General features: G+C 30.3%; 8 protein-coding genes and 5 long non-coding RNA genes across 20 annotated transcripts; 8 read left to right on the top strand and 5 right to left on the bottom strand.

Moving 5' to 3' along the window:
* Positions 1 to 21473: 21473 nt before the first annotated feature.
* LOC125419267 (disease resistance protein At4g27190-like) lies at positions 21474 to 35192 on the top strand. The gene is made up of 2 exons (XM_060812928.1): positions 21474 to 21613; positions 33898 to 35192. Exon 2 carries the CDS (start codon positions 34065 to 34067, stop codon positions 35190 to 35192), a length of 1128 nt encoding a protein of 375 aa, XP_060668911.1. The 5' UTR covers positions 21474 to 21613; positions 33898 to 34064.
* Positions 35193 to 35216: 24 nt separating this feature from the next.
* LOC107433030 (probable disease resistance protein At4g27220) lies at positions 35217 to 37399 on the top strand. Its single transcript, XM_060812927.1, has 3 exons — positions 35217 to 36656; positions 37215 to 37284; positions 37380 to 37399. Exons 1-3 carry the CDS (start codon positions 35217 to 35219, stop codon positions 37397 to 37399), a joined length of 1530 nt encoding a protein of 509 aa, XP_060668910.1.
* Positions 37400 to 40278: 2879 nt separating this feature from the next.
* LOC132799987 (uncharacterized) lies at positions 40279 to 41170 on the top strand. The gene is made up of 2 exons (XR_009634926.1): positions 40279 to 40596; positions 41030 to 41170. It is a non-coding gene; the product is annotated as an uncharacterized LOC132799987 (long non-coding RNA).
* A 5738-nt stretch (positions 41171 to 46908) lies between these two features.
* On the bottom strand, positions 46909 to 49922 carry LOC107433041 (3'-5' exonuclease). Of its 3 annotated transcripts, none has more exons than XM_060812579.1 (6): positions 49466 to 49922; positions 48460 to 48639; positions 47956 to 48350; positions 47732 to 47821; positions 47179 to 47238; positions 46909 to 47047 (listed from the first exon to the last, which is right to left on the bottom strand). In XM_060812579.1, the coding sequence occupies exons 1-3, from the start codon at positions 49914 to 49916 to the stop codon at positions 48190 to 48192; spliced, it is 792 nt and encodes a 263-aa protein (XP_060668562.1). In that variant the 5' UTR covers positions 49917 to 49922; the 3' UTR covers positions 46909 to 47047; positions 47179 to 47238; positions 47732 to 47821; positions 47956 to 48189. The 3 variants fall into 3 exon arrangements, with proteins under 3 accessions (XP_060668562.1, XP_024922216.3, XP_060668563.1); XM_025066448.3 differs by having other exon boundaries at positions 47956 to 48054; XM_060812580.1 differs by lacking the exon at positions 47956 to 48350.
* Positions 49923 to 56347: 6425 nt separating this feature from the next.
* On the bottom strand, positions 56348 to 57745 carry LOC112493549 (uncharacterized). Its single transcript, XR_003057995.3, has 3 exons — positions 56955 to 57745; positions 56767 to 56812; positions 56348 to 56512 (listed from the first exon to the last, which is right to left on the bottom strand). It is a non-coding gene; the product is annotated as an uncharacterized LOC112493549 (long non-coding RNA).
* A 26352-nt stretch (positions 57746 to 84097) lies between these two features.
* On the top strand, positions 84098 to 86655 carry LOC107433038 (uncharacterized). Its single transcript, XM_016044275.4, has 5 exons — positions 84098 to 84553; positions 84642 to 84800; positions 85270 to 85351; positions 85623 to 85788; positions 86212 to 86655. Exons 1-4 carry the CDS (start codon positions 84200 to 84202, stop codon positions 85772 to 85774), a joined length of 747 nt encoding a protein of 248 aa, XP_015899761.3. The 5' UTR covers positions 84098 to 84199; the 3' UTR covers positions 85775 to 85788; positions 86212 to 86655.
* Positions 86656 to 87882: 1227 nt separating this feature from the next.
* On the top strand, positions 87883 to 91311 carry LOC107433029 (pentatricopeptide repeat-containing protein At2g20710, mitochondrial-like). 5 transcript variants are annotated; one of them, XR_009634685.1, is made up of 3 exons: positions 87885 to 88276; positions 88931 to 90216; positions 90960 to 91311. XR_009634685.1 is itself a non-coding variant. In XM_060812489.1 (2 exons), the coding sequence occupies exons 1-2, from the start codon at positions 87995 to 87997 to the stop codon at positions 90134 to 90136; spliced, it is 1452 nt and encodes a 483-aa protein (XP_060668472.1). In that variant the 5' UTR covers positions 87883 to 87994; the 3' UTR covers positions 90137 to 90364. The 5 variants fall into 5 exon arrangements, 2 of the variants coding, with proteins under 2 accessions (XP_060668472.1, XP_060668470.1); XR_009634686.1 differs by having other exon boundaries at positions 88931 to 90222; positions 90963 to 91311; XR_009634684.1 differs by having other exon boundaries at positions 87886 to 88276; positions 90963 to 91311.
* Positions 91312 to 92480: 1169 nt separating this feature from the next.
* Positions 92481 to 93992, top strand: LOC107433028 (pentatricopeptide repeat-containing protein At4g21705, mitochondrial). Its single transcript, XM_060812926.1, has 3 exons — positions 92481 to 92753; positions 93489 to 93565; positions 93626 to 93992. Exons 1-3 carry the CDS (start codon positions 92481 to 92483, stop codon positions 93990 to 93992), a joined length of 717 nt encoding a protein of 238 aa, XP_060668909.1.
* Positions 93993 to 94245: 253 nt separating this feature from the next.
* On the top strand, positions 94246 to 94851 carry LOC125419558 (uncharacterized). Its single transcript, XM_060812571.1, has one exon. It carries the CDS (start codon positions 94251 to 94253, stop codon positions 94581 to 94583), a length of 333 nt encoding a protein of 110 aa, XP_060668554.1. The 5' UTR covers positions 94246 to 94250; the 3' UTR covers positions 94584 to 94851.
* A 5124-nt stretch (positions 94852 to 99975) lies between these two features.
* On the bottom strand, positions 99976 to 103593 carry LOC132799161 (uncharacterized). 2 transcript variants are annotated; one of them, XR_009634956.1, is made up of 4 exons: positions 102983 to 103593; positions 102243 to 102325; positions 101561 to 101633; positions 99976 to 100547 (listed from the first exon to the last, which is right to left on the bottom strand). It is a non-coding gene; the product is annotated as an uncharacterized LOC132799161 (long non-coding RNA). The 2 variants fall into 2 exon arrangements; XR_009634955.1 differs by having other exon boundaries at positions 99976 to 100412.
* A 10125-nt stretch (positions 103594 to 113718) lies between these two features.
* On the bottom strand, positions 113719 to 114119 carry LOC132799994 (uncharacterized). The gene is made up of 2 exons (XR_009634937.1): positions 114063 to 114119; positions 113719 to 113954 (listed from the first exon to the last, which is right to left on the bottom strand). It is a non-coding gene; the product is annotated as an uncharacterized LOC132799994 (long non-coding RNA).
* A 1982-nt stretch (positions 114120 to 116101) lies between these two features.
* LOC132799979 (uncharacterized) lies at positions 116102 to 120839 on the bottom strand. Its single transcript, XR_009634909.1, has 3 exons — positions 120583 to 120839; positions 119925 to 120055; positions 116102 to 116859 (listed from the first exon to the last, which is right to left on the bottom strand). It is a non-coding gene; the product is annotated as an uncharacterized LOC132799979 (long non-coding RNA).
* Positions 120840 to 136642: 15803 nt separating this feature from the next.
* LOC107433037 (pentatricopeptide repeat-containing protein At2g20710, mitochondrial) lies at positions 136643 to 139655 on the top strand. Its single transcript, XM_060813042.1, has 2 exons — positions 136643 to 137166; positions 138298 to 139655. Exons 1-2 carry the CDS (start codon positions 136897 to 136899, stop codon positions 139522 to 139524), a joined length of 1497 nt encoding a protein of 498 aa, XP_060669025.1. The 5' UTR covers positions 136643 to 136896; the 3' UTR covers positions 139525 to 139655.
* The last annotated feature ends 4524 nt before the right edge of the window (positions 139656 to 144179 follow it).

Raw genomic sequence — 144179 nt, 5'->3', positions numbered from 1 at the left:
ATTAAGCTACCCTTTTGGTGTTTTTAGTTACTCCATAAGCCGCTTAGAATGACAGTGTACATTGATTAAATGCCATAAATTGCAAGTTTTGAGTTACCCTATCAGTGATTCAATTTAATGCATTAGTTTGTGGTTATTTGGTTGACTGTCATTGGCTCGTGTAAGGGTATTTAGTGTTACAAAGACCTTAGCAATATTTATTTTGTGTTTTATGTTGAGGGGTTGGAAAATAATAATTGCATTATTCTATATTTTGAATGATTTGTTGTGTTTGTTATTTTCACAACTAGTAGCACCCCGAATGTTTTGCCAATAACTACCATGATAAAGTTGGATGGCACGAACTACCAGAAGTTGAAGAAACTCTAGCTATGAACCTGACTTTTATGAAGTTGGATATGGTTCTGGATATGGATCCACTAAAGATCCCAATAGATGAGAATAATGTTGTAGATAAAAAATTGTATGAAAATTGGAAGCATTCCAATAAATGTTGTATGATGATGATGGAGAGCTATATGGATGAATCCATATATGTAAGTATTCCAAATGTGGACAGTGCAAAGAAACTTCTTAAAGAAATAGGAAAGAAGTTTGTTAGGTTTGATATGGATAAGAAACATCATTACTTGAATCTTCTAAATAATACCTAGTATGATGGAGTTAAAAGAGTGAAGTAGCACATTATGTTATTTTCTTCTTATGATAACAAGGTTGACCTTAAGATGGATATTGGAGAGGAATTATTTTATAATGAAGAGTCTTCTATCTCAATTTGATACCATTAGGTCAAGTCCAAATACCAAGAAGGGAAGGATGCAACTTGTAGGAGTTGAATGCCATTCTTGTCAAGGAAGAACATGATACCAAGTTAAATAGATTAAGATCTATTGTTATAGTATTGGATCAAGTGGATAAGTCTAAAATGTTTTTCCAGAAGAAGGGACACTAACAAGATGAAGTTTTCTGTTGTGAAGTCCAAACGACATAAGGATAGTGCTTATTCCTCAGGTGAGAAGAAAGAGTATTTTAGTGAGAAATGCAACTACTACAACAAGATTGGGCATAAAAAGGCAAACTGTTGGAAACTAAAAGGAAATCAAGAGGAGAAAGGTAATCTTTTGATGATTGAGACCAATAGTATTGATGTGCCTATGAATACTTAGTGGTTGGATACTGGAGCATCAATTCATATTACTAATTCATCGTAGGAAATGATAAGTCAAAGGGGACCAACTAGTCTTTAGTAGCATGTTTACATGGGAGATAGCTCAAAAGTGAAGGTGGATATCATAGGAACAATCAAGTCGAAGCTTGCCATAGGATATGTTTTAGAGTTGCAATAAGTTTCTTATGTACTCTCAATAAGAAGAAACTTTTTATTTGATTTTCTTTTAGATAATTAGGGTTATAGTTTTTTGTTTTGGTAATAATAGAGTTGAACTGTATAAGGATGGTATACTTGTTGCTTTTTGGATCTTCATGTGGAAATTTATATCAACTTGATTTATTTAGTAATGGTCTCAATTCTTCTATTAATTCTGTTGTTACTCCTGTTGTTGCTTCCAAACTCCTAAGAGTTAATGATGATTTCTCGATGTTATGGTATAAATGTTTCGAATATATATCTAGCATAGAATGGAAAGGTTGGTGACGAATGGAATACTTCCTAATCTTTAGTTCTTTGACCTGTTAAACTATGTAGAATATGTGAAAGGGAAGCTCACTTCCAGAGTTAGAAAGGATAAGATAGCTAGGTGTGGAGATGCATTGGAGTTAATCCACATAGATATATATGGACCTTTCACAGTAACGACCTTAGGTGGTTATAGTTATTTTGTTACCTTCACTGATAACTTCTCTCGTTATGAACACATTGAGCATATTTGTGAAAAGTCAAATTCCTTGATTGCCTTTAAGGAGTTCAAGGTAAAGATGAAACTTTAAAAAAATAAAAAGTTAAAAGCTATAAAGTCTAATAGAGGTGGTGAATTTTACGGTAGATATGATGAGACTAGATGGAATCCAGGGCCATTTGCAATTTATTTAGGTAAGTGCAGCATTAATGCACATATACAATGCATGGTACTCCTCAGCAGAACGGCATATCCACTATTAAAAAGAAGCCTTTCAGCGACCACTGGTTCTGATTGTAGAAAGCCATACATTGGTCGGTAAAAGTTTTTAGCAACCAGAAAAACATGGTCACTGGCTGATCCGTAAAATGTTGTAACTAATTATTTTTTATTTACCAACAAATATTTGTTCATTAAAACTGAAAAATTTTAGCAATCAAATTTTATTATTTTGATTACTAAATTTTAGGCTCTGAAGATATCTAAAAAAGTAACATTTTGACCAAATTTGGTAACATAAAACTATATAAGTGACCAATTTCACAATTATACGTGACCAATATTGATGAGAATCAGCTTGTACCTGCATAACTGATAACTCACTAGGGTGTAGATCCTATATAGATGAAGACTGGGCCAATCACTAGAGCCCAAGCTAAGAGATTTAGGGACAACCTGGCTAGATTTATATAGGTAGTTATCAATTCTCAAAAGGGTTTGTCAATACCCAAAGATACAAAGTGTTTTTTAAGCATCCAAGTGGTAGAGGCTGATAAGGACCTGGGTAGCTGTTTTCGTGTAAATATGGACTCCGGACAGCATGGAATGGATCCAACGCTTGGATTCAATGAATATCATTAAGAGGTCATGGAATCAATCCAAGGAAGAATCAAAAGCAATCAAAAAGGGCTGGTACACATGGGGGAAAAAGTTGGCCGATTTTGTTGGATTTGTGTGGCTTTGCTGTATTTTGCTGAGTTGGTATTTTCTCTTTGTTCCAATAAAGGACAACGTGTGGTACTCAATAACAATCTAATTTGGTATCCTACATGGCATATGGGAGCTGATTTGGAGCTTAAAGTAGTCAATGATTGGTCAAAGACAGCTTAGTTTGAAAGATCGTCAATTAGTTTCCAAATTTGTTTTTGACTTTTTGTTATAAGAAATTAGTCTTTTATTTGGTTTCTATTTATTTGTTTGCTGGAAAAATCAACTTAGGAAAGTTATTATCTTATTATTTCAGTTTTAAATTAACTAATTTCTAATTCAAAATAAAGGAATTAATTAATCAAAATTAGATTAGGAAAGGAATACAAAATTCGACCACATTAGGAAATTGAGATTGCTTGGCTGGTTTTGTCTTAGCTTTCTAAGGTTTATTATTTTATGACTTGAAACTATTTAAGGGTTATTTGTCAATGAGAATGCACCTTCAATATTATTCAGAAAATTAATTGTGAGATAGAATTCTCTTTATTCTCTTTGAACACCTAAAACACCATTGGAGAGTGAGTGTTTTAGTTTTGACTTATTAATAGGATATCCATCACCTATTGTAGCAACTTTATTATACCAAGGTTTCTAATCACAGGTTGGTCATGGGTTAAGGTTTTCATAAGAACTTGAACTTAATTGAGATCCGGGCTAATATTATACGGGTTTAGGTGTAAGTCTACCTAGGTTTGTATCAAATATTATAGTCACTAAAAATAACATTGTGAGACCAAATTTTTTGGACATTGATGATTAATTAAGCAACACACATGTTGGTCACTTAGTGACGTTATGTATTTAAGAATATTGTTAACCACAAAAAATTGGTCAGTGATGCTCTTATTTAGCAACCAAACAGTAGTAGCTAATAAAATTTTGACTTTTGCTAAGACTTTCAGCAACCAAAATTTGGTCAATAGAAGCCAATTGTTTAGTTTAATCATTTTAAAATTAATATTAATAAATCTTAAATTAATCAAGTACTGATAATGCAAAAATAGACAATACGTAAAGCAAATTATTAAATTTTTATAATTCAAGTATTTAAATAATATTTATAAAAACTATAATTAACTTTACATTGAAATACTTGTAATTACATAATACAATGATTTAAATATGTACAAATATAGATAATAAAATCTATAAACAAGTGTAGTAAGTAGCACCTTTGGCTTTGGGTGTCACAATCATCAGGTGGTTCCAAAGCCAGTTCTGAATCTCAAAACTTTTGCATCATAGTGTTTGCCACCTTAGTAATTCCTGAACTACTTTCTAACCAAGAAAAACATTAAAAAGAAAAAATAAATAATAATAATAATAATAATAATAGCATCCTCCAAGAAGCACAATTCTGCAATGGGATTATGATATTCAACAGCCTTTTTACCTATAAATTTCATTTTTCACACATCTGTAAACATAAAAAGCATGTTGACTAAGATCAAAATATTTTTCACAAAAAAGAAAAAAAAAATGGAAAGCATGCAAACAAAACATAAAACTTAAATGAACATGGATGCCACATACTGACATGCAAGAAAATCAAATTGTAGAGAGGGATATAGTAAGGCCAACCACAGCAATCATTAAGACATGAGTAAGAAGCTACTTGGTTAACACAAGCAGTGAAGAAAATATCGATGTCGATGAAAATGTCGAAGGTATAAATTTATGGAAATATCGATAGAAATGTCGATATCGATGGAAATATCGATAAAATTATGGAAACTGTAAATTTTTAATTTAGAATAGAAATTTTGACATATGAGATAATTAATATAGTAAAATAATATAAAAATACAATAATTATAATACAGATAAAATAGTTATAAATATTATAAATTATTATAAGTGAATAAATTATAATATTACTTAGTACCAAAATAGAGAATAATTTAACAGATAATACTAAGATACAAAAAATTCTCAAATATAATATTCTCAATATTTGATGATATTTACTATTATTTTTTTTTATTCTAATTTCATTTCAAACTTTTTTTTTCTTTCAATGTACTACTCGATTAACACTTTAAAAATCCATAAACATTGAATCGAAAAAAATCAAAATAATAAACAATTTCGACACTTCTATCCACTTTTTGTACTTTAATTAACAGGCCTGTCTTTAGAGTAAAGCCACCAAGACCATTGCCTTAGGACCCCAAATTATTATGGACCCTAGTTTTATAATATATATATATATATATATATATGTAAAACCAAGGTTTTCAATTAAACCTAATGATTATTACAAGTATTTTAAAATAAAGAAATGAAAGTAATAATATATATGCAAGTTTTTTAATATTAATTTATTTTTTGATTTTTTTAATAAGATTAGTATTTATATGAGTTGATGAAATAAATTTATAGATGATAAATTGATGGATTAATTTCAACAAATCTTGAAAAAATAAAATTGCAATAAATACTTTAATGGTTTGACCAACCTAATTTGTTGGCAAATAATTGTTAATTACTTTAATGCATTTTTCAGTTTTTCCTTTAATAATTAAGAATATATATTTTCATACCAATTTGTTTTTTTTTTATGTAACATAACAAATACTTCTAAAAATTAAAAGAAAAAAACCTTCATCATATTAAAAAAAACATTATATTCACAATAAATTGAGAATTTAATATATTGCATCATAGTTTTTTTTTTTAATTTCTTAAAATTATAATTTTATTTTATATATTTTATAATATATTTAATGTATAATTATTTTTTTAATAAATAGACCCTATCTTTCTTTTTGGCCAAGGCCCAAATGTAAGCTTGAGCCGGCCCTACTCATTAAACAATTAAATTATTAAATAAAAAAATCAATATATTTTTTTAAACATTAAAAAATCAATAAAAAAATTTCTTCCAGATTCTTCCTCTTCTTCTTTCCCCTACCCGATCTCTTTCAGTCTTTCCCTTCTTACTACCCGGCCGGCCGTTCTCTGAAGCCTAGACTTCCTCTTTTCTCTTTCCCTTTCCCTTCCCTGCTCTCTTTTTCTTCTCTCTGGGCGCTGGCAGATCGTAGGAAGAAGCAGATCGCAGGTATTCTTCTTCTTCTTCTTATTCTTCTTCTGCTTCTTGAGACAGAGCCAGCCGATATTTCCATCCAAGATCTCCACCGACAACCGGCTTTTCCTCTGTGTTTCCACCATTGTCCATCAAAAATCCGACACTCCCATCGATTTTGGACGACTCCGCCGACATTTGTCGACTCCGACGATATTTCTCCGGCATCCCTGACAGAAACTTCTTCCACCCCCCTATCGGTGTCGCCGGTGTCCGACACATGACATTGTCGCCGATATTTCCACTGTGCCGATTTTTGCTTCACTGAACACAAGCATACTCTTTGTTTCTACTTTCTGCAGACTCTTCTTTGGTAGAGACACAACAACACTATCCATAGATTTATTTGATTCTAAAGCAAGTGGCTTAGCATGATTTGTTGCACGGATCATATCAAACAATCCATCCTCAGTAAGAAAAGTCGTACTACATAAAGTCATTAAACAAGATATAAATACTCGAAAATAAAAATATGGAAATGCATCTCATAGGTGTTGATCCAAGGTAACATACCCAAGCTCTTTAGCTTTAGAGGGTTTCCTCCCGCCAATATCTTCATCACATAGGAGATAATTTTGCAAATGGACGATGTTAATCACAAATAGGTAGTTTTACATAAACCCAAGCAAATTCAAGAAGAAGTATGAAGTGATTGTTTTCTTGATGACGGATCCAGTAACACGACCACCATGGCGCTTAATCAAGTCTTCCACTTCTTCCCTTTCCAAACTGTCAACATGGGGAAAGTTCAAAATACATTTAGATGTTAAAATATATCAAATCAAAATTTAAGCTATAAAAAATATCGATGGCCAAAATATTAATTACAGTTCAATCAACATTTTTATCCAAAGCATGCATCTGAAATTTCAATTCTATTTTAGAGATATCAAGCATCATAATTTCCAAAAAGGTATGATAAGTGATAAATATATTGAAACAACAACAAATGAATCTAACAGGTATAGAAGATGTAAACAAAACAGAACTCATCTTAGACCACTCAAACAAACATCTAAAATCTAGCGATCAGAGACAAAGTATTTTACTCATCTCTGTATAAATAACCTTGAGGAAGCTATACAAATATTACAGGAATTGCTTGTCAAGCGTACAACTGATTACAAAAGTCAAATCAGCTAAACAATCTAAACCACCTTCAGGAACTTCCTAAGGCAAGCAAAACAAAATTTGAAGTATAACATAAAGAATAGAGCAATCATTTCACTTAATGAATAAAGAATTTCAGTTGTGTTTAACCTTTTGTCCTTTGTGTGGATGATCTTTCCTTTCTCCAAAATTGATAAACCCACCCTGCCGAGCACCTCTGCCTCTTCCGCCAGCTAGAGCTGTAGGGGCACCTCTTCCACCATGACCTTTTCTAGTAGACTTAAGAGGAGCCTCCTTGTCTTTTACATCATCTTCATCACTTTCAGCAACGTTCAGAGGTTTCTTTACAACTCCCCTGCCTGATCGACCTCTTCCACCATGACCTCTTCTGGCTGACTTAAGTGGAGTTTCCTTATCTTCCACATCACCTTTGTCACTTTCATCAACAACCAGACGATTTTGTACAATTCCCCTGCCTGATCCACTTTTCAATTTCTTTTTAAGGAGAATCATTTGAGCTCTTAGAATTAGGCAAGATGAAATCATCATCACTATCACTTTCAGCTTTGTGAATTTTTTTTGCAGGCAAGGGTTTTTCTGATTCCTCAACATCCTTTTGATTCTTTCTTTTTTATGGAACCTCCACTAGTTCTTCTTCTTTAGCTTGTCTTTAGAAAAATACTTGCTAGTTTTCCTTCTGCCAGAATTTTCTTGGCTTGCTTGCACCTAATGACTTAAATACAATTAAAAAAAAAATTAACAAATGTGAAATTCATAAATCTCTCCTAATATATATATATATATATATATATATATATTTTTCCAATAATTTCCCAATTCTGGTATTCTTGTTTGAGATTAACTCAATTATGAATGGACACTTAGGTGATTCCAAATAGTTTATGCTATCCACTAATTGAACCGGTGATCCTACTAAAACTTTCCACCAAGTTTCAATATTTAGGTTATCACCCACCTAATTTATGTCATGTTTGGCTCCTAGTAAAAAGATAATAATAACAACAAGTTTTCTATCTCATCAGTTGTGAAACCAAGAAATCTAATTTTTCAGTGAAATTTTTAGCAGTTCAACCTTCATTGGGACTGAAATGTGGAAAGGTAATTTCTTTCCATTCCATTGTTTTCTTAAAAAACCAAAAAGATAGTTCTATTAATTTTAGGAGAATGTAGACAATGGCAATAACCATTTGTCGAGATTCATCATACCAAATTAAAAAGATGAAGCAATAACAAAGTTACAAGTTTATTTCAAAACCCAGATACTAAAATCCTACTGAAATTTACAAGAAAATGTAGAAAAAACCCTTCTTGACCATTAAAAGATACTAAACCCACAATAAGACTCACCAGCTTTTTAGCCTAAGAAGTTTTCTTCGCTACAGGTGTCATAAGTGGTTGTGCAGGTTTCGCTAGCTTAGAATCCATGCTACCCTTTGTCATGGGACTTCATAAACCACTTCTGAATATCTGACTGTGACTTTTATACCCAAAAATAAAAATAAAAAAGAAAAAAAAAGACACCAAAAAAAAATTTTACAAAGATTTTCAAAGCCAACCTTTGAAGAAAGAAATACTATAAAATAAGAACAAACAAATTTCAACCTAAAAAAAAAAAAAAGAATGTAAGAATTTAAACCTAAACTCACCATTTTGGAATTCAAATTCGAACGGGAAAAATTTGAAACTCTATCGGGTTAGTTTTGCATTTAGAAAACACATAATCTAGAAATTGAGGCATGCAAAGTAGAACCATCAAGGTTTTTAAAAAACCAAAAAAAAAAAAAAAAGTAAGTATTTTTAACCTTGAGTTAAAAAGAGAGAAGCAATGCAAGTTAGGGTTTTTCTCATACCTTTCAATGTAGAATCATTATAAACTCTACCTGAATTAGGATTGGACTATTATGAAAGAACTATTGACAATCTAATTCCTTATCATGCTCTTAAAATTTCTATTTCTAAATACCATTCATTATTGTTTTAGACCCAAATAAAAATATAATTATGAAAAATTGATGCTTTCGTATTTGTATGTTTATACGAACTAATTGGTTTTAGGTGCACCATATAAGATCGGTGTTCCTGATATATATATATATATATATATATATAATCGATTTCAGCATGCAGGCTATATATATATAGTCATCCTTTAAGTGTTGTAGTAAGCGAATATGGACCGGTATTTTGTAGTAATGAAATTAGCCACCCTCTCCATAACTAAATGGTAACAAGTTTAATTTAGCCATCCTATGGGAATGAAGGTGGGTGAGGATTGGAAAATATTCTATAGTTTTGGCATCAGCTACCCCCTCTAGCTGTAAGATGATAGGCTGTTTAGCACTTGCACTTTTAGGATACTAGAGGACCACGTGCATGTTTTCTTTCACCCATCCCCACTTTAACAAGTAGTGTTGAGTCATTAAACATCACTTGGCAATAGTGGTATATCGTATGGTGCATCAAGTATCTTTCCATTTGTATTATATGTTAAATGTACCATACAATACCATGGTAATGATCCGATTAAGTCTACGTGCAGTTTAATATCATATTTATGCTACCTACAAGACCAACGGATTAGATGGTCACTGTAGGCAATCACCCCTGATTGTGCTGGTAGTAGTAGGCATACAAGTACTTACATATGTTGATTATGCCTTAGGGTGGTCAATACTATAAGACTGTACACTGGTATTAGTATAGTACATCTTGTATATTTCTATTACAAGTATGCCATTTGAATAATATATTTATCATTTTTAATATTATTACTCTTGATGTTATTCATGTTATTTGATTTTAATTTAGTATATATTTATTTTTAAATTCTATTACTCTTATTATTATTATTATTATTGTCATCATCAATTGCACAATTGTTATATTTGTCCAAATTGATGATTTTATGGATTTGGAAGTACATGTGTAATTTTATAAAAGTAGTGGGAAAGTACACACAATACCGATAATAAAACTCCGAGTTAGCCTTCGGGTAGATATTTATGCTTTCTGGCATGTGTATCGGCCTATGGGCATGTTGTTAAGAAACTTTGAGGGATTGTACACGTAGTTACATTTTGATATGTATAAAAATATGTAATTACGTTAGTTCTAGATAGTGATTGTTACTAGAACACTAGATAAGCCATGATCCCATGGAAAACCCTACCAAACAGTCCAACAGAAAATCCGGCAGCGTTTCTCCTAAGGTTAAGCATGCCCCCAAAATTTCCTACACAAAAAACACACTCCTATATAATACCACCTTATTCCTCCTGCATTATTCCTTCTACCTTACCATAAGATTTTCCACAATAGGCAACACTTAATAATAAAGCATAAGAATATATATACTAGAAATTATTTAATAAACAAAAAATACATTTAAATATTTATGTTCTCCCACATTGCCCACTTAGTACAGTACTACATTTCTTTATCGCTTTACGAACATACCAAATGCTTAAATGTAGACAAAAGAGTGATAAAACAACAATAACAAAAATAATATTAAGAATAATAGAAGTACTACTTGTCCGATGGCTACTACAGTCGTCCGAAGGCTACTATACTTGCCTGAAGGCTATCATACTTGCTCAAAGGCTACCGTATAATAATAATAATGATGATGATAATAATAATAATAATACATGATAATAAAAATAAAAATAATCATAATAAATAATAGTAAGTACAATAATAATTTGCAATAATTATAATAATAATAATAATAATAATAATAATAGGAATAAAGACAAATAATAATGATAATAATAATAATAACAATAATAAAACTAGTAAAAAAATAAATAAAATAACAACATTAATAATCACAATAGTTAATAATAACAACTACGATAATAATTAACAACAAAGTCAATGATAAATAATAATAATAATAAAAATAGTAATAATAATAGTAGTGGTAATAATAATAATAATAACAACAATGATAAATAGTAATAATCATAAAAATTAATAATAATAAGTCATTAACAATAGATAATAATAATAATAACAAAAACAAAAACAACAACAACAAATAAGACTAATAATAGAAAATCAAAATCATGAGTATATAAAATAAAATAAAATAAAGTAAAATAAAATTTAAAAATTTTAAATTTATAGATATATTATGAAATATGCACACTCATAGCGAAGGTATGTACAGTACCATATAACATGCTAATATGTGATCCCATGGCATCAGCTTTTACAAGTATACTACTGCCAATACGATCCGAGATGATTGCCTATATTGGCCATCTGACCACTTGGATTCATAGGCAACAGAGTTACGAACTAAGCTATTCATATGCTGAATCGAATTGTTGCCCTCGTACAGTGTGGCATGTACAAACATAACATAATGTATATACACGTATATATAAAAAAGATACTATATACCATACAATATATCAGTGCTGCCAGATAGTATCAGGAGTCCTGAGCACTACCTAGCGAGGAGCTTAAAGAGAGAAACATGCAATCGATTACCTTAGCATTCTGCATCGCGGATTATTAATAACTAGTCATGGCTAAAACAATCACCCTTCGACCGAAGGGAGGGTGACTGATGCTCACTGTACACTATACCTGCCATATCTCGAGCCCATAACTCCCACAAGATTGCCATACAAATATGCATGCTAATCTATAATGACAATTATCCTATAGCTAGGGGGAGACGACTAGTGTTCACTCTGCAATATACTTGTCTACCCTCTCACCACAGTTTACAAAGGACGACCATATACATAACTTGCATGCTAATCCATAACATAATAAACAACCATGCTACGGCTAAGGAGGGTGGCAACTGATGTTCACTGTACAGATATGCTTGTCAATCCTCAGATCCAAGGCATGCACAGGATAGTCATAAAATAATAAACAACCATCCTGTGGCCAAGGAAAAGGGTGGCTGATGCTCTTTATGCAAATATATTTGTCAACCCTCAAATCCATGGCTTCCAAAGGATAGCTATAATAAACAACCATCCACAGGATAGAGATAACCATTACTGTATAATGCATATAAATGCTAAAAAATTTTACAATATTATAAATACTAAAATTGATAAAATACACCCGGGTTTTTATACTTTTACTAAGCCCATAAAATTTTATATTTTTCTTTAAACAATCATATAAATCCAACAATTTTATAAAATTAATTATTACCAAAATAATTTCAATTCAACAATTATCCCAATAACAAATATATTTTATACAGTAAAAATTATTATTCTTAAATTCTTAAAATTGATTTATACAAATTATATTAAATCACATAAAATTTACTTATAACATAATTTCACACAAATATATTTTATTATGCAAAATAAATATAACAGTAAAATTTAATAACGCTTTTAACAACAAATAATCATAAATAATTTCTCCAAAACCATATGATAAATTTTATATAACAGATATATTTTAAATCATATAAAAGAGCACAATAAGGTTAACAACAATTCTTTTAATTTTAGAAAATACATAATATTTTTCGAAATTCTAAACAACCCAAAAACAAAATATATATATATATATATATATATATATATATATATATATGTATACACATCTTTATATATGCAAATACATATATTCGTCTACATACATAACAAAATCCTTTTAACAAGTATACAAATGCTCATATACATATTTATAAATATATATATATGGATATACAATAATGCACATTCATATATACTCAGATATATATATATATATACATAATCACATATATCCACACACATACATAGATAATCATGTATATAAACAATTCATTTAATAAGCATATACATATATATATATATTCATATACTCAAAGATATATATATATATATATATATATAATCATCTACACCCATGCCAAAGGATTCCCCACATATACCTACGCATGTACATAACAAGAATACGCATTACAAACATACATGCACATACTTATACATAATAAGTGCATACATATGCAATTCAACAAAATTATTACATTTGGCTCAACGCCACCAGCGTTGGCCAAAAAATAGCCAAAAAGTTTCAACCAAACTTCCCTCCACTATATCTCACAAACCATTTGGAATTTGGACGAATAGAGATTATTTTTGAAATCAGGGGGTCGAAAACTAAGAGAACAAGCCAAGCTCACAATCGAAAACCATCGGAAAATCAATGAATGAGAGGTTGCCAACCGTCAACTTTAGGACAGCCGATTCCGAGGTGTCCATTGGGCAAATGGCCAAAAACTCAGCCACTAGCGTCACCTAGCTGTGGGCTCTCATGCCGTTTGGTGGCTGGAACATAGCCAATCGGCCAATCAATGGAGAAAGAGGAAGAGAGAGAGAGAGATAATAAAGAGAGAGAGAGAGAGAGAGAGAGAGAGAGAGAGAGAGAGGCTTTTTTGCCCTTGAAAGCCACAGAGAAGGAGGGGAGAAAGAAAAGAAAAGAAAAAGAAAAATAATAAATCAATAATAAATAAGAATATAATATTTTATTAAGGATGACATGTGGTACTTTTTTGACATGACACATGGCACATCCCAATTGGTAACACGTGACATAAATCAGAAACTCCTTTAAATATTCTATTACCCGATAAAATTAATCCCGGGAAAGATAAGTATAACTTTACAGACCCGTAATTTTTAAACCATAGATCCAAATTATGCGTGCTGCCGGTCTACGAATTCATATCGACAAGCACTATCACATAATATATAAGTCAACATCAAAACTTATATAGATAAAAAGTCAACTCTAAGCTCATCTCGAATCACATCTTTTTTTAATTATAACTTTCTATTCTTAGCTTCGATTTTGGCATACTGCTAGTCTACAAACTCGTATTGATGAATATTTTGTCATAGTACCTCGATCAATACAAAATTCCTCCACAATAAAAACTCAACCATGGAACCTACTTGTTCAACCTCGATCAACCTTGGTTAAACCTAGTCAAAAATTCAAACTTAGGGCATTTTCTCTAGTGATATTATCGGAAATATTATTACGATTATTATTATGGTTGTATCCATTATTACTAAATATAGTATAACCCTAAGATGGTCTATATTATTAATGTTATTATCTTTTATTTATATGTATGTGTTGAAATATTTATGCAATGCTATAAGTTTGTGTAGTTGACATAAGTGAAAGGCATGGTGGCTATTAGTATGTATAGAAATGTATTTTCTATGAGGGTTAAATTTGGGGAAGTTACTTTAAAAAGGAGGTACTACCAAATTTTCTATAGAATATCCAGTGGGATCTCTCCTAGAATTTCCCCTAGGGAACTTTGGAGAGTCTTTCTTTTCTAGCTTTAAAATAAAATAAGTAAAAATAAAAATGCCTGTAAACATTTCATCTTTACACAAATAAAAGAGGAATGCTTTTATTAATAAGGCAAGATATAGCAATTATGAGAGTTGGCCACATAACAAGAAATGTCAATACAATGATATAAAAAAGTTCTCAAATAAATGCAACATTAAACTTAAGAATTTATTTTGAAAGAAAATTTATAATGAAAACTCAATATAACACCAACTTATGAACTTGAAACTGCTTAGCAAACAACCAATTCATGTAGAAACCAAACACTACGTGGAGGAAAACATCAAAGTAGCAAAAATAAACAATGCCTCTTGGCTTGCCATTAAATTATGGAATCAGAGTTCCAACTTTAAGGCTTTTTACTATTCAAAACTTTGCACTTAAGGAAAGATAATGTAATTATTTAAAACCACTGTAAACACAATATTTTGTACAAAAATAATTGAGGACAAAATAAATCAATACGCTTAGCTAGGCAAAAACATTATCTAAAATTTTTAGAGCTTGAAATACAAGACCTAGGAAATGCATCAAACAATTACTAATCTTAAAACCTTACACAACATGGTTCTAGAGCAGGAGGAAAATGAACCATTTTCTTATTCAAATCCTTTTAAAATACTAAAATCTTTAATCAAACCCAAGAGCTCCATACTGAAAATCTCCTGAGGGAGTCTCAAGCTAACTCAAAGGTGTTTGGAACACAATATTTAAGAACTTTGGAACATTTCAAAAGAATTTTACCTATAGTGAAATTAACTAACTTAAAGTAAGGTTTTCAATAAATTTTAAACCAAGTGTCCTCTCAAAGTTAGAACTTAAAACATAAGTAATTTAATTCTTGAAATAAAACTAAACAAAAACATCAATACACATTTTTGTACCAACTTGGTCATAATAAAGAAACATTTCTTTACTCTGCTTCATGCATCATCACATATCAAAATTTAAAGAAAAGAAATTCACGCTTATTAAAATTTCTACAATAAAAGTGTAAAACAAATGGTGAGCATAGGAATAATGAATGCATAAAGGAATCTCAAGTGGAACTTTCCTTGCTCTCGGTGAGGAGCAATTTCTCACTTTCCTAAATTCCTGCTTTGGCAATTGTTTTCAAAATCTTGTATCTAACTCAACATGAAATTCAAAAAAGAAAAAATTCAAGGGAAGAAAAATAATGATAAATTTGAACATGAACTCAAGAGTTTTAAGTACAAGAAAACATTGGTATAAAATAATCTATCAAACTCGGTTGTACCTTTTTGGATTCCAACCCCAAATCAATGTCTCAAAACTATAAGATCATTACATGTATAGTAAGAATCAAGAGTTTACTAACATTTACCCAAACGATACTTAAAAATCGAACCTTAAATCAGAAGAGAATCGTAGAAAACTCAAGATCATCTTGGACGACTAGTGTAGATAGAGAAAGACTCTACCATAGAACTCAAATGTGGCTTTAAAAACTTCAAGAAAATTCACATGCAAGAAGGTTTAAACAAGGATCAAACATATTTAAGCTCTCAAAAGAAGTGTTAACAGAAATATTGTAAAGAAAAATAAAAAAGAAAAAAACTCATGGTAAGGCTTGTTGCTATATTCGGGTTCATCAAGCCTCACTTATACAAGTTCCTTTGCACAAAAATTGTTAGATCATGCAAGAATATCAACATGCAACAAGATCTAAATACTCTTACGCACCACATTCAAAACTTAAAACATAAATACATGAAAATATTTAACCAAAAACTACTAGATCAATCCATTGTTTAACCATGCCTCCAATATTATCCATCGTCTTTATTTTATATTATTATATTATTATTATTTACGTAGTAATTTGAATCACTCATTGGAATGATTAGCATTTCATGTTTTTAAGTCCATTCCCCTATGCCCAGGTTAATAGGCGTTGACCATCCAGGATTGTTCGTGCTAAATTCCAAGAAGTTTTTGTCTTTCATTTTTCTTCTTACCTTGTAATATTTCTTCCTATCCTTATGTTGTATTAAATTCTATACTTAATTGCAAATCCTATGACACTCTGTATACTATGTTGGATACTTATTTAATTAATATTATGCATATTCCCTATATTGTATTATTATGAAGTGTTGAAATTTGTAGAATTATTTGTAATAATATGGGAGGAATAGGGTGGTGCTTTTAGAAGCCTGTTTTCCATGTAGGGAATTTTATGGCATGTTCAACTCTTAGGAAAAATATTGTCGGATTTTCTATGGAAGGTCTGGTAGGTTTTCCTTGGGATCAGGGCTTCTAGGGTTCCAGTAAGAGATCTTGAATGTGTCCTGACACCAATGGTCAATTGGAGAGTTACAAAGAATGTATGTCCAAGGGTCCTACTATATAATTCAGTAAATAAGCAAGTATCATTAATGGCACAAATGAGCACTGTAAGTGAGTAATTGATTATGTCAAATCCATACAATGTTTATATGTTTAACAATACATATATATATACAGTAGTCAAGCCTTGGCAACATCTTCTTTTTGTCTATATTTTTAGCACTTAGCTTATATCAATTTCATGCTCTGCCTTGACACTATTTTCATCTTTTGTATAAACTTTTCAAAGTTTATTAAATTTTAGGAATTTATTTCACCTACTTTGTATATATCTTGGTGCATATATTTGTTACATAACCTGTATCTCACCAATCATCTGCTTTCATTAATACGAAGCTCACTCCCCCTTATGCCTCCAATAAATGTAAAAAAGAAAAAAGAAAAAATAAACATTTCTTATATCTAACACCTCCTACTTCACCTTTTGTTTTAGTTTCTGGATATGAGCTCCTTGCAAGCTGCTGTCCCAAATGCCCAGTTGTCTTCAAGCTTCCTTGGTGATGTATCTGAACCGTGGTTTCCCCAATGCGGTGGCATCTTATATTCCAACTGCTGGACAAGGTAGGAAAAGTGATGGTAATGCTTGAGCTATAAATTTTGCTAATTAAATGTCAATTTAAGCATGTAATTTGGATTCACTTGGTTAAAATTGTTGATTTGTTCCTTTTCTTTGCGATCGTGATATTTATCACAACCTTATAGGTGGCTTAGAAAACATGGCAGCACAAGTCCTGAGCTCCCAAATACCTTAAGTTTTTTTTCTATTCTAATTTTGGGTTCTCATCTCTTTTCACATTGTTAAATTTTGTTTTTCTTATGGATTAAATAGACTATTAAGAATTTTGGTCCCCATCAATTAGGATTTGGTATTGGTAACATAATTGAAAAGGAATAAAAAAAAAACTCGGTTAATTCACTAACCTGAAAAAGGTCAACTCACTAAACACAATGAAGATGCTTAGGATCTGTTCGACTATGTTTTCTATTTTTTGTTTTCAAAGTATAGAACAAAAACAGTTTTGTATTGTTTTATGAAAATAATGAGTGTTTGGCTAATTGTATTTGAAAACCATTTTCGGAAATCAAAAACGTACTTTTAAGGGAGGTGCATGCGATTTCGGGTTGTACAGGGCATATTGTCATTCTTACTCTCCTCTGTTAATGCTTAAGTGTCAGATGTAGTAAACCAACATAGTTTTAATTTTTTTGAAAACTATAAAAAACATCTTTTTATTATTTTTTGTTTTCTTTTTTATTTGTTCTCTGAAAATAGTTTTCTAAAAACTGATGGCCAAATAATGCATTTTTGTTTTGAAAACAATTTTCTATTTTTAAAAACAAAAAACAGTTTTTAAAGCAGATGGCTAAACAGGCCTTTAAGTCTAGAAAGCATTGAACTAATAAATTTCTCTAACTAAAGGAAATCAAATAATACACAAAAGTTAGTTTAACAAATGCATAAAAGAAAAACATATTCAACACCTTGCAAAAAGAAAAAAGAAAAAAATCCCATCGTTTATCACTTAATAGAAAACTTTAAAGCCTTAGCCTAAGCACCATAAAATTTCATAGTTGTTTAAGAAATTAATAGTTTTTGACAATTACAATTAAAAAGTATTAAAATGTAAATTTCCAAAATGAGACTGCTTAACCATTTTTAGACAAAAAACCCAGTTAAACCAAATTGGTATAAATTGAAAGATAAATGTTTAGATTGAGATATTTAAAATTTAAAGATTAAAAAAAACAACTCCAAACTAGAATATGATAAGAGCAATTAAACAAAATTTAATTTCTCTGCGGTGTAAATTTAATAAATAATATCATTGCGACAAAAAATAAATAAAAATTATTCATTATTTCAAAACCAAATATAGAAAATTTATTCTTAAAAGAATTAGAGCAATCCCAAAAAATTCTTAAAAATTAAAAAGTATCTTTTATATAATAAAGAATATCTTTAATCATAAAGAATAGAATTTTAAAAACTTATTCAATAATGCTTTTTATATCATAATTTTTATTTTTATTTTTTCAATGAACATTTTATTATATTTTTTTTTTGTCTTTTATTTTTAATAATAAATAGTAATTAAAATATATTAATATAATATAATAATTATGGAATTTGAAAAATATTAAATAATATTAATATAATATTAAATATACAAAATATTTTTGATTTTTTAAATTAATTCTAAAAAGTTAATTATAGAATGAGTTAGATCATATTTTTAAAAATTACCTCTTCAAAATAAAAAATATATAATGAAAATTAGCTCTTCAAAAAGAAAGAAAGAAAAAAAAAAAAAAAAAGCATATAATAGGAGAAGAGTTCCTTAAATACGCTCTTAAAAGCCTAGGCGGTTAAATAAAGAGATATTTGCACCGTTAGTCCTCAAAGTAAATTGCTTGTTGCATCGAGTCCCTGAACTTCTTTTCTAGCAAATTCGTCCCCAAACTCAAGGAAAGAGTGCACATTTGTTTCCTCCATCACTCCGTCTAGTTTCCACCCTTAAACGCATTCGTTTTGCACTTGAGTGTCAAGAAAAAGGGCAACCTCGTCTTTTCATTATCTTCTTCCACTTTCCAGAGATATGAGTGTGGCTTGCGTTGTAAGCATGGGTAAAGAGAGAAGCCATGGCTCTTAAGTGGAGAAAAAGTTGGGAGTGTAGGCTTGGTCCACCAGGTGAATATTGGTCGCTGAAAGATACGTCCAATAGTAATGGAGAAAGGGACGAGTCTCCTCTGTCTGGGCTATTTCTATTCACTTCTTCTGGATTTGTCTTTGGACTTCATTAGAGGGACTCTGCTTTAGCAGAGAGAACCCATATTTTTAACTTTTTTTTTTTTTTCTTTTTTCCCAGCTAACCACTTCTGATACTCTTGGTTTAATGAAGAAAACTCAAGTGGGTATTTCAAAATTAACATATTTTCCAACTTAAAGTTTGAAAGTTCTTTTTTTTTTTTTTTTTTTTTGTTTTGGTTAGATCTCGGAGAATAATAAATAAACTGAAGGGCCACTTTGTACTTCTAAAGCTTCAGAACCCTCATTTTACAGGGAAAGGAAAACAGTGGGAAAACAAACAAGGAAAAAAAAAAAAAAAAAGTTCACATGTATAGATGTCCAAGACTTCTGTGGTGGGATTCGGAAGAAATCACTTATAATGTTATTATAAGAAAGGTTATTGTTTTTTTTTTCTTTTTTTTTTTTTTTTTGGCAGGTTCAATTTTGTAATTATGTTAATTATTAAAATGTGGCTTTTGCTTCTCAGTAACATAGCCGTTGCTTGAGTGTCTATAAGAAATTATATTTGTCCATCTTGAAGTCTCACCTCGATGCTCTGTTTTAATGATTTTTTGTTATTTGCGGTTTTCTATCTGTGAGAGAGGACAGAGATGAGAGAGGGGATAAGCTTATAATGCTAATTACACAAAAGATTATTGATTTATTATTATTATATTTTTTTTTGGCAGGTTCAATTTGCTAATTATCTTAGTTGTATAAATGTGGCTTTTGCTTCTCATTAATAAAGCCATTGCTTAAGTGTCCGTAAGGAATTATATTTGATCATCTTGAAGCCTCACCAAGACGCTCTGCTCTAATGATTTTTGGGTATTTACGGTTTTCTTATCTCTGAGAGAGGACAGAGATGAGAGAAAAGGATTGCCCCTGATTTGACTCTCACGTGCATGACATGTGCGTTCTCACTGCTAAAAATATACTGAATAATGGAGGACCAACAGTGCACTGCTTTGCTTAGTTCGGGGACGAATTTGCTAATAAAAAGTAAAAAGAAAATTAGTGAATGGAAATCAATAATGCAAATATCCCTTAAATAAATAAAGTTATAATGATTTTCCATCTCAAAATAACTTAATTTCTTGAAAAAAATTAAAAATTAAAAATAATATGAAAGCTATAACCTTTTAAATGAGTGTTTTTTTTTTTTTCCTTTTTAAAAGATTGTGCAAACATTCCATTATTTGGTATTCAAAATTTGATAATTTTATCCAAAAAATACATGTAAATATATAAAGAAGCTTAAAAGATGATTAGATCTATAAGGGGAAAAATAAAACAAAAAGTATAAATCTAATTATAACCAATTTTCTAATTGTTTATATGAAAAGTGGTAAGTTCAAGGTAAACAACTTTCAAAAGAATTAAAAATAATAATAATAAAAATAAAAAGTATAATTTTTTTAATATATATCTCTTTTCCTTTTCTTGTTGAGGGATTAGTAGGTGTATTTAATTGATAGCTTATGTTTTAAATGATATTTAGATTATTCTCACCTAGTTAAAATAATAATAATAATAAATCCCTAATAAACTTAATACTTTATATCATACTCTTATAAACTTGATATTTTGATGGAAAAAGAAATGGGTTCCAGTGCAGTGGGAATAATTGGTCGTCTTACAAACTTGATGTTGAGGATCATCGGAAATCACTTTTTTCTTACTAATAACCAGGTTAATTCTATTTTTTTTTTTTTAATAATAACTATAAGGGAATTGATTGATATATAAGCAAAGCATCATTTTCTTTGCCTTTCCAATTTATTTAGCAAAGAATTGTGTTCTCTTTTCCTTCCCTACTTGTTCAGCAAAGAATTATATTCTTTTTTGAATTTCCCTATTTATTTCTTGCCATGCCAATCCTACTCGGTTACCTCCTTCTATATTGAGTATTTTTCCATTTCTTGTGATTCAACCTTCATTACTTTCTACAACCCAAAAAAAAAAAAAAAAAAAAAAAAACCTTCATTACTTTTATAACGTCATTCTCTCTCAAGTGGATTGCTCTCTTAATTTATACAACGAGAAGAGGTATGTTCTCTAGGATTTAAATTCGATATTGGATTTTGTTCACTCTATTTCTTCATACTTGTATAAATTGTGTGTGTGTGTTTTTTTTTTTTTTTTTTTTGGTTATTATACTGAAATGAATGCTCTGTAAACCATGACCATTTGTTTCGTTTTACTTTCTATGTAGTTTTTTTTCAAAATATATAGGAATTAAATGAATAATTTTTTTATTTTTTTTTTCAAGATCCAAAAATTAAATAAGCAATAAAAAGTTTTCGTTGAGACAATCCAATAAAAATCCCTTTAAATTTCTTGGTTCTAGGTTGGACGAGGAATATAAATAAAAAAACCCTTCATCTCGGATTTTATAAATCAAATAAACATTTTAGGATGTTTCATAGATATTAGATTAATAAATTTATTCAACAGTTCAATAATAATATTAGGACAACTATAAAATGACATCAATGTGCTGTTCTTAGAATATTTATATATATATATATATATATATATATTTTAAAGGATAGAAGAAGAAAAAGGAAAGACATATTTGATGGTATCCAAGAATATTCTCATCAGTTTGATTATGCTGAATTTGTTTATGCTTCTCGGGAACTGAATAGGGCTGCTAACTGGGTAGCGAAATTAGCAAGGAATAGAGATTAGTATCCAGGGTGGATACTACTCTGCCCTGGATTTTGTTAATTCCCTATATGCTGACTCAAACTGATATTTTGATTTTAGTATGAAATCAATAAAATATTCTTGTTGTAAATCCTTTTTTTTTTTTTTGGGTAAAATAAATTTGTAAATCTTATATCTCTTAAAAGCAAAATTTTTTATTGTTCTTTTTTGAGTAACTATAGGAATCATGCCTACATATTTCAACGATCACATAGGATTTTACCAACATTAAACATCAAACACTATGTTTATCACACAATAAAATATTTGAATCAAAAAAAAAAAAAAAAAAAAAGACATCAAACACTCTACTGAAGACTCTAACCGAACAACTGTTTATTGAAGCATAGAGAAACAGACAGAAGACTTGAAAGTCTAACCCAACAACTGTCACACTTTTCAATCCACCTCAATTCAATTTGTTAGACACCATTATACTCTTAGTTTTTTTACAGAAAATAAAATAAAATAAAATACTGTTAGTTAATATTAAAACGGCTATAACACCATACAAGTTAACATTTATTTTATGAAACTGTGCAAACATTTTAATATAAATAATAAAATATCAAATAATATATAATAGGATTATTATTTTAAGTATGGTAATAATAATGATGATAATGATGATAATAACAATATTTTGAATTAATAAACACGTATTTATAAAAAAGTTTATTTCTTAACATTTTTAAGTGTCCTAACAAAATGAGATGTGGTAATAAATTATCCAGTATTGTGCACATTCTTCTAAAAAGATATTCTTCTCCAAAAAAATAATAAGAATTATTTCAGATATTTGTTCTACTCTACAATCTGTAGTTTTATGAATTCTAATCTTCCATTTCTAATATATATATATATATATATATATTATACATAAGTTTATTTTATAATTCCAAAATTATTCTATATCATTTTTTATACATTAATATTTAAATATATAAAAAATATAAAATAACTTTATATACTATTTTTAATATAAAAAAATCCATAATTTATGAAGTTCCAAAATAAAGCCAGAAAACATGTTTCTTTTTTTCTTTTTCTTTATTTTTTCTTCATCACAACTAAAGATAAAACTTAATGGACTAAAAACTCAATTTCGGCTATTCATTCCAACAAGCCAAAACCTCTATTCAGGTATCTACTATAATAGCCTTACCCAGCCGAATATTATTATTATTATTATTTTGCATAAGTGTAAACAATTTACACCTGGCAATTTGATCAATTTTCCTATTTAAACCTTTGGTATTGAGATAATAGGAATGTTTAGATATGGATGGTCAAACATACAAAACACATTAAGTGTACCCAACCGAATATTAGTGACGTATCTAATTTCATATGTCCAAAAGATTCAAAAGATATATTCATTGGAGTATTCAGTCTTAAACTTATAAATATCATCGAAGCTTTTCGATCACATACTTTTGAATACATTTGAAATGTTTAGCCATATATTTTTGAATATAAATATATTTAATTACAAAATTCTTTGACAGTAATTTTAAGTAGGGGTAAAAATATAAATTTATAATAAAATTGTATAAAGCTCATTTGGTAGTACAATTATAACTTCTCAAAAGTATATTTATTTACTACTACCAATTTCAAATATTTTGTTTTAGTTTATTTTTTATAAAAGTATACAAGTACTATTTTTTGTGGTTCCTTTATTTACTATTAGAAACAAATTTTAACTTGTTCTTTCAGAAAAAAAAAATATATATATTTGAACCTAATTGTTTTAAGTATTTAAATTATTTTTTTAAAAAAAATTATCCTTTAAAAAAATTATACTCCAAATTTTCCCATAATTTTCTATTCACAATATATTTTTTAGACTTTTGTTAACTTGTAAAAACTTTGTAAAATTTTGTATTATTTATTGGAAAAAAAATTTCTCTAAAATTTTATATATGTATATATATATATATATGGTTATTATAAATAGTGTGGTAGATTAACCATATTGTTTGTAAAAATCACACAAACAAGATTAACGTAGTAGAAATATATTTTTCCTTCTTTGTGCAATTAAATAAGCAAGTCAACAAACCAAACTGACAAAAGAAATAGATAAAAGTAAACAAAAATAACAACAAGATTTTACTTGGAAACTTTTAAAATGAAAGGAAAAATCCACAAGACTTAAGTCCAAACTCATCCATTATCAACAAAATAATGAGGTACAACAAGCATTAATCAAACTAATAAGTTTTGATATCACTCAACTGGCATGTCCTAGGAAGAGGAAACAACAATCTAAATTGTTAGGATCACAATCTAGACTGCCAAAATAACATACGAAAAAAGATCTAATAGTGTATAACTGCTGGACTAAAGAAAGTTACTATTTCACATAATCTCTTTTTCTTTTTTTTTCTTTTTTTTTTTTTCTCTCTACCTAAGCTTTAGCTAGTGTTCTTCACTTAGGCTGCTCACTTTCGTGCTTGGTATTTCTTTACTTTACAAGCCGCTCTTAATTATAGGAGAATAGGTGGGCCCTAACATGGTTCCAAGTCCTCCATGTTGAAGCATTGAAAACCACATGAAATATGTCGATCATCTTTTCTCCACATGGGAAGGGATAGTTGACTCAAAAATCTCTCCCTCATAACTCACATAGAGGAAGGCTCCCTAAACCTACAACCTGACTAAAAATCTCTAAGTTTTTCTCTTCGTAAAGCTTTGATCATCATATTCAAGCCACTGACATCAGTATGGATATACTTAAGCCGCCATAGCTTCATCTCCATTACATCCTCAAGCTATCATTATGTTTTATTTAGAGTGGAAAGTGGGCTTCTAACTAAGATGGATAAAATAGCATTCCGACTATTGCAATAGAGGATAAAGTTTTCCTGTTCCTGGCCTAATTCTTTTAGGAACTTGTTCATCCACAAAACTTCCTTGAAACCCTTAATAATTGCAATATATATAGTAAAAGTAATTAGATACATTGATGTAGACTTCATAGAATAAATATCACAAGCCATGTTTGCTTCTATTATCCATCCAATACAGGTTTCCCATATCCAAAATATAGACAAGCTCTAGAAGTAGTTTTATAGCTTCCCAATTTTCATTTCCTATATTTAAAAGGAATTGACTGACTAGACTAGCTACATGAGCAATATCAGGTCTTGTGCATATCATAGAGTACATCGAATTACCAACTACTAATGTATAAGGCACCTTCTTCATCAGTTTTTTGTCTTTTTTGCTTACAAGACATTGTTTTCAACTAAGCTTGAAATGATATGCAAGTGGAGATATAATAGATTTTACCTCACTCATGTTGAATCTCTTCAAAACTTTCTTTCTATATCCCTCTTAAGATAACCAAAGTTTAATATTTTTTCCTACCATGAGTGATCTTTATGGCAAGGATATGTTTCACTAATCCTAAATGCTTCATGGTAAAGGATTTATGAGGTCTCTTTTTCAACTTTTCAATCTTATTTGCATCATGACCCATAATTAATATATCATCAACATAAAACAGAAGAACAATAAAGTCATCATCAAAAAATTTCTTTACAAATACACAAAGATCAAAAGTAGGATTACTATACCCGTGATCTTCCATAAATGAGTCAAATTTTCAAAAAATTGTTTTAGTGCTTGTTTGAACTATATAAGCTTTTCTTTAACCAATCTACAGACAAGATTCTTTTCAACCTTAACCTTGAATTCTTCAAGTTGCCCCAATAAATCTATTCTTTTAAATTTCTATGGAGAAAAATAGTTTTTCAATTGAGTTGTTCAATCTCCAACTTCTGATTTGCAGCTAAACCCAGCACAACTCTAATAGAAGACATTTTCACAAGTGAAAAATGTTTTCAAAATCTATTCATTCTTTCTAGTTGAACCCTTTTAACAATAAATTTTGCCTTGTACCTTGATTGTAAGCAATTGTTTTGAGTCTTGAACTTGAAAACCCATTTGTTCTTCAGAGCTTTTTTGCCACATGGTAATTTTACCAAATTATAGGTGTGATTCTCATGCAAGGATTTCATCTCTTTTTGTATAGCATCTATCCATTAACTTTTCTCCTCAGTTGCCATAGCTTCTTTATAGCTCCTTAAGCCTCCCCCATTACTAATCATCATATATACTCATAAGGTGGATATAAGCTAGAAGGTTGTCTCTTCCTTGTAAATCTTCTCAATTGAAATCCAAGTGGTGGCTCCATAAAGTTTACTTACATTTGTATGCAATTATTGATAAGATTATCATTTATATTTACATTGTCATCCTCTTGAATATCTTATCACTATCGTGTCTTATAGATGGATACGCTAGAACAAATATTTCTTGATTAGTAGACTTTGGTTTTCCATTCTTCTCAAAGTCTTCAATGATTTGATCTTCAAAGAACACAACATCTTTGCTTTTAATGACTTTCTCATTAACAAGATCCCAAAATATATAGTTGAATTCTTCATGGCCATATCCGATGAAAATGCATTGTTTTGCTCTATTGTTGAGCATGGTTCATTCATCTTTTAGGCACATATAAACATATGCCCTACAGCCAAAAAACCTCGAAAAGTTGTAGGAAACATATTTTCTTGTCCAAACCATTTTTGGTACATCACTGCCTAAGGGAACTAAAGGTGACTGATTAATAAGGTCTATCATTGTTCTTATTGCATCACCCGAGAGGGACTTAGGCATCTTTGTATGAGAGAGCATACACCTGAACCTATCATTAATAGTGCAATTCATCTCTATGTGAACTCATTATATTGTTGTGTTTTTAACACAAATTTCTCCAGTTTGATTTCATGAACTTTACATTATTCTTCTAACGGACATCTATATTCTCATTTATCTATACGAATATATCTTAGTTTCCTTCCAGTTTCTTTTTCAATAGTACCATGAAACTATTTGAAAGTATCTGACATTTGACTTTTGGCCTTCCCCCAAACTTTTCTTGAGTGGTCAATAACAAATGTAACATAGTATTTAGCACCACTTAGACTTTTGGCATCCATCAAACCATACGTTAGCATGGACCAAATCCAAAATATTAGATTTTCTAGAAGGCAAAAAAGTTTTAAATGCAACTCTATGTTATTTTCCAATAAAGTAATGTGCACATAACTTCAAATTTGTACTTTTCAAACCAAGAACCAGCAACATTCACAACTCCTCTATATCTTTTTACTTGTAGTGTATATAACAAATAATATTTTGTGCTTTTAGCCCCCACCAAATATCCTCTAATGAGCTTCCACTATCCTTCACCAAAATAATTTTAGTAGCCTTCATTATCAAGTACACCTATAGATATTAGATTGAGGTAGACATTGGGACATGTTTGACATTTTCAACAGAAACTTCCATCCATTGTTGGTTTCTAGACAAACATCTCTAATGCATGCAATCCACATCATTTTCCATTTTGACCTAGCCAAATTGAGTACTATATTATGATATGAAGAAATTATAACAAGACATGGCACGATACAAGGCACCCGAATCAATAACCCATTGAGAATTACTGTGAGTTAGATTTACAAAACCATTGTCACAAAGAATATTGATATCTACATTCAATGATTTTACAATACTATTATCTTATTTTCTATCATCACCTTTTTTCTTGTCATGTTCCTTTTTCACTGTCTACACTGATATTTATTATGACTCAACTCTCCACAATGAAAGCATGTAAACTCCTTACTTGGATTGGATCTCCTTTGTGACTTGTCATCATGACTATCATGGTTCTTTGGGTTTTGAATTTTGCTTATTACTTTTTTTTCTGAAACAAGTACTTGAGACTATGGATTTATTCCTTACTTTTTCTACTTGAATTCTTCACAATAATTTTGTTATCAAGAGCATAATTACTTAGTGAAACAATGAATGTTTTCTAGCTGTCAAGCAATGAACCCATCAATATCAAGGCTTGTACTTCATCATCACAATCATCTGCACGGCTTTAAATGGATATATTAAATCCTTGCTTTGTGATTTTCAGTTTCATAAACTTTCTTATCATAAAAGCTTTATGTAATGGCCCATTCTCTTTCACTACTGATATTGTCATCCATTTACCCATAGCATTATATGAGTTTTTTTAATTCAAATGTTGATTTATTAAGTCCTTGCTTTGCAATATGATTTCCATCTTGATATTTCAGTTTCGCAAGCTTTCTTATCATAAAAATTTTATGCAATGTCTCTCTCTTTGCACTGTCAACATTGTCAAAAGAGTTTTTTTTTTTTTTTCAAACTATGAAGCCAAAGTCTTTGAAAAAGCCTCGGTTGTTAAGAGGGTATTTACTTTGCATTTGAACCATTACCGTTCCACTCTTGAGCAATATGAGATTAGACATCAAGTGGCTTTTGACAATAAGGTAGCAAGCTAATGCCTCGCACCCTCCCACACTTACCCTGGCAACATCACATGATTCACCCCTGTATATTGTTCATTAATCTTGTCCTTCTTGCCACGCATCCTTTAGGGCTTACAAGTCATATAATACGCTCTTCTTGAAGCCCAATATCCTATCTAATATACTTCTGGCCAAGTGTAGGCTCTGATACCATTTGTAATATCCGATTTTCTTGCGCCATCGATATTATCCCTTATTTACCCACCGCACTCTGAATGGTATGGGGTTTCTTTATTAAGACTTCCTAAGAAATCACCCATTCTTGAATTGCTCTAACTGAAGCATGCTTAACCATAAAATTCTTTTGACCCATGAAGCCTTGGTTGTTAAAAGAGTGTTTACTTTATATTTAAACCATCATCATTCCATACCTAAGGGATGGAATTGAACACTAGATAGCCTTTATTAATAAGTTAATATATTAGTGTCTCGCACTCATCTACACTTATCCTGGTAGCATCACACTAGTTCAACCTTAATCATTACAATCCAACCTAATATACTGTTCACTGATATTTTCCCTTTTTATCTCTCATCCTTCAGGGATCACAGTTCTTATACTTTATTTTAAGCAGTTTCAATCTTGAATATCTATTCTAGAGTCTTCTATAAATTATGCTCATTGTTTTCCTATGCAAAATATATTGTTGCCAACCTATTAACGAATTTTCCTACAGCTTTTTTATTCAATTTTTTTCATTTGACATCATCAATATCACTTGGTCTGGCTGCATCTCCATCTATGAGCTCATAAAAATCATCTTCAAATAATAAATCCTCTATTTAGAACTTCAAAATTGTGTAACTTAAAGTTGTGTGTTTGATCATTAATTGTGATCTTCCATTTAACTTGCACAAGAAAAATATTAGAATAGTAAACCAAAGCCTTTGATAACACTTTACGGGAAAAACCAAAAAAACAAGAATAATGTAGTGGAATAATATATATTTCACTCTTTGTGCAATTAAATAGGTAAGCTAGCAAACCAAAATGATAAAATAAAAAAATAAAAGTGAACAAAAAATAACACCAAGATTTCATATGCAACCCTTAAAATAAGAAAAGAAAAGCATGGTTATCAGTCTACACTCATCGATATGTCCTAAGTAAAGGATGAGATTACCAAAAAAATATTTGAAAAAGATTTAACAGTGCATGATTGTTGGACTAAAGAAAGCCACTATTTCTATTTTCTTCCCCAATTCTTTTGTCTGCTTGTGTTTTTTTTTTTCCCCTCTCTACCAATGCTTTAGCTAGATTTCTTCATTTGAGCTGCTTGCTTTCTGGCTTGGTATGTCTCTACTTCACTAACCACTCCTATATATAGGAGAAAAAGGTGGGCCTTGACATGCTCTCATATCTTCTACCTTGTAGTATTTAAGACCACATAAAATATGTGGATCATCTTCTCTCCACGTGGGGATCAACACCTCACTTGACACATAGAATGTTGCACTTTGAATTCTCATAATCTATCCATGTGCATGAAATATGTAACAACTAGTTGAGGATAGTGTAAAACATGTCTCAAAATGAAAAGAAAACATAATAATAAAGGGCAAAATGCAAAACATAAGATAGTTTAGAAACTACACAATTCAAATTCAAATTACCATAAAAGTTATCCTTACTCTCTTTCATCTTCATGATAAAAACAGATGTATGAAAATTATGTAAATGCAAAATGTTGATGCACATAAGAAATGGCAAAATGCCCTATCGAATCTGATCCTATTGAGAACCTACCCCCGATGGAGCATGGATTCCATATCTAAATAGGATGTTTCTAGGCAAAATGGGGTAAAAAACTTGTCTTAGGGAAAAAATGGGGCGAGAACAAAAATTGTATTCCCTGCCTTTTATACATAATTATATTTAATTTTTCAGAAATTTGTATTATTGCACCCCCGGATCTTACACATACACCCTAAACAATTTTTTCTTGCATTTTCCACTAAAGCTTGTACCGTTGATCCGTTTTACATTTTCTATCAAAAATTTAATAGAATTAGTACATGATTATCACATGATTTTAGCATAAAGGGAAAACTATGTCTTTTTACACTCATCCCTCAATCTCTTCGACACTCCTACCTTAACTCCTTTCTCAATCTCAAAATTTTATCCAGGTTTTTTTCCATGACTTCTTCTCCATTTATTTGTTGAATGAAACTGACTCGTCAATTTACTTTATTCATGGCCATCTCATCTACTTGTTGAATCAAAGTGGATTACATTTACTCATGACATTATATATATTGTGCTCAATTATAATGGTTCTAGTGAAATATATGAGATATCATTTCAATTATACATATGGTTTTTTGATAATATTGGAGGTTCAATTTTGATACTGGTTTTTTTTTTTTTTTTTTTTGGGGTTTATGCTACAAAAAACATAAATTAAATACGTATTTGGTAACATATTTTATTACCGGTCTTTTTCTTTTTTTTTATTACTGGGCTTCAAAAATTACTCCAAAAATTTATTGGTTGTCATAGTAAACTATTTTCATTGATTTTTTATTTAATTATAAAGAACATTCTTTCTCCTGTCTCTCCTTCCCTCATTTGCTCACAATTCTGTGACAGTTCTTTCATCTTTCATAAAAATATTAACAAAATATGCCCAAAAAATGCTAAAGGGACCAACAGTGCAAACTTCTGGTTAGTTTAGGTTGCAAAATGCCTAAAAATTGTATAAAATTCAATATACACGACCCTATATAATTTGATATGCAACAGTGGCAATTTCCCATCATTTTTTTATATTTTTATTTAAATATATATACTTATAGATTTATGCATACGTATGTTTCATTTATATTCTACAAATACTATGTTTTTACGATATATTGATGTAAAATATGTATGTTTATATTTAAATCATCTATATTTTTAGATTAAAATAAAAATTTGTAATTGTTTTTTTTTTTTTTTTTTTTTGGAAGGGAAAACTGGTATCCATCATCACCTCATTTCCCTATTTAAAATAGAATAACAGAAAATAGAATAGCATATTTTCAAGGCTGGGTTGGGGGATATGGGATGCTAGGATATTAAACTTACTTATCATATTATATTTTTGGATTATATTGGACAATAAAAATTCAATAATTTCATAGCAACTAATATATTTGTTTTATTTAAATTGTATATGCATATGAAATACATATATATATATATATATATATATATATATATATATATATATATATATATATATATATATATATATATATATATCCACATATATAGTAATATTAATAAAATTGTGCTTACCTATAATAGTTTTAATGAGATACATGAGATATCTTTTCCATCACATATGTTTCTTATATAAATATATATATATATATATATATATATCCACATTTATAGTAATATTAATAAAATTGTGCTTACCTATAATAGTTTTAATGAGATACATGAGATATTTTTTCCATCACATATGTTTCTTTGATAGTGGAGGTTCAATTTTGTTGTTGTATTGTTTAGTTTTGGCTCATACCAAGAAAAGTAGAAATTAAAAATGTATTTGGTTACATATTTTATTACTGGCCTTCATAAATTATTTCAAAAACTTGCTTGTTATATAATGAACTATTTTAATTGACTTTTTATTTAATTATAAAGAACATGCCTCTTAATTTTATGGTACTTCTTTCATCTTTTATTTAAATGATAAAAAATTATAATGATATTATATAGAAAAATGATATTTGTCACCAGTGGTAACTGTTATCATCCTATATGATAATATATCCATGTATATATATTTTAAAAAAATAATATACATGACAGTGGATCTTATATAAATATTGAATTCACTACCTTGTAAGATGGTGACATATAGGAATAATATCTAAATATTTTAGAGTTACCATATATGTGACAATCAAACCCATGATCCAAATTAGGGAGTTCAAGTCCTGGTTTTGGTTATGGAGATCTCAATCTTGGTTCGAAGATCCTTACTCTAATCCTGGTCAAGGTCTAAGTACCCTTCTTGGTAAGAAGGGCATTACTCCTATAAGACACATGCCCTAGGACATCGAGCAAATGTCCTGAGCATAAAAATATATTTTTTTACATTTAGAATGGTGAGACATTAGGTTCTAAGATACAGTTAAATATAATATTTTATTTTTTATTCTACAAAAAACTTATCATGCCCCTATAAATTATTATGTATAAATTAGAAAGTGTACGTTTTAATTTATATTTATTTCTAATTTGTTAATTTATATTTATGTAAATTTTAATTGGTTTATTTTATAGTTTAAAAATTATTTTTATTTTTTATCTTTTAATTATGCATCACTTTAAATATATATTTGATTTTTTAATAATAAAATTTAGTTCCCGAGTAGGTTATGTCCCAATGCCCTAGTGCTTACGACTCATCTTATGACAACGAAAATGTCTCATTTTGCATTTTCGCCTTTTAAAACATTGATCTCAATCACAATCCCATTATGAGGTTTTAAGGTTTAGGATCTTAGTCATGACCTTCAGTTAAGAAGTCTCAATCTTGGTCTAGATTTCTAGGGACCATTCCTTGTCCTGGGTTTACAAGTTTTGATATTGGCCCTAGGATCTCAAGTCCCGATCATGGTCCATGATTTGAATGCTCGGATATGATATTTACTCATGACATTATATTCTTGCCTAATTATAATAGTTTTAATGAGATATATGCAATATCTTTTCATTTGTATTTATGGTCTTTTGATAATATTGGAGGTTCAAGTTTGATATTGTTTTTTTAGTTTTAGTTTATGCTACCAAAAAAACAAAAATTAAATATGGATTTGGCAACATAATTTTATTATTGGTATCTTTTTTTATCTTTTTTATTACCAGTCTTCAGAAATTACTTCAAAAATTTATTGGTTGCCATAGTAAACTATTTTAATTGATTTTTTATATAATTATAAAGAATATCCTCTCTCCTGCTTCTCTTTTCCTCATTTCCTCTTAATTCTATGATAGTTCTTTCATCTTTTATAAAAATATTAATAAATAATTGTTACATAATATTAGCTGGACATTTAAAAGTTACCAAACAATTTTTCTATTTTTCGTAGTAGATATAAAAGTATTTCAAATTTTCACTCTCTGTACATCCTAGCTACAGGTAGTACTGACATTGCAATTTTTATATAATTACTGGTTTGTCTGATATATTTTGAAAGGAAAATGGAAATTATCACTTCAATCATATCAAAAATTGGAGAAATGTTGGTGGAGCCCACTGGAAGACAGCTTGGATACTTATTTCACTATAAAGTCAACATTAAGGCTCTTGAAGATGAAATTGATAAACTGAAGAATAGGCGAGATGATGTACAAAGGTTGATCGATGCGGCAATTAGAAATTCAGAAGTCATCGGAGCTGAAGTTAAGAGGTGGGTTTCAGATGTTGGAGAAGTTCTTGAAAGAAGATGCAACAGCAGACAAAATGTGCTTCCATGGATGGTGCCCAAACTTGAAGTTGCAACATTCTTTGGGTAGGAAAGCCAAGAAGTACGCAGAGGGTGTTCTGAAGCTCCAACAAGAAGGAAAGTTCGATAGAATATCCTACCCTGCACCTCCAACCGGAATGCACTTTTCTTCATCATCCATGAAAGACTCCAACTCGAGAAAGAAAATCTTAAATCAAGTTATGGAGGCTCTAAGAAATGAGAAGGTGAGCGTGACTGCGATATGCGGGATGGGCGGGATCGGGAAAACAACCATGGCCAAAAAAGTTGCTGAAAGATCAAAAGATGAGAAACTTTTCGGTGAGGTTGTTATGGTAACAGTGTCCCAAAATCCAAATGTTGGTCGAATCCAAGACACCATTGCAGATTTCTTAGGTTTGAAGTTTGATCAGAAGAGCGAGGAAGGAAGAGCAAAAAAATTGCGTCAGAGAATATTGGAAAACATAAAAAACATCCTTGTTATACTGGATGACTTGTGGGATGAACTTAATTTGGAGGCCGTAGGCATCCCCGATGGATGTAAAATTCTATTGACATCACGAGATAAAGATGTTTGCGAGAGAATGAAAAGTCAAAAGATTTTTGCCATGGAAGTCTTATCTGACGATGAAGCTTGGAATCTTTTCGAAGAGGTGGCAGGAATTTCCAATTGTACTCGTGATCTACACAAGGTAGCAAAAAAGGTTGCAAATGAATGCAAAGGCTTACCCGTTGCAATCGTCACTGTCGGAAGAGCTCTTGAAAACAAAAGTGAAAAAGAATGGAAAGATGCACTTCGCAAACTTGAAAAATCAATGCCAGATGCACAAGTCTTTTCCCGTATCAAATTGAGTTATGACCTTTTAGCAACCAAAGAAGAGCAATCATGTTTTTTGTTATGTTGCTTATTTCCAAAAGACTACAATATTGGTATTGAAACTTTGGCTATATACGGGAAAGGACTAAGGTTGTTTGAAGGAATTGATACAATGGAAGAAGCAAGAAATGGAGTTTATACTCTGGTTTAGAAATTAAAAAGACGCTTTCTACTGATGGATGGTGACAAGAAAGAGTGCGTTAAAATGCATGATATTATTCGTGATGTGGCCATATCAATTGCAAAAACGAAGGAGCATGGCGGCTTTATAGTACGATGTGATAATGATTTGGAAGAGTGGCTAGAGATGCATTCAAGTGAAATGGAAGAGTGCACTGCAATCTCACTCGTATATAAGAAAATCAAGAAACATCCTGATAGTTTGGTGTGCCCCAAGCTCAAGCTTCTTAGTTTGTCTTCCAGAGATCGTTGGGCTAAATTAGAACTGAGTCAGAATTTTTTCGAAGGGATTAAAAAAATCGAGGTTTTAGCTTTTCAAAGTGTTCACATTCAATCACTTCCAGCATCATGGCAAATCCTACAAAACATCCGGACCTTGCATTTGGAGTGTTGTGATTTAAGAGATATTTCAAGAATTGGAGGATTAGTGATGCTAGAAATCCTCAGCTTGATTGGTTCTCAAATCGAAGAGTTGCCAAAGGAGATAGGAAATCTTCAACATCTAAAGGTGTTGGATATGACAAAATGCAAATGGCTTAATAGAATTCCACCTGGTGTACTCTCGAGATTAACCACATTGGAAGAGTTAAAGATTTTCCCCTTCAGTAGTTGGAGTTCTCTGGAAGGAAATGAAGAGAAAACCTCCGCATGTCTTGACGAGATAACTCCTCTGCTTGATCGATATTTGAAAGTTTTAAATGTTTGGATACCAAACGTGGAGTTTGTTCCAAGGAATTTTCCTTTCAAGAATTTGACAAGATTTTTAATTGCTGTGGGCCTACCATATATAGATGAAAACGATTATTTATTTAAAAAGCGTTTGCGGCTACACGGAGTTAGTCCTGATTCTATAAAACAGAGTGGGATTCATCCAATAGTCAAGAAATGTGAAGTTTTGGAATTAGCACTGGTGTATGATTTGAAGAATTTATTTCCCCATTTTGATGAGGAGGAGCAAGATGGTTTCTCGTGGTTGAGGACTCTTAAAGTATACTGCTGCAAGGAAATGGAGTACGTGGTGAAATTCACGTCAAATAATAATCGGACTGATCTTCATGTTCCAAACATATTCCCTCTTTTGGAGGAATTGTATTTGGGAGGTCTTGATGGATTGAAGGGAATATTCCATTATAATTCTGATGATTTACAACTTCCTCCTACTGATCATCAGTTTGTTAGAAAGGAGAGGATTTCCATAGCATCATCTCTTCCAAGAGGATTTCCACAGCTCCAAAGATTGACTGTATCATTCTGCCCATCATTAGAAGAAATCATTTCCGTGAGGAACCGCAAAACTGATGATCCTATTAATACATCTACATCCGATGATATGATTCTCTTCCCCAAATTAACTGACTTAACTCTGGGGTGCCTACCGAGTCTAATCAGTTTGTGCAGAGCCATAGATGATGAGGGAAGTACAGGGCCACCTAAGGTACGTACATATACGTATATATTTAAATGGATTTAAAAAATTTAAACTTATGAAAAGTCAATGGTAATTAAAATTGATAATGAGGTAAACTTATAATTTTTAGCATTTGTCGTAACCATTTATATATCCTATTTGTTTAAGAGTTCATGTGGTGATTTAAATTTCACTTTTAATTTGTCATATTTAATTTTTTTTTTTTTTTTTTAGTCCAATCATTATATAATGAATTTGCCCAAATTATATAGTCAAACACACTACACAAAAATAAATATATAAACCAAAATAAATATGTTTCAAAATTAAGTTACATGATTGAGTTTCCTTAATATTATTGAATTTATTAGTAACAAAATATTCAATTGAAATAAAATGACATAAAAACATTGGTATGGAAAACGATGTGAGAATTTAATAGTTTGGAAATAAAAATATGCAAAATATGTCATAGTTTATGATAAAATCATATTAATCGTTTTACTAAATTATTGTTCCAATACAATATGTATATATTATGGTATAGTATCATGATATTATTGGAATGTAATTGCATGGCTGTAGGATGCTGATGGAGTAGAAAGCAGCACCGATAATATGAATACTCCCACTGAAATACTTGTTCCCTTCAGATGTATAAAGTGGTTACCAAGTCTAAAAAACTTATCGGTGTGCAACTGTGGTTCAATAAAAGTACTTTTTGGTTTTCATGGACATGATTCACCACAGCTTACTCCAATCAACAGTAATATTACCAATAATATTAATGTTGATCAACCAAATGATTCGGAAAATCTTTCTCATAAGAAGTGCTGCCTAATTGGGTGTCTACCATGTGGTAATATAGCTGACAAACCCAACATAATACAAAATTCTCAAGAAATCATCGATACTTCCCACTTGACAAAGGATGTTGATCAGGATCGTCAGCTGGACAATCACAAAGAAGAGGTACAATGTTCTCTCTTTCTCTCTATAATTTTATAGAATACAATATTTAATAATATTTTTAGCTGTTCTAAAAAGTTAAATATTAAAAAGAAAATTTTATTTCATATGTATATAAAATTATCAAATTCTTATTTTTAAAAAAAATTATTTAAAATTTTTTTTTCAGTATTTAAAAATTCTAAAAAAATTATTTAGGAAAGAAAAACAATTAAAAGACTGTAAAACAATAAAAAAAAATGAATATATATTATTTTTTTAACTACTATATTCATTGCTTCAAATAAATTCATCCTTTTTATTTAGGTGGATAATTATTTCTTTTACTTTTTAATATTTGTTTAGATTTTTTCATTTTTTTAATAAACAATAAACTTTAAAATTTATTGCATTTGGCGTCTATACTATCCAAAATTTCATTTTGGCTCTGTAAAATGACCAACCCTATCCCTAGTTCAGGTCAAATATGATAAGCATATATCATTTTTGTTAGCAAAGTAGACGGAAAACTAAATAAGGATTAACGGTGTACTTTTCCATTACATTTGAAAACCAAAAATAATAAAACAAAAGAAAAGTTCTAACACCAAAATAAGATTAACCTCTATAATTTAGGAATAAATATTATAGTTACCCCTATCTATATTCAATGATTACTTATTTTTTGTTCCCCACAAAGTATTATATTTGGTTTTATAATTCAATATTTAAATGAAAATTTAGTACTTTAAAAAGGAAAATGTGGTCAACAAAAAAGTTTGTTTATATACTTTCTAGAATTTATTTGATTCTTTAGTTGGTGCCATTATCAACCATATTTAAAAACCAATATATATAGATTTTAAGTTAGGCTATTGGTTTTTCACAACAGTTGAAAAATAATAATAAAATAAATAAAATATGACATTTTAGAAAAGATCTTTGAGCTACAAAATAATTGTTGCAGCTAAATCATGTTTTATTACAATATTAATTAAGGGCATTGTTATTGCCACGGTACAAAAACCTATCTCCATGAGTTTTAATGCTCCATCTTTTGCAATTCCTATTTTTTCCTTAATGAAATTTTCTTTTCCCTTTATTTTTTTATTCGGTTCAAATAAAAATTAGTAAATATTGTTTTCTTCTTCTATCATGATTTCCTTATTTATTAGAATAGATTAATATAGCATGTATCTTTTTATTAAAAAATAGTAAATATTGTTTTCTTTTTCTGCCATGATTTCCTTATCTTATTAGAATAGATTAATAAAGCATGAAAATCTTTATTAAAAAATAGTAAATGTTATTTTCTTTTTCTCGCATGATTTCCTTATTTTATTAGAATAGATTAAGATAGCATGCACATCTTTATTAGCATGTAAAATTCTAAACTTCCAAATATATAAATATTTACACTTTGTTAAAAAAAAAAAAAATCCATTGCATTATAAAAAACTAATTTTAAAAGAAAAGTGAAAGAATACGTGCAAATTATTTTAAAACATTCATTTATGATAAAATAATAAAAATTTTAAAATTTACATACGCATATAAAATGTTAAAATTATTGTACAAATATTATTATTTATAAAAAAATAATAATAATAATAAGAGAAAGAAGACATTAAAAATGTGTAATATTTACAATTTCAACAAAATTTGGGAGAAAAAAAGTCATTACAAATGTGGAAAATAAATGATAAAAACTTCATAAGCCTGAATAAATATAAAATTGGAACAGACAAAGAAGGTGCATTAAAATCTTGTGGAAAAAGGTTTTTGCATCGTGGCAGAAACATTGGCCATTAATTAATTAGTTTAAAAAATAGTTTTAGCTTTAAAAAATATGTAATTTAACCTTTATGAAAAACTTTTAAGTATGAGGTTATTGGTCACGTTAGCATACTTTATTGTTGCTAATACTTTTAGAAAACTGTAGCATTTTTAAGCACAATATTTGTTGTCATTAATAATTAATATTTTTTGAAAAAATTATTTTCTCAAAATTTATTTTTTTAGTATTTAAAAATTCTAAAATGGTTATTTAGGAAAGAAAAATAATTAAAAGACTATATAACAACAAAGAAAATGTATATAAATATTGTTTTCTTCAACTATATAGTTTCTTTTTTTCATTGCCCAAAACAAATTTATCCTTTTTTATTTAGATGGATAAATATTTATTTAGATTTTTTTCATTTTTATTCTTAATAAAACAGTTTTAGCTTTAAAAAATCTAAATAAATCTTTGTAAAAAAACTTTTAATTAAATGTGAGGTTACCAATCACATTAGTATGCTTTGTTGTTTGACACTTTTAGCCAAATCTGTAGCATTTTTGGGCACAATCTTTGTCGTCATTAATAATTAAATTATTTTTTGGTTTTTTTTAGTGGTTGAAGAACTTGGAAGAGTTAGCAGTGACATGGTGTGATTCATTGGAGGTGGTATTTGACAATGGGGAAGGCTCATTAGCTCCGGGCCTCAATAAGTTGAAAAGTTTGGATTTACTTGGACTACGAAACCTGATGCACATATGGAAGAAGGGTCCACAAAAGGTCAAAAGTGTTGGCTTTCAAAATCTGAAAACTCTATCAATAGAAGGATGCCCAAGTTTGACATATTTATTCACAGCTTCTATAGCCAAACTCCTCGTGAAGCTAGAAAATCTCAGAGTTGTTTCCTGTAAATCAATGGAAGAGGTCGTTGCAAAAACAGAAGAGGAGATCAATAATGTTAATGTGGAATCTTATATGGTTTCATTTCCCCATCTGGTTTCCATTAAATTGGATTATCTGAATAATCTCCATTGTTTCTGTCAACAACCTTATGCTTTTGAATTCCCATCCCTAGAGACTCTACTAATAAGTAAGTGTCCTAAGTTGCAGACATTTGTTACAGAAAATAAAACTCTGAAGATACCTAAGCTTAAGGGTGTAAAGCTTAATGGCAACTACATGGAGATTTTTGAACAAGACCTTAATGGCACCATACAACACTTTTTTGAAGCAAACCAGGTACCTATTTTAATCCCACCGACTCATTTATTACTATTAGAGAGTTTTCAAATCATTATATTTATGTAATTTTTGTTGACACGCTCTTTATATTTTGTTGACACTCTTCCTCTCTCACATGTAAATCCGATTATTTTTGGACTAATTTGCTACTAAAATTAAGGGAAAATACTTATTAATACCTTTTATGTTTGCCTTTTTGGGGCTGTTGATTTTTTTTTTTTTTTTTTAAACATTCGTTTCAAAAACTTGTCCAAATAAGTTAAAATCTAACAAATTACATCAAAACTTGGTCAACTGAGATGCAATGCGATCACCGAAATTGGTTTTGTTTTTCTTTTTTCATTTTTTTAAATTAATTTTTGCGAAAACCAGATAGAAGAAGATCCACTAAATTTTTTTTCTTTTTTGGTTTTTTTTCAATTAATTTCAGTAAAAACCGGACAAAGAATAACCAGATATGCACAGGAACAAGAAGAAGAAGTTGAAGAAGAAGAAGAAGAAGACCCAGATATGTAAACAAAAAAATATGTATGGTAAGAAGAAGAAGAAGAAGGAGAGATGCAAATAAAAATTAAAAAATTAAAAAAAATTAAAAAAAAAATATATATATATATATATATATATATAAATATGTATGGTAGAAGAACATATTCAGTTGGTATTCACCATGTGGCAGTGCTGGATTTGATTGTTTTTTAAATTTTGGGGGTTTTGGGGTGTTGTATGCTAGCATATATTAGTTATGATAACTCCATTATCCCTTTTCATTCGATGGTGCAGTCCTAATCTTAATATCAGTTGCAGTATTTATCCTTGTTATACATTTATTTGTAATCCTAATTATCTCATTAGTTTTTTGAACGTTTATATCTTTCTTGTATATTCTTGAATATATAGAAAGGCTTCACAGAGAGACATTTATTATCTATTAATTTGTCTGTTTTCTTAACATTGCACTCAGCAAACCAAGAAAAGTCTTTATAGGGCTGGTGCAACATGCATGTCCTGTGGCTGTATCATTTCATGCCCTTGTAATGGAGCATGGGCATATTATTGCCTGTGGTAAGAAGTTGGTTGTTGCACTTTATAATCAGTATACTAAACTGGCGCAAATGTTACAACATGTAGGCAAAAGATTATGAATAAGTTACTTGATTCTCTACCATTAGGTATTATTTATTTATTTATTTATTTGGATAAGAGATTTTCTATCTTGGAGCATTTTTAATGACATTGCATTCTCTCGTTGCAATGTCAAAAAAATAGTATGATTTTGCTCTTTGCATATTTTAATGGAACATTGCATTTTTTGATAGTGGACCCACTACAATAAAATCTATGAGGTCCACATGATTAAATAATAGAATTTTTAATTTTTTTTAAAGTTAAAGAAGTGGGACAAACACAAATTTTTTTTTTTTGGTAGATAAAATAAAATAATATTATTAAATAAAATATATATTCATCAATACAATTTTTTATCATATGTCATTGGAGAGATAATGCCAAGATTTAGCATTGGCATTGGTATTTATATTGAAAAAGGTATGTCAATGTCAAAATTTGGAAATGCCAATGATGAAATGCAATTTGCTATTGGAGATGCTCTTAAGTATATTATACTAAAATGGCTGCATGCATATCTACTTCTTCTTCTTCTTGTATATTTGACTCATCAAATAAAGATACAAGTACCAAATAATTTTGTCATCATCATATATGTCATATATTAGTATGTTATTTGTATTTAGTTATATTTATCCCTTCAATGATTCACTTATCTATAACTAAATTATAATAATATGTTAATGAATAAAATATTCACTCATGACAATTGATATAATCTTGGTAGATTTATTTAATACCTCTAGCATTATTCTTGGTTCATCTAGTTCTTCTTTTTCTTCTACAAACATATCTTCTTCTTTGTTTTCCTCTTTTTCTACACATATATCTTCTTTTCTTGTTTTTTATCAAAATTTGTTTGATGTGAAAAAAAGTATATATTTTTGAAACTAAATGGTATCAAATGTTATTTAAAAAAAAAAAAAGGTGGCAAGTTTAGAGGGTGCTAAAGTGTAATTTTCTCATAAATTAATGTCACATGCTTCTAAAAGTCTATATTTCTAAGCAATCATATGTGTATATATGTATATACACATAGATATCTATGTATATACACATATGATTGCTTAGAAATATAGACTTTTAGAAGCATGTGACATTATATATATATATATATATATCTTTGACATAATTTGCTATACATATTAAACCTACTTCCTAACAATTTAAACTTTCAAAAATCACAGTAATTTAATATAATATTAGAACCAAAATTATAGACACCCATTAAAATAATAATAATAACACTTACAAATTAAAGGGGGAATGTTATAACACTAAAATAACTACAAATGATCTGTTGGAAATCTAGTTTCTAGCTTATGTTGGACACTAGTGACATTGCAAGTGCTAAAGGTTAGTACTTGTCTAACTAAGTTTTAATATTAATTCATTAATTGAAGTAGTACCTTCAATGATTAACATGTTACATATTCCCAATAAAATATATCTATATATATATATATATATAAGCAATGATATGTTGGAAACATATTTCCAAAATAAGATAAGGACATGCTAATGTGTCAAGTATCAAATGTGTCACAAAAAAAAAAAAAAAAAAAAAAAGCAGGTGTCACTACAACTGATAATTTAAACTAAATAGAATAACAAACTTTTAATACTTGTTATGTCAATAGGTTTCCAACATGAAATATGAACATTCCAACATATCAAAGTTATATATGAAAGAGAATTGTTCTGTTGAGAACATGTCACCAACATAAAGTGGGCACCTAGTGATGTGTTAATGTTAAGAGTTCTATCTCAATTAATGAATTAGGACTGAAATCCTAATTAGACAAGTAATAATCCTTAACAGTTGTTATGTCATTAGATACCTAATATAAAATAGTAACTATATCCAACATAAGTGGTGGTAACTATGTTCCTAACATATTAAAAATGTATAGAGAATTATTTTGTTGGGAACATGTTTTCAATTATTATATATATACAACTAGGTTCACATCAAGACAACTTGTTGTTTTTAAAATAAATTCTTCTTTCAAGAGATAGGATTTAAAATTCACAAAATTATCAAATATGATTTTAATAATATTTTAAAACTCTATTTAAAGAAAATGAATCTTATCGGATCTGGTGAATAATAAAATTCAAAAGCTAATAAAAGAAAACCTAGTGTTGAAACAATCAGTTTACCTTGATGTGAGCCTAACTATATAATGGATTTGGATTCTCTCCTAATCTAAGCTTTTGAGGAACCAATGATAAATGGCAAATTGGATATCAATAGCTATGATTAATCCTTCATATTTTTAAAAGTTTATAATTTCATAATTCCATCAAAATAGGTTACTAAATCATACACGCTCTTTCCATTCACGGCCTTTTCTTCTTTCCTAACTTTTTTTCCACAATTTTCATCTCTGCTTCGACAGTTGTTCTTCTCAACTTCAAGATTAATATTTCAAAGGGAAAGAAAATCTCACAAAAACTCTGACAAGATTAGGCATATTCCAACAAAATCTCTAAATATTATTTCCTCTCTGCATTTTTCTCAATATATATATATATATATATATTTATCCCTGCAACCTGTATCGTAGTTTGCTTTCCCATTAAACCGACTAAATGAAACTTAATTGTTAAAATTTATAGGAAAAAAAATTGAATTAAAACCTACTTATGGCTCTTCCTTTGTCTAGTTTAGGAACTAGAAAAATTAAGGTTTATTCTTAAATTGAAACCTTTTTAACGATGTTGTGTACATAATAATTATTGAATTCGTTTTGTAAGTTGATTATTTTATTATTATTATTTCCTTTAGGTTAGACCTTTTTATAATTCTATATCACTATTGAATTGGAATTTTTATTTACAAATCCTACCACTGTGAACTTCACCTTTTGTATTGATTTTTAGAAGCAAATTTCAGCCATCATTAGTTTTAGTTGCAAAAAGCCATATATTAGTCGGTAAAAATATTTAGCAACTAAAAAGACACGGTCAGTATATAGTCGTCTAAACATTGTAACAAACTGTTTTTAATTACCAACAAATATTTGATCATTAAAATTAAAAAATTTAGCGATCAGATTTTATCATTTGGATGATCAGATTTTAGTCTCTGAAAATTTCTAAAAATATAACATTTTGACCAAATTTGACACCCTAAAACTATAAGTGACCAATTTCATATTTATAAATGTCCAATATTATAGTCACTAAAAACAACATTTTAAAACCAAATTATTTGGTCATTGACAATCACTTAAAGCAACCAACATATTGGTCACTTAATGACTTTACATATTTAAAAATATTGCTAACCATAAAAATTGATCAGTGATGCTTTTATTTAGCAACCAAACATTAATAGCTAATAAAATTTTAACTTTTGCTAAGACTTTCAGCAACCAAAATTTAATCAATAAAAACCAATTTTTTAATTTAGCCATTTTAAAATTAATATTAACAAATCTTAAATTAATCAAGTACCGATAATACCAAAATAGACAATATGTAAAATAAATTATTAAATTTTTATAATTTAAAATATTTAAATAATATTTATAAAAACTATAATTGATTTTATAGCAAAATAATTATCGTTATATGGTACAATAATTAAATATGTATAAATATAAATAATAAAATCTATAAAGCAGTATCCCTGCCTCAGGATGTCACAACCATTAGGTTGTTCCAAAGTCAGTGCTGAATCCCAAAAACTTTTTCATCATAATGTTTACCACCTCTATTTGTCCGTCTCCCATCAGTGCGTTTTTGCGAGTCTCGAAGCAATTTTCGCAAATTTCAAATACTAGAAGCAATTTTGGCTGAGAGTTTTTGTTTTACGGCTTCCCTCTTTCACACTTCTAACAGACCCTTTCTCCTTCATGCCTGCCTCTTTCTCTCCGTTTTGATTGAGCTAAAGCCAAATTGCACAACCACTCTCTCTCTCTCTCTCTCTGTGTTCAAGATCTGGAGATTCTTCTAGGGCTAAGCGAGAGGTTTTTTCTTTTTTAATAAAGTAATAGGAGGTGTGAGCTTCTTGGATCCTTTGTCTCTCTCTGGCTGTTGTTGCTTCTGTCTTGTGCTTTTTTCCTTTTTTTTGGTCTGAAGTTTTCGATCTAATCTTCTTACTTGTTTTTCTTCTTCATTACGATTTTTTTTTTTTTTTAAATTTTTTGGGTGCTTTGAGTGGAGGTTTTTAATGAAAGAAAAAGGAACATTTTCAGGCTAAGAGGTCCAAGATTACCAGCATTACTGAACGGAGCTCGGTTTCTAAGGAAACAGGTTGTTCTTTTTTCTTTTTGTTTTTTTTTCCTGGAAAATTTTCTTGTTTGTTTGCTGAGAAAACCAAGGAAGCTAAGAAATGGAACTGAGAAGTTTTGAGTTTTTGATTATTTTGCTTTATTATTACTATCTGTTTCTTATATAGCTGAGTCCTTCCTCTGTTTTTATGTTTTTATGTTGTATATCCTTCTTGTCGTGAGCAGAGTCTAGTTGTGAAGTCCACATACACACGCACCCCAGATGTTGAGGCGATTTTTCTTTGAAGTTCCAGCATATCGTTAGGATCTTTTATTAGCCAGAGTTGTGAAGTCCACATACACAAACAACCCAGATGTTGCAATGATGCCCCTATAGTTTCCCCGCGGTAAGACCAACTAGTGAAAGCAATAAGCAGTGTAGGAGCCATTGCAAATGTTTTCTAATTTGGCCCCCCTGTAAGACTTCACTTCATGAAGACATCTTTCAAATATTATATTTTTATACAAAGTCCCATCCTTTGTTGCATGTATGTACATTTAATGTTTCTTGACTGGAGAATACAGAAGCTGCTGAATTTAGAACCCCTAACTAGTACGCTGATCATCTCCCTCTCCACTATCCTAACATTGTAGCTAAACAGTTTATAACCAGAGGTCAAGACACAAAAGCTACACAATATCTGTCAGACTCCTATAATTTTTTGGAACTTATAAGCTATAGTTTCTTGCAATATGGACAATTATATGCACTTGCATGGAAATGAACATCCAAATTAGTGAATCAAGATAATTACATGGATAAGACACATGCTCATCGTGCTTAAAAACCCTAAAATTGTATAGAGACCAAATTATCACTTTTGACCTAGATTAGCTCACATCGTAAAATCTACTTATCACCATAAAAATGAAGGAATAACCTAAATTTACGTTCATAACTATAGAAGAAGATCACTTACCAGTTGTTTATGCAATTCCTTTTATTAATCTTTCATGCTCATCTAATTTTTGGACCTTTATAATGCCAATGAGAACTTGAAAACCAAAAAACGCTGGAAGGTATAAGCTGCAATGGCAGACACCTAAATAAAAAAAAATTAAAAAGTAAAAACAAAAGAACAAGAGAGAAATCTTCCAGGAGCTGAGCTCCAAAGAGTCCAAAAAAATAGTAAAAAGAACTAAAAAAATCACTTGGGATAAATGAATAGCTTACTCGAATAGAATTGGTGTACAAAATTGTTGCAAGGTTTACTAGGTTTCCAGCAGCTACTGCCTGTTATTTCACAAAAAAGGAGATAAACGAAAAAATAAATATCACATCTTTAAAACTAATCCAGAATTTATATAAACACTTAGGTTATACCAAGCAGATAATTTACCAATCCAAAATATATTGATGACATCTAATATCTTTATTTCTAATCAATTCTCTAAGATTATAAACATTCAGCAATTCTCTAATATTGATGACATCTAACATTATTGGATCATGTAACTAACAGCTTGTATGCATGCAAGTTCACTTTTTCATTTTCCGTTTAATATAACTATTAAGAAAAACAAGACTCCAATATCCATTGGGCAAAGCTCATTTGGCCTCTTAAGTTTATCAAACTTTTTTCTCCCACGTTAAGTAAAACAACCACAAAAATAAAACAGAAATACCAATCTAATTTTCTCATGGTATTCTCGTACAATGGACCAATTTCCTCTCAAAGATAAAAAATAAATAAAACAACTTCCAGAAGGTTAGTCAGCAAACTCACACTCCCTATTGTCTTTTGAATAGTTGCAATACGTTGGAATGTCCTTTCAGATTCCAAAGCTCGAACTCTGAGTTTCAAATCACCATGCTCCTGGAAAATAGATTGAATGCAGTCAAAGACATCAATTTAAAATTTATCAATTAATTGAACACTTGAAATATTTGAAGAACATTATCTAGTTAGACGTTGTTTTTTTTTATAAAAAAAAATCCACAATTTAGTACCAATCTTTGGATAATTTCAGCAAGCTTTTTTACTCTATCAGCCTGTCTAAATAAGTTGTAAAATGCACGAGACTGCATGTCCCATCTCTTTCTTACATCCTATAACATTTAAGATATAAAGATAAAAATCAGAACTATATTATAATAATTTAGGAGTTGACATTGTAGTTCTACTTTGCCTTTAAAATAACTTCAACCCCAACTTCACGAAACTTTAGCAATTCCAGTGCATAGCTACAAGGTATGGCATGCAAGACTTGTCAGACATATGAAAAGTCGGGATACCAAAAATACAACTTCAAAAAAGAATTTGTAAAAGCTAAAGCCATTCTCACGGTTTGGCAATTCTGTAATATCAAATCGAGGATCACTACCCTTCCCACTGCCTTCCAATACTACAAAGTCAAAAAAACATTAGCCACTTTGAGGATGATATTTGGACATAAGGGAAAATGAAGCCATCTTATTTCATTTCCTTTAGACTACGTGGACAATCTAACTAACCTTTTTTGAATGTAGGTCTCCATTCAATGTCAAATCCAACTATAGCTTCACCCACTTCTCTATTCTTTGCTTCAACAGTCTTTAGGAGCTCCATTGCAGCTGCCTCCACTTCAGCTACAGTTCTGCTATATGTAATTTGACCTCCAAACTTCATCACAGGATATCTCATCCTCAAATTGGCTGCTTTAGGAAAAACAAATTAAAATTCAACATCACTCATCTTTTCCAAATATATAAGAAAATACAAGGAAAACATGGAAATGATCCGACTTATCAAGTAGATAGGCAAAGGGTGTGCAAATAACTGAAACTCATAAAATCTGCGGCAGTAAGTGTGAGTTTCATCTTCAATAATCCTCATAATTCTCCCCACTACACGACAAGACAAACCATGCCAAATACAAAATTTACTATCCTAAAATTTGTTTAAAATGCAATAAACAACACCTAAGCCTAATGGTATTTAAAATTACACAGACAGAAAGGCAACAGAGAAACGCCCAATAACTGATAATTTCCTTAAAATATAGGATACCCTTTGATCATCGACCATGAATGTCATTTATGCCTAACAAGATTTTCTAGGCAAATAGTTCGCTTTGTATGATTTAGATGATACAAGGATGAGTACTTTCTCTTCCTTAGCTATAAAAATAAATAAATAAATAAAAAACGAGTACTCTCTATAATTCCACTAAATGAAAAAAAAACTTCCAGATTTCTGAAATACAAAAAGACCAAACAATCAAATATCCCCATGTTAGCTTCAAAACTTGAAGCTGAAAACTCAAATTTTTTACTCATCAAAAATAAAATTCAAGAAACTCCAAAACACAAAAAATCGCAGTGACGCATCCCAAGTAAAATACCCAATAGTTCAAACGGCAAAAAAAAAAAAAAAAAAAAATGAAACATTGAAACTGACCCATTTTCCCATCCGTTGTTTTCTCATTACCCAAAAAGTAAAATCGAAAGAAAAATAGAAAAACTTGGAAGGAAAACCTACCTCGGCAAGTTGAAAGAGAGAATGGGTTCGGTTCCTGGGAAGCGAGAATGGAACTGGGCAATCTTCGGCGGCTTCCACCACCGGTTGGGGGATCTGGACCGTAATTATGGTTGTCGTCGTCGTCGTGGTTGTGAGAAGAGGAGGGTCGTGGCCTTTTGGAGGCTGATTGAAGAGCAGCGTCAATGGCTTGGAGGTCTTCGTTGGTGAACGGTTCGTCGTCCCGGTCGGATTTGAAAGAGACGGCGGTGACGGAGCTTGTATGGTCGCGGTGGTGGTGTTCGTGTTCTCGGAATGGGTGGTGGTGGTGTTTGTCCATTGAGGCCATTCCTTCCGTCTCTGCCTCTGGGTATTTCTCAGGAATGAAAGGAAATTCGATTGGGAGGGAAACATTGTTGAGGGGAGGTTTTGAAATTCGATTGGGCGGGAAACATGGGGGGGACAATGTGCACATGGCCGGTGTACAGCCAGCTTCTCTTTTTTATTTTTTATTTTTTTTATTTTTGTTTTTTCGGCATCACCAAGTTTAATCAAATTTTGTAATGAAAAATTCATAAAAAAAAATTAATAAAAAATATATATTGGTTATGAATAAAAAATTGGTAATAAATAAATAATTCACCAAAAACAAAAATAAAAATAAAAAACTTAATAATGAATAAATTAGAGAAAAATCTTCTATTTTACTGAAATTTGATAAAATATTATCAACTTCTTAAAAAATATGTTTTTAAAATAAAAAAACATGTATTTTGTGAAAAAAACAATAATAATAAAAAGCATCTATTTTTTTATAATAAAAATATATTTTACATATAAAAAATTAAATTTTTAAAATATCTTTCAACAATATTTAAAAGTATTTATTATTATTTTTGTTTTCCTCTTTATTTGTATTTATCTTTTTCAATTATTGATAGCTAAAAAGTCACTAATAGATTAAAGCAATAGAATTCAGTAAATTAAAGATACTATAGTCTCAGGCCTATCAGCCCTCAACCTTCGTTAACATTACAAAATTCTAAAAAATGTTATAAAATAAATTTTATCAAACAGATCGCACCGTGAATTTTTTTGATCGGGCCAATTAGAATTCGATTTATCAATTCTAACATGTATATATTTGTGTTTAATTATATATTACTAATATATATATATATATATATATATATATATGTTTATATATGTATACGTGTAATATTGGCTATAATAACGACATGTTAAGTCCTATTTCAATATAATTTTAATTTTTAGTCATGTATCAAGTAAGACCACTTTAATAAATCTACTCTTTTATAAAAGAAAAATGTGTTATATTTTAAGGTAAAATATTCCCTCCCTTTCTCTCTTTTTATATCTATAGTTTTTCATTACATGGGTTAGAAAAATCAAATTAAAATATTTTTATAAAAAAATAATAACTATGTCATTATGTTTTTTAAATGAAATTTATATAGTTTACTCTCCAGACAAATATCTTATTTTATAAACATATTATAGTACTATGGAAAAATACTCTTTATAATCAATGCTGACAATCATTAGGAATATTCGTTATAAGCCAAAAAAATAAAAAATAAAAAGACCAATTAAATCGAAATCAATTGAAAATTGAAAAAACTGAATGTCATCAATTGATTAGCTAAACCGATCAAAATGTAGACGATTGTTGTCCGTATTGATTTTTCAAAGCTAACAATTAACTGAACCAATAAAAAAATAATAGAAGAACTAGAATTGACCAACCAATAGTTTGATACTTTTCAAAATGCCAAAATTGGTTTTCTATTACTAATCAAAATTTTCTTTTCAAAAATTAAACCAATTAAATGTGATTGTTAAATTTACTCTTACTCATCATTAGTCACATATTAACATGCCAACTTAATAGGCTACCATTAAGAGTTCACTTTCCCATTAATATTTGCCAACTCAGTACAGGTCCTACTAATCATTAGTGATGGTAAATAGTACATATTTATCTATATGGGTACATCATGATATGATATTATTTTTTTTTTCTTTTACAAACCAAGAAAAGAGGCATTTTAAGATTAAATATAGTTGAATTTAAAATTTAAATGTTATTATCAATGATCATTGTTATTTAGATTATCCCAAAAGAATATTTAAATAAATAATTAAATACTAAGCTATACGGTTAATTGGCAACTTATAGCTTCCACTATCAAACATAGCTTCTATTATAAAGTGGAAAGGAGTTCCTATTTTATCAAAATTATATATAATATTGTTTATATCTGCAGCTATATTTAAAGTATAAATAAATCTATGTATGTTTATATGCACGATAATATATACATATCCACACATACATATATATATATATATATATATATATATATATGTATATGAATCCAAATACACAAGTACTAATTACAAATATGTATACATATATATATATAGAGAGAGAGAGAGAGAGAGAGAGAAGTAGTTATATTTTTTTATGTTATATTATAAAGAATGAAAGAAAAATCTCAAATAACCAATTTTTTATCACTAAAAGGTATTATCTCTTATTTTTAGTGGTTTTTTTTAATTATTTATGTGATCACTTGGTTGCTCATGTTTAATTGTCAAAGATGTATTATATCATCATTTTTTTCAATTTCAAAAAGTTTCAACCATCAATGTTTTGCTCATTCAAGCAACATTTTAACGATGAAGGCTTTTAGGTCGCCTAAGGTGTTATATTTATATTTTATCCCCAAAAAAAAAGTCTTATATCAATATTTTTGTTACATTATTTTAATTACTAAAACTCTATATAACAATTATGTACTCACCAAAAGTTGCATCTAGTAAACAATTTATTTGTGCTCTTTTTGAGCAACCAACCCATTATTAGTATTAGTGACCAATTCATTAGTCACTAACACAAAATTTTAGGTGAGAAAAGAATGGTCACCAATCTCGTGCATTTATATTTATTTTTATTTTTAATTACTTAGACTATTAATAACCAAGCTATTGGTCAATGATAATTAATTTCAATAACCAATACATATTTGGTCACTGAAAAATCTTCTTCTCGCCAAAAAAGATGTGGAAAAAATTTTCCACTCTCACATTGAGTAATCAAAATTTGATTGGTCACTGAAAATTAAGATTTAGTGACCAATACTTGATTGCTAAACAACTGTACCTTATCTTTTTCCAATATGAGATACTAAATTTCTAGCGACCATTATATGGTTGCTAACTTTCACCTTTAACTACCAAAGAATTTTGGTTGCAAAAGATTCAATCACTAATTCCCTTTTATTTTCTTTTCTTTTTTTGGGGTACTGAAAGCCTTTTGTTTGTAAAGTAACAACAATGCAATAGATTGGTGACTTAGGCAAAAACAAATAATAAATAAAAGAAATTAGTTCGGTGCTTTGGGCAGAGCCTTAAGTGGAACTCCTTACTTTATTTTGTCAATACTATATTTGTTTTTCTATTATTTATTTTTCCAGATTTACTTTGCAGTTGTATAAATTTATTGCAATTTTTATTTATTTTTTGAAACACTATTTTTTAGAGTTAATAAGATTAAATTTAAAAATAAAGATTAATCAAAAGATGAATATGAACATTTCATTTATAAATTGCCAAATATCAATAGACTAAGAAAAATTTTAAATAAAAAATGGAATAACAAATGAAAAATAAATCATGGCTATTGATATCCAATTTGTTATGTGTTATTGGATCTTCAAAAGCTTATGTAGAACTTATATTATGAGAAGATCCAAATCCCTGTATAATATTGTATCATATTTGATTTGCTAATTGTCTATGTAGAAGAAAAATTTAAGTATTTTTTTTTTTGGGGAATAAATTATTTAAATACAAACTATGTATTTTCCCTGCCTCCAGTCTGATTGGAACTTATGCTTTCATAGGCATTTCATGGGCTAAATAGGAATGCTCTACTACTGGAGCTAACCTACTTTGTCAGAAAAATTTAAGTAAGACGGTAACATCTGGTATGAATAACCAATCAAAAATTGCCATATATCAATTTTTGTTAAAATTATGTTTTTTCGTTTGTTTTATTGTTTTTTTTTTTTTTTCCTCTTCTTTTGCAAAGGCTAAATCTTTTGTAGGTGTCGTGTTTGTGGCTATGGCTTTTGCCCCTTTTTCATTAAAACTACTCTAATCTGAATGCCAACGTCGCCATTGGAATCTCTAGAACATTAAATCTCCAAAATACTAACCTCTCCACTAGAATCTCTAGAAATCATATCCATTTTTATGTTTTTTTTTTTTTTTTTCCACAATCACTATTATAATACCCAAACAAAGGTGACCTAGCAAAAGTGATATAATTTATATGATGGCAAAATGTGTTTTCTCTAAACCCAATTTTATGTTCCATGAAGAAACCCATCTGAGTACAAACTCTTTATTGCTTCCTCAGTTTCTTCTAAAGCCATAAGTAGACCTTTCTTCCCAAATATATCTTATGGGTCTATGAATGCAGCTTTCATTGCGCCCAAATTACATATTACCAAAATATGTAATTTTCCTAGTCTGCAAATTAATTTTAGCCCACAATTTTAGAAAGGTGGATGAGTTTTCACCATTGCCGACTTGTTGGAGTTTTCAAGCCAACTATGGTTTCCAGTGAGAGGAAGAAAGTAGTGAAGGTCGTTTACTTTCCCCTTAAAAAAAAAAAAAATCAATTTAGATTTTAACAAAAAATCTAGAAGTAAAGGAAAGATAAAGAGACAAAAGAAAGAGAAAGAGATAAATGAAGAGGCTTTTTAGAAGAAATATTTACTGGAATCACAGAGAGGAGAGAAGAGCAGGGAAAAAAAGTAAAAATAAATAAAAATATATATTCTTAACAAAAGTAACACATGACAGCTTTTGATTGGCCAGTCGCACCACGTCAAGTTGTGCGACCATCTAATTTTTTCTCCTTTGCGGGAAAGATTATCTAATTTAAATGTTCACACTCTTTCGTATGTGAGATTTGAATAATCCTCTTGATCAAAAAAATAATTGTATTGTTAATTAGTTATGATTTTTCATATAAAGAAAAGCTGATACAAACATAAAATGCAAACCCCTCACACCACACCTATACTTCTAAAGTCATGGATTCGAAATATCATAAGGAAATTACGTCGATTTGTTGTAAAAAATCAGAAAAATAAAAACATAAAATGCAGCATTCATATTATGACTCATAAACAAGTACTTCAGAAAATCATGAATTCCATTAGCTGAATGTGAGTACCTTGTGTCATTAATTCTCATATATTTTCCAATTATATCATCGTGTTTATAGGAAAGTGATTCTGTATATCATATACATATTTATAAATACTAATTTTCTTTTAATTTGTCTAAAAATACAACACTGCATATTAATGAAGATAAGTAGCAAAATATATAACAGCTACCTTCTAAATTATGTTAATTATCACTTCTTTTTTTTTTTTTTTTTTTTTCTGTTTGATAACAATTTTACTTAATTTCTCTATGTAAATGAGCATACAATAATGAATGCCAACATAATATTTATCAACCCAAGTTTCAACTTCTACATGTTGAGATAATAACTAAATACATACCCAGCCTCCACATTAATCGCTATATTAAAAAAAAAACACAATTCTAAAAAAACTCTATATATAAAAAATTTAAAATAACTTTATATAATATTTTAATATCTAAAAGACTCACAGTTCATAGAATTTTAATTAAATCAAAACATACAATTTTTTTTTTTTTTTTTTTTTTACAAATTGCTTATAAATCAAACATCTCCACAAAAACTCTTCACAATGCTTTTGAATGAAATTGATAGTCATGAATATTCTACAAAAAAAATTTTCTAGTTAGAACACATTTAGATAATAAAAAGATATATTCATTAGAATGTGATCTCAAAATTATGAATGTCTCTTAAGATGTTCAGTCGTATACTTCTAAATACATTTCAAATATTCAATAACATAGTTTCAAACATATTTGAGATGTTCGTCTATGAAGATATTCAGTCACACAATTTTGAATGCACTTGAGATGTTCACTAGCATACTTCTAAATACATTTAAGATATTCATATCTAAAAACGTTTAATCATATATTTTCAAATATATTTAAAATGTTTAATCATATATTTCGAAATATATTTAAAATATTCAATCTTATATTTCTAAATATAAATATGTTTAATTAATAAATATCCTTAATAGTAATTTAATGTGGATAAAAATATGAATTTGTAATAAAACTATATAAAATTTATTTGATAGTATAGCTAGAACTTCTCATTTAAAAATTGCAGTTTGATTAGGTTTATAACCCCCCATCAGTTCACTTGACCAACTTGCTGTATAAACTCTATAAAAACTCTTCTAAATATGGAAGCTTAAAATATAATAAAATATATTTTTCTTCTACATTTTATATAATTTTATTTATCCAAAAAATTAATATAATATTGCTACAGGTATATATATATATATATATATATATATATATATATGAATAAATGATTGATTAATGAGAACAATAAAAAAAAAATTAAAAATAAAATTTGTGTGTGTGTGTGTGTGTTTTTCGTGTTCTGCAATGTTTTCTATATTTTATTTTCTTCTCACGTAAGCAATAAAAAAAATAAAAATAAAAAACAACACAACAACCGAGGATAATTATAACTTCATAATACTTACAATAAATAGTAATAATTAGAATGATAATAAGTATAAAATAGATCGAGTTTCACAATTTTTTTTTCATTTTTTTATTTTTTTTTCTCTTCACAGATAGAACAAATATTTTAATGGCCTGCAAAATACTTTGAAAGCACCACACAACAAGGTTTTATTTCCAAAAAAAAAAAAAAAAAAAAAAAAGAAAAAAAGCACGATAATAATTTTGGTTCTGTAGCCTATAGGATAGAGACTAACCATAAGCAAAAGCTTAGAAACCTTGTACTACCAACTTTCTCAATGATAATTGCCACCAAAATCCTATGCAAAAGGACTTCCTCCGACAGATGCAACAGAATCCTGTGTTGAGACGTTCCTACAAAAAAAAACATAAGAATAATAATAATAAGTATTTTCATTGTCTTTAGTAACTTGACATTTTTCAGTTTAGTGAATCAATCAATTTTTATTTATTTATTTTTGGTTATTGCTTTTCAATTATGTTACCAATACCAAATCTTAATTAAGGGGATCAAATTCTTAATAGTATTTAATTCATAAGAGAAACAGGAGCATCTGATAACCATGGAAAGAGATGAAAATCCAGAATTACAATAGAAAACAACTAACGGTATTTGGGAGCTCGGTACTTGTGCTGCCATGTATGTTAAGCCACCTATAAGGTTGCGATAAATATCAAGATCACGAAGGAAAGGAACGAATCAGCAATTTTCATCAGGTGTATCCAAATTACATGCTTAAATTGACATTGAATCAGCAAAATTTACAGCTCAGGCATTACCATCACTTTGTCCTACCTTGTCCTGCAGCCGGAATATAAGGTGCCACCGCACTTTTGGGAAACCACGGTTCGGATACATCACCAAGGAAGCTTGAAGACAACTGGGCATTTGGGAAAGCAGCTTGCAAGGAGCTCATATTCAGAAACTAAAACAAGAAGTGAAGCAGGATGGCGTTAGATATAAGAAATGTTTAATTTTTTTTACTTTTCCTTTTTTGGATATATTAGAGGCAAAAGGGGGAGAGGGCTTTGTATTAATTAAAGCAGACGGTTGGTGAGGTACAGGTTATGCAACAAATATATGAACCAAGAAATTCACAAAGTAATTATCTTAATTATATAAATGTATAGGTAAAAGAGATGGCTCATAGAGAGTGGCTTATAGAGAGTGGCTTGTGCTGTGAGCACAGGTAAAGGGATGAGCCATGGCTCTTGAGTAGGGAAAAAGTTAGTTTAGACTCGGTTCACCAGGTGAATATTTGTCGGTGAAAGATACTTCCGAAAGTAATGGAGAAAGGGATGAGTCTCCTCTCTCTTTCTGCTATTTCTATTTACTTCTTCTGGAATTGTCTCTGGACTTGATTAGAGGGACTCTGCTTTAGCAGAGAAAACCCATTTGTTTCCTTCCTTTTTTTTTTTTTTTTGGTTTTTTTTTTTTTTTTTTATTTGGCAGGTTCAAATTTGTAATTGTCTTAATTGTATAAATGTGGCTTTTTCTTCTCAGCAATAGAGCCATTGCTTGAGTGTCCATAAGAAATTATATTTGATCATCATCTTGAAGCCTCACCCGGCTGCTCTGTTCTAATGATTTTTTGTTTTATACGGTTTTCTCATCTGTGAGAGAGGACAGAGATGAGAGAGAAGGGATAAGCTTATGAGAAAAAAACAACAGTGTGCTCCTTTGGTTAGTTGCCCTTAATTTGACTCTCACGTGCATGACATGTGCGCTTTCATAATGGAGAACCAACAGTGTGCTCCTTTGATTGGTTGGGGGACGAATTTGCTAACAAAAGGTTAAAAAAAAAAAACAAAAAAAAAACAAAATTAGCCATTGGAAATCAATAACGCAAATATCCCTTAAATAAAATAAAATTATAATGATGGCTATCCATCTTCAAATAATTTAAACTTTTAAAAAATTTAAAATTTAAAATAAATGGAAGTTATAACCTTTTAAATGAGTTTTTTTTTTTTTTTTTTTGAATTCTAAAAGACTATGCAAACATTTTATTATCTTGTGCTTAAATTTTGACAATTTTATCCCCAAAAAAAAAGAAAAAAAGTTGCATGCAAAGATATAAAGGAGTCCAAAAGATGGTTATATCTATATATATATATATATGAGGGAAAAAAATAAAGAAAATATAAATCTAATTATAACTAATTTTCTAATAGTTTATATGAAAAGTGGTGATTAAGGTAAACAATTTTCAAAAGAATTAAAAACAATAATAATAAAAATAAATAGTACAATTTTTAATGTATATCTCTTTTCCTTTTCTTGTTGAAGGATTACTAGGTGTTTTTAATTGATAGCATATGTTTTAAATGATATCTAGGTAATTCCCGCCTAGCTAAAAAAATAATAATACAAAACCCTTAATAAATTTAATACTTTATTCATGCTCTTATAAAATTGATATTGTGAAGGAAAAAGAAATAGGTTCCAGTGGGAATAATTGGCCCTCTTACAGAGTTGATGTTGAGGTTTATTGAAAATCACTTTTCTCTTACTAATAACAAGGGAATTCTTTTTTTTTTTTTTTTCTTTTTTAAAAAAATTTGGTAATAATAATAAGAGAATTGATTGATATATATGTAAGCAAAGAATCATTTTCTTTTTACCTTTCCAATTTATTTACCAAAGAATTGTATTCTCTTTTCCTTCCCTACTTCTTTAGCAAAAAATTATATTTTCTTTGAATTTCCCTATTTATTTCTTGCTTTGCCATTTCTACTCGGTTACTATCTTTTATATTATGTATTTTTCCATTTCTTGTGTTTCAACCTTCAAGACTTTGTACTTCCCAAAAAAAGAAAGAAAAAAAATTCATTACTTTTATAAAGTCATTCTCTCTCAAGTGGATTGCTCTGTTAATTTGTATAATAAAAATATGTATGTTCTCTAGGATCTAAATCCTCTATTCGATTGTTTTCACCTTTATATATATATATATATATATATATACTTGTTTAAATTGTGTATGTGTGTTGTTATTATTATTATTATTATACTTAAATGAATGCTCTATAAACTTTGAACCACTTGTTTAGTTTTGTTTCCTATGTAGTTTTTCTTCACAATCTATAGGAATTAAATGACTTACAAAAACCCTTTATCTCAGAGATTACGTTAATGAATTTATTCAAGAGTTCAATAATAATATTATGACAAGTATCAAATGACATTAGTGTGTTGTTCTTAGAATATATATATATATATATATATATATATATATATATATATATATATATATATATTTATATGTTGTATGATATCCAACAATATGCTTATCAGTTTAATCATGTTGAATTTCTTTATCTTCCTAGGGAATTGAATAGGACGGCTGACTAGGTAGTGAAATTAGCTAGGAGTAGAGATTTATATCCAGACTGGGATACTACTTTGCCCCTGAATTTTGTTAATGTTCTACATGCTGACTCAAACTGATGTTTTGGTTTTACTATGAGATCAATAAAATATTTTTGTTGTCAAAAAAAAGAAAAAAAAAAAATTCATATCCACTTTCCAAAGAAACAATGACCATGCAAATTCAAAAACCATAACTCACGATGAAATTCGCGTTTAGCTTTACAACTTCATAAATCTTTTATCTCTTAGAAACAAAATTTTTTATTGTTCTTTTTTGAGTAACTGTAGGCATCATGCTTACATATTTCAAATATCACATAGGATTTTATCAACATTGAACATCAAACGCTATGTTTATCACACCCAAAAAAAAAAAAAAAATAAATAAATAATAAGACATCAAACACTCTACTGAAGACTCCAACCCAACAACTATTTCTTGAAGCATAAACAAACAGAAAACTCTAAAGTCCAACCCAACAGCTTTCACGCTTTTTAATCCACATAATTTTTTAGACACATTATACTCTTAGTTTTTTTTTTTTTTTTTTTTTTTTTTTTTTTTTTTTTTTTATAAATAAAAAACTCTTAGTTAATTTAAAAACAGAGCTAGAATGCTATACAAATTAACATTTATTTTATGGAACTATGCAAACATTTTAATATAAGTAATAAAATATTAAATAATGTATAATAGGATTATTATTTTAAGTATAACTAATAATAATGATGATGATGATAATAACAATATTTTGGGTTAATACACACATGTTTATACACAAAATATCTTTCTTAACATATTTCAAACGTTATAACAAAATGAGATGTAGCAATAAATTATCTAGTTTTGTAATCTTTCCAAAAAAAAAAATAAGAAGAAGAATTATATCAGATATTTGTTCTACTCTACAATTTGTAGTTTTAATTCCATTATCCTAGTTCCAATCTTCCATTCCTAATATATATATACATAAAAAGTATAGAGAAGTTCTTTTTATAATTTCAAAATAATACTATACAATTTTTTTTTATACGCTAACATTTAAATATATAAAAAAATATAAAATAATTTTATATACTATTTTTAATACAAAAAAATCCATAATTTATACAGTCCCAAAATAAAGCCAAAACATTTTTTTCTCCTTTTCTTATTTTTTTTTATTTATTTTTCCTTCATCACAACTAAAGATAAAATTTAATGGACTGAAAACTTAATTATGGCTACTCACTCCACAATTTCGAAATTTCACTCTAACAAGCCAAAACCTCTATTTCGGCAACTACCATAATCACCTTACCCAACCTAACATTATTACTATTATTATTATTATTGTATAAGTGTAAACATTAAACCCTTGGCAATTTGATCAAGTTTTCTATTTAAATGTTTTGTATTGAAACAATAGGTATGCTCAGAATTGGTTGATCGAACATACTAAACATGTTAAGCCATACACGATCGAATATTAGTGACACATTTGATTTGAAATGGCCAAAGGATCCAAACGATATATTCATTAAAGTGTTTGATCTCAAACTTATAAATATCTCTGAAGATGTTTGTTCACATATTTTTTAATACATTTAAAATGTTCAAGCGTGCATTTCTGAATATAAAAAAATTTAATTATTACATTTCCTTGGCACTAATTTTAAATAGGATAAAAACACAAATTTATAATAAAACTGTATAGAGTTCATTTGGTAGTACAATTACAACTTGTCAAAAGTATATGTATTTACTACTTTTACCAATTTCAAATATTTTGTTTTATTTTATTTTTTAGAAAAATATATAGGTACTATTTTTTATAGCTCCTTTATTTATTCTTAGAAACAAATTTTAACTTTTTTTTTTGGGAAAAAAATATTTGAACCTAATGTTATTAAGTATCTAAAAAATTTTATCCTTTAAAAAAATTCTTTGGAAAAAAAATTATACTCCAATTTTTTCCCATAATTTTCTTTTCAAAATATATTTTTAGACTTTTGTTTACTTGTTTTTAATTTTTTTTATTATTTATAGGAAACAAATTCTCTATAGTTTTATACCTGTTTATATATATGGTTATTAACAGACAAAAGAAATAAATAAAAGTAAACAAAAATAACACCAAGATTTTACTTGGAAACCCTTAAAATAAAGTGAGAAATCCATAAGACTTAAGTCCAAACTCATCCATTATCAAAAAAATAATGAGGTACAATAAGCATTAATCAAAATAATAAGTTTTGATATCACTCAACTAGTATGTCATAGGACAAGGAAACAACAATCTAAATTGCTAATCTAAATTGCTAAGATTGCAATCTAGATTGCCAAATAATATATGAAAAAGATCTAAAGAAAGTTACTATTTCACGAAATCTCTTTTTTACTATTCTTTTTCTCTTATTTTATTTTTTCTCTCTTACTTAAGCTTGAGCTAGTATTCTTCACTTAGGCTACTCACATTCTTCCTCGGTATGTCTCCATTTCACAAACCCCTCCTATGTATATGAGAAAAGACGGGCCTTAACATAGTTTCAGGTCCCCAAAGTTAAGGCATTGAAGACCACATGAAATATGTGGGTCATCTTCTCTCCAAGTAGGGAGGGACAGCTCACTCAATAGATCTCTCCCTCACAACTCACACAGAAAAGGGCTCTTAAACCTACAACCTGTCTACAAATCTCAAGTTTTTCTCTCGGCAAAGCTTTAGTCAACATATCCAAGCCATTGACATTAGTATGTATATTTTGGAGCTGGAATAGCTTCATCTCCATGACATCCTTAATCTAGTGCTACCTCACATCACTATGTTTTCATTTAGAGTGGAAAGTCAAGTTCTTACTAAGATGGATAAAAATAGGATAAAAATAGCAATCTGACTATCATAATAGAGAGTAAAGTCTTCCTACTTTTGGCCCAATTCTCTTAAGAACTTTTCATTCACAAGAGTTCCTTGCAACCCTCAATACTTGTAATATACATAGCAAAATTAATCAAACATGTTGATGAGTCAATATTACAAGCCATGTTTGCATCTATCTATCCATCCAACATATGTTTTCCATCTCCAAAATATAGACAGGCTTTAGAAGTACCTCTAAAATACTTGAAAATCCATTTTACATCTTCTCAATGTTCTTGGCCTATATATGAAAGGAAATGACTAAACATGAGCGATATCAGGTCTTATGCATGCCATAGAGTACATCAAATTACCAACAGTCGATGTATAAGGCACCTTCTTATCAGTTTCTTATCTTTCTCACTTAGAAGACATTGTTTTCGACTAAGCTTGAAATGACATACAAGTGAAGATCCAATAGATTTTGCCTCACTCATATTGAATCTCTTCAAAACTTTCTTAGTATACTGCTCTTGAGATAACCAAGTTTTATGTTCTTCCTGCCATAAGTGATCTTTATGTCAGGGATCAATTTCATTAATCCTAAATTCTTCATGGCCAAAGATTTATAAGGTTCCTTTTTCAACTTTTCAATCTTACTTGCATTATAATCCACAATTAATATAAAGCAGAAGAATAATAAAATCATCATCAAAAAATTTCTTTATAAATACATAAGTGTCAGGACCCGTCCAGAATTCCTCCTCCGGAACCCTAGACAGCCCTGATCCCAGGGAAATACCACCGAACCTTCCAACGGAAAATCCGGCAGCACCTCCCCTAAGGGATTTACTTACCACAAATTTACCTGCACTGAAAACACACTTCAAAAATATCCCCTTATTCCTCCCACAAACTACAAATTGGTTCCACAAATTTCAGCACTTCAAAACAAAAATACAGTAATCCAGTGCAAGATAAATACAACAAGAGTGAAAGAAATAGTACAACTGCAATAAAGAAGAACAGGGTACTTCACGAAGTAAAACAGCGATGAAGATCAAGTCCGCTCTGGATGAACACCGACAACCTGGTACCTAGAGGAACGGAATTTAAGAGTGTGAGATGCTAATCATCTCAGTGAGTGACCCTATCTACTATACAATAATACCACGGTAATACAGTAGATAGATAATAATTAATTGGAAAATAATAATTTCTCTCAAAACCCTTACAAGTCTCTCAGTTGGAAAGGTTCCCCTTTTAAAACCTTTTCACAAAACCTCTTGTTCGTATTCTCAAAAACCAAGACATCAAATAAATACCAGAACAGTAATAATTATAATTTTATTCCAATACAGTTTCCAAACAAACACAGTTCTGAAAATCATTTGATGCACCCACTATATACCAGTGGCGCCAACAGTACCCAGCGTCCCAAGGTACCGCCAGACAGGAGGTTATAGAAAGAAACCGGCATACGGTCGCGTGGCGTCCCACTGCGCCGCTGCTAACCTGGTGTCCCGGCCAAAGGGGGGTGGCCGCCCTCTCCGATGGCATCCACAGGACACCCTCATAATATCAACCGCGCGCTACTCACACCCACCTGCGCGCTAATCACATCACCTGCGCGCTAATCACACCCACCTGCGCGCTAATCACAACCGTGTGCACACTAACCATATCACATATACCATATCACATAATCAGAACACCAGTACGTGCACGGTGCATCTAAAAATCATAAAATCCATAAATTTAAATCATAAAACAAATTTCACATTTTTCATAAGCATAGCGGGCATAATCCATCCGCTTGAACCGGGAAATTCTCCACAATTTCCTTATAATCCATACCATAAATTCCATGATTTTCAAATCCACCAACTTCCACATCCATCAATTCAAATATCCACATTTTCCCAATAGCATAAATAATTTCTCGAAATATCATAATCAAATCTCATCATATTCCATGGGCATATTTTATAAAAATTGAAATCACCAATATAACCAAATATTTTCTTTGAAATATTTGAAAATCAAATCATGCCCAATTTACCATTAAAACCACACCAATTTCAAAATCCTCAAAACCATAAAATAATTCCACATGGCATAAATTGTAGAATTCGCATTTTCTTAAATCCAATAAATTCATAAATAATTCTACAATAAATTCAATAAATATTTGGCACATAGAAATTAAATTCCAAATATTTAATTCACACATAATATATTCATCAATTAAATTCCCCAAAATTAATTTGAAGGTGGGTCACTCACCTGGAGCACGCAATTAACCCATGATCCACTACGGGATCAATTCTACGACTCACCGGTGCTCCTAGAACAAAATTCACAGACAGTCAAATAAATTAATATTTTATTCGGGTAAATAATACCCGGTACCCGGGGGGTCAAAACACAAACGATAACTAAAATTTACGAATCATATACCGAATCGAAGCTCGAGTGATGCTAATCACAGATCCGGTCTTAATTTTCGATGATCGTACCCGACGGGGTCGGAATTTCGTCGGGAAGCTTTCTGGGTTTCGGCTCCGCAATTCTCCCAACCCGTCGCGAATTGGCGGAAACGGAAGTCGGATTTGGGTTCAGGAGGTCGAACACTGCAGACTGGAGCTGGCCGGAATTTTCGGGTACTCGCCGGAACAGTAATTTCCGGCGGGCCGCCACGTCACCGGCAACCGTCGCCGGAACAGTATTTTCCGACGGTGGCCGTTTGCTGTGAAATTTTGCAGATTTGTAGATCGTGAGGAGAGCAATCCAACGGGACCGACGGTGAGCAAAACGGAGGTCGGACGGCGGAGAAATCACCGTTTGAAGATTTTCGACCCCTCGCCGGAAAACGCTCCGATCTCGGCGCGTCGGTGGTCCGATGGCCGTGATTTTTGGTGGGTAGGCCGGACTTGAGGAGAGGATGCTGGGTGTATGGCGCGTGTACTGTATATCGGCCGGAATAGTGCCGATTCGCGGTGGCCGGCGGTGGAGGGGGAAAAATCGCCGCCAAACTTCGGACGTCCGATCCGGGCGCGTCCGGCGGCCGTTCGCCGTGAAATTTGGAGGTTTTGCCGGAAATGAGGTGGGCAATCTGGCTGGCCGGCGCGTGTACAGTAACTAGGCCGGAAAAACATGAAAATGACCGGCGGCCGGCGGGTCCTCTCTCTCTCTCTTTCTCTCTCCTCTCTCTCTTTCTCTCTCTTCTCTCTCTTTCTCTCTCTTCCCCGAGAGTTTTTCAAAATTAAAACCCTGCGTGACACTGTTCATGCCACGTGGACCACTCAGAAGCTGACACGTGGCATTTCACTGTTCACGACCCAAAAACATTAAAATAATACGGTATCCGGTAAACTTCAAACGTCCATAACTTTTTAACCACATGTCCGATTTAAGCGTGCCGCTAGTCTATGAACTCGTATCGACGAGTACTTTACAACCATACAAGAGTCAACTCACAATTACATCACAAGAAAAAGTCAACTCCCGGCACCTTTTAGACAGTTTACACTTCAACTTGTTTTGCCCATAACTTTCAAACCGTAGCTCCGTTTTCGACGTGCTACCAGTCTACGAACTCGTGGCATCGTGCACTTCGCCACGGTACCCTAGTCAACTCAAAATTCTTACCGAGTCAAAAAGTCAACTTTTGACCCCCTTCGGTCAACGGTCAACGGTCAACCTCGGTCAACATGCACGGATTCCGGTGCGATTTGGGACGGGGTGTTACATAAGCATCAAAGGTAGTTTTACTATACTTTTGATCTTCCATTAAGGAGTCAAATTTTCTAAACCATTGTCTTGATGCTTGTTTCACTATAAGCTTTTCTTTAATTAATCTGCAGACAAGATTCTTTTCTGCCCTTAATTTTAAATTCTTTAAGTTGCTTCAATAAATCTATTCCTTTAAATTCTAGTGGAGAAAATTTGTTTTCACATTAAATACTAACTAACAGCTAACCTAACACAACTTTAATAGAAGACATTTTCACAACAGATGAAAATTGTTTTCAAAATCTGTTCATTCTTTTTGTTAAACCCATTTGACAACCAATTTTGCCTTGAACCTTGGTTGCAAGAAATTATTTGAATCTTCAACTTGAAAACTCATTTGTTATTCAAAGCTTTTTTGCCATTTGGTAATTTTACCAAATTATAGGTGTGATTCTCATGTGAGGATTTCATCTCTTTTTATATAACATCTATCCATTAACTTCTCTTCTCAATTGCCACAACTTCTTTGTAGCTCTTTAGGCCTCTTCCATTCTCAGTTGCCACAACTTCTTTGTAGCTTTTTAGGCCTTTTCCATTAGTAATCATCATGTACTCATGAGGTGGATATAAGCTAGAAGATTATCTCTTCTTTATAGATCCTCTCAATTGTAGTCCAACTGGTGGCTCCAGAAGGTTTACTTACATTTGGAGGCAATCAATGATAGGATTATTATTAATATTGGCATTGTAATCCTCTTGAATATCTCCCTTATCATTATCATGTCTCATAGGTGGATGCACTAGAACAAATATTTCTTGATTAGTAGACTTCGGTTTTCCATTCGTCTAAAAGTCTTCAATGATTTGATCTTTAAAAAGTACAACATCTTCATTTCTAATGACTTTCCTATTAACAAGATCTCAAAATATATAGTTGAATTTTTCATGGCCATATCAAATGAAAATGCACTATTGTGCTCAAATGTTGGGCTTGATTCATTCATCTTTAGGCACATATGAACAAATGCATTACAGCTAAAAACCCTCAAGTAGGTATAGAAAACATCTTTTCTTATCCAAACCATTTCTGGTATATCACCGTCTAAGGGAACTGATGGTGACTAATTAATAAGGTCTATCATTGTTCTTATTACATCACTCTAAAAGGACTTAGATAGCTTTGTATGAGAGAGCATAGACCTGATCGTATCATTAATAGTGTGATTCATTCTATCTACGAACTCATTATAATGTTGTGTTTTTTAGCACAAATTTCTCCAATTTGATTTCATGAACTTTACAATGTTCTTTGAATGGACCTTTATATTGTCCACCATTATATACATGAATATACCTCAGTTTCCTTCAGTCTCTCTTTTAATAGTAACATGAAACTGTTTAATAATATCTACCATTAGACTTTTAGTTTTCAATGCAAAACCCAAACTTCTCTTGAGTGGTCAGAAAAAGTTTTAAATACAATCCTATGTTATTTGCCAATAGAGTAGTGTTAACATAACTTCAAATTTATATTCAAACTAGGAACTTTATGTCTTTTGGATAATATATTCATCCCATTTTCACTTAGATGGTAAAACTTCATATGCCATAACTTAGTGGAAGATTTGTCAACTACGTTCACAACTCCTCTATGTTGTTCTACTTGCAGTGTATATAAAGAATAATATTTTATGCCTTTGCCACCACCAAATATGCTTTAGTGAGCTTCCATTATCCCTCACCAAAGTAATTTTTGTAGCGTTCATCATCAAGTACACCTGTAGATATTAGGTTAAGGTAGATGTTGGGAACATATCTGACATTTTTAGTAGAAACTTGCACCCATTGTTAGTTTTTAGACATACATCTCTAACGCATGCAATCTACATCATTTCTAATTTTCACATAGCCAAATTGACTACTATAATATGATATGAAGAAGTCATGGCAAGATGTGGCATGATACAAGGTACCCGAATCAATAACCCATTGAGAAATATTGTGAGTTAGATTCACAAAACCGCTGTCACAAAGGATATTAATATCTACGTTAGATGTTGTTATAATACTATTATTTTATTTTCTATTATCATCTTTGTTCTTGTTTTGTTCTTTTTCACTGTCTGCACCTATATATTTTTTTAATGATTTCGTATCCTATGTTTAAAATCTATTGTGATAATATTGTCTTAAATCATTAAAAAACTTTACCCGATGAATGACAATCGCAATAGTGAAGGCTAAAAATAAGAAACAAAATTAAATAAAAAAGTTGTTAATGCCAACGTCTCTTTACTTGTTTGTAGCGTCGGCTTTGTTCAGTTTTAAAATTTTTGTATTTTTTTGGTAAAATATATATTTATATATATACATATATATATATATAGATATATGTATTTTAATGATTTTGTATCCTTTGTTTAAAATCTTTTGTCATTATTTTGTCTAAAATCATCAAAATAATTTGCACAATGAATAGCAATAAGAGTAATGAAGGCTAAAAAGAAAAAGAAAAAAAAAAAAAAACAGAGGTCCAATGCCAACGCTTATTCATGTAAATAGCGTCAGCATTAGTGCATTGTATAAAGTTTTGATTTTTTTGGTAAAATATATATTTTTGTAATGATTTTATATCTTTTGTTTAAAATTCATTGTCCTTATTTTGTCTAAAATCATTAAAAAAAAAAATTTACACAATCAATGACAATTACAATAGTGAAGGCTAACCATAAAAAAAATAAATTAAATGAAAAAGTAGTTGTTGCCGACGCCTTTGCTTGTTTGTCACGTCAGCGTTGGTTAATTTTTAAAATTTTGGATTTTTTGGTAAAATATATATATATATATATATATTTAAGATTTTGTATCTTCTGCTTAAAATCCTTTTTCATTACTTTGTTTAAAATCATTAAAAAAATTTACAGGATGAATGGCAATTTCAATAGTAAAGGCTAAAAAGAAAAATGAAAATAAACAAAAAAAAGGCCAATGCCGACGCTTATCCATGTACATAGCATTGGCATTAGTGCATTGTGTAAATTTTTTATTTTTTTGGTAAAATATATATTTTTTATCGATTTTATACCCTTTGTTTAAAATCCATTGTGATTATTTTATCTAAAATCATTAAAAAAATTTACATGATGAGTGACAATTACAATATTGATGGCTAAAAATAAAAAATAAAATTAAATAAAAAAGTGGCCAATGCCGATGCCTTTAGCTGTTCATAGCATCGGCTTTGGTTCATTTTTTAAATTTTTGTATTTTTTGGTAATATATATATATATATATATATATAATAATAATTATGTATCATTTGTTTAAAATCTTTTATCATTATTTGGTCTAAAGTTATTAAAATAAGTTACATGATGAATGAGGATAACAATAGTGAAGGCTAAAAAGAAAAATGAAAATAAACAAAACAAAGGGTCAATGCCGACACTTATTCATGTAAACAGCGTCGGCATTGGTGCATTGTATAAATTTTTGATATTTTTGGTAAAATATTTTTTTAATAATTTTGTATCCTTTGTTTAAAATCCATTATCCTTATATTGTCTAAAATCATTAAAAAAATTTACACAATGAATGGCAATTACAATAGTAAAGGCTAACAACTAAAAAGAAAATTAAATAAAAATGTGGCCAATGCCAATGCCTTTGCCTGTTTGTCGCATCGGCTTTGGTTCATTTTTTTTAAATTTTGATTTTTTGGTGAAATATATATATATATATATATATATTTTAAGATTTTATATCTTTTGTTGAAAATCCATTGTTATTACTTTGTCTAAAATCATTAAAAAAATTTACATGATGAATGGTCAATTCCAATGGTGAAAGCTAAAAAGAAAAATCCGTTTAATAAATAAAGCAAAGGGCCAATGCCGATGTTTATCCATGTACACAACGTCGGCATTGGTGCATTGTATAAATTCTTTATTTTTTTGGTAAAATATATTTTTTAATGATTTTGTATCCTTTATTTAAAATCCATTGCGATTATTTTGTCTAAATCGTTAAAAACATTTACCCGATAAATGGCAATTACAATTGTAAAGGCTAACAATAAAAAAGAAAATCAAATAAAAAAGTGGTCAATGCCAACACCTTTACCTGTTTTTAGTTTCGGCTTTGGCTCATTTTTTTAAATTTTAATTTTTTGGTAATATATATATATATATATATATATTTTAATGATTTTATATCCTCTATTTAAAATCCATTGTCATTAGTTTGTCTAAAATCATTAAAAAAGAATTTCACGATGAATGGCAATTAAGATAGTGGAGGCTAACAATAAAAAAGAAAGTTAAATAAAAACGTATCCAATGCCGATGTCTTTACCTGTTTCTAGAGTCGGCTTTGGTTCATTTTTAAAATTCTTGATTTTGTGGTAATATATATATATATACGTATATTTATATTTTTGATCGATTTTTTATCCTTTGTTTAAAATTCATTGTCATTAGTTTGTCTAAAATCATTCAAAAAAATTACATGATGAATGGCAATTACAATAGTAAAAACTAACAAAAAGAAACAAGATAAATAAAAAAGTGGCCAATGCTGATGCCATCACCTGTTCGTAGCGTCAACTTTGCTTCATTTTTTAAATTTTTGTAATTTTTTGGTAAAATATATATATATATTTATATATATTTTAATGATTTTATTTCCTTTGATTATCAGTATTTTGTCTAAAATCATTAAAATAATTTACACGATGAATGGCAATAGCAATGGTGAAGGCTAAAAAGAAAAATGAAAATAAAAAAAGCTAAGAGCCAATGCTGACCCTTATTCATGTAAATAGCATCGGCATTGGTGCACTTTATAAATTTTTTATTTTTTTTGGTAGAATGTATTTTTTTTAATGATTTTTTATATTTTGTTCAAAATCCATGTCTTAAATCATTAAAAAAAACTTACATGATGAACGGCAATTACAATAGTGAAGGCTAACAATTAAAAAATAAATAAAATGAAAAAGTGGTCAACGTTGATGCTTTAAAATTTTTGTATTCTTTGGCAAAATAATATATATATTTTTTAATGATTTTGTATTATTTGCTTAAAATCGTTTGTTATTATTTTGTGTAAAATTATTAAAATAATTTACACGATGAATGGCGATAACAATAGTGAAGGCTAAAAAGAAAAATGAAAATAAACAAAACAAAGGGCCAATGCCAACGTTTATTCATGTAAACAGCATTGGCATTGGTGCATTGTTAAACTTTTGATTATTTTGGTAAAATAGTTTTTTTAATAATTTTGTATCCTTTGTTTAAAATCTATTATCCTTATTTTGTCTAAAATCATTAAAAAAATTTACATGATGAATGGCAATTATAATAGTGAAGGCTAACAATAAAAAAGAAAATTAAATAGAAAAGTGGCCAATGCCGACACCTTTGCCTCCTTGTCACGTCAGCTTTGGTTCATTTTTAAATTTTTTTTATTGTTTTGTGAAATATAAATATAAATATATATATATTAAAATTTTATATATTTTGTTCAAAATCCTTTGTCATTACTTTGTCTAAAATCATTAAAAAAATTTACACGATGGATGGCAATTCCAATAGTGAAGGCTAAAAAGAAGAATCATTTTAATAAACAAAACAAAGGGCCAATGCCGACTCTTATCCATGTACATAACACTGGCATTGGTGCATTGTACAAATTTTTTTATTTTTTTGGTAAAATATATTTTTTTAATGATTTTGTATGCTGGTCTAAAATCCATTGTGATTATTTTGACTAAAATTGTTAAAAAAATTTACACGATGAATGAGAATTACAATAGTAAAGGCTTACAATAAAAAAATGGCCAATGCCCTCGCCTTTGCCTATTTGTAGTGTCGGCTTTGGTTCATTTTTTAAATTTTAGATTTTTTGGTTAAATACATATATATATATTAAAGATTTTATATATTTTGTTTAAAATCTTTTGCCATTACTTTGTCTAAAATCATTAACAAAATTATACGATAAATGACAATTCCAATAATGACGGCTAAAACGAAAAACAAAAATAAACAAAACAAAGGGCCAATGTCGATGCTTATCCATGTACATAGCATCGGCATTGGTGCATTGTATAAATTTTTGACCTTTTTGATAAAATATATATTTTTTAATGATTTTGTATCCTTTTTTTAAAATCCACTTTGATTATTTTGTCTAAGATCATTAAAAAAATTTACACGATAAATGGCAATTACAATAGCGAAGGCTACCAATAAAAAAAAAAATTAAATAAAAAAGTGTCCAATGCCGATGCCTTTACCTGTTTGTAGAGTCAGCTTTGGTTCATTTTTTAAATTTTTGATTTTTTGGTAAAATATATATATCTATATATATTTTTAAATGATTTTGTATCCTTTGTTTAAAATCCATTGTCGTTAGTTTGTCTAAAATCATTAAAAAAAATTACACGATGAATGACAATAACAATAGTGAAGGCTAAAAAGAAAAATGGAAGTTAACAAAACGAAGTGCAAATGCCGGCACTTATCCATGTCCATAGCATCCACACTGGAGCATTGTATAAATTTTTGGATTTTTTTTTTGGTGAAAAATATATTTTTGCAATAATTTGTATCCTTTGTTTAAAACCCATTGTGATTATTTTGTCTAAAATCATTAAAAATATTTACATGATGAATAGTAATTACAATAGTGAAGGCTTAAAATAAAAAAGAAAAAAAAATGGCCAATGCCATCGCCTTTACCTGTTTGTAGTGTCGGCTTTGGTTCATTTTTAAAATTTTTGATTTTTTGGTAAAATATATATATATATATATATTAAAGATTTTATACCTTTTGTTTAAAATCCTTTGTCATCACTCTCTCTAAAATCATTAAGAAAATTTAAGCAATGGATGGTAATTCCAATAGTGAAGGCTAAAAAGAAAAATGCAAATTAAATAAAAAAAGTGGCCAACGCCAACGCCTTTACCTGTTCATAGCATCGGCTTCTGTTCATTTTTAAAATTTTTGTATTATTGGTAAAATATATATATATATATATATATATTTTAATAATTTTGTATCCTTTGTTTAAAATTGTTTATCATTATTTTGTCTAAAATCATTAAAATAATTTACGCGATGAATGACAATAACAAGAGTGAACACTAAAAAGAAAAATGAAAATAAACAAAATAAAGGACCAATGCCAACGCTTATTCATATAAATAGCGTCGGCATTGGTGCATTGTATAAATTATTTATTTTTTTGATAAAATATTTTTTTAATGATTTTGTATCCTTTTTTAAAATTCATTGTCCTTATTTTGTCTAAAATCATTAAAAAAATTTACACAATGAATGGCAATTACAATGGTGAACGCTAACAATAAAAAGGAAAATTAAATAAAAAAAGTTGCCAATGGCGATGCCTTTGCCTGTTAGTCGCATCGGCTTTGGTTCATTTTTAAAATTTTTGATCTTTTGGTAAAATATATATTTATTTTTTTTAAGATTTGTATCATTTGTTTAAAATCTTTGTCATTACTTTGTCTAAAATTATTGATAAAATTTACATAATGAATGACAATTTCAATAGTGAAGGCCAAAAAGAAAAATCATTTTAATAAACAAAACAAAGGGCCAATGCCGACGCTTATGCATGTACATAGCAGCGGCATTGGTGCATTGTATAAATTTTTGATTTTTTTGGTAAAATATATTTTTTTAATGATTTTGTGATGAGAATCCGCCTGACCCGACACTTATGAAGACCGAGCCGATCACTAGAGCTCTAGGTGAGAGATTTAATGACAACCTGGCTGTTTTTATACAGGGAGTAATTAATTTTCAAAAGGGCTTGTCAATACCCGAATATACAAAGTCTGTTTTAAGCATCCAAGTGGTGAAAACCGTTATGGACCTGGGTAGCTATTTAGTGCAAATATGGACTTTGGGAAGCAACAAATGGATCCAACACTTCTTGGATTCAATGGATATCACTAAGAAACCATGAAATCATGTCAAAGTAGAATCAAAAGCATCTAAAACTAGCTTGTACGGACAACATCTCAATTTGGGTGAAAATGTGCTATTTAGTCGTTCACTTTGACTTTTCTACTTGTTCAATCAAGTTTGACTTATTCCAATTAATGGGCAACGTATGGGAATCATTATTAATCATATTTTGTATCCTACATGGTATATGAAAGCTGATTTAGAGCTCAAACAAGCTGAAAATTTGTCAAAGATACCATAGTAATCAAACTAGTAAACTGGTTTCTTAATTTGATTTTGACTTTTTATTTTAGAAAATTAGTCTTATATTTGGTTCCTATTTATTTATTTACTTGACAAATCAACTTAGAAAAGTTATTATTTTATTATTTTCATTGTAAATTAATTAATTCCTAATACAAAATAAAAGAATTAATTAATCCAAATTAGTTTAGAAAAGTAGATGAATTTCGACCAACATGTTTCCTTTTCTCTTTGGTGGCCGGTTTTAACCTAAATTTTTAGGGTTTATTATTTTGTGACTCTAACCTATTTAAGGCTTAATTTTGAGGAAGAACACACCTTTAATAATAATTAGAAATTTATTTTGTGAGAAAGAATTTTTTTGTTTTCTTGAACACCTAAAATACTATTAGAAAGTGAGTGTTTTAAACTTGACTTATCAATAGGGCATCCATAACCTATTGTGATGTCTTCATTATACCAAAATTTCTAATCAAAGGTTGGTTAGGGGTTAAGGTCATCCCATCAAAATCTGAACTTAATTGAGATCCAGGCTAATATAATACGGGTATAGGCGCGTGTCGACCTAGGTTCGTATCATTTTGTATCCTTTATTTAAAATCCATTGTCATTATTTTTTCTTAAATCATTAAAAAAATTTATCCGACACCTTTACCTGTTTTTAGCGTCGACTTTGGTTCATTTTTTAAATTTTTGATTTTTTGGTAATATATATATATATATATATATATATATATATTAATGATTTTGTATCCTTTATTTAAAATCCATTGCCATTAGCTTGTCGAAAATCATTAAAAAAATTTACATGATGAATGGTTATAACAATAGTGAAGGCTAAAAACAAAAATGAAAATAAACAAAACAAAGGGCCAATGCCGATGCTTATCCATGTACATAGCGTCGACATTGGTGCATTGTATAAATTTTTGATTTTTTTGGTAAAATATATATTTTTTAATGATTTTGTATGCTTTGTTTACAATCCATTGTGATTATTTTTACCAAAATCATTAAAAAAATTTACATGATGAATGGGAACTACAATAGTGAAGGCTTACAATTAAAAAAGGCCAATGCCCTCACCTTTACTTGTTTGTAGCATTGGCTTTGGTTCATTTTTTAAATTTTAGATTTTTTAGTAAAATATATCTGTATGTATTTTAAAGATTTTGTATCTTTTGTTTAAAATCCTTTGTCATTATTTTGTCTAAAAGCATTAAAAACATTTACGTAATGAATGGCAATTCCAATAGTGAAGGCTAAAATGAAAAATGAAAATAAACAAAACAAAGGGCCAATGCCGATTCTTATCCATTTACATAGCATCGGCATTGGGGCATGTATAAATTTTTGATTATTTTGTTAAAATATGTATGGTTTAATGATTTGTATCATTTGTTTAAAATCCATTGGGATTATTTTGTCTAAGATCATTAAAAAAATTTAACGATTAATGGAAATTACAATACTGAAGGCTAACAATAAAAAAGAAAACTAAATAAAAAAGTGGCCAATGCCAACGCCTTTACCTGTTCGTAGCGTCGGCTTTTGTTCATTTTTAAAATTTTTGTATTTTTTTGGTAATATATATATATATATTTAATGATTTTATATCATTTGTTTAAAATCTTTTGTCATTATTTTGCCTCAAATCATTAAAATAATTTACATGAATGACAATAATAAGAGTAAAGGGTAAAAAGAAAAAAGAAGATAAACAAAACAAAGGGCCAATGCCGATGCTTATGCATGTAAATAGCGTCAGCATTGGTGCATTGTATAAATTTTTTATTTTTTTGGTAAAATAATTTTTTAATGAGTTTGTATCATTTTTTTCAAATTCATTGTCCTTATTTTGTCTAAAATTATTAAAAAAATTTATACGATGAATGGCAATTACAACAATGAAGGCTTACAATAAAAAAGGAAATTAAACAAAAAGCTGGCCAATGCCGTTGTGTTTACCTGTTTGTAGCATCGAGCTTGGTTCATTCTTAAAATTTTTTATTTTTTGGTAATATATATATATATATATATATATTAAAGATTTTGTATCTTTTCTTTAAAATCCTTTGTCATTACTTTGTCTAAAATCATTAAAAAAAATTACACGATGAATGGCAATTCCAATAGTGAAGGCTAAAATAGAAAAATGAAAATAAACAAAACAAAGGGCCAATGCCAATGCTTATCCATGTACATAGCGTCAGCATTGGTGCATCTTATAAATTTTTGATTATTTTGTTAAAATATGTATGGTTTAATGATTTGAATCATTTGTTTAAAATCCATTGGGATTATTTTGTCTAAGATCATTAAAAAAATTTACACAATTAATGGCAATTACAATAGTGAAGTCTAACAATAAAAAAGAAAACTAAATAAAAAAGTGGCCAATACCGATGCCTTTACCTATTCCTAGCATCGGCTTTTGTTCATCTTTAAAAGTTTTGTATTTTTTGGTAATATATATGTATTTTAATGATTTCGTATCCTTTGTTTAAAATCTTTTGTTATTATTTTGCCTAAAATCATTAAAATAATTTACATGTGAATGACAATAATAAGAGTGAAGGGTAAAAAGAAAACAGAAAATAAACAAAACAATGGGCCAATGCTGACGCTTATTCATGTAAATAGTGTCGGCATTGGTGCATTGTATAAATTTTTTTTTTTTGTAAAATATTTTTTTAATGATTTTGTATCATTTGTTTCAAATTCATTGCCCTTATTTTGTCTTAAATCATTAAAAAATTTACATGATGAATGGCAATTACAATAGTGAAGGCTTACAATATAAAAGGAAATTAATAAAAAACTGGCACATCCCATCGTGTTTACCTGTTTGTAGCATCGACTTTGGTTCATTTTTAAAATTTTTGATTTTTTGGTAAAATATATATGTATATATTAAAGATTTTGTATCTTTTCTTTAAAATCCTTTATCATTACTTTGTCTAAAATCATTAAAAAAAATTACATGATGAATGGCAATTCCAATAGTGAAGGCTAAAATAGAAAAATGAAAATAAACAAAACAAAGGGCCAATGCCAATGCTTATCCATGTACATTGCCGGTGCATTGTATAAATTTTTGACTATTTTGTTAAAACATGTATGGTTTAATGATTTGTATCATTTGTTTAAAATCCATTGGGATTATTTTTTCTAAGATCATTTAAAAAATTTACATGATTAATGGCAATTACAATAGTGAAGGCTAACAATAAAAAAGAAAACTAAATAAAAAAGTGGCCAATGCCAACACCTTAACCTGTTCGTAGCGTCGGCTTTTGTTCATTTTTTAAATTTTTGTATTTTTTGGTAATATATATATATATATATATTTAATGATTTTGTATCCTTTGTTTAAAATCTTTTGTCATTATTTTGCCTCAAATCATTAAAATAATTTACACAATGAATGACAATAATAAGAGTGAAGGGTAAAAAGAAAAAAGAAAATAAACAAAACAAAGGGCCAATGCCAATGCTTATTCATGTAAATAGTGTCGGCATTGGTGTATTGTACAAATTTTTTATTTTTTTGGTAAAATATTTTTTTAATGATTTTGTATCATTTGTTTCAAATTCATTGTCCTTATTTTGTCTAAAACTATTAAAAAAATTTACACGAAGAATGGCAATTACAATAGTGAAGGCTTACAATAAAAAAGGAATAAACAAAAAGCTGGCCAATGCCGTCGTGTTTACTTGTTTGTAGCATCAAGTTTGGTTCATTCTGAAAATTTTTTATTTTTTGGTAATATATATATATACACTAAAGATTTTGTATCTTTTCTTTAAAATCCTTTGTCATTATTTTGTCTAAAATCATTGAAAAAATTTACACGATGAATGACAATTCCAATAGTGAAGGCTAAAAAGAAAGTAAACAAAACAAAGGGCCAATGCCAATGCTTATCTATGTAAATAGCATCGGCATTGGTGCATCGTATAAATTTTTGATTTTTTTGTTAAAATACATATGGTTTAATAATTTTATATCATTTGTTTAAAATCCATTGTGATTATTTTGTCTAAGATCATTAAAAAATTTACACGATTAATTGCAATTACAATAGTAAAGGCTAACAATAAAAAAGAAAACTAAATAAAAAAGTGGCCAATGCTGACGCATTTACCTGTCTGCAGCGTCGACTTTTGTTCATTTTTAAAATTTTTGTATTTTTTGGTAATATATATATATATATATATAGATATATATTTTAATGATTTTGTATCCTTTGTTTAAAATCTTTTATCATTATTTTGCCTCAAATCATTAAAATAATTTACACGATGAATGGCAATAACAAGAGTGAAGGGTAAAAAGAAAAATGAAAAGAAACAAAACAAAGGGCCAATGCCGACGCTTATCCATGTAAAGAGCGTCGACATTGGTGCATTGCATAATTTTTTTATTTTTTTGTAAAATATTTTTTTAATGATTTTGTATTTTTTTTTTAAAATCCATTGTCCTTATTTTGTCTAAAATAATTAAAAAAATTTACATGATGAATGGTAATTACAATAGTAAAGGCTAACAATAAAAAAGAAAATTAAATTAAAAAAAGTGGCCAATGCCAACGCCTTTGCTTGTTTGTGGCATCGGCTTTGGTTCATTTTTAAAATTTTTGATTTTTTGGTAAATATATATATATATATATTAAAGATTTTGAATCTTTTCTTTAAAATCCTTTGTCATTACTTTGTCTAAAATCATTAAAAAAATTTATACGATGAATGACAATTTCAATAGTGAAGGCTAAAAAGAAAAATCTATTTAATAAACAAAACAAAGGGCCAATGCTGATGCTTATCTATGTATGTAGCGTCGCATTGTATAGATTTTTGATTTTTTTGATAAAATATATATTTTTTAATGATTTTGTATCATTTATTTAAAATCCATTGTGATTATTTTGTCTAAATTCATTAAAAAAATTTACACAATGAATGACAGTTACAATAGTAAAGGCTAACATTAAAAAGAAAATTAAATTAAAAAAATTTACACAATGAATGACAATTACAATAGTAAAGGATAACATTAAAAAAGAAAATTAAATAAAAAAGTGCCCAATGCCAACGCCTTTACCTGTTTTTAGCATTGGCTTTGATTCATTTTTAAAATTTTTGATTTTTTGATAATATATATATATATATATATATATTTTAAAGATTTTGTATCTTTTGTTTTAAAATCATTTGTCATTATTTTGTCTAAAATCATTAAAATAATTTACATGATGATTGGCAATAACAATAGTCAAGGCTAAAAAGAAAAATAAAAATAAACAAAAAAATGTGGCCAATGCCAATGCTATTGCATTTCCATTGCGTTGGCATTTGTTCTTTCTTTGAATATTTGATTTTTTTTGTAAAATATGTTTTTATTGATTTTTTATCTTTTGTTTAAAATTGTTTGTTAGTTTTTTGTCTAAAATCATTACACAAATTTACACGATGAACAGCAATTACAATAGTAACGGATAATGGAAAAAAAAGTTAAAAAAAAGGGGGATAAAGCCAATGCTTTTACATGTCCAAAGTGTTGACTTTGGTCTTACGTATAAGAATAATAAAAAAAAAATTGTCATTGTGTTATAAGTGGACTTGCTACATTAGCATGCTTGAGTGAGAAGCAAGATGTTCAAGTAATGCATTTAAGATTTTTAATGCAATATTGCATCAATATACCTTGAAAATTAATTAAACATTCAATCTATATCTAGGTTAGACATAATAAATTGTAACAAATTTTAAATAAACGATCAATATATAGATAAGTTTAAATTAATGAGTTTCAATATAGATAATTTTTAAACGGTCTTATTTTGGCAAGGTTTAAAAAACAAATTATGAAGAAAAAAAAATTTGGGGCAAGGTCGATGCTATTAAATATGCTCGATAAAGCTGGCTTTGGCCTTTTTAGTGGAAAAAAATGCTGATAGTTTTTTGAATTAGATAGCAAAGACAATTGCACCAAACGAAGAAAATGATTATTTCCACAAAAGTTTTGCAGGATAGTTTTTCACACCAGGGGTCATCCTGGTGTACTTTTGGACTGCTTTTGAGAAGGCATCACAAACAAGATATTTTGCAGGCATACAACAATTATAGCTTAGTTTTATGCCTGTAAAATTAAAACTGTCATATTCATATTCAAATTTCGATACTTGCTGAGGAATATTCTCTTGTTGTGAGGACCTACATTGAAATCATATGACTGTTCCAATTGCATAAAATTAATAAATAATACAATTTCTTTTGTTACTAATTGTTAAGGACTAGACAGTTTCTTTTATCATGCAATTGTCCAATTTTTCCACATCCATTACAATGTCGACCTCTATATTTAGCAGCATTTGTTGCTTTCTCTTCCCCCCCCCCCCCCCCCCCCCCCCCCCTCCCTCTTTAATGTTCTTCCACATCCCTTTGCCCTCACTTGAGATGGGTCTTTCAAAAGGTGTGTCATGAACGTTACTACCTTTTTTAGAAATGTTTCCACTTTTTGTGCTACTAACTAAATATTTAATTATCAAGCAGACTTTGCAAACCATCATTCAGAATTACAGCTGCCTTTTCGTTTGTTATGGGTTTATCAATGAGTTCTGAAGCAAGTTTGAACAGTTTACTTCGTCATATTAACATGGAACCACCTTTTCCAGTTATCTCTACACCTTCTTAATAGGTAATTATTTGAGATTTGGCAACTGTAGTCCATCTTTTTGTTATATATTGATTTAGTAAAGGAATATTACCATAGAGTTACAAAAATGCCAAAATATGTCTACTTGGAGTTTCTTCACTCTCAAACTTCTTACAACTACAAGATGCATAGTCCAAAACTTTATCATAAGCAATTTTTCGAACCCTTGGAACACCTTTATTTGGACAACTCTGGATCATATACATTTTATGTGTATCATTTTCTCGGACCTTTGCGGCACTGTTACTAAGCTATGCCACAACTCATCTTAAAACTTATAAAAAATCTTGCGTGTGTATATTTCAACCATTTGCTTTTCCATTTCGAATGGCAGTTTCAAAACAAGCTTCTCATTAATATCAACATGATCAGCATCTAAGTTTTCGTAACACTGATATGCAAGTTCCCTATAAAATTGAAGTATAAAATCCATTAATAAATTTTTCTTTGAAACATACTTTTTGAGAAATGCATGGGAGCTTTCTACACGTTGGCTGCTTGACATTCTAGCTAAAAATACATGATTAATATATACCGGCACCCATCTTGAATGTATTTCAAATATTGACTTTAACCATTCATTGTAATGTAGGTTTGCATTTTCGATGATAGAAGGCAATTTTCTTTCAAACTCTTCCGGACATTTTGATTTCCACATGCAGTGTTGGAAGTCTTTGTAAAAATCCCTGCAAGTGATTGCATTTAAGTATATACAAAACTTCTAAAATATGTGCCAACTACAATACCTATGAAATGTATTCGATAAGCTTTGAGCTACAACCTTTGTCATTGCAGGATCTTGATCGGTGATAATCATCTTTGGGTTGTTTGCAGGTATGCTCTTCTTTAATAGCTCAAATAACCAAACAAAAGATTCAGTTCTTTCATCACTTAAGAATGCACATGCAAATAATACTATTTGACCATGATTGTTAACTCCAACCAAAGGTGCAAATATCATACCATACTTATTAGTGTTGTAAGTTGTATCAGATACCACTACATCATCAAAACATCCATAAGCTATTTAACAAACCGAATCAGCTCAAAAACAACGCTTCAATTAACAATCATCATATGCATCTATTTCGAACAAAAATAATGGATCTTTCTTGCTTTGTTAGGAAATATTCCTTTAATAGTTCTGCTAGAAAATATTCCAAGGGTTTGATAATCGATGACTGTGTTATTTAACAAATACACTAATGATATATTTCACCATTTTTGACATAATTAAGGTTAGTTTTGCCTTACAATTATCTCTTATTATCCCCCGACTCTTTTTTTTCTCAATTCCTTTTTTAGTAGATTCTCCTTCTTTAAAACAAACAAATTCTTTCCTTGTAACTTCATTAGTACCTTTATATCTCTTAGCGGAATTGCTACGAACACTAAACTCCGTCTTTTTTGAATATCTAATGTAAAACTCAAGTGCCTCATCTATCGATAGAAACTCTTGTCCAACTTTTGGTTTGATGTTTTTCAACACTTGGGTAATGTAAACATTATCAACGACATTCAAACATGATAGCATGGATATTTCTACATCTCTAAGATAATAATTACTTGCTGCAAACTATGAATCATTGACGTTCCCATCTAAGATAATAAAATCAATATATGATCATTATAAATTTCCATATAATACATTTCAATCCACTTCGAAATAACAATTATTGACTACTTATAATTTATATAACATGTTATTAATCATTAATCACAATTAATGATTACTTATGTTGCAACCAATTTTAATATTCTAACATCACCATGTTAACAATGCAGCAAAGTATATACACCCACCACGTAATCAACTCAGTGTTCTATACAACAACTGTGGCAGTCAAGTTTTCATAACTTAATCCTTATTTATTGTCGCACTTAATTCATATTGTCAGCCTCACAATACTCAGTCATATATTGAAAACATAAATTTTACAAAAATGAAGCTCATAGGGAAGGGAAGGGATGGAATCAATCAAAATTAAAAGATGCATGACAATAAAATAAATAAATAAATAAATAAAAGGAGTGAAACCTTGGCTTCCCGCAATTGGAGCTTCCTCTTCTCCTTTGTCCATGTTTCTTTCTTTTATTTTTTTTTCCCCTTAAATCTGAAAAAAAAAAAAAAAGGTTCATTAATGTACATTCTCCGAATATAAATTTTTTATCTTAATATCTAACTAGATTATCCTTAATGATTTTGATTATAATATAGGGAACGAATGAAAAAAAAACAAACCTACTGACTCACAAATGCTAACCTTTAACCCCAAGTATGGTACTGACGGCGATGATGTGGCGTTCGGAATGCTGGCCAATTGGGAAGGATTTGGGATCTTTAAAATGGTGAGGAGATTTTAGAAATGGTCAATTTGGGCCTCTCGCTGAGCAAGAACGTTGGTGAAAAGGGGAGATGATATGGTGGGTTTGGAAATTTTAAACGGTGAAATCTGTGTGAAAAGATGGTGTGTGCGGGCAGGAAGTGAATAGCGGGAATAGTAAAAGAATGTAAAATTTCCCTCAATTATTTCTCATGTGTGACAAGGAATGATCTGAACTATTCGGAAGATTTTTTGAAATCCAATGGCTGAATATTTTTCTATGTTTTTGGATCGCACCATTTTGATAAGGATCGTACTGACCATAGAAGTACTATATATATATATATATATATATATATATATATATATATATATATATATATATATATATATATATATATATATATATATATATATATATATATATATATATATATCGACAAAATTGATAAAGTAAAAAATAATTGGTATAATTTTTTTATCAATTTTGATATTGAAAGATTACACTTTAGAAATATGTTACGTGAATAATCTATCGGAAAATTAGCATGTAAAATTTTGCTTTTTTAAATTCTCAAGATAATGCAATTTAATATCATATTCCAGTTCAATTAAAAAAAAAATAAAATTGAAAACAAATTAAATATTCCACACACTGTTTAGCTTAGAATATTATTTACAATATATTCCATTTCAATTTTCAATCCACACCGTCGATCAAATCTGAAAGCAGCAAAATCTCCCAGTACCAGTAAGATTGCCCCAAACCGAGTTAGTGGCTGGCTTCAGCTTCCGCCACTGCAAAGTAAAATGGAAGACCAACTGAATTCCCGAGCCCACTACGTCCAAGACAACGACGATGACGATCCTCCAACTCTGAGCTCTCATGCCCTCGCTGCTCTCAGAGAGTTCCTCACCGAGCAAACCAACTCCACCTCTGAGGTTACTCGCGACTCCGCCGGACCCGGAGACTCGTCGTCGCCGGCGCCGGTGGCTCTGGTTTCCGAGGACTGGAGGCTCAGCCAGTTCTGGTACGACCGTCAAACTGCTGAGACGATAGCTCAGGAGGTCATCACTCTCTGCCAAATGGGTTCTTCGGATTTGGGTTCCAACCCTCCGCGCGTGGCTTGCATTGCTTGTCCAACTCTCTATGCCTATCTTAAGGTAAAGCATTTTGTAAGCTTTTTTAATTATTGGTTTTGCTTTTTTTTATTTATTTTTATTTTTTTATTGTTTTGTTCCGATTAATCAGAATATTGATCCTGGAATAAATGTGCAACTTCTTGAGTACGACAATCGTTTTGAGCAATATGGGAGTGATTTCACATTTTATGATTATAACCAACCAGAAGAGTTGCCATTGGAATTGAAACATGGTTTCCATGTGATAGTTGCAGATCCTCCTTATCTGGTGAGAAATTAATAAGCTTTATTGCTCGCATTTTAATCTACTTTTATTATTTATATATTTGGGTTCGGCTGATAAGAAAATTTTAAGAAAAAAACGAAATTGGGAAGATTTTCTTTGCTCAGTTAATTTTGGTTTGCAAGTTGTGAAATTTGATCTTGCTAATCTGTTGTATATCCTTTTTTTATGAGTTTTCTATACAAAATAATTCAATGGTTTGGATTGGTTTATCCGTGGCTGCTTGGAAGATGTTAGATGTTATCTTTAATCTGTACTGTCTAAAAAGTGATAAAGACCCTTGCTTTATATGTTATATTGTGAAGTTTTGTCTTATAATTCTTGGGTACCTCTATTTTGTCACCTTGGCATGGGAATTTTGGTTCTCCAATTTATGCATTCTAAGCATGAATTATGCTCTTTAATGCTTTTAAACAAATTCGTGATGCTATATAAGTAACATTGGTGGTTGCAGAGTAAGGAGTGCTTAGAGAAAGTCGCTCGGACAATTAGTTTTCTTGCACAATCTGGGGAGTCTTACTTGCTTCTACTTACAGGTAGAGAGATATCTGATAATAACCTTCTGATTAAGATAATTTCTTTCTATCTTTATCTTATAGCCCTCAGCAAATATGGAGCATGACAGCTAAAATTAAAGTACTCCACTTTACTCTTGTAGATCATGACATTCAACAATTGAGTGCTGATAATGTTGTTTAGATGAAAAATAAACGTAGATGGGTATTTGTCATTTTCGGGGAATTAAAATTGTAAATCTCCTTCATCATTTCCAGAAAATTTAATAGATTGTGCTATGATAATTTACAGGAGAGGTGCAGAAAGATAGAGCTGCTGAGCTCATGGGTTTATATCCTTGTGGTTTTAGGCCTCAACACTCTAACAAACTAGGAAATGAGTTTCGGCTGTTCACGAACTATGATCCCAGGATGAGATTAGGAGGGCGAGAGCAAGAGAAATAGGTCTTCTGTGACTTGTAAGTATCGATTATTTCTGTGAATTTCTCCTATTCTCCTGCCAATGGAATGGGGGATTAGGAAAATAGTAAACTCTATAGTATTCATATAACTTACATCTTTGCCACTGCAAATAGATAATTTTGCCAAGTGTCTATAATTCATAACACATGCTGTACACTATGCATACTTCAGATTATCCAAGTAATTTAGAAAAAGTGATGTGCTTGTCTTTCCTTTTTGTTTTGTCTGCAAACATTGAGAAAGGCATTGCTTTCTGAAATCAAATTTCTACAATGCATCCACATGGCATTGGCTTTTTGCCTTGCACCTTCTTCTTCTTCTTCTTCTTCTTCTTCTTTTTCATTGCCAAGTTCTGATGAATGTGTAGTTCTATATCCAAGTGGTTCTGATCATTGATATGGGTGAACTTTCAAATGCAGATTCCTGGTCAGGACGACTTGGATGTTCTTACTTGCCTTGAATGTTATAAATGCTAGAATGATAACGAGGGAAGCCTTGATTTTGAAATACAAGTTAAAATTCAGGCTGCATCAATCAATGAACCATCTATACTATCCATTTCTCTATGCTTCTGTTGTAACTTGCATCTCTTAAGTTTATGGAAGGAAAGAAGAACTGGATCAAAACCTCGAGAACTTGACCTTACAGTTCACGTGGATCATGTCGAAGTTTCACTCGCTTAATGACTGTATTTATCTGATATTCTTGATAAGATTATTTCATTTCTATATCTTTTTGGTCTTACTCTATGATGTGGGGAGAGTTAGTGGGGAGATTTATTGCCTCAAGTTATATTTGGGTCCATAGTTTGATAGCTTAATTTGAAAAATGCAAGTTTAACAAGTTTGAGAATGATTTCAAGAGGATCTTATGTTTTGTTTTGGTTTTTTCTTTTTAGGCTAAGAGATTTCATAAGTAGATTTTTTAACTTTTTTTTCTCGCTCTCACTGGAGTAATAAACCAACAGTCAACTAGTATTAAAGCTCTCACTCCAATCGGAGAGCTTTTCTCTCTCAAAAAAAAAAAAAATATATATATATATATATATATATATCATTTAAGTTGTATTTTTAGATGAATTCTTTCTGTATGTAATTTTTCACTTGCATCATAATCCTCTAAAACTTTCATATTGCATTCTAAATTAGTATTCTCGCACACATTGGTTCCATTAAAACTGACGTCCGAAATATTAAATAAAAATAATGTATTTGCCAGATACTTGGAGAATATATATGTATGTATATATACTTGTTTCCCCTTTTGTTTTTTGTTTTTTTTTTTAATAAATTAATTAACAGATTACAATAGTTTTTACTTTATAATATAATTTGAATGTTTGTAAAGAGTAATTAGCCTTATATTTATAAGAATAATACACAAAATTTTCTACACTATTAAATAGTTACGACAACTGAATAAAAAAAATAGTTTTCCTTTTTTTAATTATTATTACAACTTTTTTTGTTTTTGGAGTGTATTTTTTATTCATGTCAAGGTTTAAATTCAAATCTAAAAGTGCATTTACAAATAAGAAGAATATTTTGTGTCACAGTTATTCCATGTCAACAGTATAACCATGGTGTCAAAGATCCATTCAATTGTTGCCATCCTATTCCAACTAAGCGAAAAAATATAGGCAGGCAAAAAATTAATAAATTTTCACTGTGTACATTAATATTTTATACTATATTTATAAATAATAATATAATATTATAACTAATTAATAATAACATAAAATTAAATTATAATTTAAATGTGAATATAAGTAAATTATATTACTTAAATATTTTGAAAAGAATACAAAAAAGATAAAGGAGAATAACTAATATAAATTTAAGAGTTCAAAATTTTTTATATAATTCTTTCTAACGATAATTATTTAATTTTCAATTTTGCTGCTAGAAAATATTATACATTTAATATTCAAACTTTATTTTTCATAAAGTTTGGGACGGTTAAGTGATTTATTTCCATTATTTCCTATTGTATTTGCAAATGGAATTTGGACACCAAAATCAAAACTCAAGAAATACGGCGTCGTGTAATGCTTATTGATACAGCCATTGGGAAACGACGTAGTATACTACACAAAGACTGGTTTGAACCTTGAAGCTTAAACCCATTTCTTTTTGGCTGAAGCAAATGTTTGTCTGTTAAACCCTCGTTGAGGTCGAAGATGAAGATTTCCAGTTTCAATCCATGAAGAATTTCTTCGGAAACCATTTTCGTTCCCAAAAGAACTTGTTCATCGGCGTTTCATTTTACTCAACAAATACAAATGGTGAGATTTCACATAGAAATTCCTGGAATGGCCCGATGGGCGTTCTCTACCGTCAGATTTCCCCGATCGGAGATCCTAAGCTCTCCGTCGTTCCGGTTCTCGATAAGTGGGTCCAGGATGGACAAAATGTTAACAAAAGTCATCTAGTGTCAGTGATCAAGGAGCTCAGGTACTTTGGACGATATAAGCACGCTCTTGAGGTACACCTATTTATTTCTCACCTCTTTCGCTGGTTTTGGCTGTTTGGTTGCCTTGAAATTGTGGGAAAATGAATAGTAGCTAAAAGCTAATGACCTTTTTTATTTTTGAAATTAGTTAAAGAAAATTTTCCGTGACCTAGAGAGCGTGTAAATGTGGTTCTAGAAAATTTTGAAATTAGTGTTTTCAGTATTAAAACCACAGACAATTATTTTTGGCAATCATGCTCCATATACTATTTTATTTGAGAATGTTGGAGCAATTAGTAAATTTACAGATCTCAAATTATTAATTTAGTTTTAAACTTGTAAATAATAACATGTATATAGAAAAATTAGTATTTTACATGGAAAACTTGCACCGGAAAAGATAATGAGAAGGAAAATTGTACAAAACTCATTGTTAATTTGCCTCAATATCCTATCATTTTACTCGTTGCTGTTTCAGATTTGCGAAGGCTTTTGGAAATTTTTCTGTCTTATTCAGCTTATTTAGCTGAAACCCACAGCAGTAAATAAAGCAGTCTAACTCTTGAAGTTCTGCATTTGCTAAGTCTTTTGGAAGCTTATCTATCTTATTCAGCTTATTTTATCTGAAACCCGATTCTGATTAGGTTTTTATTTATTTATTTATTTATTTTTTTTTTTGTCCCAAAGATATCTATGTGGATGACAGACAAAAGGTACTTTCAGCTTACATATGGTGATGTTGCCATTCGGCTGGACCTGATCGCCAAAGTTCATGGGGTAGAGCAAGCTGAGAATTATTTTAACAACGTTCCAAGACAATTGAAATCCCTTCAGATTTACAACGCTCTCCTCAATTGTTATGCTCATGAAGAACTAGTGGAGAAAGCAGAGGCCCTTATGCAGCAGATGAAGGATATGGGGTTAGCAAGATCAATACTGGCTTATAACGCTTTGCTTAATCTGTATTTAAAAACTGGAAGTTATGAAAAAATGGGCAATCTCTTGCATGAGATGGAGGAGAAGGGCATTAGCAATGACAAATGTACGTATGCCATTCAGATCGGTGCATATGCAGCCAATTCTGATATGGAGGGAATTGACAAAATTCTGTCAAGGATGGAAACTGATCCCCAAGTTATGGATTGGAATACTTATTCAACTGCAGCAAATGGATGTATAAAAGCTGGGCTTGTGGATAAAGCTTTGTTAATGTTAAAGAAATCGGAGGAACTGATATTAACTTCTAGGAGAAAGTCTGAAGGCTTTCAACACATTCTTACACAATACGCTGCAATAGGGAAGAAGGATGAGGTGTTAAGATTATGGGAACTTTACGGTAAGCAGTGTAAGGTATATAATCGAGGTTATATAAGCATGATAACCTCTCTACTGAAGTTTGATGACATTGAAAGTGCTGAGAAAATCTTTAAGGAGTGGGAATCCCAGGATTTAAACTATGATAACCGCATCCCAAACCCTTTGATTAGTGCTTGTTGCAGTATAGGTCTTTTTGAAAAGGCTGAAAGCCTTTTAAAACGGGTAATAGAAAAGGGGGGAAAACCGAATTCAAGGACATGGCACTATTTGGCAACAGGGTATTTTAAACATAATCAAATGCAGAAGGCCGCTGAAGCTATAAAAGAAGAAATTTCTGTTGCCGAGTCATTCTCGAAGCTTAGTAAGGATTGTTTGGCTGCTTGTCTGGAATACTTGAAAGGAAAAGGAGATTTGGAGGGAGCAGAGGAAATTATTACCCTACTTAGGGATAAGTGTTTTTTATCTGTGGATATTCAGGATAGATTGTTGAATTATATAAAAGATGGGGAATCGAATTCACAATTACCAATTGAAATTTTAGCAGATGCTTTGGATAGAGATGAAGAGACATCCTAACTTTTAGCAGTGGAGGAGGGTGCCAGTGGAAGCAGATGATACGTGCTTAAAAAAATGCCTGACAATTTGTGAAAACTAATGTAAGTGTAAGTCAGTAGTGGAACTTTTTAGTAACTATATAAAATTATAGTATTAATGGTTCAAGAGACAAAGATAATCCATTTAGATCTTCCATTTAAAATCATTTAAAAATTTATTTATCTATTCTATATTATTATTATTATTATTATTTGAAATGTTATCTATTCTATATTAGAGATGAGGAAATTCGAGTTTGGAATAGTTGTTTGAGAAAATAATGGTTTGTTTTTTATTTAATAAAAATCAATATGCTTTGAATTCACAACGTAAATTTTATCAATTGCCCCTGACTTTTTTTGTCATTTAGGTTGAAGTTCTGAATTCTAACAATGAAAATAATGTTTTTTATTATTGTTATTAGTATTGTTATAATTAGAGATGTGGAAATTCGAATTTGCAATCTTGTTTGAGAAAATAATTTTTTTTTTTAATAAAATTCAATATGCCTTAATTTGAATTAAACTGCCCCTGACCTTTTTGTTATTTAGGGTGGAACCTTTTTGAATTCTAACATTAAATATACATAAAGTCATAAGTTTGAATTTTTTAAATAATTAAAAATCAAATATGATATTTCCACAAGAACAATCACATTAAAAGAATTACATTTTATTTCAATTTCATTTATGAAAAGTGTTTCTCTCACTTCTTAAATTTCAGATAATTACTTTCAGTTTTTTACAATAAAAATATACTTCTAAATTATTAGTTTTCTTATAATAGATTGTATTATGATGATTAGCAGGAGAGGTGCAGAAAGATAGAACAGAGCAGCTGAGGTGATGCATTTATTTCTAAGTGGCTATACAGAATCCTTTTTTTCTTTTTTTGATAAATTATTTCTCTTTAGTTTGTACTTGTGCTTGTAAATTGCATAGCAATGCTCCTAGATGACGGTTAAATTTTCATTCACATGCATGACCCCTAGACTTAGTTTATTGTACTTTTTTTTAGATTATTTGGTTTCTATATCTTTTTGGGTGTTTTTATTCTGTGATATGGGTTGAGTTATTACTTCATGTCATGTATGGTTCCTGGCCTCACCGAACCCAGGATCTGGTAGCTTGAATTGAAAAGATGCAAGTTTAACAAGATTTTTATTTTTTGGACTTAGCTTAATTTTAGGTAGTGGGATTTATTTAGCTTCAAACCTTATCGAGTGCACGGTTTTAGGGTTAACTCTACTGTTCATTACAAGTTGGGTTGTTCTCAAACTAATTAACAAAGCAAAGCAGGTATATAAATGTGATATGAACCGATTAAAAAGTTATGAATGTTATAGCCCCTTAGGTTATATTACATTATCCAAAACCAATTAGTTATAAATGTTATAACCCACTTGAATTATATGGTATATGCACTTCATAATTCGTACAGATGTGGGATTTTGATTTTCATGCTCAACACATTTTCTTTATGGAAAATAGAAACATGAGAACTTAAAAGATATTGGTTAACATTTTAATTTGTATTATGTTATAAATCAATTCTTTAGTACGTAATTTTTTTGAATATGATTGAATTAGATGGATGCTGGTTGTTATTTTTGGTAGAAAATTTTGGTTGAAAGGGATCTTAGTGGAACATGTTTGTTGCATATAGTTTTTTGTGAGTATAAAAGTAACAGTATTTTTACAATAAATTTTATCAAATTTTTAAGATACCAATTAGCGAATGCAAAGCCGGTTGATTACCAAGTTCAAATTTTTTCACTCCGAATTCAAAATCAAAATAATAGGGGGGAGAAGAAAACGTAAAAGGAAAAAACCTAATTAGTGCGAAATAATAAAAGAGCTCCGAACATGTTTCTCTAAAAGAATAACTAGAACTAACATAAACCAAAACACTTAACATAGACTTAACATTATCAATTAAAAAATAACAATTTCCTAAATAGCTGAATTGCTAACTGAGAATCACTGTAAAGAACCCCATTAGAAAATCCCATTTGCATGCAAAATTGAAGAAAATTAAAAGATTAAGTCTCAATTATTAATAAATTGATAAAAAAACCAAAACTTTAAAAAAATAAATAAATTAATAAATTTTGGTTGTAGAATAGTTTTGTCTTGTAAATGTTAATAATATTTTTTTCAAGGGTAAAAACAAAAAACAGAGGATCGTTAAGTTTTTTTAATAATTTATAGGATGGTAAAAACGACACCGTATAAGACTACTTAAACAGATTTCTCCGTTTTCTTCCTCGGCCCTGTAAAACCGTCAGTCGAAGAAGATGAAGCATTCTACCAACTTCAAATCCATAATGAATTTCTGCAGCCATTTTCGTTCGCAAAACTTGTTGGGCCTCTCGTTTTACTCAACAAGTACGAAAACTGCATTCCCTAGAAAATCATGGAATGGCTCACTAGGGGCTCTCTACCGTAAGATTTCCAAAATCGAAGATCCTAAGGCTATGCCTTCCATCTTTCCGGTTCTCGACAAGTGGATCCTCGATGGCCGAGTGGTTGACAGAAGTAGTCTCTTGGGTTTCATTAAGGAGTTCAGGCGCATTCGACGCTATAACCACGCTCTTCAGGTAACCTATTTCTTACTCTCTTTTTTGGCTCTTCGTGCCCTCCTGTTTGGTTGCCAGGAAACTGTGGGAAAATGAATCTCATTTATGTTTACTTCCTTCTACTACTTTGAAGTAGCTATGAACATGTTAAGAAAATGAGAATGTAAATCTGCTTTTAGAAAATTTTGAAATTTTAGTGCTTTGGGTATTAAATCCAATTGATTGTGAGGTTTCAAAACATGCTTCATATGCAGTAATTTTATTTGTAAAGAGTGAGGCTTGCTTTCTAGGACGACAAGACCAGGTACATAAGGTACTACTATGGTGAGGAATGAGTGCGAATAGGATTAGAGAATTAGAAATATTATTTTTAAACTTATTATTAAAAACATATATAGAATATGAATCGCCCGGGTTTTTTGATAACTTCAACCCATTTAGAGAATTGCATGGATTACTGGGCTTAACTTTTAAATGAAACTGATAGCATCAAATAAGGCATTCCAACTCTTTGTAGTCTTGGATTTTCTAAGGCTTTTTAGAAGTTTATCTATCTTATTCAGCTTGTATACCTGGAACCCAATTCTTATTTTTTGGTTCAAAGATATCTGTGGATGACTGACAAAAGATATTATCGGCTTACATGCGGTGATGTTGCCATTCGGCTGGACTCGATCTCTAAAGTCATGGGATAGAGCAAGCTGAGAATTACTTTAAGAACATTCCAAAACAATTGAAATTTCTTTAAGTTTACAGCGCTCTCCTCAATTGTTATGTTCGTTCAGAACAAGTGGAGAAAGCAGAGGCCCTTATGCAGCAGATGAAGGATATTGGTTTACCAAGTTGCATATTGGTTTATAACGTTTTGCTTAATCTGTATTATAAACTGGAAGTTATGGAAAAATGGACAATCTCTTGCATGAGATCGAAGAGAAGGGCATTGTCAAGAACAAATTTACATATACAATTCAGATCAGTGCATATGCAGTGAAATCTGATGTGGAGGGAATCCACAAGATTCTCGCAGAGATGGAAACTGATCCTAAAGTTTTGGATTGGTCTGCTTATTCAACTGCAGCAAGTGGATGTATAAAAGCTGGGCTTGTGGACAAAGCTTTGTTAATGTTAAAGAAATCAGAGGAACTGGTATTAACTGCGGAGAAAAAACACTGTAGCCCTGAGCACATTCTCACACAATACGCTGCAATAGGGAAGAAAGATGAAGTATTAAGATTATGGAACGTTACAATAAGCAGTTGAAGATGCGTGGTCGGGGTTAGATGAGCATGATAAGATCTATTGAAGTTTGATGACATTGAAAGTGCTGAGAAAATCTTTGAGGAGTGGGAATCCCGGAATTTAAACTATGAAATTCGTATCCCAAACTTTTTGATTGCTGCTTATTGCAGAAAAGGTCTTTTTGGAAAGGCTGAAAACATTTTTAACTGGGTGATAGAAAAGGGGGGAAAACCGGATGCAAAGACATGGCATTTTTTGGCAGCAGGGTAACAGAATCAAATGCAGAAGGCCACTGAAGCTCTAAAACAAGAAATGTCTGTTGTCGGGTTCTTCTGGAAGCCAAGCAAGGATTGTTTGGCTGCTTGTCTGGAATACTTGAAAGGGAAAGGAGATTTGGAGGGAGCAGTAGAGATCATTAAACTAGTTAGGGGTAAGGGTATTGTGTCTGTGGATATTCAGGAGAGATTGTTGAATCATATTAAAGATGGCGAATCGATATCAAAAGTAATTGAAATTTTAGGAGATGCTATGGATGGAGATGAAGAAACTTCCAACGTTTCAGCAGTGAAGGAAGGTAGCAAAAGCATAAACATGCTTGAAACAAATGTCTGATAATTATTTGTGAAAAAACTTCGGAAGTGTAAGTGATTAGTGGAACTTTTAACTAAATATAATCTGATAATAAACAGCTCATGTGACAAACATCATCCATTAAATATAGATCTTGAATTTAAAATGAAAGAATTAATAAAAAACTAATTAAGGTAATAAAATATTTAATAAAAAAGATTTTTTTTCCTAAATCGAGTCGAATTACTAGATTAGGGAGACAATTTTAGTATGAGAAAGTTTTGAAAATCATTTTACTTATTTTTTTATGTACAATAAAGAAATTAGCGATTGGAGAAATAAATTCCAATTTTTAAAAGAGTATTTTTTGTAAAATAAAAGGAAAATAATTAAGTTGCAGGAGAGATTGTTGAATTATATTGAAGATGTTGAATCGTATTCACAAGTACTTGTTGAAATTTTAGATAATGCTCTAGATGGAGATGAAAAACCTTCCAAACTCTTGGCAATGGAGGAGGAAAGTCGCAAAAGCCCAAACATGCTTAAAACATTTGGCTGACAATTTGTGAAAGGGGAATTTGGTCCAATACCCTCATAGGACCGAGGTTAATGATTTTTGCCCCCTCATTTGATATCATTTTTGTTCTACCCCACAATATCCATTGTAATTTTCAAACAAAAAAAAATTACTTACATATCCTATGATATTTTAAACCAAACAAAAATCAACTTTTTCTAAACGTCTTTACACCAACACACAAATACAAAAAACCAAACAAACGGCTTTACACGAACACATAAATACACGAAAATCCCAAAATTTCATAAAAGTGTCTCAAATTTTGCAAAAAAATTGGATGACTGTTCACCCTCGGTAATTCCCGAGGAAATCGTCGGTAACCAACAAATACCCTCTGGAAAAATTACCGACGGTTTCGTCGGTAATTCTCGAGGGTGTACAGTCCATAAAATTTTACCAATTTTTTGGACCCCACAAGTTCCATAACGTGTGTTGAATGCAAAAACATGGCAAATAGGGATTCTAAAATTATGCTAAGTAGAGAAAATCCCAAAATTTCATAAAAGTGTATCAAATTTTGCAAAAAATTTGGATGATTGTTCACCTTCGGTAATTCCCGAGGAAATCGTCGGTAACCAACACATACCTTCTGGAAAAATTACCGACGGTTTCGTCGGTAATTCCCGAGGGTGTACAGTCCATAACATTTTACCAATTTTTTGGGCCCCATAAGTCCCATAACGTGTGTTAAATGCAAAATAGGGATTCTAAAATTATACTAAGGAGAGACAATCCCAAAATTTCATAAAAGTGTCTCAAATTTTGCAAAAAAATTGGATGACTGTTCACCCTCGGTAATTCCCGAGGAAATCGTCGGTAACCAACAAATACCCTCTGGAAAAATTACCGACGGTTTCGTCGGTAATTCCCGAGGGTGTACAGTCCATAACATTTTACCAATTTTTTGGGCCCCACAAGTCCCATAACGTGTGTTGAATGCAAAAACATGGCAAATAGGGATTCTAAAATTATGCTAAGTAGAGAAAATCCCAAAATTTCATAAAAGTGTATCAAATTTTGCAAAAAATTTGGATGACTGTTCACCCTCGGTAATTCCCGAGGAAATCGTCGGTAACCAACACATACCCTCTGGAAAAATTACCGACGGTTTCGTCGGTAATTACCGAGGGTGTATAGTCCATCACATTTTACAAGTGTTTTGGGCCCCACAAGTCCCATAACGTGTGTTGAATGCAAAAACATGCAAAATAGGGATTCTAAAATTATGCTAAGGAGAGAAAATCCCAAAATTTTCTAAACGTGTCGCAAATTTTACAAAAAAATATGATGACTGTTCACCCTCGGTAAATACCGACGAAACCGTCGATAATTTTTCCAGAGGGTATGCGGTTGGTTACCGATGGTTTCCTCGGGAATTACTGAGGGGGTACAGTCATCCAAGTTTTTTGTAAAATTTGAGACATGTTTATGAAATTTTAGGATTTTCTCTCCTTAGCATAATTTTAGAATCCCTATTTTGCATGTTTTTGCATTCAACACACGTTATGGGACTTGTGGGGACCAAAAAACATGTAAAATGTGATGGACTGCACACCCTCGGTAATTACCGATGAAACCGTCTGTACTTTTTCCAGAGGGTATGTGTTGGTTACCGACGATTTCCTCGGGAATTACCAAGGGAATACAGTCATCCAATTTTTTTGCAAAATTTGAGAACTTTTTAAGCAATTTTGGGATTTTCTCTCCTTAGGATAATTTTAGAATCCATATTTTTCATTTTTTTGCATTCAACACACGTTATGGGACTTGTGGGGCCCAAAAAAATTGGTAAAATGTGATTGACTGTACACCCTCTGTAATTACCGACGAAACCGTCGGTAATTTTTCCAGAGGGTATGTGTTGGTTACCGACGATTTCCTCGGGAATTACCGAGGGTGAACAGTCATCCAAATTTTTTGCAAAATTTGATACACTTTTATGAAATTTTGGGATTTTCTCTACTTAGCATAATTTTAGAATCCCTATTTGCCATGTTTTTGCATTCAACACACGTTATGAGACTTGTGGGGCCCAAAAAATTGGTAAAATGTTATGGACTGTACACCCTCGGGAATTACCGACGAAACCGTCGGTAATTTTTCCGGAAGGTATGTGTTGGTTACCGACGATTTCCTCGGGAATTACCGAGGGTGAATAGTCATCCTATTTTTTTAGAAAATTTGAGAACGTTTTAAGCAATTTTGGGATTTTCTCTCCTTAGGATAATTTTAGAATCCATATTTTTCATTTTTTTGCATTCAACACACCTTAGGGGACTTGTGGGGCCCAAAAAATTGGTAAAATATGATTGCCATAGGGTTTCGGTAATTACCGACGAAACCTTCGGTAATTTTTGAATCAAAAACAAATTGAACGTTTTCATTTTTTAATGTCGTTTGATCACTTACTTTGCCAGAATTTATCATTAATAATGCTACATTTAGCATGTTATTGGTTGGAACACACATGATTGAAGTTGCCGGATGGAATTGTTGTGAGTCTTTTACGACGGTGTACAAATGTCAATTACCGATGATGCATTGGTCATTACCATTGGGCAGTAATATCATCCATGATATGTTATCAAAACAATACGACAGATGAATTTGACAATAAAAGAACACATAAAGCCAACATCTATTACGCCAAAATACACGTTACGCGGTTGACCAACTAATTGCATTCCTGACTACATTTCATACACACGCATACCACATAACATGGCCTCATTGTCTGAATATAGCATCATGCGATTGATGGGTGTTCGTTTCAGTGGTGCTGTTGGTTGTTAGTGCTATCAAGAGGTACGGCGGCGGAGCATGATTGGCTGCTGTGACCAACCTATTTGCACCTCCCGCATCTATATTGATGACGCTCCTCTCCTTGAGATTGAATCCTTTTCTTTCTCGGTCTTCCTGACTGTTTGCCAATTTGAGGTGGAAGTACAACCTGGTTTATGACATCATTTGAAGCATGCCACTGACTTTTATCTCCAAGTGGATATATGGTTTCCGAATATGCATCACGGAGTGAGTCAACTGAGTAATGCGCCGAGCAAAGGAAATATAGAGAGATATGTCGATGCTTACATGCTGCAATTGCATGGACACAAGGAAATCCATCAATGTCAAATTCCTTGCATGAGCACGTCTTATTTTCTAAGTTAACAACTCCAACGAACATGCCATGGCCAACAACTTGAAACTCATATAAGTTCTTGGCATAACACGTAAGCCTCTGCCATTATTTGAGCGGTCCTGCATGATTTTTTCCAACTAATTAGTAACAGGAGTTTGCATTGCAGCAGCGTTAGTTCGACGTTCATACCACCACCTTTCCAAGACATCACTAATGTGATCTAGTAATGGCAAAACAGGTTTATCCCTAGCATCAATAGCACAGAGTTCATGCTCTCTGCAATGTTAGTTGTCATTATGTTGTATCTATTGCCCGGAAAATGTGATCTAGCCCATTTTGAAGGACTTGCATCCTTGAGATATTGTACAGCTTCAATACTAACCCCTTCTAAAAGCTGCATGGCCTTATCAAAATCCTCAACAATATATGCTCTAGCTGCATCATTAAAAGTTGATATAATCGCGTTGACATTACCTTTAAACTTCTTAGCACGTAAATTTGTACCAAGATGATATGTGCAGTGGCCATGATGATTATTAGGGAAAATTGTATGTATTGCTTTTGCAATGCTCTTGTGTCTATCCGATATAAAAGCTATATTCGGATCATCCCCAAACGCTTCTTTAAAGCTCTCAAAAAACCACGTGTAAGCCGCATCCGTCTCCCCAGGGCCTATTCCATAAGCAAGTGGATAAATTTGATTGTTCCCATCCAAACATGATGCAATATATAACAAACCTCTATATCTATTCTTCAGTGTAGTTCCATCGACAGCTATGACTCTCCCCATATGCTAGAACCCTCTAATGCTAGCTCCAAGTGCCATGAAAAAATATAAAAATCTGTTTTGATCATCAGTTTCAATTCGAGTAAACGTGCCTGGATTTTTGCTCTTCAAAACGTGACTCCATAAAGGAAGTTTTGCATATGAATCTTCTGGCGTGCCCCACAAACTTGATAGTGCAACTTCCTTAGAGGCCCATGCTTTGTTGTAGCTTATGTTTACTCCGTAATTAGAGCGAATGTCATGCACGATATCTCGAGGTTTGTATTGCCTTGAAATCCCATCAAACATTGGCTGGATGATGTCTCCGATAACTGAACTTGTTGCTTGATGATGATTCCTTTTCATGATATTTAAAGAGCAAATATGCTCATCCTTGAAGGCCCTAATCATGAAGGCCTCTGTATTATCACCATGTAGTTTGGTAGCACACATTCGCCATATGCAAATGTCGTTTGCACATACAACCTCATATCGGACTCTATCCGACTTTTTGACCTTGAATTCAAAATTTCTCCATAGTGCATAAAGACTAATCTTCTTCTGTAGCGCATTCTTACTCGAAAAGATTTGGTTGATTCGAATGATTTCATGGGCATTGACGGATGAGAAGCGATGGTTAACCCTAAGTTCAGCCATTGTTTACCATGATTCTCATCATAAAATGAAGTTGCATTGAACACAAATCTTGGTGTAAATAAACGTTATCAAAGAGTATAAGAATTAAACATTGGCATGTTTACAAGTTAGGTTCTGCTCAGCATAAGGTCAAAATGTAGTTATTTTTACCACCTCACCAGAAATGAAGGCATCTGCAAAGGATCCCAGCAATAAAGCACTGACACTCAAGGATGTTTTAGGATTCAAAGCGTGTTGCGTGGAGATTAATAAACAAAATAACTGAAGCAGATCAGAGTGTATAAGTATAATATAGAAAACATATTAAAGTGAGCTTCCATTATTTGCTTACAATGTACAGAAGTATTATACAATAACATCATTGAAAAGGAACAAATACTACTTGGACATGAATCATAACTACACTAGTGTTCATTATTTTACTAAGAGTGGTAACAACTCATTGTTAAGGCACAGTAAAAAAGATGTAGGGTCATTATCAAAACTTCATCTTTGGAAAATTATAAACATATATACAAGTAGGAAAGCTGGCTTTCCATAAAATTATTACTCTTCACTAACTTCAAAAGAATGATCTAGCTACCAGATATGAGCTGTTCAGGATGTTAAACATTCCAACATATTGTATTGCTGCTGGCATGCAATCACGTTAAATAGAAACTTCAAACTTTTCCATGTTTGTGTTGCTGCCTTATTCTACACCTCTCACATCATCTCAGATACCTGCATCTGGAGGAAACCAAGGAGAGCTCATTTTAAATTTAAGGAATAAAAACAAGCAACTGCTTTTTTCTCCTAAACAATTAACAGCCAGTCCTCTAGTGGTCATATCCTCTTAATGCCTCAAGGATTTTATCCACCCATCTACCACCAAAAAAAATTATATCAGGTAGCATGTTCAAATAATTGATCATAATCACATAAAAGCAAGCACGTATATTCTTCTGGTAAGGTACAACGTGAAAATTACTAGAAGGAATCCCACTTGTAAAAAAAAAAAATTCAACAGCTATCATTTTGTCAAATTCACAGCTGGCACGAGTAAATTCTTATAATTGACACATAATTTCTCCATTTGACCATGCCAAAAGTATAAAATAATAGAAATAGAGTAGTTCTCCGCGGGGTGTGTCCCTAATTTCATCTTCTAAGGGATTTTTTATACCACCATCAGTCTAAAATGGAAATGAAGTTGCCCATTAGTACAAGAGATTGAAAACCATTGGATGGTTCTATTGCAAAGATGTAAGAGAAATCAAATAAAAGCATTAAAAAATATGGCCCTCTGACAAATCACAAAACTGGTATGCAACTTAACTATCGTCCAAGTATGTTTAGAGCTAGAACTGCCGAGTAAGGTTTCTCTCTCAAGATGTTACGTATATACTTTCTTGGAATTCTGTCTTTGAAAAAACAAGAGCATGCCTACGATAGGACAGTGAAATGAGAAAAGGTAAAACTAAACATTTCAGAATATTCAGTCAGAATGAGGACAAAAATGAAGGTGCAACTCATACCTTCCTAGATGCATAGATGCAATAGGTCATTCATATCCAAACATGCCAAAAAAGGGATGCATAACCAAGATATGCTTAAAAGATAAATTTCAATGAGTAAACACTAAGAAGACAGTGGACACAGGACATAACATACAAACAAATTGTACTTCAAATATGGAGGAAGAAATGCATGCTAATAAATAATCAAGAGAAATAGAAAATAAGATAAAGTATATGCAGGAAATAAGAGTTAGACTTCTCTTTATATTAGAATGAAACATACATGCACAAGCTACAAAAGTCATGTATTGTTTTCACCATATAAATAAGTGTAACAAGATAAAAGCAAAATAAAAAGATATTGAAAACAGATTTTACCATAAGGTATGGAGGTTTTAACCCTATTGCCTGTCCTTTTGAAGACCTGTGAAGTGATGCACCCATCTTTACCCTATATAGAATATATGTAAATGACACCATTTGAGGAACACAAAAACCTCACAGAATATGGAAATCAGAATTTGAAAATAACATTTATTATCATAATAAAAATAATGAAAAATGTATTTTCTTGTCAGGTTGCTTAAGGTTTTAGTTCTTTCGCAAATTCTTCTTCTGTTTGACACTAGCATATCCACTTTATAGGGAAAACAATTTTTTTAATTTATTATGCCTCTTTGAAGTACCAATCGCTTGTGCAAGGAATTACATCAAGAATGAGTATTAAAAAGAAAATATAAGAATTGTAAGAAAAAAAGGAGTAGGAATTGGTTCAATGATCACACTAAGTATATTTCATTGTTTAAAATATATATATATATATATATATATATATATATAAAATATGGTGTGATAAGACGAAGCTTAAGGAATTTCAAATCATTTCAAGATCTTGATGTGGAAAGACATGAGCTCATAAATGCAACTAAAAAATTTATGTATTGTACAAATAGAAAAGCATATATACAATATTACAACTTAGTTTCTAAAAAATTGCTTCGGGGGACAAAAAAAAAATAAAAGAAAAAAAAAAGTAAGAAAAGATACTTGTTTTCCTTACCACTTTACAATTGAATTCTCATCACTGCCATCCATTCCAGGACGAGGGTCAAATATTGAAATCCTCAATTAACAATATCCACCCTTCAAATATTTAAGGGAAATGTATATTTACCATAAAGTGATACTTTAAAATGTATAAAAAATTTCAAGGTGGACAATGTAAAAAAAACACGACCACTGAAGTAGGGTATAAAAATCAAAAAACAACTACAAAAGTGTTGGAAGACCAATTTTAGTAAATACATAAATTTAAGCTACTAGGCATCAAAATATAATTCAAGGCAACTAGGGATATGTAGCACAATTATTCGAGAAATATGCACAAATCACAGATAATTTCTATCCAATTGAAGGATAAACAGAAAAGTTAATAACAAATAAGAAGGTATCAAAAGACTAGTTTATTTAATACAGAACCCAGTAATTTAACTTTTTAACCTCGACAGAAATTCAAGTTGATATATAAATTAGGAACAGAAAAGAGCTTAATTCCAATAATCAATATATTACATGGGGACTGCATAAATAATCATAGCCCAAATTACACAATTGCCTAATTTGCAGGTTTCATAGGCAAAGTAAACAATAAGTCATTTTAGTTCACGCTCTGCCTTCCTAACGTAATATCTTTTAAAATGAAAATCAATAAAATGTCATTTAACATAAAGCAAGCATACAAAGGACATAGAGCAAGCATAAAAAGGTTATCCAGTTAACACTTATCATAATAAGACCCACCTAATAAGTGTTCGACCACTTTCATTGTTTGACCATACTGCTTGCAAGGAATTATCTTGGTATATGATCAGATTAGCGTAAATACCTAACTGAAAACAAAATTGAAAACACAGTGGGTCATTTTTTTAAGCTATGACAAAAAAAAGCTTACAATAAGATTGGCAAGAGCAGTCTCCTTCACTGCGCTCTCTTCCTTGCTTGCCATTACTTCATTGTTTCCTCTCTCTCTCTGTTTTTATTTTGTTTGGGATCTGACCGCTTTAGTTCAGCGTCTAATGCTCACACATTTGAATACTTATACACCGTCGTCAATTACGTTTGAATGGGAAATTCAAAACTCAAACCCTAACCCTAAATCTAGTGTTTCTAGGGGAAGGGTGAGGAAGGAGAAGAGAAGAGCCGGTGAAGATTTTGAAGGAGTATAACTCGAAGGGAAGTGAAAGAAAAAAAAAAACAGAGAAGGGAACAATGGACTTTTCGTTTAATTTGTTTTTAATATTTCAAAAGGGTACTATAGGAATATTAAAAAATAAAAAGGCAAAACAAAAAGATTTAGAATCGAGTGGGTAGATATCGTTAGGAGGACTCCAACAGGGGTAAAGGGCCAAATTCCCCTTTGTGAAAACTTCGAAAATGCAAGTGAATAGTGGAACTTTGAGGAAGTAAATAAAATATATTAAATAGCTCAAAAGACAAATCATCATCAATTTAGAGCTTGTATAGAACAACAATTTAAAAAAAAAAAAAATCATCATGCCCTTAATTTTCAAATAGCAAATTACGCACATTAAAATAAAGAAAAAATAAAATTAAAAGACAAAAATCACCAACATATCTCACATGCATGACTCCTAGTTTTTTTTAAAAAAGAAAAAAAAAGGATTATTTGATTTCCATATCTTTTTGTGCCTTTATTGCATGAATTTTTTTTTTTTGGGTGAATTACTCTTATTACATGAATCGGATGGGTTATTGCTTCAAGTTATATCGGGCTCCTAATATGATATCTCAAAAATATTCTTGGCCAAAAACATATCAGGTAAATTATTATTTTGAAATTCTTTTTGTCCATTTTCCCATATATCTCAATAACCATTCCTTTTCAAACCCTGAAATTATCCAAACAGATTTTCTTCTCTTTCTCTTTTACTCTTTTATGCTCTTGCTCTGTCAAACATTTTTTTCTGTTTTGTAGCTAAACTCAGGTAAAGAATTTTCTCTTTTTCTTTCTCCTAAAGCTCAGGTTTATGTTCAACAAATTTTGATTTTTTTAGGACTTTTTTATATATGTATGTATTAAATTAATTTGTAAGGTATTATATTTGAATTTAAAGGTACTTAGGCTACATATGGTGTGAAGAATAGGGAAATTTTTTTGTAAATATGCAAAATCGCGAAACTAGTAAAACCATAGGAAAATAGGTGACAAAAATGCAATTTTTCCATGTTCTGCTAGTTTGCTTATTTCTGCTAGCTTTGCACAGTTTTATACCAATTTTTTGTTGGTTTGCCATTTTTGCTAGTTTTCCACTATTTTCCACTAATTTTCCTGTAGTTTGCTGGGTTTTGCTAGTTTTCCTCTATTCTCTACCAATTTTTCGCTGATTCATTGGTTTTTGTTGTCTTCCACCGATTTATTGTGGGAAAATGTTGGATTTGATAGGAAAAAAAAAAAGCATTTGTTTTTCCAAGACTGCTAATGTATTTATATTAGTATTATTCATATTTATAAATTTATCAATTTATTTCAACATTATTTATTTATTTTTTTATTGAAATGGAAGATAAGGATATTGTCATTGCTGTTTTATACGATGAAACATTTGTGAGAAATGATGGTGGTTTTTAGAAGTATCAAACTAGTAAAAATAGAAGGGTTTCTATCAAGAAAAGATGCACACAATCGGAGTTAGAAGATGAGATTTTTAATTCCATTAAGATAGATCGAAATGAATATTTGATAAAACTAAAATAAATATATGGACAATATGCTGAAAAGTTGGATCCTATAGAATTAGTAATCATAGGGATGTGAAATACTTTCTTCAAGAAGAAGGATTTAAGGAATGACAATAATACGACCTCCATTATATGCTAAGGTAATTTCCAAAGTTGAAAAGGTATCTAGAAAAGTTCATGAAACCGCCTTTGCTTCGGATGACGATAATACGACCTCTATTATATGTTAAGGTAATTTCCAAAGTTAAACAAGTATCTAGAAAAGCTCATGAAACCGCATTTGCTTTGGATAATGGGAGTAATCATTTATCCTTCGAATCTCAACCTATTGAGGCTACACTTCATGACCGTGTAGTTCCTGAAACTCAATTGAAATATGAAGTTAATGTCCATAGGCCTTGGACATCATTTAAATCGATGAAGGAGTTGATGTTGGAGGTGATTTGCTGAGCAATTTTATGACCAAGAATATGAACGGTTGCATAATATTAATAAAAGTATAAGAACTACAATATAGAAGGGGATAATTTTAGTATTCAGTTGGATGATATTGATTAGATGATGTAGAATTTGAATGTGAGTTGCAAGACGATAAAAGTGATATGTATCACGAAATGAATGACAAAGGAGTTCATGATATTAGGGCTCATCGTGCTACAAGTGACCACTTTTTATCAAGCCATTGAATTAGTTCTATAGCCATGGTTTCATCAAATTTTACACACTGCAAGAGTATTGTAATTGGACAGATATTTCATAACAAAAGTGAGTTACATAATAAATTAAGTATTCATTGCACGTGTGCAAATAAAGAGTTTAAAATGACAAGGTTAACTACACAACAACATGAGGTTGTGTGTTTGGAAAATACTTGTATGGTTTTTGCGTGTGACCAAATTGTAAAATGAGAAAATCTTCACTGTAAAAAATATTTAATAATGCAAAGAAATTTAACATGACTTTCGACAAAAATATGGGTTGAATATAAGCTATAATAAAGCATGGAGAGATAGAGAATATGAACTTAACAGTGTTAGGAGATCTCCTAATGAGAATTTTGCTAAATTACAAGCCTATTGTTATAAGTTAGAGTCAAAGAATCCTGGGACTCTGACAGGTATAAAAATCGACAATGCTAACCATTTTGTATTTTTTTTTTTTCATGACAATTGGAGCAAGCATTAGGGATTTATATCCCACACAAAACTTGTATTGGATGTTGATACGACTACTTTGAAAGGGAAATACAAAGGATACATATATATTGCAGTAGTCATGGATAGCAATGAGCAAATATATCTTTTGGATTTCGACATTGGAGATGGAGAGAACAAGCAAGCATATACTTGGTTTTTCTAAAATCTTAAGGATGCTATCGAAGATTTCCTAGATTTGGTGTTTGTGAGTGATAGACACCCAGCTATTAAAAAGTCAATATGCAAAGTATTTTTCAATGCATACCATGGCCTATGCCTGTACCACATAAGTAGAAATATTAAGGCTAACAAATATGCAAAAGATGATAATACGATAATACAGTGTTTCTTTCTCACAACTAAAACATATTTAGTTGAGGATTTTGAGTTTTATATAAGGAAAATTGAGAGGAAAAAAAAAAAGGATTGCCCAGTATACCAGAGCTTGTAACCCTACTAAATGGGTTGTTCTCATTCTCCACATAAAAAGTATACTATTTTGACCACAAATATTGCAGAAGCATGAATGTTATTTTGTTAGATGATAAAAAGATACCAATAATATCATTAATTGAGCACATACGGGCTTGCTACAAAGGTGGTTTATGAACAACAAAATGCAAGTGCAAAATTGACAAAGTTTGTAACTAAGTTTATGGAAAATGAACTCAAACTCTGAAATTTTGAGTCTATCAAGTTGAGTGTGAAGGCCGTTAATATGTATGAGTTTTTTTTATGGAAGATGGGAGTTTGAAGAGCACAATTAACCTTCAATTAAAAGCATGCTTTTGCAAAGTCTTCGATCCTGATCAATATCCTTATGATCATTGTATTGCTGCTTACAGAGAAAGAAAAATTACTCTTTGTAGCATGCATATCGTGCAGCTTGTGCAGAGTCCATTTACCCTCTTTTAGATGAAAAATAATGGCATCAAGTGATGTGTCAAGTCATATTGTTCTTCCATCGAGATGGACTCATAGGCAAGCTGGTAGGCTAAGGAACTCAAGGTGAAGATGTTATTAAATGTAGATATAGCCGATGCTGTAGTGTTGACATAATAGGTAGAGATGTACGAATCCATTATCTTATGATATATGTGAGAATAGTATACCTAATGGAGATGCTTCGCATTAGTGATTTTTATATTAGTGTGTTACTATTATACAATTTAAGTTCATGTATTTTCAAAATTATGTTGTCTCATGAATATATACTTTACTCCATAGTAACAAAAATTATGTTGTGATAATGAAGTTTTAAAGTTTCACATATGATTGTGGATAATCAAAGTGTTATGTAACTTCGTTAGAGAAATTATAATATTAGTCAAAAATTGTATTTCAATGTTTCATAAACACAATCCTACTACATCCTTTACAAATGAGTGTTACAGTTTGCCAACAAGATCAAAAATATAAAAACCGAATATATCCACTAAATTAGGATTGCTAGGTACCTAAGTTATCAAAATTTATCTAGTATAAACTCCATAACCTATTATCAATAGCAAAAACCTTTCGCAAATCTACTATATTACCTTTAGGTTTTGTTACTACCTAATTCATATATTAAGTTCCTTATTTTAAATCTCTTGAGCATATTTCTTTCTGAAAAATAACATGTCCTCTTGTGTGAAATTTGACGATAGTCTAGCATTCAAAAACTCTATGCATTTGAGCATAAAAATCCCATAGTCACCATTGAAAAAGATTTATTATTACAACAAAACAAAAACATAATTATATCCATATTCAATAGCTAAAATTTAATTAGCAAACATGTGAGTATTGGATTAGTTACCCTTTAGTTTGTTGTGGACAATTTTCCGCTAATGCGCAGGTGAACTCATCAACTAAGTCCACAAAATTCAACCATTATAGAAGCAAGCAAAACGCAATAAATAAGGTGACATGTAGCATAATTTCTTGAAATAGGCCACCCCTTTGTTTCATTTTCCAACCTTATACGAATCATATATAGTAATATATTGCTCTTTAAATCTAGGTATCCTAAAAACCAATGCATGTTTCCCTTATTTAAGATTACTACTAACTGTTAAGACAATACATGAAAAAGTTAAGAAAATAAATCAATAAACAGTGAACATTGAACAGTTAGGTAATTTTGCTTATATATGATTTAAACTTTTCCACGGCTTGAACCCCTTCGTTCGGAGCCCCAAAACATATATTTGCATTTCATCTGGGAACACATATCTAAATGGATTTGTATTGAATTTATATTAGACGTCTTAATATATCCCTACAAGAAAATAAATTATCACAGTGGTTCATTATATAAGAAAATATATATGATACAAAAAACATGCACCCGCCCCTCCCTTCCTAAAAACCAGCATCCATTAGTAAATAACTAAATATACAGCAACCAAGAAAACAAATCACTTATTGAAAATTTACCATCAATCATCTCGAAACTAGGATCAAAGATATCAGGGTATCGATAGGTAAGTACTTGAAATAAATAAGGCATAATTTCCAAATGCTGCAGTAAAATACAAGTTAATTTCAAATTACAACTATAAAAGGTTTAACGGTCATGAAAGTTTAGCAAAACTAATAAATAAAGAATGGAACAGTTGTACCTACATCATGAATTAGCCACTGTTCACTCTTTAGACGTCTATCAAAAAAATCCTTACTAGCACAAAAAATGTCCATTTCCACCTCCAGTGCATGATCACCCATCTTCATATATCAATAAAATTTTTTGACAGTTTTAGTTGATATTGATTTGTATGGGACAAACTTTAAAATAGACAATGGTTGAGGTAAAGTGCATTGTAGTTTTTGACGTATGCATCAAACACTATATGGAGTACGAATAGTAATTATGTCTTTCTATCATGTCTCCCAATTTTTAACAACTGTTTAGTAGCTACTACCATTATAGTATGTCTCCTAGTGAGAAACTTCAATGCAGACACTGTATTGATAATCTCAATATTTTTTCTGTATCATCCAAAACTGATAGAAGTGACTATTTATCAAATAGACATGCTTCCACTTGCATATCAGTAAAGGTGGCATCATGCCCCAACTCTTCTTTCCTTTTATCTCCCAAACCGATATCAGCTTCAAGTTCTGCTCTCCTCCAATCTCCCAAACTGATAGTGCATCACCTTTTCAAATTTGTTCTCCTCTCATCTCCCACAATGGCAGTGGCATTATCTCCTAAATTTGTTATCTTTTTATCTCCTAAACCGGGAGTGTCATCACTTCCAAAGCACCCAAACACCCTAAATCGGGGCTTGAGAAGTCATTATATGGCCTTTGGTTATCATTGTCATCCTAAATGAGTCAATAATAAACACAATTAGTTTTAACAATAAACACAATTAATAAAAAAATATATGAGTCAATAATAAACATAATTATTACCTGAACTCAGACTCGATACTGCTTTGCTCCATCAGCCTATCAAGTTGTTCTCTAATCTTGCAAGCCTTTTAAACATATAGATTCTTAAGTCTTTAACTTCTTAATATATACCAGCCATTTCACCTTCAAGAATAAATAATCTATCTTTCAAAGATAGCCATTTCGCCTTCAAGAATAAATAATCTATCTTTCAAAGATACCTAAACAATCATTATTAATATATTTGATAAAAAAATAAAAAGCAAAATTATGACTTTGTTTCATATCATATAGTAGTGTTAGCATTTTACATGGGAATTGACATTCTTTGGTAAGGCAGATTGTACAACGATCATTGTTTATGCACTTCAATATCCTTATTTTTCTCGTTGAAAATGGTGACTTTATTTGCATTCTATCATCAATCCTTAGATTGAGGTAGCATACTACTCTCAAGTAGAAGTGAACATCTTATTTCTTAATTACACAAAGTGTGCTTTTGGAGAATTCAAATATCCTATGACTATGAGGCTTTGTTTTTTTTGGGACCCACATGTACCATTATGAAACTGATTTGGAAACTTCCATCAAGTAAAGCAATTACGTGAAAGTCAATTATGATGAGATTGTTTAAGTCATGAAATTCATAATTATGGGAATGTTCTCCAGGTAGCATCAATCAACAATCTTTTAAATTGGCCAGGCTTTCAGCTTATTTTAAGATGAATTATTGGTCTTCACTTGCAAATGCAACTTGCAACAGCTAATAAAGCTATCTTAACTTTTTGAAGTTTTGGATGTGCAAAGGCTTTCAGAAATTTATCCATCTTATTCGGCTTTTTTACCTTAAAGCCTTAGCAGCAGATAAACCATTCCAACTTTTGAAGTTTTTGGATTTGCTATGGTTCTTGGAAATTTATCTATCTTATTCAGCTTATTTTTCTTAAACTTATTATTGATTAGATTTTTTTATTCAAAGATATCTATGTGGATGACACATACGCTAATGTTGCCATTCAGAGCTATATTCGCATTACAACCTTTTTCTTGAAGTTGGATGATATTGAAAGTGCTGTAAAATCATCAAGGAATGGGAATCCAGGAATTTAAGCTATGATATTGGCATCTCAAACTTGTTGATTGATGCTTGTTGCAGAAAAAGGTCTTACTGAAAAGGCTAAAGCCTTCTTTTACAAGGTGATTGAAAAGTGGGGAGAGCCAGATGTAATGCAAAGACATGGCATTATTTGGCAACAGGTTATTTTAAACATGATCATATGCAAAAGGCAGCTGAAGCTATGAAAAGAAGAAATTTATGTTGCCGGGTCCATCTGGAATCCGAGCAAGAATTGTTTGGATGCTCGTTTGGAATCATTGAAAGGGAAAGGAGATTTGGAAGGAGCAGGGGAAATTATTAGACCAGTTAGAGATAAGTATGTTTTTTATCTATGGTATTCTAGATAAGATTGTTGAATCATATTAAAGATAGGTAATTGGAACTGGAATATTAGAGATTGTTGAAATTTTAGGAAATGCTATGAATGAAGATGAAGAAACTTCTTACTTCTTAGCTGTGGAAGAGGAAGACTGTGAAAGCAGAAACATTTTTGAAACCAATACAAGATAATTTCTTGAAACTAAAGAAGTGCAAGTCAATGGTGAAACTTTTGTGTAACTAGTATAATATGCTAAAGGGTTAATTTCACTTATACCCCAGGTTTGTCCCTATTTAAAATCATACCCAAAGTTTTGAGATTTCAAAAAGGTACCCTGTTGTTACCCTTTTACGTGACACTCTCTCTCCAAATTGATGGTGTAAAATGTCAAAAAACCCTCACTCAAATTTCCTAAAAATATATTTATATCCTCTACTCATTTAATATATTATTTTTAAAATTAAAATTTTTCATATTTTCTATCTTCTATTTTCTAAAATTTTTATTTTCTGCTGTATACAAATGGAAAAATTTTGTACACTTTAACTAATATTTTTGTTTTTTTCATTTTTATTCTCTCCTTTTTTTCATCTTATTTTTTCTTTCTTTCAAATTTTTTTTTTTACTTATTATTATTTTTCTTTTACCCCTCAACATTTTTTTACATGTAAAATTTCCTTCAATTTTTTTATTTTTATTTTTTTCTAATATCCATTATAATTTATTTATATATTTTGGTTATTGATTTAATTTGTGTATAGAGATCGGAGGCAATTAAAATGTTCAAATACTAACTACTTTTCCCTTTATTATATGTTTCAACAACTAAAATATACAAAAGGGAAAATTTTATTTATTTTTAATTTTTTTACTACTTATTTTTTCTCCCTTTGTTCAACTTCTTTTCAGTTGTCTTCCAATTAATTTTTTCACTTGTTATTTTTTTCTTTAGTATCTTAACATTTCTTTTACATATACATCAGATTTCCATTAAAAATTATTTATTTTCGTTTTTAGTAGTTTCATCCTTTTTTTTATTTTTTTATTTTTTGTTATTTCAATGGTTAAAAATAGAAACTATAATAAACATATAATAAATAGCTTTTTAGTTAGCTTTTTTAACGCATTATTCACAATATATATATATATATATACACATATCAGTATAAAAAATAAAAAATTGAATGTAATTATGTACGAAAATATCTTTAAAAAAATCATCATCTATTTTTTGTTTTTTGTATATACAAATAGGGGATGAATAAGTTACGAGAAAAGATGAACCAAAAAAAGAAATAATAATAATAATATATGAAGGATGAGGAGCAAGAGAAATCCAACATAAAATAGAGTTCTAAAGATTGAAACTAAAGACTGAAATCCGATCAGCAAGATACGATCCCCATTATAATCCAATTTTTGTTTTTGCCTACCTAAAATAAGAGTTAAGACTAAACATATATTTCTATCTGAATTTTCTTCTTCTGCAACTATATCCGTGACAATCTCAAATCTCAACTATATCTAGTCAACAAATTCTTTATAATTTCATTATAAAATTTACAAACTTAACAAATAAACAAATAAGAAAAAAATGCCATAACTCAAAAAAAAAAAATTTAAATTAAAGAAGAATATAAAACTTGCTCTACTTTATGCCAATTTGTAGAGATGAAGAAGTAGAAATCCACAAAAGTAAGGGGAATTTGGCCCAATACCCTCATAGGGAGGAGGTTAACGATTTTTGCCCCTTCATTTGATATCTTTTTTTTTTCTACCCCTCAATATCTATTTTAACCTTAAAACAAAAAAAAATTACTTACATATCCTGTTATATTTTAAACAAAACAAAAATTTGTTTGAGCATGTTAAAGCTGAATGCAGTTGCAAGCTTTGTGAGGGTAACTGTCATATAATCATATGCCTCAAATTGCATATTTGGCAATTGTTGGTAACCCTTTCACCCCTCTAACTTCCATTGCTTTCAAGGCACATTTTCTGTGTGTTTGGTACAAGGATGGGCGATGAAGAATGTAGAGTTGATCCTTGATTGGTGTAGAAGCGTGGTGGAACGTCTCGTGGCCATGCAAAAAACTTTCCTTCCAAAATTGGAATGATTGGACTCTTTCTCCGATCATAAAGCCCCCTGATCCCTTCCTTTGTCTTTCATCCCCCCTGAACAGAATAAGTAAGGCCCCGTTCTTTCTAATTCAAAAATGAAAATAGAGGCGAAGCGCCCAAGTGGCGAAGGCCCCAAAGCAAAGTAATATATAGATGTAGTTTGTATTTCATTCTTTTATTCTGCCATTTTATATCAAAAACCATAAGCCTTGCATGCTCTGTATCCTTTCTCTAGTCATTGTACGTACTAGATTACTCTTGAATTATTGCTTAAATTTCAATTTGATTCTTCAGCGTTTACCGGTAATACATCTAGAACTAGGTCTTTATGTCTAATGAGCAATTTCTATTATTAATCTGTTAAAGAAAAAAGAGAAAGGAACTGACGAAAAAGGAGAGAGAAAAAATAAGAACAAGTCAAATAAGTGGATGGTTTGTAGTGTCGATGTGGGTCAATATACATAGTGATGTGAAAATGCCATCTTCCTTTTCTTGCACTAAAAAGCAATTTCCCACTAAAAAATTGGTTATGAAGCCATTCTCAACTCAAATCATTTATTTTCCCAAAAAAAAAATTGGTTATGAAGCCATTCTCAATTCAATCATTTATTTGTTGGATAAAAGATTATGGGTATATCTACTATGGATCTATAAGTAAAACATTATATTTGTTGGATAAAAGATTATGGGTATATCTACAATGGATCTATAAGTAAAATATTATACTATATTGTTGGATAAAATTACATTTTTGAAATGGAATAAAAATAAATTTTTTTTTTTTATACACTTGAATATTGGAAGATCATATCATCTTCTCAAATTTATCAAGTTTCTTCACCCTCTGCATAGACCTAGCAAACAATGCCAAAAAGACTCCTGCACAATCGTATAAAAACATACACAAACCTAGTTCAACTTCATAGAAAACCAGAAAAGAAATCTTTTATGCCCAGGTCTTAGAAGGTTAAAAGTCTAAAAGGTCACCTGCACCAATGAATGATCCATTAGCAATAACTTGACTGCCTTGGTTGCTTAAAGTGAAAAAAATACGATGACTGTAAACCTTCGGTAATTCCCGATGAAACCGTCGGTAACCAACATATACCCTCTGGAAAAATTACCGAAGGTTTCGTCGGTAGTTACCGAGAGCCCTATGGCAATCACATTTTACCAATTTTTTGGGCCCCACAAGTCCCATAATGTGTGTTAAATGCAAAAACATGCAGAATATGGATTCTAAAATTATCCTAAGGAGAGAAAATCCCAAAATTGGTTAAAAATTTCTCAAATTTTCCAAAAAAATACGATGACTGTAGACCTTCGGTAATTCCCGATGAAACCGTCGGTAACCAACATATACCCTCTGGAAAAATTACCGAAGGTTTCATCGGTAATTACCGAGACCCCTATGGCAATCACATTTTACAAATTTTTTGGGCCCCCACAAGTCTCATAATGTGTGTCGAATGCAAAAACATGCAGAATATGGATTCTAAAATTATCCTAAGGAGAAAAAATCCCAAAATTGCTTGAAAATTTGTCAAATTTTCCAAAAAAATATGATGACTGTAGACCTTCGGTAATTCTCGATGAAAAGGCTATGTTGAATGTGCGACCGACACTACACTACGTAGGTACCTGTGCAGGTGAGGCGTCGGTCGGTCCTAGAAACGGCGGCAGGGGCGCGAGGAGTTAACTCGGTAACCAACATATACCCTCTGGAAAAATTACCGACGGTTTCGTCGGTAATTACCGAGACCCTTATGGCAATCACATTTTACCAATTTTTTGGGCCCCACAAGTTCCATAATGTGTTTTGAATGCAAAAACATGCAGAATATGGATTCTAAAATTATCCTAAGGAAAAAAAATTCCAAAATTGCTTGAAAATTTGTCAAATTTTCCAAAAAAATATGATGACTGTAGACCTTCGGTAATTCACGATGAAAACGTCGGTAACCAACATATACCCTCTGGAAAAATTACCGAAGGTTTCATCGGAAATTACCGAAGGTCTATAGTCATCGTATTTTTTTGGAAAATTTGAGAAATTTTTAAGCAATTTTGGGATTTTCTCTCCTTAGGATAATTTTAGAATCCATATTCTGCATGTTTTTGCATTCAACACACATTATGGGACTTGTGGGGCCCAAACAATTGGTAAAATGTGAAAGCCATAGGGGTTTCGGTAATTACCGATGAAACCGTCGGTAAGTTTTCCAGAGGGTATATGTTGGTTACCGACGGTTTCATCGGGAATTACCGAAGGTCTACAATCATCGTATTTTTTTGGAAAATTTAACAAATTTTCAAGCAATTTTGGGATTTTTTTCTCCTTAGGATAATTTTAGAATCCATATTATGCATGTTTTTGCATTCAACACACATTATGGGACTTGTGGGGCCCAAAAAATTTGTAAAATGTGATTGCCATAAGGGTCTCGGTAATTACCGACGAAACCTTCGGTAATTTTTCCAGAGGGTATATGTTGGTTACCGTCGTTTTCATCGGGAATTACCGAAGGTCTACAATCATCGTATTTTTTTTGGAAAATTTGACAAATTTTCAAGCAATTTTGGGATTTTTTCTCCTTGGGATAATTTTAGAATCCATATTCTGCATGTTTTTGCATTCAACACACATTATGGGACTTGTGGGGCCCAAAAAATTTGTAAAATGTGATTGCCATGGGGGTCTTGGTAATTACCGACGAAACCTTTGGTAATTTTTGAATAAAAAACAAATTGAACGTTGTCATTTTTTAATGCCGTTTGATCGCTTACTTTGTCAGAATTTATCATTAATAATGCTACATTTAGCATGTTATTGGTTGGAACACACATGATTCAAGTTGCCGGATGGAATTGTGGTGATTCTTTTACGACGGTGTACAAATGTCAATTACCGACGATGCATCGGTCATTACCATTGGGCAGTAATATCATCCATGCAATAGTAAGACACATACAAACAACTGAACCAAAAACTGAACACGGAATGATATGTTATCAAAACATACGACAGATGAATTTGACAACAAAAGAACACATAAAACCAACGTCTATTATGCCAAAACACATATTAGCAGTTGAGCTACTAATTGCATTCCCTACTACATTGCATAACACACGAATACCGCATAACATGCCCCCATTGGCTTAATATAGCGTAGAGCAATTTATGGTCCTTCAGTTGAATGGTGCTGTTGGTTGGTAGTGCGATCAAGAGGTACGGCAGCCGAGCATGATCGGCTGCTGTTACCAATCTGTTTGCATCCCCTTCATCTATATTGAAGATGCTCCTCTCCTTGAGATTGAATCCTCTTCTTTCTTGGTCTTCCTGACTGTTTGCCAATCTTAGGTGGAAGTACAAGCTGGTTTATGACATCATCTCGAGCATACCACTGACATTTATCTCCAAGAGGATATATGGTTTCCGAATATGCGTCACAGAGTGAGTCAACTTAGTAATGCACCGAGCAAAGGATATATGGAGAAATATGTCGATGCTTACATGCTTCAATTGCATGGACACAAGGAAATCCATCAATGTCGAATTCCTTGCATGAGCATGTCTTATTTTCTAAGTTGACTACTCCAACGAACATGCCATAGCCAACAATTTGAAACTTGTATAAGTTCAATGGAATAACACGTAAGCCTCTGCCATTATTTGAGCGCTCTTGCATGATATTTTCCAACCAATTAGTAACAAGAGTTTGCATTGCAGCTGCGTTATTTCGACGTTCATACCCCTTGTTGATTAATTCTTCAATCATGTCTGCAAACAAAACAGCTCAAAAACATTACAAACTCTAGTATTGCCCTTCCTCCTCATGATAATTATAGTAGACCATGCCTTCTAACACAAGGAAAAAAAACTGCTAAATTATAACAAAACCAATATAATATTAAACACAGTAATCACATAATAAAAGCATTAAAAGTTAACTAAAGACTATAACTGTGGATATTTAGATATCATAAAACATCAACAGCAAGTAGACTTCTCATATAAAACATTTCATATGTCCCCAAGAAGATAATAATCATCAAATGCGGCTCCTACCATGGACCTACCAATAATCCAAACCACAACAGCTGTGGTCCTTGTGGTCCTTAAAATTTTGAATAGAAACCTAAAGTGAAAGAGCTTCATGATATCATAATATGCTGACAACACAAATACAATTGAGTGAATAATCTTCCACCAGTTCCTTTCACCCTAAAGAGAAAAAAGTTCATCCCACATAACAAATAGCAGGGAGGATTGAGCATTTCTTAAAAATTAACAATGTTTCAGAACATGTGACAAATAAATTGCTTAATTTTTAAAATCCTAAAAACTAGTTATTAAGTGCACAGGAGAAAAAAGGTTCTTAGATAAAGGTGGAAATTCTGTGGTTCAGTAAAATAAAGTAGAAAGCCAACTCCCTGTGTGTTATACAGATAATGAGGATCCATTAATAGTTCCAACCAAGTCAGAGATCAAAATGCCAACTCCCTGTGTGTAGAATGTACAAATATACAACAATGAAAGGAACTCAATGTTGACCTTAATTTGAAGGTCAGCAAATATGAACTGAACAAGAAGAATATAAGTAATAATACTATTGCACTACTTTGACCAATATAGGAGCCAAATGGACCTCCAAAATTCAGAACATCTAAATTTTTTAGTCTAGCTAACGATGAAATGAGGAAAAGCAACATCTAAATTTTGAAGTGCATGTAAATGTTGATATCTATTTGTGCAATTTCAATTGGTTTACTCCTTTTTTCATATGAACACCTTATTTTACATTCATTGTGATTTTGCCTGTTTTCTAATATATTTTCTTGGCTTTTTTCCCCTTAATGTGTGTGTATTTGTCAATACAATAGATAATATAGTGGTGGCTAACTTCCAAAAAGCATAATTGATTCGCAGCCAAACCGAGGAACTCATATAAAATGTCTTCCTTGCATAGCTCCCATAGTTTTCTATTATTATCATACGTTAACCTATCATTGCATCTTTTAACATGAAGTGCAGAGGGAAATGATTCCACAACATCATAACTGGAGTTTGAGTTAAATCAATAAATGAAAGCCCCAATGGACAGTTTAAATCAATAAACATGTATGAGAAATGACTAAATTAGAAGGGGATAAATACAAAAAATATCAACAAAGAAAATGGAGAACAATATTTGTGAAGTATCTCTTTGACACAAGAATAATTTACTTGAATAAAAGATATTAAAGTAATAATAATAATATAAATAAAAATAGAAAGAAAAATGCATGCTGATACAAAAAAATAAAGGAAAAACAAAGTGCATTTACATTGGATATTAAGTGTTATGAAGCGGACGAATGCAAATACTTTAAATCGAAAAACTCATTCATAGAACTCAAAGAAAGGCACTGAAAACAATATCACTAAACAATTCACTTCGTAAACCATGATTAATGCTGCAGAATAACTCTACCCCAGGAAAACTTAACTTGTAGAGCTCAAATCCAACTAAAGCTACCAAAGGAACAGCTGAAAGTGGACTCAAAAACTTGAAGAATAGATATAGAAAATCTAATTAACAACAGCTTCAGAATTCCAATTGTTTGTAGGACAAAACTATTTTGGAGAAAACATTAAAAGGCATCAGTGCAAATACTCAACAGCCTTAACAAATATTTGACAATAGTTTTTGTAGTTGAGTTCTATTACTTCACTTTCCTCTCCATTTTCTTCAATCTATATTCCTAGCCAAACCACTGAAAACCATTCTGAATAGGATCATTACAAAATTGTTCAAGATGGTGATAAACAGGATTGGCACACGTCCTATGTATGCACAATCATACAAAGAAACCAAAAGATATTACGTGTTACTGTTTGCATTTAGATGGAAATTTCAATTTTTAAATAAAGAGAAGCACTAAAACAAAAGTTAACATCACACTGATAGAACATATTCTCTAAATGAATCAAAGAAACCAAGTTAGCCAGGAAGAGTTTCCAATAACCTACTAAACGGGTGGCTAATATTGATTTCGATTTCCCATTTTCAAAAGAAAAAGTCAAAGAGTAGTTTTAAATTCTCCAAGATTCTTCATATGCTATCACCATTAATGCAAGTACCTTAAACATTTTTTAGCACAAGAAGAATTACGTGTATAATGCAATCAGATTAATCCAATCAAACAACCAATATCAACCAGGAAGACCAGATTGTTTATACCTTTATGTACCTTCCAAATTTAGTTCCTTGATCTTTTCTAATAGTGGAACAACAGGCTCTATGACAATATAGATAGCAACCTTTGTCGTATTACCACAAAAAGTTTTAGTATCCATACTATAAAGGAATGATAAAATATTTGGTTGTTTGACCTGAAAAGAACAAATGTGACCTTTTTATACTAGTAGGTATCGCAGAAAAATTCCTTTACAGAAGGCTAGTAACAGAAGGATAAAGTAGCTAGACAGGGAAACAAAACATGTATTAAAGCTTTAGAAAAATAGGCATACTATCAAACAAAATCTATGGACTCTGAAAAAACAACCATGTTGAGTTAATGCTTGATAAAATCAAAAATTTAAACATTTTTTTTCAAAAATATTACACTTAAATTTTATCAGATTATTGGATTTCAAATTTCAAGGATGTGAGAATCTTTCATATCAATTCCCTCTTTGATTTTGATAGGTGTATGTGACAAGAAAATCCACAATGCATCAGTCCGCTAATATCTAAATTCAAAAAAGTAGCAACCAAAATATTGAAAATTGCTAATAGAAGAATATTTAAACCAATCCAAGAAACCAAAGAGAATAAGAACTTTCTCAAGAAAAATACTAACCACATGAAAGAGTAAAACAGATGAGAACTTATAGTTCTGAGGCGCTTTACACCATTACGACCAGCAGCTAAATGTCCATCTTGGGCATTACTTCTAGAAAGAGAAAATATACATATAACAGATCCATCATCCTAAAATACCAATTAAAAGTATATCAACATATCATGTATTTATATATGATAAAATTTTCTTAGATTAGAGGAACTGGAGATTGAAATTCGTAATTGACGTATAGGAAATAGCCAATAATAAGATCTTAGGAAGATCTGAGCATATATAGACACATCCAAGACTTTAACAGAACAGGTTATGGAATAGCTTCACTACTAAAATTTTCTCTTCATTTGTATGAGCAAAAGCATTATATAATTTCTACCACACACACGCAACCCAATAAAACATATCAACAAACAGTTAAAATGCATATGATTTTGGCCCCAAATAATAAAACCCAAAAATAATAGCATTCTAAAAACAAGTTCAGTAATTAATAATTACTATATCCCATGTATAAGATCCATTAACTTAATATTTTCAATTGTAATAATCAACAAAATTTCCAGAACAGCTAATAAAAACAAAAGTAAAAGCAGACCCAAAAAACTGAACGGAACAAAAAGTAAAAGAAGATTTAAGGGGGCTGAATGATCATCGTCACCTGATGAGGTTATTGTTTTAGTTGTCTCAGTGAGTCAGTGAGAAGCAGAGGAATGGGAAGAGTGGTGAGAAGAAGAAGAAGCAAAAGAAGAAGAGGAAGGAGGAGTTTGTTGTAGACTAGCTCGTCGACTCTGAGGCTAAGACCGAGAAAGGCATGACAGAGCTGATTGCTGAGCCTTGGATGCTTCCTCCACTCGCTCCTCCTCCTGAAGGACTCCGATTGTCCCAAAACGCTTCGCCATTCTCTCTCACTTTCTCTTCCTCTTCTTCCTCGTGCTCCGTTTAGGGGAAAAATGACGTAACCTGACATCTTCATTCTTCCTTTTTCACATTTGCAAAGGGTAATATGGGGATATTTGAAAATAGAAGGGTAAAACAAAAAAGGTTGGAAACGGGTGGGTAGTTTTCATTAGAGCCTTTAAAACAAGGGTATTGGGCCAAATTCCCCCAAAAGTAAACACTGATCCAAATGAAGAAGGATGGGTACGTATGAATAAAAAGAAAAAAAAAAAAAAACCCAAGAAAAACAAAACCTAAACTCAAATGAAAAAGAAGAAGAAGAAGAAGAACCATTATACAAGAAGAAGAAGAGGAAACATAGAGAAAGGAGAGGAAACACAAGGAAAAAATAAAATAAAATAAAAAAGGAAGAAGAAAAAAAAAATGAAAACCCAAACACAATTGAGAGGAAGGCGCCACCAAACTTTCTTTTTCCCTTCATTTTATAAAAATAGTAATAATAATAATAATAATAATAATTTTTAATTAAATTAAGAGAAATATTATTATTATTATTATTACTATTATTAAATAATAATAATAATAATTATTATTATTAAATAATAATTTTTAATTAAATTAAGAGAAAAATTATTATTATTATTATTATTAAAAATTAAGAGAAATATTATTATTATTATTACTATTATTATTATATTTATATTTCACATTTTTCAATGAAGATAAGATAAAACATTTAAATTTTTAAATTTTTAATATGTTCAATTGCAAATTTATCTTTTGCAATTAAATCTAACAAAAATTAATTAATAAAGGATATTGTTAAAAATTATTAAACTTCTACATATGATTTAAAATAGCCATAAATTTCAAAAGGTATAAATGAAATTAATTCCATGTTAAACAGCATAGTAGACAAACATCATCTATTTAGATATCGCATTTTTTATTTTTATTTTTTTATTTTGCCATTTTGAGGGTGGCAATTTGAAGTTCAGATCATTTTTCAATAAGCAAAAATAAACCACCATAGCCCTAACTTGAAGTAAGCAAATTAAATGCAATTAAATAATAATAACAAACAAATACCAAAAATAAACTAATAAATAAATAAATAAATAAATAAAAACATGCATGTAACAAAGTGGCCTCTAATTTTTGTGCTCTTTGGGTTGGAAGCTTTGAATCCTAATTATTAATTGAATAATTTTTTTTTTCAATAATGCTATGGATATAAAAAATTTAACCAAAATATAACCCAAATGACATGGTATCTCACATGACATTTCACCTAATAATGCTACGTCATTAATAAAACTCCCAATTAATTAAATTAATTAGTTTTTATTTTTAGATTTATAATTGTATTAAAACATATCTACACCAAAAAAAAAAAAAAAAAAAAGGAAATCACCGTCTGCGGTTTCTCCTTCAAGCTACCATAGCCTACTTACCCATCATAGCTCTTTTCTTTCTTCGACAACGAGGAAGAACAAAAGCCAAATAATAAGAATTTATTTTAGGGATTATCTCAATCTTTTTGTAGTTGCTGGTTTAATTAGTCTCTTGTTCATATTCACAATTTTAAGTATGGAAGCAATTAAGAAGGGCTTTGCAAGAGATTTATCTTTGAGTTACTCATGGGCACATGAGGCCGCTGCTCTTATTTGCTTCACACATCAGGTATAAAAGCACCATACTCTTTTCTGTGGTGTATCTATTATAGATGATATATAGTCTTTTCAATTACCAATCATATGAATCTTTTTGTTTTCTCGGTGTGTAAGAAATCAGCTTGAACTTTCATGGTCAATGTGTGAGAGAAGGAAAAATAGTTGAGGTTTGCAAAGTGTATAATAATTTAAGTTCATAGAAAATCTCTAAAATTGTGTAGTTAAAGTTAGAATTTAATATCACCAAAAACCACAAACATATAATATGAGTTGCAGCATTATCGAAGATAATGCTATAAGCTAAGACGTAGACAATACTTGGAGATTTGAGAGTCCGGCAGGGTTTCTTTATAGGAGGTAGTATTCATGACAACTAAACTATTTAGCAACTATTTCTTCAACTTTTGACTCCTTTTATCTTCCATACACATATATTTGCCACTTGTTAAATTCAAGACTAAAATTGCATGAACTTCTAAAAGCAGTCTTTGCTTTAGTTTCCAAACATATTTTCTACCCATATATTCGTTCACTTATCAATTTTTTAAAAATTATAGGAACCACAGGAAACCGAAGGGAGTTACAATAAGCCAGCTGGGTACCATAGCAGAACCCACGAGGAGATACATGAATTGCTACTTAATTTTGTTGATGTTAGAGCCATTATTGTTAGACTTGAAGGAGGCAGGGAAGCAAAAGTCGACGAAACAGGCGAGATATCGCCAACAGTTTCGGTTGTCTGCCGCCTTCGACACCGATAGAGGGGGGGGGGGGGGAGAATTTTCTGTCCTGGGTGCCACCGATTTTGGAAGATCCACGTTGGAAATAAAGTCTCGATTCATAATTTCTTGACCCTCAAAAGTAAGCATTTTAATAACAAATATTATTAAAATTATGCTTATTATTTAACATAAAGTTAACTATATGTATAAGATATGCACCATATAATTGATTTAATATAAAATTAATTTTGCTTTATAATGTAATATATTATTGTTATTATTTATGTTATTATTCTTATTAATGTTGTTATTATTTATATTATTATTATTGTTATTTTTGTTATTATCATTGTTATTAATATTGTTATTATTGTTGATGTTGTTATTATTATTAATGTTGTCATTATTATTTTTGTTATTAATCTTATTATTAATGTTATTATTGTTGTTTATTATTATTTGTTGTTTATTATTATTATTAAAATTATAATTATTGTTATTCTTGTTCTTATTATTATTGTTATTATATTTATTATCGTTATTATTATTAATGTTGTTATTATTGTCATTTTTATTATTGTTATTATTAATGTTGTTATTATTATTATTATTATTATTATTATTGTTATTATAGTTATTATTCTTCTTCTTATTATTGTCATTGTTATTATTATCATGAATATTAATATCGTTATTATTTTTATTATTCTTGTTGTTGTTATTATTATTAATGTTGTTATTATGGTTGTTTATTATTATTATTAATATTATTATTATTGTTATTCTTGTTCTTATTATTATTGTTATTATTTTTATTGTCGCTATTATCTTTATTATTATTATTAATGTTGTTTTTATTATTGTTATTATTAATGTTGTTATTATTATCGTTATTATAAATATTGCTATTATAATTATTATTCTTCTTCTTATCATTGTTATTGTTATTATTATTATTAATATTAATATCGTTATTATTTTTCTTATTTTTGTTGTTGTTATTATTTTTATTATTATTAATGTTGTTATTATTGCTCTTTATTTTTATTATTAAAATTATTATTATTGTTATTGTTATTCTTATTCTTATTATTATTGTTATTATATTTGTTATTGTTGTTATCCTTATTATTATTAATGTTGCTATTATGGTTGTTTATTATTATTATTATTATTATTATTATTATTATTATTATTGTTATTCTTGTTCTTATTATTATTGTTATTATTTTTATTATCGTTATTATCTTTATTATTATTAATGTTGTTATTATTGTTGTTTTTATTATCGTTATTATTAATGTTGTTATTATTATTATTGTTATTCATGTTATTCTTATTAATATTCTTATAAATATTATTATTATTATTATTATTGTTGTTGTTGTTGTTGTTGTTACTGTTGATGTTATTATTGTTATTAATATTGTCATAATTATTATTATTATTGTTACTACTCTTATTATTATTAATATTATTAATTTGTTATTACTCTACTTATTATTATTATTGTTATTATTTTTATTATCGTTATTATCGTTATTATTATTAATGTTGTTATTTTTGTTGTTTATATTATTATTATTAATATTGTTATCATTGTTATTCTTATTAATATTGATATTATTATTATTGTTATTATTTTTTTTACTTGTTATTAATATTGTTATTTTTCTTATTATTGTTGTTGTTATTAATATTATTATTAACTTAATAATTATTTATGATTATTAAAAGGAAAAATGGAAAGTGGTAGCGGAAAAGTAGATTCAGCTTGGTCACATTGCATTCCAATTGAAGTTAACAAGTATGGTACAATTTGCAAATATTGTAACCATAAAATGTAAAGTGGTGCAACAACAAGATTAAAGTATCATTTAGCACATTCTGATCCAAAAAGTAATGTCAAAAAGTGTCCTAATATACCTCCAGAAGTGGAAAAAAGAGATTTACAATTATTTGAGAAAGAAAGAACATGCAAAATTGAAAAAAAAGACAATGTAGGAAGATATTCGTAATGAATTACAGGGTAACTTAGCTCCATCTTGGAGTAATTATGATGATGATGATGATGGTGATGATATATGTATATATCCAGCTGATATGCATCCTGATGAAAGAGACTCATATAAAGCTGCAGTTCGTGCATCTAAACAAGACAGGTGGGAAAAAGAACAAGGAACAAACTTTTTTAACCCTAGAGGTCAAGAATCAGGATGTTCTCAAGAAGGTGGTTGTCAACCATGTGCTCAATTCGGTCGTGCAATAAGTGTAAGGGAGCCTATTCGTAGACAACAATCTCAACAATTTCCTCCAGCTGCACCTTCATTATATAAGTCATCCGGTGCAAAACAAAAAAATATAAAAGACGTATTGACAAAAGGTGGTGTAAAAAACACATTGGGAAGACTACTAGCAAAGTTCTTTATTTATGATAATGTCCCACCTGCAAAGGCAAAATCGCATCATTTCAAAAATATGATCGTTGATGTCAAGACCCATCCAAAATTCCTCACTGAAATCCTAGACAAGCCCTGATCCTAGGGAAACCCTATCGGACCCTCCAATGGAAAATCCGGCAGAACTTCCCCTAAGGGTTGGACTTACCACAACTTTCCTGCATTGAAAACACACTTCTATATTCGTCCCCTTATTCCTCCCATAATACTACAAATTGATTCCATAAATTTTACAGCATTTCACAGGAATAACAGTAATCTAGTGCATAAATAATACATAAGTGTCCAGAACAGTATACAGAGCTTCATGAAGTACTATTTAACAGAGAATACAACAAGGATGAAAGAAATATTACAATTGAAATAAACGAATACAAAGGTACTTCTCGAACTACGATAGCGGCGGAGATTTGGTTCGCTCCGGAAGAACGTCTACCACTCCTTGCACCTAAGGGAACAGAATTTAAAAACGTGAGATGCTAATCATCTCAGTGAGTGACCCTATCTACTGAACACTTTTAATATTAATAATATAACAAATAAGGGAATTTAATTTAATACCGACAATTAAATAGATGAATAATTAATAACAATTGAAAGTAATAATTTCTCTCAAAACCCTCACTATTCACTCCGTTGGAAATGTTCCCTTTTTAAAACATTTTCACAAAACCCGATAATCGTATTTCTCGAAAACCAAGGGATCAAATAATTTGATAAACAATAAATAAATACCCCACATATAAATAAAATGTAATAAAATATAATAAGAAATTTTTGAATACTTTAGGGTTTGAAATTTCTATCTTCGAATTTATACTTGACGTACCACACCATATACCAGTGATGCCCTCTGATACCCAGCGTCCCGAGCACCGACTGGCGGGGGGTTAAAGAGAGAAACTTGCATACGGCACTTCGGCGTCCCGACAGTACGGCTGCTGAAACCGTCATCCCAGCCAAGGAGGGGGGCGGCTGTGGCCAATATCAAACTTGCCTGCCCTCAGTCCAATGGTAACTCACGGGAGACATAATAACTTGCGCGCTAACTACATATACACCGGAACACCAATACTATATGAGTGCGTCCAAAATAATTATTAAATTAATTATTACCGTACCGATTCTTCAAAATCACCGTAGGAAATATACCAGTTTTCAAATTTACCATCCTACATATTTTCCTTTAACATACCCCGTACGAAACCATCGATAACAAATAAAAATAATTTTTCTCGTAACATAAGGTCCAACAAATAATATTCCACGGGCATAATTATAAAATTTAAACCACCAATTAAACAAATAATTTCCTTAAAATATTTAAACCAATTATGCCCAAAAACAATATTAAAACCACATAAGATTTATTACTGAAAATACCTTGCTCATGCGTAATAAATAAAATTAAATCACAATAAAATAATAATTTTCCACAATTATAATTAAATTGCACCACATGAGCATAATTCCAAATATCAATTAAACACCAATTAAATATAATTAATTACCCCAAAAATATTTTTAAAGGTGGGTCACTCACCTTAAGCACGTATATCAGCTAAGATCCTCCGCAGGATCAACTCCACTACCCCCACGTACACCTAAAACATCCACAGTACACCAACCAAATATATTAATATTTTAATCGAATAACTCCCAAATGGGTACCTGGGGAGCGAACACAAACGGGAACTAAAATTGATGAGTAATATACCGAATCGAAGCTTGAGTGACGAGGATCACGGATTTGGTCTTACTTCCCGCAGATCGGACCCGAGGTGGCCGGAATCTCGCCGGAAAGCTTTCGGAATTCAACTCCTTGATTCTCCCAAACCACCACGAATTGGAGGAAAAGGACGTCGGATTTGGATTCAGGAGGCCGAAATTAGTGGAGAGGGACTGGCGGTGCAACTGGGTACTCACCGGAATAGTGATTCCCGGCGAGCCGTCGCGGTAACCGGCAACCGTCGCCGGCGGCGGCGTGTCCGGTGGCCGATGGCTGAGATTTTTGTGGGTTTTGTAGATCGAGGGGAGAGGGTTCCAATGGGACTAGTGGTGAGGCAAACGGAGGCCGGACGGCGAAGAGATCGGGGTTTGAAGGTTTTCGGCCCCTCGCCAGAAAATACTCCGATCCCGGCGCGTCGGAGGTCCGGTGGCCGTAAAATTTGGTGGGCTGGCCAGAAATGAGGAGATGGTGAAGGGTGACTAGCGCGTGTGGCCTGAAAATGGGTCAAACGGCGGTGGCTGGTGGTGGAGGGGAAAAAGTGCCGTCGCCGGAAAATGCTCCGATCCGGGCGCGTCGCAGGTCGGTTGGTCATGAAATTTTGAGGGTTGGTCGGGAATGGAGAGACGCTCCCTTCTGGCCGGTGCGTGTAGCAAGAATCGGCCGGAAAATTTGACAACTCCGGTGGTCGATCGTTTCTCTCTTTCCCTTTCTCTTTCCTCTCTCTCTCTTCTCTCTCCTCCCCATCATTTTTGCCAAATAAAAGCCACCGTGGGTGACACTGTTCACCCACGTGGACCAATCAGGTGTCGACATGTGGCGTTACTGTGCACTTAAGCCAGATATAATAAAATATTACGGTATCCAGCGAACTTCACACGTTAATAACTTTTTAACCAGATGTCCAATTTAAGCGTGCCGCTAGTCTATGAACTCGTATCGACGAGTACTTTACAACGATACAAAAGTCAAAACAAAATTATACAACAATAAAAAGTCAACTCCCAGCACCTTTTGGACAGTTTGCACTTCGACTTGTTTTGCCCATAACTTTCAAACCGTAGCTCCGTTTTCGACGTGCTACTAGTCTACGAACTCGGGGCATCATGCACTTCGCCACGGTACCATGTTCAACTAGAAATTTCAACTGGAACAAAAAGTCAACTTTTGACCCACTCGGTGAACGGTCACATCGGTCAACATGCACGAATTCCGATGTGGTTTGGGTTGGGGTGTTACAGTTGATACTCAACAAACAGTTATGGGAGTTCAGATTCCATCTCCATATGAAATTAAGGAAAAATATCTAGACATGGAGTATAAAGAGATGCAACAGCATATTGAAAAGTTCAAAGAAAGCTGGAAGACATATGGTTGTACAATTATGTGTGATGGATGGATAAGAGCAACTAAGCTGTAAATATTGAATTTTATGGTCTATTGTAAAGGGTCATCGGTGTTTCGTAAGTTAGTTGATGCTTCAGATAAAATCAAAAACTATAAGTATATATATAAACTTTTGGAGAATGTTATCCATGAAGTGGGAAAGAACAATGTTGTGCAAGTAGTCACAGATAATGGTTTCGCATTCATAAAGGCTGGTAAGAAATTGATGATATAGTACAACTTGTATTGGACACCATGTGCTGCACACTATATTGATCTTATATTTAAAGATATTGGAAAGCATGAAAGCATTGCAAGGATCATTCAGCGTGCAAGAATAATAACCAATTATATTTATAATTATAATTGGTTACTTTCTTTAATGCGAGATATGTGTAAAGGAGACATCGTTTGACAAGGAGCAACAAGGTTTGCAACAAACTATATTGCTTTAAATAGTCTCCTTAAAACAAACTATATTGCTTTAAATAGTCTCCTTAAAACAAACTATATTGCTTTAAATAGTCTCCTTAAAAAGAAAGTTTCTCTAAAACAAATCTTTACCAGCGATGAATGGGCTGAGCATCAATTGAGTAGAACAAAAGCATGTAAAGAAGTGGAGAAACTTATCCTTGATAATTATTTTTAGGATTCTATTACTCATGTTGTTAATTTATATGAACCATTATATAATATTTTGCGAATTGTTGATGCTGAGTTCATACCTACGATGCCAATATTGTATAATTGTTTTCAAAAAATGAGATATGCAATCAACAACCAAAGAGGAACTCAGCGGGTTATGAACATCATAGATACTCGATGGAATAATACACTTTCTCATCCTCTCCATATGGCTGGTAATTTTATGTCAATTACTTATTAATAATTATTATTTTGTCTTATAATTTATATATTAGATTTAATTTTTATTATTATTTTGTAGCATACTTTTTGAATCCACAATTCCAATATAAAGAAGGAATTAGCACTGATTCAGATCTTATACAAGTTGTTCATGATGTCTTTGCAGCATTAGATCCAAATTCGAATCGTATATCTCAATTTGGAAATGAAGTAAGATTTTGTTTATTAATTTTTTTTAACTAACATATTAATAACGTTTTTTATAATTTTTTCATCATTACATATAGATAATATGCTTTAGAGATGCACGAAAAGGGTTTAGTGATCGTGCAGCAATTGCCGCTAGAGCGGAAATGATACCTGGTATGTGCATTTCAATTAATTATTATAAAAAATCATGTGCGAAATATTAAAATTTTTATTAATATTTAAAAATTTATTAAAATTTAATATATTTTGATTTATAATGTTGAATATACAGCTGAATGGTGGACAATGTATGGTAATAGCACTCCAACACTTTGAAAATTGGCAACGCGTATTTTGTCACAAACTGTATCATCATCCGCATGCAAGTGTAATTGAAGCCCCTTCGCTTTAATACACACAAAACAACGAAATAGGCTCGCATATGAAAAACTTTAGAAATTGGTTTTTTGCTACTATAATATAAAATTGCGGACCCGTGATATGGAATTAACAAATCAACCGCAATTAGAGTCAGATTATTTGGATCTTCTTGAAATTGGAGTTGACCCTGGTGAAGATGAAGATAATCATATTATCCAATGGGTTAAGAATTCACACTTAGATGATGATGAAGGCAATCCAGGTCCTCGAGTCACAATGCATGCTTCACAATTAGGGATAAATGTTGACAATGTTATTGCTGAAGAAGTTATGAGCAGTGATAGTGAAGGAAATTATTCGTTTGAAGTAGTGACAAGGCCTTCAACTAGACGATTTAGTCCTCGTGTAGAAACATTTGGTGGCGGTTATTCTCAACCAAATGAATATGAGGATGAAGATGATGATGATGTCGTTGACGATGATGATGATGATGATGATGATGGAGGTAATGGTTATGGTGGCAATAGAGGAAGATATAATATAGGTGGAGGAGTGGAACATAATATTGAGAACCAAGCCAACAACCATTAAGCTCATTTACTGGTGAAGATCAATATACACATGCAACACAGGATTTTGATCATGGGGCTTGAACAGCAGGCATTGGTTCAAGAATGCACTATGGCATCTCCATGATAAATCAACATGATGAAGATTATATTTCTAACTCTTTGGATGCAATGAGTTTAAATTCACAAGTTAGTTCTCAATATGGAAATTCTGAGATTCCAATTGTGTATCCAATTGGTCAAATGAGATCACATAATCCTCACAGTGATTACAATGTTGATATCTTCAATCATCCCATGTCTCAAAATGAATGTTATACTCCTTATTGGATAAATCCAAATTACCCTCCACTTCGACAATTGGTTGGGATTGATAGAGAAAGATATACTTGGCACATCCACAATTACATAGAAAATTTCTCTAATATGATGAGTTGGAATGCCTATTGTTATACACATAAAACATCAAGATATGATCATCAATTTGAAGAATCAAGGAATTCTTTTTGGTATTAATAATGTATTAGGGATTATATTTGAGAATTTCTTGTATCTTACTATTATCTTTTAAATTTTCTATATTTTGGTGCTAATTAACTTTATATTTTATTCACTTATAAATAATTTGTAATATTTATAGAATATTTTATGATTATTGTATTCTAATTATTGTATTTTTATATCATTTTATTATTTTAATTATCTCATATATAAAAATTTGTATTTCTAAATTAAAAATTTACAGTTTTCGTAACTTTATCGATATTTTCATCGATATCGACATTTCCATCGATATTTCCGTAAAATCATATCTTCGACATTTCCATCGACATCGATATTTTTTCACTGGAAGGAGAGGATCCACTAGTGTTTGGAAGAGGTGGGGAGGAGATGGATTTTCTGCAGCAGTAAGGAATCAAAGTGAATGTAATTCTAGGCATCATTACTACTTCAGGGACAGCAAGGTTTTTGCTGAACTAAAGGATCTTGCTAATGAGATTGCATTAGTAGAGTTACCATCACCAAACACTGATCATCATTGGGATAGAGACATAATTAAGACAGCGGAAGAGAAATTAGTAGAAAGGTTCAACAATTTTAAAATTTTGTTAGCTTGGTTATTAAGCTTGTTTTAGGTTGTTAGAAGTTTATTTTTGAGGTTGTTAACTCTCAACCAGTTCTGTATAGATGGTCAAAAACATCAGCATCCTTTGTAAGCTTTCTAATTAATTTAGTAATACAACTTCGAAAGTTTTATAGATTTTCTTCCATCTTTGGTTTTCTAGACATTTTTCTTATAAAAAGTTGAGATTTAAAAATTTCCAAGTATGCACAAAAATGATCCAAACAAGCTTCAAAGTTCCAAACTTTTTTTTAATATATATATTTTTGGATAAAACCTCATAAAAATTAACAAGCAAAGTTTGTCACATCATTGCAAGAGAATTATGTAGCCATCAAAGACTCTCTTCTATCTTAGAACAAAAACTATCAATTGTGAGTCACCACATATAAATCTCTACGAAAGAATATATATGAAAAATAAGAAAAATATTAAAGAAGTTGCTTAATAGAGTGCAGCAGAAAAAATTCTTGAATAATGCGTTTTGCTTAGACTTGAACTGATAGCTTGAAAATAATCAATTTCAATAATATCCTCCAACAAAGAAACACCATCTAACAAATTCAGAATATCAAAAGCCTTCTCAGATGAAAATTTATTTTAAATAAGGCTTTTGTTCTTATTTCTAGATTCTGAAACTAACTCTACCACCTTTTCAATACGACAAAAAGTACTAGACAACATAAGTCTAAAAGAATGTAACCTATGCAGCCACCTAGTTGTTGCTCCCATCTTCATTGCCCAAATTTTTGTCACCCTATATAAATTGAAAGTTAATTCATAGTATTAGATAATGATATTTGATAACAAGACAATATAAAATATTTGTATATAAAAAATAAACACATTTCATAACCACAAACTCATGGTAATGAAATGAAGTATAAAATACCTGTAAATGGTTCTCTAAAGTAGGCATAAAATTAGTTTGGCCATTCATTCCAATATCTTGGCCATGAACTTGAGAAGAAGAACTATAAAACTCATTAAGTCCATCCGAAAAGTTTCATTAGCTCCAAAATTCAATGTCCTATTTACCTTATAGCAAGAAATATCAAAATAATTACTTAAATTAGTTAAGCAATGACATATATGAGTATGTTTATGTAACAAAATTCATATAGTTATACTATACCAATTTATATCTTTGATATAACATTCTTTTGTGTTCCAAATGCATAAGCTTTTTTTAATATCGACAATAGAATTTGAGTCACATGTTAATCTGTTCGATTTCAATGAAACAAAAAAGAACATTAGAAATAATAAATAATAAAACATCAATAGCCAAATATTTCTAAAACATAGTAATTACTGACATTTTATTTCATACTTTTGTTATTGTGCTACCATCTATTTCTGATCGCATTTTCTTTTCTTTTCTTTTTCAAAAAATTAGCTCAGCTTTAGATTGCGTTATTTGAAATAGAGGACGACCTTTACTTTGAACAACCAGTGGAGTAAGAACCTTTCTATTTTTATTTGCAACACGATTCTCCTTGCCACATATTGTCTGAGAATGCTTATCATTCAATATCAATTTCATTTTCAAATTGCGAATCACCTCCATCACCATGTTAGACTTATCACCACTATCAGTTGCCAAATCTACAACCTCAGAAAATGAGTTGCACATCTTATCAAATCGATATGTTTCAGGTTTGGCACTCCAATCAACATAATTTATTCTCACTTTAGCATGACATCTTTTTACATCCTTCCTCCACCGTTTTAAAATATACTTTTTTGGAACACAAACATGCCAAATTCCTTATCAGAGTCTCATTCCTCATCAAGTATAATCAACAAACAAAGAATATTATTTTCTCTCATCCCCCATATGAAAATAATAATAATTATAATAATAACAATAATTAAACAATAGTGTGTGTGAAAGGATTGAGTTACAGGGAAAAAGGTTGACAAAATGTTGAAAATTCATAAATATGTGATGAATACAGTATCACATTACTACAGAGATGAGGAAGAGCATCAATTGCATATGTACAACCAACAATCAGTAATTTTTCAAAGGACAATATGCCAATCATATTGGCTAGCTAGTTTGCAAAAAATAGAGAGAAGATGTACAGTAGATAACATATGTAAAGTACAAAGTCCAGCTACATTTTGTTAGGTAATGTAGCAGAACGTTACAAGTTTTGATGCTGCAACTTAAACTCTTTAAACTGGAATAGAAATTATTTTTGGTTTCCAACCGTTCCCATCACCCCAATCATCCCCCATTATATATATGCATATATATATATATACACATATATATAAATTTTAAGTTATATGGCATCATAACAAGAGCACTCTATGTCATGTTGGAAACTTCTTAAAAGAACATATAAAATTATTTTGGACAATGAAGCATACAAGAACAAATGTTGCAGATAATTAGGATATTCAAATTAATATAGCATAAGTTACACCACGTAATTTGATAAAAATAGCATAAGCCTATTACTCTTACGTTGCTTGCGATGGTTGCTTCCTGGTAGTTTCCTTACACTAGATGCCAAAAGATCTTGTTGAACTTTCTGTGATACCGAAACACTATGTTAACTGTGATGGAGAATTCTTATTATTTGGCTTTTCTTTTTGGCTTATTATGTCATGCTTTTCTTGAATTCGTAGCCAAACACTAACAGCAATTTCATTACCTTTTTTTTGTTGCTGATTTTTCCCTTTTTCAAAAGGAAACAAAAAAGCAGAAAAAAACTTGAAATGTGTTTTCAATTTATGGAGCATTACCTGAAAAAAGATTGAGATAAACCCCAAAATAAATTCTTATTATTTGACTTTTTTTTCTTCCCCATCATCCAAGGAAGAAAAGAGCTATGATGGGCAAGTAGGCGATCGTGGCTTGAAGGAGAAACTGCAGATGGCGATTTTCTTTTTTTTTTTTTCTTTTTTGTGTAGATCATGTTTTAGTACAAATATAAAACCTAAAAATAAAAATTAATTAATTAATTAATTAATTAATTGGGAATTTTATTAATGATGTGGCATTATTAGGTGGAGTGCCATGTCATTTGGGTTATAATTTTGGTTAAATTTTTTATATCCATAACATTATTGTTTATGATTATGTTCACCTTACCAATATAACAATGTCATCTTGCCAATATAATAATGTAACTTAGTCCAATTTGTTTCAATTTAGGTTTTTGCGTTTTGTTTTCCAAAAGAGTAATGCAATAGGCATTAACCAAAATGTCTACAAGTAATGAGCTTTCTTTGTTTTATGAATAGGTTAAAAAATATTAGTATAATTTAAATTTGGATAGATAAATCTTAAGGACCATTTGAAATATAAGATATAACTGAATTAAGATAAGGATTGAGATTAAAATTGGGATTTTATTGGATAAATATTAATCCAGTTTTATGTTTGGTATCAATAAGACAGAATTAATTTTTTATATAATTATTTTTAAAATAAATATAAATTATCGTATAATTTATTGATTTTTAAATTAAATAATATAATATAAATTAGTTAAGTGCATTATGAAAATAGATTAGTTCTTTATATAATTATTTGTTAAAAAAAAACTTATATAGTTAATTTATAAAACCATTAATATGAATTAGCAAAATTGTGTATATCAATTTAAACATCCATCAAAAGAGAGAGAGAGAGAGAGAGAGAGAGAGAGAGAGAGAGAGAGAGAGAGAACTGTTACTCTTGGAAAAAAGAATATATACCAGAAACAATTTTTAAAAATGTCCAAAAGAAAAAAAATAAATAAATGAAAGATAAGAAAGAGGGGAAAAAAACGAAAAGATTAAAAATAAAATCAAACCGAAAAAGTATATTAAAAAAAATGGAAAAAACAATGATGCCATAAGAGAAGGAAAAAAAAAAAAAAGGATTAAGACAATTTTATTTTAATTTCAATCTTTATTTTACCCACCAAATGGGATCAAATGGGATCTGACGGTACAAATTTAATTCAATAGGAGTTAATATAATCATTACTTGATAAATATGTTGGTAAATTTATTGGTGATGCTAACATTATTTTTAAAAAATAAACATATAGTTTTTGTAAAAAACAAATAATAATAATTAGAATAAAATATAACATGATAAATTCCAATTATACTTATTGAATTTTATTGTAAGTACATTTAGATCTTACATTTTTGAAAAATTTACATTAACCTGACTTTTTATTTTTTATATGTATTAAAATAAAGTCATTTGTTACTTTTTACTTGTTAATTTTAATAATTAAAAGTCAAATAAAAATTAAAAAATAATAATTTATGATTAAATAATATTATAAAAATATAATTATAATATTAAAACTATTAAAATTCATGGATAAAAACAGACACATATGAGTTAGTGATGGGTTTTAAAAAACATAAGGTATAAATATAATTAAAACAAAATAAAAAGAGTCCAAATTTAATTTTTTCAAATATAATAAATTGAAATTGAAATTAAAGAAAACAAGAAAGAAATATAGAATTGTGGACAAGGTAAAAATTTAATTTAATTTATTATTGTTTTTTTTTTTTTTGGGTGGTGAATGATGCAAATAACATCTTTGGTGCTACAAACAGATATTTAAAACATGCTGTTCAGTACAATCATAAGCATACTTTGGATTATCCAAGTAATTTAGGAAACAGTGATGAGCTTATATTTGCTTTTTTTTATTTTGTCCTCGAACACATCAAAAGGTATTGTGGTAATGAAATCAAATTTATACCCTTGTATAAATAATGATAAGTTGGATTATATTATATCTCTCATTCAAAAGTTGTATACAAATTGTTGTTAATAAAGGTTAATACGAAATGATAAAATAGATTAAAATTATTAAAAAAAAAAAATTGCATAAAAATGGATGAAGTTGAAATAAAAAAGGACTCGGCGTCCCTGAGATTTGGGACAGCCAAAAATAGAAATGCGTTGAAAAACGTCGTCGTGGGGAGAGCTCGTCGAAGAAGAAGACGATGAAGGTTTTCAACCTGAAGAATTTCTTCAGCAGCCATTTTCGTTCACCGAGAAGCTTGTTGAGCTACTACTCAACATCCCCAAGAAGTTCCTGGAAAGAGCCAGTGCAAGTTCTGTACGGTAAGATTTCCCCAATCGGAAATCCAAAGGTCTCCGTCGTTCCCATTCTCGATAAGTGGGTAGAGGATGGCCCATATGTTGAAAGTACTGGTCTCCTCGATATCATCAAGGAGCTCAGGTATTACAGACGCTATAACCACGCTCTTGAGGTACCCCCCTCTTATCTCTCCACTCTGTTTGATTGCCTTGAAATTGTGGGAAGATTAATGTCTTTCATTTATTATTATTATTATTAGTAGTATTAGTATTTGTTATCTTACTTCATTTTACAACTTAATGGGTCTTTAAAGTTTCCTTTTTTTTTTTTTTTTTTAAATTTTTATTTTAGCCCTCAAAGTTATGAACTTGTTAAAGAAAATTTTTCATAGGATACCGTGACCTAGAGAGAGCATGTAAATCTGCTACTAGAAAATTTTGAAATTGGTGTTTTCGGTATCATAGAACCTTTTAGGTTTGCAATGATCTTCCATGTACAATTTTATTTCTAAAGATTGGATGCTGACTTTCTAGGGCAATCAGAGTTAGGTTCATACGGTAGTAGAGTGAGGAATGAGCATGGGTGAGACTGTGAGAGTAGGATTAGATGGAAATTCATGGAGATGTTGTTAGTCTTGAGATTTTCCTGATCAACTATGTAAATATTATGGCACTCGGAATCGTAGTTTAGTTATGTATTAAAAAAAAAAAAAAATGAAGAATATTAGTTCAGTTGCGAACTTGTAGTTAAAAGCATATATAGGATATACAGAGTAGTATTTTACATGGAAACTTCCATTGGGTAAGCAGATTGGTAAGGCAAATTGTACAACACTCATCCTATACGCCTCACATAAGACACTTAATTGCACAAAGTGCGCAGTCATTTGAATAATTCAAATATCTTGTGAGGCTCTGCTTTTTGTGACTGAAACCATAATGCCAATGTGCCATAATTAAACCGATTTTCAAATTTCCATAAAGTAAAGCCATTTATGTGAATGTTAATTATGATTAGATTGTTTAAATCATGAAATTCCTTATGGAATTGATCCTTAGGTAGTATCAATGAACCAATCTTATCTTATGAACTGGTTTGGATTTTTTTTTTTTTTTTTTTTTTTTTTTTTTCCTTCTTGTGAAATCATTTAGAGAATTGTATGAATTATTGGGCTTGACATAGTACCAAATAAAGCATTCTGACTCATAAAGTTCTGGATTTGCCAAGGCTTTTAGAAATTTATTTATCTTGTTCAGCTTGTTTACCTGAAGCCTGGTTCTGACTAGATTCTTTTGGTTCAAAGATATCTATGTGGATGAAAGACAAAAGACGCTACCAGCTTACATACGATGATGTTGCCATTCGGTTGGACCTGATTGCCAGAGTTCATGGCATACAGCAAGCTGAGAATTATTTTAACATCATTCCGACACAATTAAAATACCTCGAGGTTTACAACTCTCTCCTGAATTGTTATGCTCGTGCGGAACTAGTGGAGAAAGCAGAGGCCCTTATGCAGCAGATGAAGGATATGGGGTTAGCAACATCGATACTGACATATAACATTTTGCTTCATCTGTATTATAAAACAGGAGGTTATGAAAAATTGGAGAATCTCTTGCATGAGATGGAAGAGAAGGGCATTGGCCATGATGGAAGTACGTATGCCACTCAGATCAGTGCACATGCAGCTAATTCGGATGTGGAGGGAATTGATGAGATTCTGACGAGGATGGAAACTGACCCAGAAGTTGTGGATTGGTATGCTTATTCAGCTGCAGCAAACAGATGTATAAAAGCTGGGCTTGTGGATAAAGCTTTGTCAATGTTAAAGAAATCAGAAGAACTGATATTAACTGCTACGAGAAAGTCTGCAGCCTTTGAATACATTCTCACACAATACGCTACAATAGGGAAGAAAGATGAGGTATTAAGATTATGGGAACTTTACAATAAGCATCATAAAGTGTATAATCAGGGATATATAAGCGTGATAACCTCGCTTTTGAAGTTTGATGACATTGAAAGCGCTGAGAAAATCTTTGAGGAGTGGGAATCCAGGAAGTTAAGCTACGATGTTCGCATCCCAAAGTTCTTAATTAGTGCTTGTTGCAGAAAAGGGCATTTGGAAAAGGCCGAACGCCTTTTACGCCGGGTGATGGAGAAGGGGGGAAAACCAGATGCAAAGATATGGCGTTGTTTGGCATCGGGGTATTTTAAACATAACCAAACGCAGAAGGCCATTGAAGCTACAAAACAAGAAATTTCTGTTGCCATGTCATCCTCCTTTTGGAGGCCGAGCAAGTCCCATTTGGCTGCTTCTCTGGATTACTTGAAAGGAAAAGGAGATTTGGAGAGAGCAGAAGAAATTATTAGACTATTAAGGGATAAGGGTTTTGTATCCGAGGATATTCATGAGAGATTGTTGGATTATATTAAAGATGGGGAATCAAAGTCACCATTGTCGCTATTAGGAATTTTAAATAATTCTAGGGATGCAGATGAAGAAAATTCTCATCACTCTGCATAATTCCAAATATTCTTTTTCTTTGTTTCTTTTTTTTGGTGGTACATAATTCCTCATGTTCTTGATAAGATTGTTTCTGCTATTATGTGTCTTTTGGGTGGTAACAATATCTTGAAAATCTGCTCTTGCCTTCAGCAGTGATAACATTTACATTTTACAATCTGATTGCTTGATTTTTATCGGAATTGTGTGATTTAAAGGAAGTGACGATGCTCTCTCACCTTAGGAATTATAATCTTAAGAATTACAATATATTTTAAACTAAAGGGAGAGGAAAAGGGGATTTCCTCCAGGCATGACAATATATTATGGACTACGTTCTGTTTGGTATGCAGGATATATGACTTAATTGGTATTTAATGGGCTAAGAATTAATCCAGTCTTTTGTTTGGTGTCAACAGGATTGAATTATTCTTTTTATAGTGATTAATAAAATTAATATGAATTTTCAATAACTTATTGATTTTTAAATTAATCTAAGTGATTTAATTTAAATTATTTCTTTGACTAATAATTTTTTTAAAAAAAGTTTATATAATGTACTTATTATATTATTGATATTAATTATCCAAATTGCATATATTATTTTGAATATCCAAAAAAAATCTTAAATATTATTGTTATATTGCTAAAAAGAAAAAAAGAAAATAAAACTCAAACGTGAGAGGAAAAAACAAAAATGAACCAAACAAAAACAGAAAAAGGAGGGGGGGGGGGGAAAGCACTTGTGGAAACAGAAATAAGATTAAAAGAGGAAAAAAAAAAAAAAGAAACAAGACAAAACAACAAAGAAGAAAAACTGAATATAGAAACTAAAAATAAAAAAACCGAGAACATAGAAAAAGAAAAATAACAACGTAAGGTTAAAAAATAAAAATAAAAAACTAAAACCGAGGGTAAGTTTCTGCTAAAGTGGAATAATTTTATCCTACAGGTAGAGGTTATCGGTAGGATAAATTTGTGGATCCAGAGATTTTTCAATTGCATCGGTTGTTGCACCAAAAATAAGATTAAGATTATTTCTCGATTCCTTATCATATCGGCTAAAAGGAAATAAAGAAAGAAAATTCTTTCACGCTTAGTTGAATCAAGAATTTAAAAGTGTATTTTCAGTAATTTTAAGCTTAGTTCAATATTGTTGTCGCTTCTGTTAACTTTAATTGTGCTAAAAAATAGTCAGTCAAACTGCAAAAGCAATCAATAAAGTTGTTAATAGACTATTATTTCATAATTGATGTATGATACTAATTTTAATAAATAATAGTATATAATTACTTTTACATATATAATGATTAAAAAGTATAATATTAATTGTCTATCTTTTTAAACTGCAGTATTATATGTTATTATTAAATATTTAACGCAATTTTTTTATCACAACCATTGTAAATGTTAATAAAAAATAATAGTAAATAGAAAAAAAAATAATAAAGAATAGAAAATGTTAATCATATCTGGTTGTTCAATAGAATATCAATAAATTTATGATAAATATGATATTAATTTTTTTTAATAAAGATTAAAATTGAAATTTTAATTATGAATTATTAGATAAGTTAAAATTAAAATCTTAATAGCCAATCTTTCGATGCTTTTTTAAAACAGCTAACAGAGATTGTAGATTTTCGTAAAATCAAAATTTTTAAATTTTACCAAACATTTAAAATGATGTTAAATTTTTTGATAATCAATTTTAGAGCTCAAAAATCAATCCCAAACTAAGCTTTACTACTAATCTAATTCTAAAAATATTTTAAACTAGTGTTGTAGACAAACCAATATAAATGCCTTTGTTTTCACCCCAAAAAAAAAAAAAAAAAAAAAAAAAAAAACATAGAGCCTACATTTTTAAACCAATTTGTTATTGTTTTGTTTTTTTGACACTGCTCCGCTACAGAAGACCAGGGATAAGAGTTAATGAAAATAAATATGCAAGACAAGAGGCAGTGACCATTTTTCTTTTAAATGTTGTGGAATTTCCTTGAAATACGAATGGAAAAATTACACGGAGAAAATAAAAAACATAAATGTTTTCAAATAGCCTTTAATATTTTTTAATTTTTAACCGGATTGGAAGTTTTGAATCCTAATAATTAACTGAACCATGTCCATCCTTGGGGATAGTTTAGATAGCAATAATGGATTGTGATAACCTCCAAATCCTGAAAACAGTTATTATATTTTTCCTATGAAAAAGGTATATTTCTTTACATTTAATACAAATATTAATATACATAAAATCGTATGTTTCATCAAAAAATAAAAAAAAATAAAAAAAAAGTATCATATGTTTGAATTTATAAATAAGTAAAAATCAAATACTATAATTCCACATGAACAATCACGTTAAAAAAAATTACATTTTGTTTCGGTTTGGTTTTTGACATGCATTTCTTTAACTTTTAAATCTCAGTTAAACAATTTTCATCTTTTTATAAATAAAAATGGAGTTGTATTTTAAAATCCTATTTGGCCATATTTTCTATTTTCAGTTGAAAATATTATTTTAAAAATAAAAAATAAAAAATTATTTTTATTTATTTCATAAAAATAAAAAATGTTTGATCAATGGTATTTAAAAACAGCTTTTAAAACTGAAAAATAGATAACAGAAAATATTATTTTAATATTTTCTAATTTTTTTAATTTATTTTTAAAAAAAAAATTTTAAAATTGATGGTAAAATAAGTTTATTTTTGTTTTGCAAACAGTTTTTTATTTTATAAAACAAAAAACTATTTCAAAATCAATTGGCCAAATAACTTTTGTTTTTTTGTTTTTTGTTATTGTTTTTGTTTTGTTTTTTAACAATTATACTACGGTGATTTGCAGGAGAAGTGCTGAAAGAGAGAGCAATTGAGCTGATGATTTGCAATTGCAGGATGGGATGTGCATTTTGGTTGTTCAGATTATGATTCTGGGATGAAATTAGGAGGGTGAGAGGAAAAGACAGACGACATGTCAATGTGACTGTGACCATAAAGTGTCGATTGTTTATATGAAATTCTCTTATTCCTTTGCTAAAAGATAAAATAAAATAAATTCACCAAAAATAAAATAAAAAAGAGGTTAATTTCAATTTACCCTTTAACTTGGCCAAATCGCATTTGGGGCTTTCAAATTTAAAGCACTACAAATTAGATGATACAACGTGGAAGCGTGAAAAAATAATGAAATTTCACAAATACATACAATAATAATTTAATATTTTAATTCGTTTACAAATAATCCAGATTTAAATATTTCAAATCTTATTCATTCCACAAAATATCAAAAACATGTGAAAACTCAAAAGAGCACTCATGACCACCTAATTTAACATAAAAAAGTTTTTTAAATAATTTTCAAGTCTTTAATAATACAATTATTATAAAAAAATCTTTTAAAAATAATTTTTATTTTTACAAGGTCAAATAATTTACATTTCATTAATTTATAGAATATATCATTAAAGAGTAATTTTTAACTTAACTATCTATTAAATATATAGATTAATCATATAAACGGCATGCTTTCTATATTGTATAGACCACAATCTACAATGCCATCAAAGTTTATTTAATTCATCTCCTTATGATAATCAAATGGTTCACATCTTCACCATTCAATAAATTATTTTCTTTAAAAAAAATTTTAAAAAAAAAACTATAAGAAAGTAAGATTTAGAGGCTGTTTGTTTTTATCTTATGTCTTAATGTAAATTATTTTAAATTATAGTACATGTTGATTTTCTTTAAAAATAATAAATTATAAAAATACAAATAGGTGATGCTTTTCAATCAAAAATCGTAGCCCAAACCTTATTTAACTAAATTTTTTACATATTCTTTTAATTTACATATTAATAACATCAACATTAATGAAGCACAAATCAATTAATTAAATAGTTTATTTATTTTGGTGTACACTTCGAATTAATATAATTAATCATTTTTTACTTCTCAAAATTAAATAAAATGAGAATATATTTTGAAAAAAAAAAAAAAAAAACCTAATAGACGATGCTTTTGTCCTTAAAAGCGTCACCCAAATTTTGCAATATACAAATTAATCACTTTATTTGATACAAAAATTAATTACTTAAAAGAGTATTTTTTGTGTATATTTCTAATTGATATATTTACTATTTTTATACAACCTATGGTATTTAAATTTAGAACAAATTTTCAAACTTTATGATTTTGAAACTTAGAGGCTAATGTCTGTTTCTTTTTTTTTCTTTTTTTTAATCTTATGTTTTATTGTAAATTACTTTAAATCATAGGACATGTTGATATTCTTTGAAAAAAATAAATTAAAAATATAAATAACCGATGCTTTTCAATTAAAAAACTTCGGCCAAACCTTAGTAAATTTATTTTTAATACATTTTTTAATTTACAAATTAACAACATTAACATTAATGAAACACAAATCAATTAATTAAATTGTTTATTTATTTTGATGTGCACTTCTAATTAATATTGTTGGTTATATGATTCAAAGAAGTCAAATTTGAGGTTATTTTTGCTGCACAGTTGCTGTCATCAAAACTACATCGTTTTGCCATATATCATTAAACAAAACTGTGAGTTTTGGCTTGGTGGTTTAGAGAGAAGTTGGTATAGTCACATAAAGGCTTGCCAAGAATCCTAATAGCAATAGAGTTCTGCAGCAAC

This window comes from Ziziphus jujuba, chromosome 11 (genome assembly GCF_031755915.1).
Source record: "Ziziphus jujuba cultivar Dongzao chromosome 11, ASM3175591v1".
Taxonomy (NCBI): domain Eukaryota; kingdom Viridiplantae; phylum Streptophyta; class Magnoliopsida; order Rosales; family Rhamnaceae; genus Ziziphus; species Ziziphus jujuba.
This window is presented reverse-complemented; position numbering and strand designations above follow the sequence as displayed.

Bases quoted from the DNA above. Each gene is read 5' to 3' on its own strand.
- LOC125419267 (XM_060812928.1), top strand. From the start codon at position 34,065: ATGCGGCAATTAGAAATTCAGAAGTCATCGGAGCTGAAGTTAAGAGGT.
- LOC107433030 (XM_060812927.1), top strand. From the start codon at position 35,217: ATGGATGGTGACAAGAAAGAGTGCGTTAAAATGCATGATATTATTCGT. The intron at 36,657-37,214 runs GTACGTACATAT...GCATGGCTGTAG, and splicing joins GAAGTACAGGGCCACCTAAG to GATGCTGATGGAGTAGAAAG. The intron at 37,285-37,379 runs GTATAAAGTGGT...GATTCACCACAG, and splicing joins AATACTTGTTCCCTTCAGAT to CTTACTCCAATCAACAGTAA.
- LOC107433041 (XM_060812579.1), bottom strand. From the start codon at position 49,916: ATGTGCACATTGTCCCCCCCATGTTTCCCGCCCAATCGAATTTCAAAA. The intron at 48,640-49,465 runs GTAGGTTTTCCT...TTCCTAAAGCAG, and splicing joins CTCTCTTTCAACTTGCCGAG to CCAATTTGAGGATGAGATAT. The intron at 48,351-48,459 runs GTTAGTTAGATT...TTGACTTTGTAG, and splicing joins GAGACCTACATTCAAAAAAG to TATTGGAAGGCAGTGGGAAG.
- LOC107433038 (XM_016044275.4), top strand. From the start codon at position 84,200: ATGGAAGACCAACTGAATTCCCGAGCCCACTACGTCCAAGACAACGAC. The intron at 84,554-84,641 runs GTAAAGCATTTT...CCGATTAATCAG, and splicing joins CTCTCTATGCCTATCTTAAG to AATATTGATCCTGGAATAAA. The intron at 84,801-85,269 runs GTGAGAAATTAA...TGGTGGTTGCAG, and splicing joins TTGCAGATCCTCCTTATCTG to AGTAAGGAGTGCTTAGAGAA.
- LOC107433029 (XM_060812487.1), top strand. From the start codon at position 87,995: ATGAAGAATTTCTTCGGAAACCATTTTCGTTCCCAAAAGAACTTGTTC. The intron at 88,277-88,930 runs GTACACCTATTT...TTTGTCCCAAAG, and splicing joins GATATAAGCACGCTCTTGAG to ATATCTATGTGGATGACAGA.
- LOC107433028 (XM_060812926.1), top strand. From the start codon at position 92,481: ATGAATTTCTGCAGCCATTTTCGTTCGCAAAACTTGTTGGGCCTCTCG. The intron at 92,754-93,488 runs GTAACCTATTTC...TTAAGTTTACAG, and splicing joins GCTATAACCACGCTCTTCAG to CGCTCTCCTCAATTGTTATG. The intron at 93,566-93,625 runs GTTTACCAAGTT...ATAAACTGGAAG, and splicing joins GCAGCAGATGAAGGATATTG to TTATGGAAAAATGGACAATC.
- LOC125419558 (XM_060812571.1), top strand. From the start codon at position 94,251: ATGCAGAAGGCCACTGAAGCTCTAAAACAAGAAATGTCTGTTGTCGGG.
- LOC107433037 (XM_060813042.1), top strand. From the start codon at position 136,897: ATGAAGGTTTTCAACCTGAAGAATTTCTTCAGCAGCCATTTTCGTTCA. The intron at 137,167-138,297 runs GTACCCCCCTCT...TTTGGTTCAAAG, and splicing joins GCTATAACCACGCTCTTGAG to ATATCTATGTGGATGAAAGA.